The sequence below is a fragment of the Sylvia atricapilla genome, chromosome 2 (assembly GCF_009819655.1).
Source record: "Sylvia atricapilla isolate bSylAtr1 chromosome 2, bSylAtr1.pri, whole genome shotgun sequence".
Classification (NCBI taxonomy): domain Eukaryota; kingdom Metazoa; phylum Chordata; class Aves; order Passeriformes; family Sylviidae; genus Sylvia; species Sylvia atricapilla.
Genome location: NC_089141.1, coordinates 49414201 through 49558379, shown reverse-complemented (window position 1 = coordinate 49558379; position 144179 = coordinate 49414201). Strand labels below are relative to the sequence as shown.

The following is a 144179-nucleotide window of genomic DNA, read 5'->3' as shown; positions in this document are numbered from 1 at the left end:
AAGAATAACTTCAAAACCCATCAGTGCAAAAATAAGCAGTAAAAGAGTTTTGTGAATATAATGTGATATTGTTTGTCTTTTAAATGCTTGCTGTTGTAGCACTGACATCTGTAATTAAAAAATTATCTGATACCTAACTTTATGCTTCTGTGCTTTTTCCCTCCAAGAAGTGTTCTTACAAACAAATGTTAAAAACTCTTTTTGTCACAGCAGTGTTGAATGAAAGAATTCATTTTTGTTAATTTTTTGTTCATATCCTCTACTTGTCTTACAAATTAGAGGCAGAGATGACTGGGCTGGTAGATTTGGCTTAATGTTCTTTTATATGGCAGAGTTCTCAGTACAAAAGCTGATATTAAGTGTTATTACAGTATTGGTGATCAATGTTGTCTTTGGAAACAGGAAAAATACTAAATGCATTTTGAAATTTTGTGACAAATATGACTATTTAAAGTCATTACACCATCAGAAACTGGAACTATCTGGAGATTAAATAAGTTGGTGACAAATAGAGTCAACTTGAAGACAGGCTGAAAAAGGTTCTGTACAGCTTTTAAAAAGTGCTTTAGTCCACCCAGAAATTTAGACCAAAACTAGAAAAGAGACTTGTTTTCTGGTTTATGACCTGCATTCCTACAGTTTAGTTTTGATTTTTGGCTTCAAATGAATCTGAAAACCTTCAGACACAGTGGAGACCAAGTTCCTACATCTCTTTGCTGATGCTGAGACTTGTACTGCTGGGAACATACAGCGACTGGTATGGATTTCTTCGTTGTTTTTGGTTTTTTTGGTTTTTGTTTTTTTGGTTTTTTGGGTTTTTTGTTTGTTTGTTTGTTTGTTTGTTTGTTTCCGTAAAACTGTGTGAGCAAATAGCTGCTGCTCTATTTTTTCAGTTTTAAAAATGTTATGTGTAAGAGTCCTGCACATATTTTAGCCACTCTGAATAAACAGCTCCTTTCATTCAAACATTTGTTCTTACAGTAATAAAGATTTGGCTTTACTTTAATTACACATTGGTCTATGACCAATTAGCAAAAATATTTTGACAAAAAAAAAAAGGGGGGGGGTGAGGGAAACAGGATTAAACAGCTTTATTTATACATTAGCGAAGTTTAACTGGATGAGGCACAAATATTTACAGGAATGTCATGTCATTCTAGCAACTGCAACTAGACCTCACTAAGGAATTACGTTAATTCCATAAGACTCAAAGGTAAAATACTTGGAAAAAATATAGATATCTGTCTGGCTACAATGAAGATTTAATGGAGTAATCTAACTTTTATATACACAGAAGTTATATTTGTCTCCACTGAGTTTTTTTACTTTTTTTTCTTAAACAAGGTGGGGGGTGCCTAATGATATTTTCAGTTGCTGAGATTGTGGTACCTTACTCAACATTATGCATCTTGCTCCCAGAGATGGGCATGTAAGACTTAAACCTGTGGGGATCACAGCTGTCATTAATTTTGAAACAAGTTTTTGTTGGAAAATGTTGGTTCCATATAAAACAGAGGTTTCTGCTGGTCTGGCAGTCCTATCCATAGTTAAAAAAATTTAATTCATCATGATAAGAACAGCACTCTTTGCTGGTTTTGCTATAACAAAATGCACAAAACTTTCATTTAAATATTTTTCATCTTGTTTGTATTTTTTACACGATGGCATAAATTAAATTAGTAGATAAATTTAAAATTTTTTTTCTAATAAATGAGAAAATAATTATTACAACTTTATTTTGCAGGCAAAATTAAAATGAGAATTTTCTTAGAAGTCAAACCTACACTTTGAAATATTGGCTTTTCCTTTGGAGTTCCCATATTAACTTGCCCACTCATATGATAGATATCACTGAGTTAGCGTGTAACACTACATTCTCAGAACAAAAAAAAAAAAAAAGACATTTTCTCATAAATTGGCTTCTTTTGCTCTGATGCTGGAGTATGAAACACTTTTCTGGTATTCTCCTACATGGAAAGGCATGGATAGTGCAGCATGGGATGTCAATGCCATGCCCATGGTGGATACAAAGGAGGATGCTGAGCTGAATAAGGATGAGGAAGGGAAGACACAGACTGCTGAGCTGCCATCAAGTGTCTCAGATTCTTGTGTCTCCTCAGCTCAGGAGGACAGTGAGAAACAAAATCCTCCTGGCTCTCCTTCTTCGCCAGTAAGTTCACATCACACCATGTCCATTCCCAGTGGCTTGTTTGGATTGGTAGCTATATATTATTTTCTCACTCAGGAATGAAAGTCACAGTGCATTAAGGTAGCAGCTGGGTCAGAGGACGTAGCAGCACAGAAGCTTAAATATCTTTATTGGACTCAACTACTGTAAAGAATGATATATTATTAGGTAATAATGTAAAGAATTCCCCAAAGCAGCAGGTACAGTTGAGATCACGGGGCCCTTGGAATGGTGAATCTGTTACGCACCATTCTTGTTTTCTCTTTCCAGATGCTGTAACACAGTCTGACAGGACTGCAAGAGACATTTCAAGTGAAATCCAATGTCTCTGGATTTGCCATTTTTGGTTTTTTAATTGTATTCTACAATTTCTTCTGGCTTGTCTGCAGGAAAGTTTGTTTCAGGAAAGTCTGATTCAGGAAGGCAAATAGGTGAATCTGTCCTTCCAGACACACTGTATGGCAGAAGTGTCTAGAGGAATATTTTTAGAGCTACTCCTGAGGTAAAAATATATGAAAAAAGGTGAAGCCAGCTGAAAAACATTTTGTAGGAAATTAGAAGCATTAAGCTAATCAAAATTAATCAAAAGGATAATATAAATTTTACTATTACAAATCCCTCATCCATTGTGTAGTCATGCTTAACATATATATACATAAGCAAATATATGTTGAGCATACATTTGATTGGCCCAAGAAGAAAAAAAGCCTATACCCTCACTGAAAGCCTCAAATAAAACGTTTACCTGTTCCTAAACAATTTAACTTCTTTGGTTTCATTGAAAAATGTGACCATTTTTGTTAAAGTATATAAGCCCTAATGGAATTAGAGTTGATGAGTCTTTACAAGTGAAGATGTCAGCGAATGAGTCCCTGTCTGTGTACTGTTCCAATCACTTTCTCTGATCAAATGTGTGTTCATGTGATCCAACCTTTTGAAAGAAGATTTTAAACATCGCCCTGTTATTGGAATAAGTGCTGAGAACAAACTCAGCTCCTCCATGTGAAACCCCAGCTCCAGGGTTCAGCAGCAGTGGAACCAGAACAAAGACTTGGATGATTTCTTGATTTGTCTAGAGAAAAAGAGACATACAGAGGGAACAGCAAGAGCCAAATGAAATCACAGTTCTTCTTAGCTCTTCTTTACACTTGGCTCCCAGCTGTCCAGCAGTGATTATTCCGATTGTCTTTCTGGTTTTCCTTGGTGTGCTTCATCAAGTGATATAATTGTATGGTATGATAAGCTTATATACATTAAAAACTGTTTATACAGAACTAATTAAAGGTCTAATTCTAATTCCCCTAACAAGACTCATTTTATTTATCTCAATTTAATAATCCTGGATATAAATACTGCTGTACAAAGCAAACAAAGGCACTCCAAATACTCATTCTGCTTGTCATTACCAGAAAATTATCTCAAATGATACCCGTTAACATTTTTAATTGAATTGTAATCTGCACGGAAATTTTCGACAAGAAATAATTAGTCTGTTTATATTGTAAGTTCCTCAGAAGTCCTGGCTGTTTGGATTTGATATGCTTAAAATAAAACATTTTGTAAAATGACCAGATACAGCTAGTGAAGCCACATCACGCTGGGACACGGCACATTTTTCCTTTTAAAACACAAGTGGGGATTGCAGAGATAGAAATCTGCTGCATGTGGGCAGTGTTGCTTCAGGCAGGGCAGATTCCAGATAACCCCGAGGCTGTGTATCACTGTTAGACTGCCACCAAACCAAGCACACACACAGCCCAAGGCTCAAGGCATCCATAAGTGCAGTTGGATTGTCCTCTGCAGCTGCCTCTCCTCCATGGCATGGCAGGGAGATTACATCTGGACAGAAGATGGTCAGATGGGACCTGTAGGTCTGTAATTCACAGCAGTCAATCTCCTGCAACATCTTCCCAGTTCATCCAATTTGAAAATATTTTTCTTTAGCATGGATGGCTGCCATACTCAACACCAAAATGAGGGTCATGCCTCTGCCTTGCCATCTATTGTTCTTTTCCCCTATAGGGACGCAAACAACACATTTCCAGGAATCACCAGCTTCTGTCTCACAATGACAAGGTTCATCTCATCTTCCTTTTCCATAATTTCACAATTTTTACCCATGCATTCTGACATCCAGGACAAGTTTTTCTTTGATTATTTAGGATTTGCACTTTTATTATACTTTAGTTCTGCTATTGATATTCATCTCTATGGTTGATCATCACCCCAGGAAGTTATATCATCTTTTTCACAATTTCTTTTCATTCACATGAATATAAATTCCTTACAGTTCTTGCACCTATTTCTTAAAGAGATGTCAAACTTTTTGTTTCCGGAATTCAAAATGTGACATCATTTCCCTTCGCCTTTAGTTCATCAATATTTTCCACTGAAGTCACAAATATGAGTTATAGACATACTTATGTGTATTGTCCTGTTCACTACCATTAAATTCTATTGTCTCCAAGTGATTTTGCTAAGAAAATTTTATTTTCTTTTCACCTTTCTTATTACTTATGTTTTTATAATCCGTAGCCTATGTAACTGGTTTACCCTCACCTGTACCTCAATCTCTGTGTTGCCCTTGCTAATCTGTGTGAAGGAGCACATTTAGCTCAGGGTGTCTCGCATGAAGCTCACTGGGGGAGTGAGCTGCAGGCTGAGCTCGGGGAGCGAGAAATGAGTCCCTGAAGTGCCCATCCTCTGCATAACAAAGGATCTGTGGCCAAGTGAGGGGCACTCAGATAACACCAACATCCCCGCCCCTCTAACACCTCAGAAAAACTGTCCCAACACTGTCTGGCGTTATAGGCATGTAACTACAGCACGGTGGGCATGAGAGACTTCTGGATCAACACACAGAAGGTCAGGATGCTGGAGGATGACAACACTGCAGAAATGCAGCTGCTTGGCAGAGTTTCACTATGATTAGCAAGCAGTAGTGTGTGTGACTAGTCAAATCAAGTTGTATTGAACTCTTGAAGGTTTTAAGAAGCTTTTGAAAACCACATTTAAGGTGCCTCAGTTTGACAGGGGCACTTGCCAAGAATTTACTATTCACCCAGATATTCCCACAGTGTTCCTCACGTATCCATGACCCATGAGAGCATTTCTACAAGGTTCTGCATTTTTCTGTGTGTGGATCAATCACTTGACTTATGTTTTATGAAACAAATACTGATTATGAAAACTAAATATTAGCATAAATATTTTTTTAAAATGTAAAAGGAGGGAGAGTTTATTTGTTTCACTGTAGATGTTCTCCTTAGTTTCATACTCTAAGCAGTAGAGTAATTTAAAATGTTTATGTACTTCAAGGCAATTTGTAAAAAAACTTGCTGGAAGATGCAGGGAAATTTAAAATCTCTAGATAGTTCCATTAAATATGCTGTTTCTCAATGAAGAATAGCAAGCTAAGAAGGATTAGATATTAAAAATTAGTTTCTGGTTAGTATAACTGTTAGATTTTATTTCAAATATAAGCATAATTCTTTTTTTTCAACCTAGCAGCAGATAATTTAAGAAACTTGGATCAGATTTTGACTGCATACATTGATTTTAATGCTGAGAATTTTTCCTTGATGAAAATGTTGCGTGCTTTGATTATTAGAGCACTTCCAGGGTGCTTCCTACTACATCATCTGAAGTGAAACTTTGCCTAAGGAAGTTTTTAAAATGTCAGCTGTTTCAAGAATTTTGGCAGATCTTTAATTCTTTCCATGTCATTACTTCATCTCCCAGTCTCTTCAAAATGTTGAAACTAAGCTGAAGCTGCTGTGCCCAGCACCAGACCATGTGTAATGTGAGCTGTGATTCTGGACATCAAGAGCAGGTGACTGCATGTGGCTGCTCTTTTTGTATTTTGGAGAGGGGAAAAAAAAGAAAACAGCTGCTCAAGAACAATTGAAAGTACAAAATTTTAGAAATCTGCAGCACCTTCAGAACTGACCTCAAGTTATAAGAATTTCTGAGAAAGTTGTTGGAAAGTCTTAAAAAACTTGCTACATGGTGGGGAATTTTTTTATGCTAACGTCCTACAGTTAGCACGTCCTGCTGTTGGCATTATTTGCCACCACAGAACAACCATGGCCTTGACACAAGGACCATTTTTCGTGTTTAGGGATAAACACATTTCTGTGCCAATGGGGATAAGACTGTTTTCTTATAGATGTATAACCCTGAAAAGTGTAACAGCTTTTTTGTTTGTTTGTTGGTCTGGTTTTGGTGGGGGTTGTTTGTTTCTTTCTTTTGGGTTTTGTTTGTTGTTTGTTTTTTGTTTCTGTAATCTCTATAACCGAACAATTAGTTTGAAATAAGTTGCATTTCTATACAGCTGAAATTACTGACCGACACCTTCCCATGGAACTTATTGCCCTGGGAGCAGAACAACAGTTTTCAGGCAGTTTTCTATCCACACCAGGAATGAACCTGATTCCTCAGAAGCCTTGCTATAGTATACATTTGTAAAAATGACAAAACACAGTGGGATACAGCTCACATGTTAAAAAGAACCAGTAAAACTTACAACTCCGTGCCCTCTGTTTACCCCAGTGTCTGGCTGATGGTGAAAAAAAAATGAATGATACAGTTACTAGGGATTTACAAACAGCTATGTGGGACCGTAGAGAGTTTTTTACCTGAGACCTATTTCTTCAGTGGATTAAACTGGGGTTTATGTCAGCTAATAAAAATAGAAACAGGTTACAACTCCCACCAGTTTATGATCCCATATTGTTGCTCCACAAGTGTTTCAGCTGAGGTGTCAGAAATAAGGCTAACTTTTTTTCAAGCAGGTATTTTTCAGAAAAAAAAAATATAAAGATTCAGCAGCTGGAAAACTTTTTGTGCATTTGGTTTGCTATTAAAAAAATTAATTCTCTTAAGTACATATTGCTTAACAATTTCAAAATAAGAAATTTCACATTTTCCATTCAAGATTTTCTCTGGTTTTAATTAAATCTTAGAAATTATTTTCAAAAATAAAATGAGTGTGGGAAAATGTCTTCCTTTGGCTGCCAAAGAGTTTAGGAAACACATTGAGAAATTAACAGAAAATACAGTTTAATTTATGATTATGTTAAAGAAGAAAAATATTACTTAAGTGAACTCTCTGTTCAGAAGACCACATTTTTTTAACCATTTTTCTCGTTGTTAAAATTCCATTTATGCCTTCCTGATCTTCCTGTACTTAGAGGAGGGTTACAAAAAAAGAGAGAGAGTAACTTCTTACATAGATGGACAGTGATAGGACAAGGGACAATGGTGTCAAACTAAAGGAAGAAAGATTTAGATTGCATGCTAAGAAGTATTTTCTGAGAGGGTGGTGAAGCATTGGAACAGAAAAGTGGACGTCCCATCCCTGGAAGTGCTCAAGAGAGCTCTCCACAGCCTTCTGCTGTGTCTGGTGAGCTGCTGCACAGAAGTGCCTTTGACACCATCAGGGCATTTGGGGCTGCACAGGGACTTTCAAAAGGAGACCACCTGGATGTTACACAGTAGGAGTACCTTAGGATGTTTTACCCACTACAGTAGGGAGGTATCCATCATTATTCACATCTATTATTATGTGAAAATTGAGAGATTTGGAGTCATGTTTTTCAAGTAAGGCCAAGAATCACACCTCTAGTCTGAGATACTGAAAAAGCAGCCTGACTTTAAAAATAGTCATGTACTTCTTACAACCATAAAAGTCAGGTATTTATAGATACTTCTTTCAGCTTTACAACTGGAAATTTACACAACTAGTCCAGGAGTTACTTTAAATTCCATTTCTAAGCCTATATGTTAATGAAGAATTTTTTCAAAGAGGCAAACTTACTTTAAATTTATTTACAAAATAAATTCAAAAGCATGTGAACAAGAGGCCTTGTAAAAACCAGAAGAGAGAAAAACTCCCTTCCCAAATTTCTAAAATCTTTGCAGACAATTTGTGACACAATGTTTCGTCTGTCTTTGTTGTTTTCTCCTGCCATGACTCCAAGTCAACACAACAGCATCTTGTTCCTGGCAGCAATGAGCCAATAAAGAGACTCTCCAGCAGTTAAATCAGTGTGTTTAGAAGTGCCCTTTTTCTCAGATCTCTTGCTAATTTTTGAAAAAAAAAAAAAAAAAAAAAAAAAAAAACAACCAAAAAAAAAAACCCACCACTAATTTTCAGTTAAAAGATCTTTTATTAGTTTCCAAATGGTAGATGAAATAATACCTGAGGAATGTTATAAGCTAAACTTTCAGCCAAATTTTGTCTGTATTCCTTTTGAAAAGCAGACTTTTAACCTCATTGAATAAAAATTATGTAGTTTTTCAAATTAATTTCAGGTTCCACAATATTTTTTTAAAAAATGTACCTGAGGTGAAAAATAACCTCTTCCAAGAGCTGCTTAATTTCTTAGAGGATCTGAGGCCCAGAATACCAGAATGCCTTCTTGATACAGTAACAAAAATTACTTTACTACAGTAAACATTGAAACCAGATTTCTTTACTCTGATTTTGCCAAACCTCAGTAAAGACCCTAGTGAAGTAGGGCTGGTGATTAATCAAGTATGTAATTAACACTTGCTATTTAAGGAGTTTTTTCTACCAGTGTGAAGACAGTTTTATTTCGCTGAGGGCTGTTGATGGAAAGACTCCTGACTTGCATTTCAGTGTGATCAAAATTTTTCTAATTCTCCTTTGTCTTTTGGGCCTCCCAAAAGCCTTCATTTGACCCCGTGTCATTACTGTAGAGCAAATGTAGGAGATAGACAGAAGGTATGCAAATACACAGAGGGGGAAAATAACAAGGACGTTTTCTAGAAGCAGGCAAAAGCACAAACACCACATTATGCTATTTGGTTAGCCAGGTTTCAAGGTCTACCAAGTACTTTTCACTAAGAAAAACTGAAATTTGAGTCAAGAGTCTTTGTAACAGAGTTATTTCTTTGCAATAGAATTAAAGCAAAGTGAATTATTCTCCCCAGTTATTCTCATCCTGCAGGGATCTAAATTAGATATTGCTTCACATCTTCAAACATCTTTTACCTGACATTTGAACCCTAAAATCCTCTTACCAAACTTCCACAAGTGTCACTTGTGTGGTTATTATTTGCCCCCTGTTTCTCACTTTGTCCCTTATGCTCTGCCTCAGAAATTTAGTCAGCAAACATTTCTCTGTTCCTAAGTAGGTTACACATGTACTTTGCTGGTACATAAAGCAGTTCCACAATGTTTTCACAGCTGGCCAGAACAACAACCATCTTATAGCAGCAGCTGCTCCTGATGCCCATTTACCACTTTCAGGTAACCTATACATGTGACTCCATTTAGAAAAAAGCTTCACTCCAATAGACAAAAAAGAAAATAAACTGTGTGAGAAACTGATGAAATGAGATAAAAGAATGCATGTTATAAAAACATCCATTTAGAAAAATTTGGAATTATTATTAGCCACTAGAGACATGTAGAATTTTAATTAACAGCACAGAGAGAGAAAAGCTATAGGATTGATGAGATAAGGGAGAGCTTACCTCACAGCAGGAAAGGCAGTTTTATCCAACCAGGACAAAGACAGGAAGAATTATCTGTCACTATCTGTGAAGTTTTATTGTGATGGTTAGCATGGCTCAGGAGGGGCATATTTAGACAGGAAGATAATATTGACCTAGGAACAAATGGATATGAGAAGGCCAGTGACAAATTCAGCTTGCAAAATAAAAGGCTTTGACTCATTACAGCAGGTTTTGAAACAGCCATTCATAATGAGTACCCTTGGGAAAAAAAATGAAATTATTTTAAATTTAAGTTTATAATTTAATTACATTATATAAAGTGGTGGAGCATTTTGCAGTAACTAGAACATGGATTTCATGACTCAAAGTCTTTGCCAGCACTAGTCTGGTGTGAATCTCAGATCATGCATTCTTAGCTATTCTCATCATGTTGTTCCTTTTGAGTAACTTTGGGTAAATGATAACTTTCTGTCACATGGCAGTGCCATTTAAACAATCTCAGGAGCTTTTTTTCCATGCCAAGTTTATATTCACTGGAGACCTGAGTAATACCTTGTGTGCCTGAGCAAATCTGCTCACTGAGGCAGAATCTGTTTCTTTTGTTCTGTTGGAAAATTTCACTCTTCCAGAATTTTTCCACAGATAATGCTCTCAGCTATGTGGGTGAAAAAAAATACCAAAGCTCTGGCCTTCAGTTTTTCCTCAGAGGCTTTTATGACTAATTAGGTTTTCATCCAAGTATCCAAAAGTACTCATCTACTATTTCAAGCATTTAGATCACACCAGAATATGACAAACCTAAGTTTATCCTCAGCAAAACTCTTTCCTTCTTATAAGGTGTGAAATCAGATTTAATGTTCTCCTGTTGTAATGTCTCGTTATGGCCATACATCAAAAACCTCAAGGGTCCAAAGTCTAGGGCTTTGAGGTCAAATAGTCCAACTCTGAAAACCTGTACCAGAAATCTTTATGGATCATGGCCTGAGAGCCAGACAAACATACTGCCCTGGTGCACTTTACGTTTCCACTGTTTGCTGCTTGCAGCTTTTGGTGCTAAAACCAGCCAAAGGTATTTGTAGTAGGCTGGCCTTTGATACATAACTGGTAAAAACCAGACAGCTCAAGCCCTGGAATGTCCTGAAATAAAGGCTTTCACAAGAGACACAGAAGAGTCAAATATCAATATGCCCAAGCTTTCACAGGTCTACATTTCTCTGTATTTATTATTTTATCCTAAATCTTTGGATTACCCATTTTGATGAAATATAGCATAGAATCAATTCATTGGAACTTCTGCTTTAACCTCCAGCTACTTGATTTCTCATAGTCATATATATGATTCAAATAAGATCCCAAGATCCAAATCAGCCAAAATCTCTTTGGACTTCTGAATTTCATAGGGTACCTTCTGGTTTTTGTCTGTATCAGTGCTGCTCTCCCCATCAGTTTGGATTTTCTGTCAGTGAGATTTTCCCTGAGACAGGCTTCCCAACTTGTCTGTGCCTTTCATTGACACTGTTTCATGAAAGGCTTCACTTTCACACCAATTCTAAGATTAACTCTCTTTTTACAGAAACATTTAAATGTGAAGCAATTATTTTTCATTCAATCCAGATTTCCATGCTTTTGTGCGCAAATGCAAAATTCTGATTTTAAGTAAATATTTGAGCTGTACTTTATTATCTACATTTTTCTAATAATACATTTAAACTAATTTCTTTGTCCATCCTTTTCATTTTCCTTTTGCTTTCCTTTCCTCTAGTTTTTATACGACACAACCAGATACTAGAGAGGCACTAGAAATGAAATCTGGTGATAATATATCTATCTAAGACAATGTAGTTTCTACAGAAAACTGCAGTGAAAGAAATAGCATCCGTCATACAGCAAACTAAACCTAGATACCTCAAATCTTACTTCTTTCGCAAGTAACTTCTCTGGATATCTAAACATTGAAGGGATTTTATCTATCTTTCTAAGGATGGTTGCAGGAACTCTTAATTTCTAAAGCTGAATAAGTTTAGATGTTCTTTTTTTTAATAGCTCCCTTTGAGCTTTCAGGCTTTTTTTTATTTATTATATTGCATTATATATAAAACCAGCTGGATCTAAGCCATATAATTTTAAGCTTTATTTGGGATGCACACAAGTTTTATGTATTCTAAACAGACTCGGAATTTCTATTGACATGATGAGTCAGTCAACCAGAAATTGTGTTAAAATATTTTAAGCTCCACAAGTATCAAAAAGTTTGCTAAATCAATTTTACTTTCTCTTGGATTATGCTGACTCAAAAGAAAATTCAGATCAAGCTAAAAAAATTCCTGTTTGATTTGCAAGCTTTCAGAAAAACCTTGGTTACTAGAATTCATGGCTTACCCATAAAATACAAGAGAATTGCTTTATCCATGTGCAAACACACAAGATGTTCCAACTGTGAAAATCTGAGCTGAGATGGAAAGAGGTCGGGGGAGAAGAAAATGATTAAAATTAAATTAATAACTGAAAGACATCAGTGATAACCAAAAGGTCCAAGCTGAACATAAATTAATATGTATCAATATGTTAGTAAGTAGGAAAATAATTTTAAGGGGCATTAAAGCAGAAGAGTTTCAATCTCTTGGAATTTAGAACTGTTGAAGAGAAGATGTTTATAAGCTGGAGACCTTTACCCTGTGTTGAGAGTCTTTCAGAGTGTGCTCATACCCAACACAGTATGAAACACATCTGGAAACACAGCTCATATCAAACCTCCCTGACAGCTTCCTGGCTTGAAAATCTAATTGTATAGGCACGATGGAGCAGCCTTCCAAGTATGAGCCTAAATACTTAACTTGGTGGAGATGCAGGTGGTGTTGAAGAGCTCCAGAAAAATCTGGTGTTAGCTTAAGGATATCAAGTGCAGGAGGTCCTGCCTCTGGGGGTTTCAAAGATCATAACTTTGCTTCACTGCAAACACACAAACTAAACCATTTGCTTTAAGTGCAACACTTGAAATACCACCAGCATGTTTCCTGGTTTCCTGAGTTACTGTCTCAGATCTTGTCACCAAAACCCTAATGACCCTGAGACATTCATGATAACAAAATAGGCAGTCTGTAGTGCTGGCCAAAGAGATAGTCAGAGGACCACCTTGCAGACAAGACAAAATACAAAAAGTACCCCAGTCTGTATAGCAACAAGCTACAGCTTCTTGTCAAACAGTTCCACAAAGGAAATCCTTCTGCAGCTGTTGCAAATTCATGATTTCTTGGTGATTTTTTAATTTATCTCTCTCTGGGGAAAAAAATGTGACTTTTCGCTCCAAAAAGGAGTATTGGTTACATATTGCAGCTTAGAATGAAAGCCAACAGCAACATCTAGAAGTAGAATACATGTGTCTCTGGACAGCATGGTACAGGAAGGAATCACAACACAGACAAGGGAGGACACCCAAAGAAAAATCTGCATGGGCCAGGGGGAAGATGGTCACAACTAGAATCAGCTAATACAGGAGTGCAACAGGAGGACATAAAAAAAGACACAAAAGGGCAAAAAAGAATGGGTGAAGACAATAACATTAAAATTAACAACAGTTTTATCTTACAGTGGAACAGTAAACAATATAATGTTGATTTACAGCTCCATCTAAAACTGGTGTCAGCTGTACTTGTCATCAGAGGCATTATCTTTGGAAAGAGTGAGTTTCTCCAAGAGACAACGTACCTGTCAAAATGCAGTGTGCCTAATGAAAATGGATGAAACTCCCAGCCTAGAGATGAGACAGTGCCTCATAAATTCTTTCTGCAAATTCAATGCAAATTGGCATAGGAAGCAGGATAATCTGGAGAGCTGTTAACACAAGGTAATCAAAAACATATAGAAAGTTTCCATTCAACAGTCTTAGATGATTTTTTTTCATTTCTTGTCTGTGTAACTACAGACCCAAAATAACTTTATATTTTGTTTCTCTTTAATTCAGTCTATTTCTTGATGTATCTGACCAATGGTTTTATGTTGCATGTGAAGAGGTAAAAAAATCATCTGAACACACAGAGCCAAGGAACAATCTGTGTTTTCTAGTGCCAGAAGCAAATGAATTCTTCTCCTCTTTCACCTTCTTTCTACTTCTCATCCATAGTCTTAGGGAAAAAAAAAATGTTTATTTCATTTTTAAAACCTGAAAGCTGAGCCACCTGACATGGCTCACTTATCTGCAGAGATAAGAGCCTGTTGGAGAAGGCTGGTGCAGCAGAGCTCATGCCAGGCTGTAAACATTTGAAGAGGCCATTTGATTTGAAAGGCTTTTCATTTGAGCCAGCCTCACATCCCTACATGGGCATTCACCAGACAAGCTTTGTTCATTTTCTGAAAACAACCCTTCTAAATGATTGTGGAATGAGATGACTTATTACTATATAGGATTGTAGGATAAATATTTCCAAAATAAAGCCAAAGTTTCATAAATAAGTAGAGACGGGGGGGGGGATAAGTGTTGAAATAGTGGTTGTTTATTGCTAGAAGGAAAAACACCAAATAATCTTTTCTGTAAATTTTATGCTGACTACTGGAAAGAACAAAAAATGCCTATCCACAGGGGACTACGTAAAGCAATAGATGAGGGAGTTTATCAATAACTTGTGGTAATGGGGGAAAGCTGTGTATATTTTTCTTGGAATATGCCAAAAGGAGAGTATTCCAAAAAGACTTATGTCAAGATTTTTTAAAACCACAAACTATTTTTGCTCGTATGTCTACAGATGTCCTATGAGAGTTGGATTTACAGGTAAACAATGTGTGAATCTGGAAGATACTTAATGCTTTACAAAACCTATTCAACATTAATTTCTAGAGAAGCAGACAATGGACATGGCCTGTGATGTCCATACAAGCCCATGAAGGTAAAAAACTAATGCCATAGAGGAAAATCAGAGGGGGGCCACCTCTTTGGATGAGCCTCTTGTTACAGCCCAGGAAAGAAAGAGGGGACTTGAATTGTGATGTGAGAAGGACATGCAAGATTTCACTAACTCTGCAGTATGCATTGTGTGACAGAACCAATCCTTTGAACATACAAAGAAATATTAAAGTCAATATATCTCCACAGGCCTCTGATGCTAACCTTGTTTTTCTTATTTTAATAATGTGATGCTTTATACAAAGTACATGTACTATAGGCAGTCTTCCAGGACTTGTTCAAAAATATATTGAAAATTTCAGCTGATATATTTTGACAAAGAATCTTGGTAACAGGGCTTCAAATGTTTCTGTTTTGAAGACACCTGAACTCAGTTTAGATGTCTATCACATACTAAGGCATCCATCATGCCATCAGAAAGGAGTGGAATGCTGTAAGCCTTGCACTGCAGACAACTGCCTAATCTCCCATATAGTGTTGTAGTGGGATGTAGCCGAACTGAAGAGAGGGAAGAAAATGAGTTGTCCACCCAAGGAGAAGGATCAGAAATTAATTTCTCTCTGGAACAGAACTAAACTGTGCACACTAGAAGTTGACCTTAGCCTGACAGGATGTTTGGAAAGGGAGCAAGCACAGCACATGCTCTGAGGTGTCAGATTCTCCATTTTCAGGATCCCTCTACCCAAGGAAAAGTGGCATTTCTTTTGACCTGACAATTTGTGTGCTAAAGACAACTGGCTGGAAATGGCTGCTGACATATTCTATAAACTGAAAACTGTCCTAGACAGCAGAAAAGAAAAGTATTTCTCAAGTATAATAGTTCTGAAAAGATCCTTTGAATCCCCTAAAATGCCAAGCAAGCAGGACATCTGGTCAAAGAGGTACAGGGCACACAGGTACAGCATGTACCCAAAACTGTCTCCAACAACAAGTAAGAAGTTTGATGTTGATGTTAAATGTCTTAAGAAGGCAGGGGAGGAGAAAAGATGAGCAGATCTCTGCATGGCACCCAATATAAAACTTAAAAACTTAGCATGGCCATGAAACTTAAAAACTTAGCAAGGCCAAGCAAGTGTCTGTGTGACGCTTAGTTGCCAGCTGCAGTTAAATCACAACAGGAAGCCAAGTAGGTTACATGTTTGAACTTGAATGTATTTATTCTTTTATTATTAGTGATTCTCTAACACATTTGAGAGCATTTTTAAGCCTTGTGCCAAGGCTGTCTTTCATGTGTGTTTATCACAAGTCAGAAGGTTACACTGATTCCCCAGAGGACCCACATGGATAAGCGGACACAGATGAACCATTAAGATTTCTGTGTTGGTCTGCAGGGGGGCTGCAGAGACTCATGAGCATAAGAAACACATAAAGTGTGTCCAAAAAATACTTTGATGGAAGCAGGAAAGGAAAGCAGACTGTTGATACAGAGAGGGACGCAAATAGAGAAAGCTTAACTGAATGTGGAACAGGTGGTAAATTTTGCAATTTCATTCCCAAGGAAATTTTATTAATATGAATTCTGCATGACATTTAACAATTTTCATTGCATTAAAAAACTTATTTCATAGAAATATCATTAGCTGTTTTTAAATGGTGTATGTATTACCTTAGTAATTACCTCTGTTATTCACCACACTTAAATATTGCCTCAGGAAAGCAATGACCACATAAACAGTCCATAAACCCCCCAACTTGTCCTGAAAGGAACTCGACCTGAGAGCTAATTATGACATTCCTTCTCACTAAAATGTACTCTTCCTTCCTTAGGTAGGATAACAATCACTCCCTGGAGACCTCTATTAAATCTGGGCCTTTTGTTCCACAGATAAAATCATAGGAATTACAGCATTTTGTCCTTGATAGTGGGAATAGATGTCCTTGTTGACTGATAGTGGGAATAGATCCATAGAAATAAGAGTAGCAAACTTAACAAACTAAGTTTCTTTCACCTAAACTGGTAAAGAAATACAGAAAATAGCCTGGGTCTAACAGGTTATGATAACATATCTATTGCAATAGCATCAAAAGTGTCCTAGATGTTACTAAGAGAAAGAATTAAAAACTGTTCTCTGGTGTCAGCAGACATATTATCTGGTTTGCAGTCAAGACATATGACAGAGGCAGAGACTTTGGTGATGTCTCTGCACATAATATTTTGGGATGACTACTCTTACTAGGACCAGCCCTATTAGGCCCCATGCTGTGCAAATAGCTGCAGTCCTCCCGAGGCCACCACATCTCTGCTTTTTGCCACCATTTGTTGACTACAAAGAGCCCAGTGGCTTCATCTGCTCCTCTGTGGGAGGCTGCAGTCTCTTAGAATTGCCATGATCTAGTCAAAAGAGTGAAAATGTAAGTGAAGCATAGGACAAAATGTTTATGCAGGAAAGAATGTATTTACCTTGACTTATTAGGAGAATTTTCCCTGATTACATTTAAGGAACAAATGTTTTGTTCTTCCATGGGTGAGGGCAGTAGAAGAGAGAGCCAGGGGAAGAATCTGGAGGGCTGAGGACAGCAGTTACAAACTGAGAGTGCTGCCAAGCTGAGGGGACTGAGGAGCAGGGAAACACCGGGGTGATTCCTGACTGAGTCAAGCCTTAGAAAGTGTCATAATGTTCTAAAAGGCTGCACTAGGAACACAGGGAGGGAAGGTGAACATTGGCAGCTGGGATGCAGGCCTTGCACCACATGCTTTGTGAAGCCCTGAAGATGAAAGCTCCTTCATGAGGCAAGGGCACGTCTCCAATATGCTGAGTGACATTTTCCTCCAGGCTGCCACTACTGGCAGCTCTGTGCAGATGTGCTCTGAGAGACACCCTCAACTCCCATCCCCACCCCACAGGTGCCTGGGCAGGGTTTGCAGCCAGAAGGTGCTCCTGGGCTGGGGAGGAGGTTCAAACTTGATGGTGTTGGCAAGCTACCCCATCCATGCACTGGCAAGAGCTCTTCAGAGCACCTGTGGTGACCCTCTCCATCCCAGACTTCCTTATAGTTCTGGAGGCTCTTCCATTTACTGACTGTGAGAAAAACAGAGAGAAATATATTAGATTTATATATAGATTTTTAGATTAGAATCATATTTCCAGACATGCAGCTCTTGTGTAGCAACACAGAAACATCCACTCTGCAATATGCAAAAGTCCTATTCCAAACATGTGGTGGCACTGACCTGGGATGAGGTGTGTGGGGTGGGTGAGACACACTCCAACACAGGGCACAGCAAGGAGGGAACAGTGTGGCTGTCCAAGTACACTCACACACCTTCTGTCCACCATGGCTCTTTTTTTGTGGATTTCCCTCTAGACCAATCTTTTCTCACGTCTAGTGCAAAGATTGTAAACACTTCTGGGAAGTATATCTTCACCCTCTGCTTAATGCTTGCAGATTTATCCACTGATTTCCTCCAGTGCACTTCTGCTTGCTCCAGGACCTACACAAGGCTACCAGTTTCTTCTCAGCATTGCTAAATCCATACTAAATCCCAAAATTAGGGGTGTAAATTCACAAGTGTAGGGCAGGAGGCCCACAGCACCATAGAGATAAAGACAAACAGCAATCTTGCTCTGGTCTTTTCATCTTCCTCTACAGAACTACAGTGCTCACACTGAAGCAAGACAGCTCTCCTGAATCACAGATGTGACTTTATCACTTTTTTTTAAATTTTTAATTTTTTTTTTTTTTTAAATATTCCATATGACTTCTTTATTGCAAGGAGCAAAGCCTATGAATCACAGAGGATCTGGTAAAGCCATTTTTGTCACTCTGGCTGGAGCCCAGTGTCTTGGTCAGGCAACCCACCCTAAACAGACTCTTCTAAGAGCAAAGGTAAGTGACCAAACCCAGAGACTCTGTTTCATGACAGATGAACATGGGAATGACAGCACTCAGAGCACTCTAGTCTTGCATCACTTCCACAGAGCTGGTCCATCACTGCACCTTGTCTCCTCGGGCTACCTCTAAAACACACAGATCCAATTACCTAGCAACCAAACTCAGGGCTCAAACACTTGGGACACATTCAGGCAGGAACTGCAAAAGGAAGGAGGCTATTGACTTGGGTCCAAATAATTATTTTGCTTAATGAAGCTAATATAATCCTAATTACTGGGATAATGGAGACATTTAAAATAGCAATGGATAATTATAATTAAACAATAATAACAAAAATAACTATCATATAGTCACCCTGATTCACAAGAATGTACTTTGCATATACTTCTGATTCTGTATTTTGGGCATATCAAAACAACTGATTTTCTTTGTTATTTCAGGTTATTTAAGTTGAGAAATTCTCTTGGAGAGGAAAAATACAATGAAGACCCTTGGATTTGTTGTCTTAAAGTTCCAAACAATCCATTTTTTTAAAGTTTTATGTTCCTATTTCTGTTTGCATATTACTTGGGGGATGAACCTATAGATTGAGAAGGAAAAATAAGGCACAGTTATTAAAAACAGGGGAGTGATGTTCTTTAGCACTTCATCTTAGAGAAAAACTTCCTCTTAAAGGAAGAGGATAGAGGTAGCACTTCCTCTATCATTCCAGTCAAGAGATGTTCTTAAGAAAAAAAAGATAAATTGGTTCAGATGACCAATATCTATACTGTGCTGAGAAGCAATCAAGTTACTCAGCGTTTTCATGTGGTCTGAAAGTAGACCTACAAAATGCAGAGGAAGAAGTGAGGGAAAAATTCAAGGTTAGATAAATGTTGCTTTTGATTTTAAGGAAAAAAAAATCTTCTGCAATTTTGTTTCTTCCTTAAAGAGATATTTTAAATTTTCCTTGGTTCAAAAAAAAAAAAATCTGTTACAACTATAGTAATTCCAAAACTACAGAACCAGACAATTCCTTCTTCCATGTCCTTTGGAAGTTCAGCATTTGGACACAATTACTTATTTTGCCTAAATTGCTTGAATCTGTCAGTTTCTGGAATGGGAGCAAAAGCCTGTATCTATATGAAGTCCAGGGCAGCTTCTGTTTCACCTAGCATGTCTAGAAACAGTGAAAAGATTCCAGAGCTTAAAAGTGGTGTTACATTGAGAGCTTTTGAGCTATCCTCAACTAAATCATGTTAGGCAAAGCATAACATACATCACAGATAATTAAGAACCCTCATTTCTCCATTCTTCCATATTTCTGATACTATTATTACAGTTGTATGCTTTCAATTATTCATATATTCAATTATTACCATTGTATTGCAATAAAGTTTTCTACATTTTTTTAAAATGCTATTGTAGAAAGAATTTTTTTTCCTGTTTACAAAACACCTGACAGATTTTTCTGAGGCATCTCTTCCTGGAAGCTATCTGACTCAACTAATACATGACCTTGCAAGAAGCTCGGGGATTGTCCCTCTACTAAGAACACCAGTATAGAGTACAGATGGCAACGACTTGTTATAACTTGTTGTGGGATTGCAGCTTGGCTAGGGATCAGGTTGGACTGGGATGTGCTTACAGGTCTTCTTGAATTGTCTGCCATTCAATACTGCCTCTTCTGTCAGAGGTCACCAGGCCCAAAAGCCACTGATCCCCAAGTGCATGGTAGTGAAACTCTCCCTAAGATGGAGCTAACACGCAAGAGAAGCCTCTTTTGGGTCAATGTTGTGCTGAGCAGATCAAAGCAGCTGGTTCAAGTCCGTGAATTTATTTTCCCGAGGTACACATTTATATATCTCATATGATGGTATCAAAATTTTAGATACATCTGTGTGAACTGGGGGCATTAGCATGGAAGATGTTTGATTCCCTTTCCTCAGAACTGTGATTTACTCCACACAAAGAAAATATCCATATGCAATATGTGAAGACAACATGGTGGACTGGAGTGACCTGGTGCTCACTAATGCAAACCAGACTCCACAAGTGGATGAACTGCTCCTCACAACTGCTTCTCCTTAGTCCTCTCCTGTGGAAGTGGTGAATATTTAACATTAGAATTTCTTTTTCATTTTGTTTTTCTCTCTCAACCATGGCAGTCATAATGCTACCCTTAACATTTGCAAACAACCACTATTTTCATCATCTTTTCTCTCACATTTAATCTATCAAAAAAAAACCCTGCACTTTTAAGTTCATACTTTCCATGTACTCAGAAACGAGTGTTTTGGATCATAGTAATTTTATACTCTTTTTTTATTATTATTATTAAGCTAAAGAGAAGAAGGAAGCAAGAGGTATAGAGTTATGTGCCTCCAAAATCACATTCTCTTGCATATAGAATGGAAACAAGGCCAGACACAGAAGGGCTGGAGAGGTTGCCTAGGATATATGATGTTGCCATTATTAAATATGCCCTGTTTCCATGAAGGTAGGTTTGAAATTCAAACTCACTTTCACGATTGATCATGGACTATTATTTCCATCATTGTGACAAATCAGGCTCTCAGTAAATAAGACGCGAAGGCCACATCCTGAGACTTTGAGGCCACCAATTTCAAGATGCAGAAATTAAGTTAACCAGCAGGTTTACCTCATCTTTAATCCCCAAGCTGAGCTGTGTCCACTGTGGCACCTCAGGGCCTGCACAATTTTGAATCTTGAGTCCAGGATTTTTTCTGTGAGAAACCACAGTAAAATCAATGAATACAACAGCTCTCTCCAGCTACCACGAGTGAACAGCAGGACATTGTGTTACCACATGCCTGCATGTAGTTTCATGTCCTAATGACAGCTTTGCTATGAAACTAGTTATGCTTTTTAACAAAATTTTAAGGGGTTCCAGAAGTAGAATGCACAGAGTGCCAGAAGGCCCCATGCATTTCTGATGCTTCTACAGAGACCATTAACACCAACTTCCTGAACCTTGACAGGTCAGGAAAACACAGTGCATGCCTGGAAGGAACTCAAATAGCAACATGAACATTAAATGAAATCCAGACAGACAAACTACAGATCCAGGATCTTTCACCCCCCAGGAGTGGCAGGCAGAGAAACTCAGAGTGCTCAGTGCACCGCAGGAGGATAGAGGTGCAATAAAAGAGGGAAACTTTGAGGAATTTATGAAAAAAATTAAAGATAATATCTAGACAGATTACCGTCTTTTTTTAATGGCTGCTTGGGGTGAAAGTAAAGAAGAAAGGACAGATAAGATAGAAGTTTTTCAGAGGTCTGCATCTACAAAATAAGTTCTGTGAATATGAGATACAAAATTGCTCTTTAGATGACAGATTGTGTGAATCAACATATACAGGTAACAAGGGTGACCACCAATTCACAGCTGAAATGAAAGAGTAGATTTATTTCATTACCTTGATAACAACACTGCATAGCAGAGACACACAAGGGATCAGGCTCACTTAGCAAAAAGGGGGGAGCCTGTTGCCTGCCCCAATATATCAAAAGGATCCATGCATGCACAGTTTATCACAAGGCTGTGCTTTTATTATCTCTCTCTCCTGCAGAAAAAGGCTCAAGCATGTCTTTGGGAGTGCATTATCCCTGCACAGGAATACTATTCAAAACACGCAGAGGATGAACAACAGTGCGCATAATAAAAGGAGTTGTCCCAAAATTATATTCTTAGCATTCCCACCTGAAAGGTCAGTTTGACTGAAACTATTGCCCTCTCAACAAATCTCCTGGTTTTAATCCTCTCCTCCCAACTCAGATTAACTTGGATTTTAGTATACTTATCCTTGTACAATTACCAAGAAATGTCATTCAATACTAAAAAATGGCCAGTTACATGATGCATGATAGACTGGAAGCCACAAGATCTAGTCTGTTTACATTGTCTTTTGGTTGAAGGTGTTGTGCACATAATGAAAATTTTTTTCAGACTAAGAAATGTAGTGAGAAAACTCTAAAAACCCAACATAGAACTGCTGACTTTTTACACTAGATCATTTAGTGAAGACACTTGTAATGCAAAGGTGAACAAATGTTTGACTAGAAGAAGCAGGACACACAAGAAAGGATGCCTGAAAAGATGGTATTGCAAGAAAATGACCAGAAATCCAAACTTTTACAGGAAAGTAATAAGGTGGTTTTCATCACTATATACCAAAACCTAATGGGGAGTTTGGGTGATTGGCATAGGCCAGTCAGAATTATTTTGAGTTAAAAATTATCCAGTTGCTTATGCCTGGGGATCCCAGAAGAAAGTGTAATCCTAGGAAGAAATATTGAACACCAGCTCATGACAACTGGAAATCTAGCAGGCACAAGCTGAAAGTGATTCAGAAGCTGTTCCTACTCAGTGTTGAGCAATAACAATTTTCCTAATGATGTTTCTTACTATATGACAATTGCTTAAGCAACAAAGATACAGGTGAAGACCGAAACAGACACAAACTGTGTTTGAGCAGCATAAAGGGTTGTACTAGTACATTTGTTCTAATTTCTCGGTTTAATCTAGTCACACATCAGTTCTTTCAAAAGCAAGGTCATGCAGCTTTCTCCGTGTTTCCAGTGACACACTGGTGTTAAACACAATCATGTTTAGCAGAGTAACTATGTGCAAGCTACAGCCTCTGGTGTTCTTCTTACCTTATTTCAGCATAAAATTTAATTTCTTCTGGATTGAGACCAGTGTTAGCTAACAGCACTGTTCTCCTTCATTTCCTAAGAGCTTTGTAAAAACTGTGCAGGTGTCCTAAAGCTGTGGACCCCACCTCCACCACTGCAAGCAGAGACAGAGAATGCACCTCTATCAGACATAGTAGGTGTGTGTCTCTGCATCCCAGTGTGAAGCAACCCCTAGTGATATTAGATGTCACATTTGGCACTGTTATGCTTTCCTGGTGATGCCAGCATAAGCAATGGGAAAAAGAGGTGATGGACATAATGCTTCGTTTCTGGTGGGAGCTGAAGAATAGACAGATGTGGAAAATGACGGAAAATCCTCAAGACATCATGGAGGACTGGGATGCACTTATGCTTGGGATAGGGTGGAGATGAAGAAGGAAACAAAAGATAATGCAGAGATGCTCCCTAAGTGCTAAGGGAGGGGAAACACTATTTCATCTCCTACATAATACATAATTAAGAAGAAATACTGTTAATCTCTTGCAAGAGAATCATAATATACAGCCATCTTCATATCATGTGTGAAGCCAAATGACCTCACATTTAGTAATTTGGCTATGGCTAATACTTTTTCCTTAAAAATATGAAGAAAATGAGCTCTGGCCATGGCCTAGCAAAGAAAAAAGAAATAGGGTCACATAGAATAATAATAATAATAATATCACACAGAAAACTGAAAACCTATTAGTAATAAATAACACAGTACCCCCATAGTCTTTGCAGCATATCTTGTTTTATAGGCCAGTGGTTCTCTGGAAAAAAATGAGAATGCAATAAATGCTTCTTCCCTTATATCACAATAGTATGACCATGCAAACTTTAGCCAACAGAGTTCTTTAGAATCTGAATTTTGCACGTGTGAAGTTCACCAGGGTGCAATGAAAAGACGAACAAAGCATTTTTCAGGGACAGATCCAGGCACACACTCCCAGTGCTTTGGGACAGCAGCTGTCTGTCAGTCACAGCAGTAAGGGCTCACCGCAGGCAGGATTAAGGTGGCCCCTGCTCCCTTGGCACCACCTGCACTGCCTGCTCGCGTGCAGAGCTGGGCGCTCCTCTCCCTCCCTCCCTCCCTCCCTCCAGGACCTGCTCGCCCACCACATGCCGGGTCAGCTCCCAGCACCATGACTCATGGCTGCAAGACAGCTCCAAATCATTCATCACAGATGAATCAGGACCCGTGCTGGCACCCTCTTACAGCTTAACTGCCAGCAGTGCTTGTGTTCTCAGATTATGATACTAATTAGATACTAAGAGACTTTAACTGTTCAGAGCATTATATGTTCTCCCTTTGCTTTGCAAGACTCAGTATAACTTCTAAAGCTTTCCTTTCCATTTTCAGTAATGACTGTGATTATTAGAAAATTCTGTGGTATACTTCTATATCCTTTATTCTTGCTTTTTCAATGTTGTAGTTGCTACAAGATTTGAGGTCTTTGGACCCATTTACTATTAGACTCTGATGATGGGAATTTTCTGACTTTTTGCAGATTACAGATATCTTCTCTAAGGTTCTAACTCTCCACAACCCCTGGATTATTCAGAAATAAAGACAGGATAGAGGCTGTGGGAGATGTGTTATTTAACTAGTTTAGATGACTTAAAATTTTTTACTCAAGTGCAAGTGGAGGATAAAAATTAAGAGTTGACATTCTCAGGAGAATCCAGAAGATAAAATTCTGGCAATATTAAGGGATTGTGGAGCTCGTTGAAAGAGCTTTAAACTACATTTGACTGGAGAAAAGGATAAAATGAGCCTTTCTAGAAATAAGTCTGTGGGCAGCACACCAATATTTGAGGGATGGTGTGTAGCCAGATCCTTTGCCCTGTGGAGGTAGGGGATGGTGATCCTTCTGGCAGCACAGACACAAGGGCTTTCAGTGTGATAGAAACCACAGAAGCACCTGAGAATGGTCACCCAGGAATTTGAGCTTCCCTTTCCAAAAATGCGGTAGAATCAACAACCAAACTGAAGTACAACTACACCAATGCACGCAGCATGACCAACAAACAGGAGAAGCCAGGAGCCACTGTGCAGCAGGAAAACTGTGGTATATAGTTGCCATTGTGGGATGATTTGAACAACTGGAGCACTGCAATGGATGGCAATAAACTCTTCAGAAGGGATAGGCAAGGCAGGATGGGGTTGTGTGGTAGTTCTGTAGCTTAGGGAATGTTTTGACTGTCTGGAGTTTAACAATTGTGAACAGTATGATGGAATGTTTATGTGTAAGGTTCCAGGGAAGGCCAAGGAGGCAAATATCTTGGTGAGTGTCTCTTATAGACAACCCAAGCAGGATGAAGAGGCAGAAGGAATATTCTGTAAGAAGGAATATTCTGTAAGCAGCTGAGAAAAGTCTCACAAGCCCTTCTTCTAGGGGCACTTTTGCTTACCAGTCTGCTGGAAATACAACAGTGCAGAGAGGAAACAGACCAGGAGATTCCTGGAGAAAGTGTTGACAACTTTTTGACACAGCTGGTCAGTGAGCCAACTAGGGGAGGTGCCCCACAGGACATGCTTTAGTGAACAGAGAAGAACTAGCGGGAGATATGATGGTTAGAGTAACCATTAAATGATAGAATTTTCACTTCTTGGAGAAGTCAGGATAGAAACTGGCAGAACTGATAACTAGCATTTCCAGAGGTCAGATTTTGACCTGTTTAGGAGCCTGGTTGACAGCATCCTGAAGGGCAAAAAACGTCCAGGAAGTCTGGATATTTTTCAAGAAGTAAATCTTAAAGATTCAAGAGGAGGTTGGACAGACCTCTCAGGAAGACTACAAAAATTTTGTGATGTTATGCGGGGAGAAAATTAGGAGGGCCAAAGCCCAACTGGAACTTAATCTGGCTACTGCAATAAAAGATAACAAAAAATGTTTCTATAAATACAACAAAATTAGCAACAAAAGTAGAACTAAAGAGGATCTCCATCCTTTATTGGATACAAGGGGAAACATAGTGACAAATTATGAAAAGAGTGAGGCTATCTGCATGTCTTTGAGAGTAAGACCAGTTGTTCATGGGGTACCCATTCCCCTAAACTAAAAGACAGGGATACAGAAAAAATTAAATTCCAGAATCCAAGGGGAAATGGTTATTGATCTGCTACACCACCTAGACACACAAAAGTCTATGGGGATGGATGGGATCCACAAAAGAGTATTGAGGGAGCTGATAAAAGTGCTCACTGAGCTACTTTTAATTGTTTACCAGCAGTCCTGGCTAACTGGGCAGTTGACTGGAATTCAGCACATTTCCTTCTCAGCAAGTTCACTGAGGATACAAAATTCAGAGGAGTGGCTGATACCTCAGAGAGCTGTGGAACTCCTCAGAGGGATCTTGACAGATTGGAAAGACAAGCAGAGAAAATCCTTCTAAAATTCAGCAAGAGTAAATGCAGGGTCCTGCACCTGGGGAGGAATAACCTCAAACACTGGTACAGGTTGGTGCTGACCTGCTGGAAAGTAGCTCTGTGGAGAAGGACCTGGGGTCTGGAGCACAAGTTCTATGAGGAGCATCTGAGGGAATTTAGGTTGTTTAGCCCAGGGGAAAAGGAGGCTTGGGGAAACTTATCACTCTCTGCAATTGCCTGAAAGGAGGGTGTTGTGAGGTGGGTTCAGTCTCTTCTCCCACGTAACAAGTGATAGAATGAGATGAGGTGGCTTTAAGTTGTGCTGGAGAGGTTTAGATCAGATACAAATAAGAATTTCTTTACTGAAAGAGTGGTCAGACATTGGACTGGGCTGCCCAGAGAAGTGGTTCACTTTAAAAAATGTGTGAATGTGGTAACCTAGGGACACGGTTTAGTGGCAAGTGTGTGTAACAGTGCTGGATTAATGACTGGTGATGCTCTTAGAGGTCCTTTCCAACCTAAATGATTCTAAGATTTGATGATCTATCTGAGACACCAAAAACAACTGAAAGATCTCCCTCTTCCATGCATTTCTTTAACCATCTTTCAGTCCTAGCTATTTGATGGTGCCTGCATTTCCTTTTGTTTATGTATATATATATTATTTCTTTTCATACATATTCATTGACATCTGCCACATACAGTTACCTTTTTTTATAAGTTGTTTTGCTATACCTGTCATCAGTAGGGCAACAAAGAAGTATTTCTGTCATGAAGAAGTGCTGGCATTAGCCTAGCTTGTTCAATATCCAAAAGACAGCTTAGCATAACCGCACTTTATCAAAGAGATTGATCATGACTAATGCTTATGGAATCTTGACCCCACAACCTGTACCAGTGAGCTCCCACAAAAGCCCTAAATGATTTAATTAGCACTGAGCAGCTATATTCTTCAGGTAAATGAGAGGATTACATGAACACATGCATCCATCAACATGTTTTGGCAAAAAGGAACCTCTTATGAGAACTGGGACCTTATACAATCACACACTCTTGCTTTGCAAAGCACTTTCCATAGATTGCATCTCATAAATATTCTTCAACAACTTCATGTTCTCTATGCTTCAGCAAACTGAACTTATTGCTGATGATTGAGTGGAATCTGGATGATTTTGATGTGGTGTAACTAATGGGTATTTTTCTCTTGGGAGGTTTCCAAGATATATTTTTTTGAGTTGCTTGTTTATCACAATCTGATGGAGAGAGTACCATTTAAACAAGACCTGTCAGGTATGTCTTGCTGGCTTTTTCCTGGCAGATTGCTGCACTCCTGTACTGGCCGTCCCTTGGCAGGCAGCAGCCAGATGTACCACTGTACATCAATAACTTTCCCTGAAGAATTTTGAACATGGGAAACCTCATTATGGGATTTCTAGAATTCAGGTAAAAAAACATTTGAAAATGTGAAGGTACACTTCACCTCTCTCCTGCGCCTTTTCCACATGCCATCTCTGGGAGTTAGAGGCTGCTCAGATGGGGAAGCCAGCAGGAGGCAGAGAGATACCTGCTCTGTTACATGAGAAGAGGCTGGGAAGCCAGCTCAGCCACTCCACACAGTCTGTCCACTCTACCATCATTTTAGCTTGCTCCATGGTTCAGTGTTGGTGTGTTCCACCTAGTTGTCTCCCAGACAATGTCCTAGTATGGCTGTGGGGGTGCTTTACTAGAGTGACCTCTCCAAAAGCCAGTGCAGACTGCATTACATCAGATTTTGTACCTATCCTTCAATGTTCTCAGATTCTGCATTCTGAAACACCCTGCACAATTCCCAGCTCCCCCTCCCCAGAACCTTCAACGCACAATCTAATTTTCAGGTTATAAAAACACTATTTTGCAGGCTGCAGCACAGCCCCTGTACTGTTTTAGATACCATGAATGGGAACCCAGCACATGCTCTTTAACTCTCAGGCTCACTAGACAGGGCCTTGGAAAACTAAGAACCACATATATAGTATGGCTGTCACGTTGCCACTATCTTTCCAGGAGTTATGCTCATGATGCAGGGAGATTGCAGATGTCAGAGACAAATTTCCACCCATATTTTTTCTAATCTTTACCCCATGTACTTTGATGTTGCTGTCCTCAGAGACAGGACACTTGTTCACAGCCCATCCTTTTGCTTTGCTTATGTCTGCATTTACCCCCACCAATGAACCAAGCTCTTGAACTGTTACAAACTGCAGTTCCAGCAGCCTGGTCACCCCTCCTAACAGTTCATGTGCAGATCTCCTCTCCAGCAGCGTTAGAGCATGCCAGACATGAGGTGTCTCATTATTTCTTGTTCTCAGCTTCCAGCAGCAGTTGGCACACTCTGCTGCAGTTTAAGCCTCAGATGTCAAATGTCATTTTGCAAAGCTTCCAGACAAAACCCTTTGGTCTCCTCCAGTGCCTCTGCTCCTTGTCAGACCTATACTCCACAATTTCCATTCTTCACTTGGCAAGGACTCTGAGGCACTGATTCCATTTCATTTTCCAGTGAAATCTCAGTTCAGTAATACTTAATTGGCCTGGCTTCTTAAGTAGATATTTCCAAAGTATTTTTTAAAATAAATATTAAATAACCCCTACCTCTGGATATCTCTCCAAGATACCTCTTCTCAGCTTGATTGATGGAAGGGTTTTTCTTCCACTCCCCCAATCCTTTCAGATGTCTGCTCATTGATACATTCTCTGACTGAACTCTCTGATTGAGCTCAGTGAGTTTTTCCACATGTAGCTAAGTTTCACCTGGAAGATGGTCTATAATTCTCTTGCCTTTTTTAGTGAAGATTATAAGCATTCACTATGATGGTGACTAAAGGTCTTGAACCTTTAGCAGTGGTTCTTTGGCCAACTTTTATCCTTGTAGCAATTGACTCTGAGCCACTTTGTGCCTCAGCTGGTAGACGGGTATCAATCAACATCTACTGTGCAATTCTTACCCATCAGAGACAGTTTGAAAAAATAACTTTGCATCTAGTGATCCAAAATACTAGGACCTGCTCATGCTTTAAAAGTAAAGAAATTAGATTTGTATCTTTATAAGACCTTTGCACCTTTGCAACAGGTCTGTATCTTTATATATCTTCAGAAATATCCATATACCTATGTTTTTCAATATCATGAGAAAAAAAATTAATGTATGGTAACAGCATACCTTGCAAGTTTTTAGGCTCAAGCATTATTTATTAGTCAATGCACATCAGGCTCAAGCTAACCCGAAGAAATTTCTTTTTGGTTACAACCATCAGCTTCCCTTATTCCTCATTCATTCTGGGCTGAAGTGCAGTAGCAATGCCACCCATGTTTAGTGTTGGACCTCAAAAAGTAGCATTGGCCCTTAAAAGTAACTAAAAACTCAGTTGTGCCAGGCACAGGAAGTGCTCAAGGTCAGACTGGACGGAAGTGTGAGCAACCTGATCTAGCTGAAGATGTCCTTGCTCATTGCAGGAAGGTTACACTGAGTGACTTTTAAAGGTCCCTTCAAACTCCTCTATGATTCTATAATCCAAAAGAAAAGCAAAGTTCCCATTCAGTTATTAAACTTTCAGCATATACAGGATGGACGTTGCATAGAAAGATAAGGAAGAAAATAATTACTGGTGTGCTGCCTCTTTGAGACAAGGAAGACATTGTTATTCTTTCCATTTCCTCTCAGACCAAAGCTGGACAGAAACCAGAAGAACTTGAAAAAGATTTAGTAAATCCTTGAGATCTATTTAAATGGTCAGTTGAGACTGAGTTGTAGGCAACTAGGATTAATCAATCTAATGAATTTTAAAATTATTTCTCCATTTTTAACATCACTTTTTCTTTTAACCCCTGATCCTCATTTCTTAGCTTGGCTTCTATGCACTGCTAGACACAGTGAAAAAAATTAATGTGGTGATGACAAGATGGAAATATCAGTCCCTGCAACTGAACTCTGCCAATAGAACCCCTGACTTCAGCATGATGTAGCTGCAGAGCAGAGTACGGCTGGACTGCTCAGAAAATCTGCAATTTTTAATTTTTATTTTTTTTTTAATTCATGTTGGTCAATTGTGAGAGAGTTTACTCCAGCTATTATGAATATGATCCCAGAAAACAATTTCATGCAGTGTATAAATGACACAAAAATTTGTCTTTCACATGCAGCTTTTAAAAACACATTAGTGGGTTTGGACTGTGAAAAACAAGTGTGTTTTTCATAAAAGCAAAAGATTTTGGCTTGTTTTGAGCCTCTCCTCCCTTTGCTCCTGAAAAGACCATTTTGCAATTTTTTTTTACTTCTTTCATCAGATTTTTTTTTTTTGAGATTATTCCTAAAAATATTTTTCCAAAACAATAATATTTCAAGAAATAAATCATAAAAGCCTAGGAGAAGTCACTGCTGCAGTAAAGCAGATGAAAACTCAGCTAGGACATCCCTCCCCATGAAGCTGACAAGTTGATACTCACTTCAACAGCAATTGAATAGCAAATGTACTGCAAAATTTTCTTTCCTGCCTTGATTTTATCTTTATTTCACTTTGGCAGGTAGCAACAGCCTTTCCACAATTACAAACTTTTCTAGTGCTTCACAGAGACCACTGTTGAATGCATGACTGTAAAATCTACCTTTATATTGAGCCACTGAACATTATAACAAAGGGAAAATACCTCCCCTGGGGAAAAAAACAGTCTGATTTCTATCTTCTAAGTCCCATTGAAAAATTACTGAATAAAATGGATTCTTATATCAAGGAGAACAAGAACCATCAGTGAAATCAATAGTTTCTAAGGTATACAATAAACTGCATTGCTTAAAATCTTTGTGTTTGTGACTTGAGTGGTTGAGAAGAAGGTCACTAAATATCTCAAAGGTTAGTGAGACCTGGGGTTTTCTTCACACACACACATACAAAAAGCTACATTTTCAAAATTTTAAGCATTGTTACCATGAATGGGGAGACAATTAATAACTAGAATGCTGGGAGAAAAGTAATGACCAGTGATCACTAAGCTATGCCTCCTTACTGGATTGAATGAGGTATATGCACATGAGGTATACGCACATATGTAACAGAGGGTTGGATGAAAAGTTTCTTCTCCCAGGCAACAACTGACAAAATGAGAGGACAAAGTCTTAAGCTGAGCCGTGGGAAATTTGGGTTAGGTGTTAGAAAGAAATTCTTCAAAGAGTGACTGGGCACTGGAATCGTCGGCCCAGGGAGGTGGTGGAGTCACTTTTCCTGGATGTGTTTAATAAAAGACTGGATGTGGCACTCAGTGCCATGGTTTAGTTGAAGAGGATGTGTTAGGTCCTAAGTTGGACTAGATGATGTTCAAGGTCTTTTTCAACCTAGTTCATTCTGCGAACCCCTTCAATATAACTCTTTGAGCCCAACCCATCAAAGAATTCTTCACCCAATAAAGTCATTTTTTCATGTAGTTTTGTCTTGTATGAGTGTAGTGAACTCCACTAAATTAACTAGATATGATGCCTGATTCAACCAGAGTAAGCTGTCATAATGAAGGCTGATAGCTCTAGGATTGCCATAGAATTTCTCTGTGCCTCATTGGAGTAGAGGTCCTGGAGACTAAAAAAAAACCCTGATGGATGGTTTAAATGGTCAATTATTGCACTGCTAATGATTTGAGGATAAACTTTCATGTCCTCAGACTTAGGACACCATTTCTCATACTGACATTTGCTTCTCAAATGCGCAGTGAAGTCCTCAGAGATACTAAGTCAGAGACAGAATTTATAAATGTCTTGAAATTACTTGCAATTATGAAAAATATCTCAAAAATATTTAGTAATCTGATGCTCCCAGAGTTGGGTCTTCTCTGTTAATCCTATTGCCCTTCCTTTGGCGGCAGGTGTTAACTGATGCAGATTCACTCCTTCGTGACCACTGTTAGCCAGGAAAGCTCTCCTGTCACATCGAAATGGTGGGGAATACTTGATGGATAGCAAGGATCACTGAACTACTTGTTCCTGTTGGTCTTAGTAACGACAAGAAGTATAAAGTATCTGTTTGAAAATCAAGCTCTGATTGGCTTGTCTAATGTCAGAGACAGGAAAAAAACCCTCCAAGTGCACAGTTCTCTTTCCTCGGGCTAATATGTCTTACACATAGAGAAGGATGTAAAACACAGTTCCTTTGGTAAGATAAAGAGGTAAAGATAACAGAAATACCTTCAGCAGTGGAAAGTACAGACTGGGACTTTTTTCATGTTATGCAAAAATGTATATGTACACTAAGAAACCACTGCTTGTTCATAAGAACAAAGGATGCCAGGGGCAAAGAAATAAAAATTCCACACTCTTTCAGTGCAGTCTGGGACAGCAGCATAAGGCCTGTTCTGGAATATCTGACATTGCTTGAAGAAGTACAGATGTCAGAGCATGTTCCTTTCCTCTTTTCTCAAGTGGATCTCATCCCATCTGGCGCTTTGTGTTTTCTTGGCTAATCAGCCAGCCACATTACAGAGAGTGAATTAAAAGCTGCTCAGTGGCTGTAACCACAATGGAAATCTACTCCACAGCTGTGACTTTCAAATCAAATTTAAAAAACCCAAACACACCACTTCATGGTCTTAAGACACACTAATGTAAAAGCAGCACATTCAGTAAATTCATAACTTCATTTACATCAAACTCTGTAGCTCCTCATGTCCAAGAAAGGCACACCCATTTGTCTCAGCCAGAAATCCAGCCCAAGAAACTTTCTGTCACTGAAAGTGCAAGTCTGGATCTATCACTGAAACCCAGAGAGTTATATTCCAAGTTCACATCAGCAGAACAAAGATCAGAATCTGACCCAAATAGTAACTGATTTTTGGAGTCTCTGTGTCTGGCCATCAAGAAACGCCTGCTGGATGCACACTCCGCAGTCTTCAGGCAGAACACAAGGAGACTAATGAGGAAACACACATGGATGGTATTTTCATCCATTTTCAGAACTGTTGAGCAAAGAGTGCCAAGTGTTGTGCATGTTAGGCATATACATTGAAAAATGGAACATTGCAAAATTAAATCACTCACTATACCAGATCCTACATCTCAACAAAGGAATGGTTTGCAAGAATTAGCTTGCTGTTGTATTTTAATCTAGATGTTCTTTTTTCCTTAATGGATCAGCCTATGGTATTACCCAGGCAGGCAGCAGTGAGGAGTCACCTCTGTTGCCTTGCTGGCCAACTCCACCAGACAGCCCTGTGATGTCTGTACTCTCTTTGGAGCACTTCTTATCTCAGTAGGTGTCTTCATATCACACAAGACAACATGCTGATGGTGAAACTAGCACAGAAAGAGTAGAAATATCCCTGAAACACCACTGGGACATAATGGAGATAATCAGCACAGCAGCACTGACATGAGCTAATGAGGGCTTTCACAAACAATTCTCACCTCAGCAACATTGTGCTGGCCCAGCAAACCTGCTCCTAGGTAGGGAGAAAGGCCCAGAAGTGTGAATTTAAGCATCTCTGTGCCTTTCTCTACTGCATGATGTACAGTACCTGAAATATCACAGGGGCTGAGTTCATGTCTCACCATGAGGAATTCTATTACAGATGAATGTTGGTAAGTGAAATACTGTTAGTAAACCCAGGAAAAGCTTTTTCCAATAAGAAGCCAGCAAGGCAATGTAGTCCAACTATTTGGGTCATTTCCTCTGCCACAAAGTGACTTGGAGCTAAATTTTGTCTAGTTATCCATAACTATTCTCAGCACTGCTAAATAACTATATTGATTATTTTTATGTACAAATGAGGTAAAGAAATACCTGAAATACTATATAAAAATTCTTCCAAAACTCATTTGGACTCACACTAACAGGTAATCTGGGAAATTTTACAGAGAAAATACTTAAATTTTTTTGTAAGGTTATAGGAATAAAAAATTATTATGAAGCCCATCAGTGGAGCGAGACTTTGTTGTCTTCTACTTTATTGGACAGAGGGGAAAAGAGAGTCCTGAGCTGTGCTCCCTTCCTCCCTGCTTCTAATGTGTATTTCACAGGAAGCAATTAGGAGATAAAGAGTGTAGGCTTAGATGTCCAAAAGTTAACCTCCTTCTTAGCTCAGTGCTCCAACCAAGATGCCACAAATCTGTGCATTTCTCTTTACCTCTACACATCAAGGAGACCCCAGAGATTTCTGGTCTCTGTACAGCTATGGAAGGTGGAAAATATAGGTTTGAAGGCCATGAAGATGAGACCAGGTGAGGCTGCACTTTGTGAGACACTGATCTGATGATACTCAAGCACTAGGAAGAGCAAAGAGATATTGATACCTTAAGTTTTAGCTTTCACATTTTCCAGATTCTGTACTGCATGGGTATATGACCCTGAACTTCATATAAAGTGTTAGCAAGTTCTCTTCACTGTGTAATTAGACAAAACAGTCTTTTTCCTGGCCAAGAACCAATGACACTGTTGCAGGTTCAGGTTCAAAAAAGTATAAACAACAGCAAACTGAGGAGAGCAAACTGGGAGTATGGGACTTCATAACTTGAAGCTGTAATTGGACAATTAACCCCAAAATGTAAATGGACCAAAACTTTTAAAAGTGTGAAAACGTGTGGCCCATCATCCGTCTTGGGCGCAGTTTTGGCCAGGCTCTTGTACTGTCCAAGGTGTATCCTTTGAAGGCCTTTTTAATAAATACCTGCTTTATTTCTTTAATACTGTCTAACCTCTGTTCTAGGTAGCCTCTCAAGGTGTCAATGTGACAATGTGACAAGGTGTCAATGTGACAATGTGACATGGCTGTGCCAGGCAATCCTTGCTCAGACCAAGGCGTGTGCAGGTCATGTTTAATGGGCCAGGTTTGTAGCTGGGCCTCAGCAGACAAAGAACAAAGGCAAGGCTGGGCTTGAATTAGAAGCCAAGCTGAAGGGAAAGGCATGGACGCTGATCTCAAAGTCACAGGGCCCAGATAAACAGATCTCTGATGAACATCAAGGTTATCCGGAAGTTTAAACATTCTCAGTGTTGGCTGGTACTCAGCAGAGGCAAAGGACCTGCGTTGTTTTGTCAAAGCCTTTTGTTAAGCCCTTGTATGCACCCTGTGGACTGTGAAGGAGACCCTTGAGTTTATTCTCTGACAGTATTTAGTCTTGGTACAGTGGAGAGCAAAGAGTATTGGAGGCTCGGGCAATACTCTAAAACCAAACTGATGGTTTCTTTCCAGGTTTCACCTTTGCTCAAAGTGACGATTTGCATGTCCTCAGTTACCTCTGTGTTATCACATCTGCCAGCAAAGCTGGAGACAGCTCCTGCTGGTCACATACACAGCTACATAAGCTTTTTGACCACGCAGACTTCATGTGTCTCCTATATACTTTATTTCCAAACTGCTCTATCCAATGCCAGCCTGTGTACTCAACCAGTAGACTCAGTCAATTTATTTTGGAGGGAAAATACTCAATAATTAAGAAATTCCAGACTTCCAGGACCAAAAGATCAGTAGTCAAAGACTTGATAGAAGACTAAAAAGTGAGTTCATTTTCTCTAGCAATGAAGATCTAAATTTTTCTAAAGCTTTTGTAAAGAAAAAAAAACCCTTACAAATAATGGCAATAAGGATGTACAGTAAAATGGTAACATAGATACTGATTTCATCCACTCCTTCATGTGGCTAGTGGTAGTGTTTGGCCAGAGGAGCACATGTCTTTCTTACAGCAGGAAAATGAATGTGACAAGAAAGTTGATGTGATTCAGCCTTTGGCCCCAGGGTCTAGTAGTTCTTGGAAAAAGCACCATGAACTTTTTTTGATCTCTTTGGAATAGCCATGATCCATCCTCCAGAGATTTGTAAAAAACGATCGTGTCCAAAACATCCCATTCCCTTCTCTATACCTTATAGAATGTGGTTAGAGATGCTTCTTCCAGGACTCATGATTATTACTTATGCCTCACATTATCTACTCCAAACTGGACAGCTTAAAAACATCTGTGTCCAAGGTCCTCCTTGGTCTATACTCCTTCATCACAAAGCTATGCCTTCAGCATCAGCTCAGTACAGTGAGAGGGACCCAGAGGTATCTGGGATCCAAACTGAGGAAGGTCAGCAAATGTAGCAGAAGGAAAGTACTCACACCAATAAGACACGCATGCAACCTCCCCACCTCCAGCAACTAAAAAACCTGATACATTTAGGAAAAGGAAGCCCTCACAGGAATAAGAGTTATCTCACCATCAGGACAAGAAATTCTTATTCTTATTCTTATTCTTATTCTTATTCTTATTCTTATTCTTATTCTTATTCTTATTCTTATTCTTATTCTTATTCTATTACTGTATCAATGCTATACATGTCAGATTTTAAGATCCCACTCCCATGAGAAAAAACTTTTTAAAGGTTGGTATTTGTTGTACACCAGTCATTAGACAGCTGCAGTACAGGACCACACCTGAGGTACTCAAGACCTTTTTTAAATTTAAGATTTACAGTAATGGGCAGTTTATGTTTTGTTGGGAAAGACTTGACCTACTCCATGCCACAAGCATGAATCAGCCTGTCTATGCGCCAAAAGATACTACTTATACTTTCTCATGATTTATCACCTTGAACCCCTGTAAGCACAAAACCCCCTGGAAACAAGAACATTAATACAGTTCAAGCCAACAGGAGAAACAAAACCATGAAAACACCAAGCAACACTCTTGAGATTTTTTTCCCATATTTTCTTCATTTTTTTCTCCATGGAGATGTGGGGGAATAAATTTGTGTTCTACTCACAACCTCTACAACATAACCATTAGGAAGTGGAACAAGATTAATCCTGTAAAGAAATAGAAAGCCTTCCCAAAGGAAAAAGGTCACTTGTTTGTCTTACATTGGCCCTGAAACCAGCTGACAATAGAGAGCTATCAAGACCCACAATAAGAAAGAGTCTGTTTCGTCCTCAGAAATATCACCAAGAGGCATGTCATTACAAGAGTCAAATACTTGCAAACCAACAACTGTCATAAGAAATTACCTCCCTCAGTGAAGCAATTATTTTATATTACTATTATTATATGATAGATAATATAATTGTATGTTATAAATATAAAAAATTCATGTATTATTAATAATATTATAATTGTTATAATGATCATAATAATAATATCGCTTTTCCCAGGGATCTCCACACAGGACAGGAAGAGTGGTGCCAGTACCCTGACCACACTTATGCTATGTCTCCAGGGCATCCAGCAGTAGGTGATTTACAGGACAAGTGTGTTATACCTGACATGTGCAGGTGAGCTGCAGCATGCACACAGTGTAGCAGCAGACTTAGGGGAGTGCTAGTGGCAATGTCTTCCCTTCCACAGGAGGCAGCTCTGTAGCCTGAAATTTGGGCACGTTCTTAAAGGATGGAAACTGTAGTCAGGTTGTGTTTCATTTCCTCCATGCACACAGCCTCAGCAAACCTTTGTATGGATTTTTCTGTAGCTATGATCCAATAGAGCCATACACTGAAGTGTAGTTCCCCACCAGCACTCCTGAACACTGTTTCACACTAGAAACCAGAAGCCTGCCTTGTCACTGCCATGACCTGGCTGGAAGCTGGTGAGGTCATGGCATCTTATCTGTCCTCCTCATCCCAGAACAGAATCCAGGAACAGAAAGCATTCCACTCAGACAGCTGTTTTCTGCCTGACCCCTGGCACTGTGAACCTCCCATTCAGCATCCTGTGGTTGCACAACTTGACCTCCAAATATCTGCTGGGCTTACTCAGGAGGAAAACCCTGCCCCACACACCTCCAGCCTGCTTTCCCACAGCATGCTGAGACACCACCAGCTCTCTGCATTTCATAGCTGAAAACAAGAAGGCATAAACACCACTCTCAGAAATCCCTGCCTATAATAGCCAGCCCTCCTGTAAGATGTTATGGGGCAAAATGCAGAGGAGACTATGAAAAATTGGGTTCACATGCCTCGGGATAGGTAAAAGATATCTCACAATCTCACAATCTCCACTACTGCTGACATTCCTAAATATTAAAATACATTCTGTCACAACTGCTGCCTTTACTCCTCGTGCATGGCAAATGCATTGTCTTGACTTGTGGGTTTATGCACACAACCACTGAACAAAGAGCAGCAAGCAGATATCTGCTGCTTAGTGCTCTCTGTCATAAAATTTTCCAAGTTAACAGACACAAAATGTTGTTTTCCACAGAACTAATTATAATAGGTCAAAAAACCCCATCCTCTGAGCAACTGCATTTTCTAAGGAAATTTTTCTTAGTCTGTGAAAGTGGAGATTACTCAGCATGACAAATCTGGAAGAACTATCAAAGGTTTCATTGCCACTTGTCACCAATACCTAAAACTGACTTCAAGCTTCCAAAAAAATGAATAATTTACCTAACATCTCCTTGGAAGTATGTTTCCAAAAAAGAGAAATTAATTTCCAGCCCTTAGGGTATGGTAAATATTAGGAATTCAACACAATTTTTAATTAGTACTAATTCGCCCTAAATGAAGCAAGTTGTACTATTGCTACAAGGACCAAATAAAGCATTTACACACACAAATGGCTTTGATAGAAATAGTCATGTGCTTAAGACAAAAGTATCCCTAAGTGCTATTTACAGATAAGAGCACAGCTTTTTGGGCCCATTTCCCTAAGCTTGTTGAAAAACAACACAGCCATATAAAGCAGCAATATACCAGTTGCAAATACTTTAAAAGAGAAAAAGCACCCCATATATTACATAGGACCAGATTTGTAAAGAAAAGTATCCAGTAGCTGCCCACAGAGTAATAGTCCTGACAAAGAGGAAATATGAGAAATAAAATAAGCAGAGTAAAAATGAGACTTTCAAAAGAGTTATACAATTTGTGTAACAGAAGTTGAAACCCCATACAGTTGGGAAAATTCACCAAGTGTTTCCCTCCATAGATGGAAATGGGAGAGGGATACAGCTGACCTCTGACTAAAAAGACAATAAAACTAATGAGGTGCTAGAAATCAGACAGGATACAAAATGGGTGCTGGTCTGAGGTAGCCTCATTCACTGGATATGAATGTCCTTGAGGTTTTGAATCACAGCTGTGGAAACGAGCTGCTGAATTTCCTCCCCTAACTCTCCCAGTAATTTTGTTATTTAAGTATAAATACTCTGGAACTCAGTATGAACAGCAAACTGCTGAGTGCCCTTCGTGGGCAGAGGATGCCAGTGGGAGAGGAACTGTGACTTACAGCTGTGTTTTCATGCAACTAAGGAGGCGCAGAAATGAGCAAGACAAACAATGCTGACTGGTTTTTTCCATATCAGGAGCTGATTTACCTTATCTGAACTTCATAGCACAAGTGAGTCCATTGATCACACATTTTAAACCTTGCTGATTACAATAGATTAAGGACTCTGTGTTGCAGTGCTCTGTCTGAAGCAGAACAAAATGTTTTTTATGAAAGGGAAGACAAAATTTGGACTAATCTTTATTCCTCAGATACAGTCGATTGTTTAAAGCACCTGCTATTTTTTTGTTCCTAAGGGGTACAGTTCTTACACCAGGAAGTGATGGTCCACTATTATCCTGGTAAGAAAGTCACTCAGATTCTGTAAAGCATCATTTTAAATAGGTTTTTTATTAAAGTTAATAATAACGAAAGTATACTATAGAGGTTTTCAAAATTATTTACCTCTCTACATCAATAAATACTCAGTAGGCACTTACGACTGCTTTGCTATGTGCTAAAAAGTGATCATAAAAATGAGTACTAACCTGTAACTTAAGTTAGGCAGAATGTATCATACAATCTTTTCTTACCACCGCAAATTCACATTCTCTTAGACTGCCTCTCAGACTTTTTCCATGGCCACATCTTGAGAGACTCTTATCTTCAATACTTAAGGAAGAAGGTTTTTTCCTAGTCTATTCCTCCTCATCTATGCATGAAAAACTTTCACATCATTTCAGCATCACTTCTGGCTCTGTCCCACTGTCCTGTGGGAAAGGAGGAACAGGGAAAAGTAGGGCTGAAATTCAGATGTAACTACCTCATGAACTGTGAATGCAGAGAAGAAAGGGGAGCCTAAGGGCTCAAGAAGCTCAGCTGAACAGGCTTAGGTTGTGGCAGCTCAAGAAAATGCTGCCTCTTTCTACCCACCTCAGCATCACGCCAAAACCTTTAGCAGGTGCAGATGAAAATATTCCCAGAGTTCTCAGTTTTACATTCAAAAAATCTGGGGTTTAGCTGAAATCATAAAGCTTTATTGGCTTTGACATCTTTCTAGTGCTACTGGAGGTTGTACAGAGCACTGCACAGCATCAGAAAGTCCTCCTGGGAATACGATAGAACAATTTTTGAATTTTTTTTTCCCATTAATTTCTTCCTGGTTTAATAACCATCTATTCCAGCAGATGTTAAGTGCCCCTAGTTGAAGGGTCAGGAAGATGATCACAAAAACAGCAAGGCTTTCTTTGGAGTCTGTCTCTTCCCCTCATGATGAGGATCACATGACCCAAAGAAACACTTTTTTCTCTCTCTGTTTTTGGTTACCCTTTATTTCCATCAGCTGTGGGAAAGCTCTGAGGACTTTTTAGTCCCACTTTGTAGCCAAAAGGAAATAATCACAATTTTATTTCTAGGTAGAGCTATTTTAGAGCATTAATCTTCTGAACCCTTTAAGAGGTGTGTAACAGACAGTTTACACACATCAGGACACAACAGCACAGGGCAGATCTAGTCTAGCTTTCTAAGAAAGAGGCTTATTTCTCTATAATTTATCATAATCTCTTGCCTGAATGCTGGCCAGCAACAAGGCAAGCTCTGACATATGGCAGTCTTTTGTGTTGTAATATTTGAACATTATTAAAGAAACGAAAAGGAGGGCAAGAAGGAAACTCCTAAAGGATAGTGTGTTTAGTTCTCCTTTTGAAAACAACCTCTGGCAGCAGCACAAGAAAAGGCTGTGCCTGGATCACCACCTTTGGACCCTGACTCATTCACCATAGCTGAAAAAGTCAGGAGGTCAGGAGGAAGGAAATGTCAAGTTTCATCAGAGTCAGTACCAGAAAGACTTCACATACTCTATTGCTAGCAAATACTTGAAACGGTCAAAAAAGCCTGAATTGGACTAGGCGAAAAATCTGTAAACAGTCATACAACCAGAAACATACTGTGTTTGCTTTTTTCCTGGTGTATCTAAGGAAACTGTACCTGTAAGGTGGTTCAGTTAAAGCCAGTTGACCTGCACTGCTGTGGCACTTAGATGTTGCTGTGTCATGGGGTCAGAGAGACAGTCAGAAGGCAGATCGGACTTTATCAGCCTCTGCCAGGCTCCCTGGGAATTGGTCTATGGCTCTAGAGGTAAAACTAAAACAATAAATTCTCTCACTAAAAGTGAATACTGAATGTGTCTCTCTGGACACTTGCCATCTGTACAAATAAAAACTGGGAAAGAAAAGTCTCTACCTGACAACCAGGCAGCAAATCAGAGATGCTAACCTGAGGGAGACACAGAACCACAGAATGGGTCAGGTTGGAAGACACCACAGTGAGGAACTGGTCAAACCTCCCTGCTCAATCAGGGCTGTCCTAGAGCACATGGCACAGGGTTGTGTCCAGACAGTTCTTGAATATCTCCGGTTAGGGAGACTCCACACACTCTCTGGACAAACTATTTCAGTGCGTGGTCGCCCACACAGTAAAGAAGTTCTTCCTCATGTTCAGATGAAATTTCCTATGCATCAGTTTCTGCCTGTTGCTTCTTGTCCTATTGCTTGGCACCACCAAGAAGAGTCTGGCTCCATCCTCTTGACATCCTCCCTCCAGATATGTATGGACATTGATGAGGTCCCCTCTCAATCTCCTCCATTGCTAATGAAAGGTGTTTTATGGGGGACTACTTTATGGGTATGTGACAAATAACCCAACATGCTAAAAGGAATGAGACTTGAGACAGAAAAATACACAGAGCTCAGAATTAGAGTTCAGAAAAAAAAAAACAACTAAGTAAAAAAAACCCCTCCTGCATGCTGTGACAAATAGCAGAAACCAGACTCTGTGAAAACAGAAGGAATAATACCAACTGATTACACTGCTTGCAGGAGCTTGACAATGTCATCATGATGAGAGTAACATGGACAAAGATGACAGCAGAAACACAAGAAAAAAATGAAAAATCTTTCTTTCTTAGTGCTAAAAAAACAAAAAAAAAAAAAAAAAAAAAAAAAAAAAAAAAAAAAAAAAAACAACCCCTGAGCTGATAGATATATGGATAGATATAGATATGGATAGATATAGGTATAGATATAGATTATATAGATAGATATAGATACAGATATACATACAGCATGGAATAGTACCAGGTAATGACAAGAGGAAAAGCAAGCACAAAAAGAAGACTTAAATAAGATAATTTTTCCAGAAATCACAGCCAAGCAAAAGACTCCATAGAGTTTGTATTCACCCATGATCACTGTAGGAAATAAATTTATTAAATCTATCAGGTAGTATATACCATAAACCTTAAAATATGTATGTATATAGACTTATATTTTTAAAGTGTTTTCAACTGAAGCAATAAATGTTTTAATATTTAATTTTTAATATATCTTTCTTTTTTTCTTTATAGGAAATTTTTTCATGCCTAATGAATCAAAGAGGAGATAGGAGGTACCCATAAAAATACAGTGATCTTTTTATGTAGAATACCCTTTAAGGTATACACTTTCTTTAGACTGTATCTGAGCAGTTAAAAAGTTTCCCTGGAAAATACAATCAATATTCCAGAGTAGATAGAAAAGTATATGTAAACCATGAAAGGTCCATAAAATTATTACTAAGAGTGTCTGTGCTACTTTCAGAGGACAAGTGCCACTCTGATCTCACGTCATGTTTAAGAAATAAAAATCTATAGGAATAAATGAACCATGAGTAATGTTGGGCCCATTGCCCACATTCTGTGGATTGGAAACCATTGCTTGAGAGCAGCATTGCTCAGAGGAGGATCTGAAGTGGTGTGTAAGATATGACAGTGATGTGACTGCTCTGTAAAATAAATGTATCAAAAGCATACATATTCTCACTGTGCAGAAGAGTAAAGTGGAAACTCATACATCTAAAAAAATATCATTAAAATACATTCTATTTTTCATCTGATTGTGAATTAAAGCCACTATATTGTACAAGACAGTTGGCAGAATTATTTTAAGAAAAGTTAGGTTGTTTCTCATTAGAAAAAATGTCAACACATCGCTATAGTATTTGAATACAGTGAAGCAGCGAAAAATAGGGCTATGTGAGGAACACTTAAGATTTAACATAAAATTTGTCTTGTCTTGAGATTCTTATAAAGAAATAAGAAGAGTTTCATTCTGCTTGAGTGTTTGACTGAAGAAGAAACAACTTGAGAGGACCCTAAAACTTGTAAAGAACACTAATTTTAATACAAAAGCTATTGAAAGCTCACATTAAGGAGTCAAGATAGGACATGCCCGGTCCCAGAGAGCTGCACACTTATTGATTTAGGAGGGGTTAAAATAGCTCTCCTCAGTGTTCTGTAATTCAAATATTGTTCTACAACTGGAGGCTAAATTAACCACTACACATGGTGATATTTGCACTTTCCACCTTCTGGAATTCAAGGAGATGGCAAAGACAGAGCTTTTACAGGTGAGGAGGCCTAACTGGGTCTTGGATGTGATCGGTAAATGCTGTTATGATCAGTAAATGATAGGAAGTAATAAATTTTCATCCCAGACATTACTGGGACAATGTCAAAGCTAGTAGTCAGTCAAATGACCCATTAATTGGGATAACAAGTTTTCTCTAGGTACTTCTTTCCCATCTTCCCATTTCCCAGCTTATTATTCAAGCCTGTCTTTTCCCATAAGCAGCAAAGGACGGGACATGCATGGGCCATTAGCTGTAAGACTTGGAAATTAAACATTTGGAAGTGCTAATAAGCTCTCAAGGTCTCTAGCTGTGCCCCTAACCCCTGAGCCAGTGCTCTAACAGGAGAGAAACAGATGCTTCTCTTCCTGTTCTCCCTCCAGCTCTCCATGTGGTGATAAGAAACTTGGATACATTCCCCCACCAAGAGCTGCAAGTTCATCCAAGAGATGAGTGTGGGTGTGAACCACGCTCCCTTTGCCTCTGCTCAGTGTCCAGCAATGACGTGTGCTGTTTGTGCTCTAACTGGAAGGATGCTACAGAGAAGTTGTATCTAGCTCTAGATCTGATTTCAGCCAAAGGAAGCTGCAGAAAGCACACTTTAATTACAGGTCTGAAGTGGTTCAATGGATGGCAGGAACATTCTTTAACATAATGGATGGGAGTATACATGACAGAGAAAGAAACTAAACCAAGCAAACCAAACCAACCCCTCCCCCCACCCCCCCCCAAAAAAAAAAAAAAAACAAAAAAAAACACCTTGAAGTGAAGACTGGATAGACTTTTCACTACCAAATGTTTTATAATCTTGCATTTATCATGCCTTCATTTCATAAAATCTGCAATGTAAAAAGGAAAAGTCAATTAAAAGCAAAGTCAAGTCTCCTCAAAAAAGACCAAAAATTCACCTCTGGCTATATCTTCATCTATTCTCACTAAATTTCAGAGTAATTTATGAAAAATGACTACCCATGATAGAAAATCTGAGCAGTGAATGTATCTCAGAGTCTGGCAGGTCCTCAGCTATCTGGAGACATGATGTACCTAGTTAATGCAGTGTACCGTTCATTGGAAACAGTAAACGCACTTCAGAAATTGGAACCAGCTGTCATAATCCAGAAGCAAGATAGACCCTGTACTGCTCTGAAGTATGTAAACACCTACGAGTCCATATTGTGTTCACATCAGAGCTTTCAGTGACAGCAGTGTTTGCAGTATGAGTGTCCATAATGCATCCATGATCAAAGACAGAGTCAATAACAAGAGAGGATTATCTTTTAGCTAGTCTTCAGTGGAGCATGAAAATAAACTTTGATCCCTTTGAAACTACTTTTAAAAATAGGAGTCGGATTAAATACTAACACCTTCCTTTTTTGCTTTCCTATACAGTAATTCATGCAGAGTGAAACAGAATTGAGCACCAAACCTCAAAGGACATTGAAATTATTTCCTTTAGAATGCCGTGTATCCCAGAGATAGTTTCAAAACATTGTTCTTTGAACTTTTAAAAAAGTGTTCTTAAGCCAGTTCTTGGAAACCGATAAACCAGAGAACCCCAGAGCCTACATCTGCTGTCTGTACAAATTAGGAATTACTCAATGACTGAAACTGAGATCATCAGAGCAGCAGGTCCTGTGTTGTCCATTCTCCCTCTCTTCTTCCCCTAAATCAAACATACATTGAGCACAAGGGCATGAATATAAAGCCAAACGTACTTCTACATAATGACTTTTCAAGGAAATATTATGAGTTTCCAATTAAATATGTTCTCACTTGTTTCTTTTTTTACTCTATGTGCATGATTATTTTGCTCATTTTTTGGTATGGCTTACTCATAATTCTCTATTTGCCTAATAGTATGCAAGTTGGAAAAACAGCATGCTAAAACACAGCCAGATGTTTCCAGAGGCAGGCTGTTTTTAAATAATTCTGGGGGATAAGGGTGGTAGAACCATACCTCTTCCTGTGGTGGGAGAAAAGAGATGGTAGGAGCTTTGACAAGAGCCAAAATCTAAAAGAGGGAAGGACATTCTAGAAAATATCAGGGAAAGATGATAATTATAAGAGGAAAATAGAGGAGGTCTTTCCCTGGCATTTTCATGGCTGATCAGGTGATCAGTCCTCCTGGGAGGACTCACACAATCAGTTTCAACTTATCAACTCTTCCTGAAATCCCTTCATGTACACATAATCATGTAGCACAAATCACAGTTGTGTGTGTGGCCAGACTTACAGAGTTCCTCTTCCTGCTGTTGGTCAGGCTAATCTACACATTACTTTGCATTAGGCTTATCAAAGTATTATAGTGGTCATTTCAGCTTTTCTCTTCAGCTATTTTCCTTTTTTCTACAAGATTTTCAGGACTTAGAATAACTCCCACATTTCTGTTTTTCTACATTAACTAATGTTCCATGGCTTCATGCCACTATCCACTGCCTTCAACTCTACAGAATTTAGGCAAAGCTGTCTATAGAAGGCAGCCAGAAGAATAAATCATAAACCACATTAAATTTCACATAGTAGAGTTAAATTATTTCACTGCTACCAGGACCATTATTAATATTATTTTAAACAAGAAAAGCAGCAAAGATGTACAAGTAAAGGCATTTAATTTCTCTTAAAAATTTTGATACTTACATAAAACTCATTATTGGGCAACACACTCATTCACACCTTAAATTCGATTGTCTACAGATTCTTTTCTTTTTACATGCCTTTGGCTGTTGTGTCCTTGAGACTCATTTGAGCCATTTTTACGACTTCTTGGTTTTTACCTTGAGTTTGTCACGGCACACTAAAAAATGGGGGGTTGTGTGATGCACAGAAAGGATGTTCCTTGCTCTGTCTAAATCAACAGACTTCTGCAGGTCTATTTTCAGCTTGTAGCACAAACCCACTCCTTTCCTAACTATTCCTTCTTCTATCCACCTGGTACAGCAGCTTGCTGAATAGCTGAGGTCCAGCAGTGGCATTCAGCAGTGAAAAACATACTATGAAGGGAAAGAATTTGGGAGGATAACGTGATGGGAATGGATTTGGGAGGATTATAGTGGAAGGAATCAATGCTCACTGGAAGAGATGAAAACTGCAGAGTTAGGGCTCCTGAGACATGGGAAGGAGGACTGAAAAGAAATAAACTACACTACACTACACACAGGGTCCTGTTTGTATTTTCCTAATATTGGAGCACGTATTAATATTGCTATATAGTGTAATACTGAGAGAAGAAATAATAGATTATATACTTCATGAGGACAAAATTGAAGTATTAGAGTGATTTGAAGTTGTGTGGTTCCAATTACGGTTCCATACAAATTCATAACGGTTTCCATTAAGCGTGCAGTAGAAATGCACCATATTGCCAATCTGCCCTTCAAATCCTGTCAGCATAAAACCCACCCAGCCTTTAACTTAAACCCAGTGAACTGAATTCACACTCATTCAACTGCTATGGAAACCTAAGCTTTGACAGTATTGGTGTGCCTTTTCTTTTCCTTATTTCACAGTGTTCCAGCATAATCATATCCTTCAGTCAATTGCACTTCAACTGACAGAAAACATTTAAAAAGTTATTCAAAGGCACTGTAAGCAGAAAAGCCTGCAGCCTGCTTTTGAGTTCAACAGAAATCCTTCACATTGTCTTTGGGTTTGTATGTGGTGAATGTCATGCATTAAATACACAGTTATTAAATACACATTAAATAAATAAGTGCCATGGATGAAGGTAACTTGCTTACTTTCTTCAGGCACAGATATTTGCTCACATTTGCAACAAGAATAACTTGAAAACTTTTACCAAATGTCCTCAAACGCATTCCTGCTTTTTCCCAACAGCATATAATAGACCCCATCCCCAGCTGGTCTACATCAGATGAGTTTCACTGAAGTGTATTAATTCTTAAATAAATTAACGAGAGAAGTTCAAAATAGCACACAAAATTTTGAAAGAAGTTTCCCAGTTTTCTATTGTATTTGATCTGCTAGGAACCGTATCTGTCAATATAACCTGTTACTTCAACCTGCTACTTCAACTACTGTGTTAGACTTGCATGTCCTCTTGTCATCTTACCTCAGAGACATTTTCACTTTCTGATAAGCCCTGCTGCAAACTAAATTAATCTTAATATAACATTTTAAATAACTCTTGAAAACCTTATTAATGGATTTTCTTCCATTCTGAAAAGTCCATCAGACAAGACTCATCATATCCAGAACCTGCTACAGCAAATGAAGAAACTTTCTGCTGAGTTCAGGAAACTTGGGTAGGCTCCTTCGTGTGTACCAGCCTCTCTGCCAACCAGCAAAGCTGAAGCTCCTGTGAAGATGACTGCTACCAGGTAGAAGAAGAGTAATTTTAAGGGATTTTTGAGGAATTTGAAGAATGCAATCTTCCTGAAAGAATGATAGAAATATTTTTATGAAAAAAAAAAAAAAAAAAAAAAAAAAAAAAAAAAAAAAAAAAAAAACAACCAGAGAAAAGCTACTCCTCTGATGAAAACTAGATATCACTGTCTTGCTTAACTGTTCTTGTGAGTTTTCCTGGTTAACACACTTTTCTTGTGACATTTCTTGTGAGTTTTCTTGGTTTACACACACCACCATGGAGCCCAGGAATACCTGAGCACATGAGCAATGCCCAGTAGTTACTGAAAAGGAGTGTCAGCTTCCCAACTACTTCCAAAAACTCAGGCAGGTTCAAAGCCTGCTACAGCTTTGTCTGCATTAAAAATTAAAAAAATAAAAACCCCTTTTTTTTAGCCTTAAACCTCAGTGAAAACGGAAAAAAATCAAAGATCTTAACAAATCAACAGAACATGTATAATTTAAAAGGACTTGTTGCAACTCTCTGTATTTTTTTCCTTTTCCTGCAGCTGTAACAGAAATCCATAATACACGCTTTTGTAGACTGTGTGCCATTTCTCATATAATGTTAGTGCTTCTTATTTGAATGGTTGTAGAATAAGAACTGGACCTTTGTGTGAAACTGGTCTCTTTCTGAGAAATCAGTTTTGAAAGAATCTCATGCAAACAAGTCTTCCACAAATTTAAGAAGAAAAGCCACAAGAAGGGAAACAGAAACAAAATATGTTTTACAGAGGTACCTTTTACAAGACATGACATTACACCATGTGAGTCATTGCTGTGTGATGCATTCAAGCATTGACCAGCAATAAAAGTAGAATTAGACATTCATACAGATAATAAGAACATCCAAAGCTCTTTTTGAAAAGGTTAAAGATATATATTATTCTTACCTTAGCTCACAAACTAATGAAACAGCCAGGAGGAGGAAGAACTTTCTGAAAGGCAGGTTAGCTATCTATGTGACCTTGCATATATCTTTCTCAGATGTTGGCTCTGCTAGGACTGGATAGTGAAGTGAATGAGCAATTCTTTCCAGCTCAGAGATAAATACAGAGTTCCTGCTGTTATCTCTAGTGTTCTCAGGTATTTTCCAGAGGCCCCTTGCACATGCATTACATACCGTTACTCATTGCACCACACCCATCCCTGTGGCTCCTGAAGACCTCGTGCTTCCAAGGGTTTCTCTTGCTGTCAGCTGACCCTGGAGATTCCAGTGAGGGGTCCACAACACATTGCTGCACCAGTTGTTTATGAGTTCAGTCTGCAAGAGCTCAGCCCATTTCTCCTCTGAGATCTCGGAGGGGAGCACTCAGCGGAGCAGTGTCTGCAGCCCTGCTCAGACAGAACTGAGCTGTGCAGCCGCCCAGAAGAGCTTCCCAAAGTCCAATGGACACCAAAGCACACTGCAGAGCAGCAGTGTGCCAGAACAATCATAAGCAAAGGGCCATGTCCATCCTGAGGAAATGGACCCAAACCAAAGCCCATTTGCAAACCACACGCACAAATGACCCATCCCTTTGCCTTAGACTGATTCCAAGACGCAGCTGTAAGAATATCTAATAGTGGAAGTTGTTCAAATTTGGATCTGAATCAAAGATTATGGGCACAATTTATGTTTAATATTTGGTCATATTTTGCTCACTGTAACACAGAGTGAAGGCCAATGCTACTCTTCTTTCTAATTGCTCAGCGTCACACTGTTGGATGGAAAACAATGTTCCTATATAGTCAAGACCTCTGGTTTCCAAAATATTTCTTTTCTTTTTTAAATATCAGAACAACTGAGCTATAGATAAAGAGAATGCTTTCATTAAACAAACAATCAAAATGTCAAATTCTTATATCCTAGTGGAATAAGAGGCTGGAAGCCTGAAAGATGCAGTCACTTGTAACTTAAACTACTAACACTCCAGAGAGTATTGACAGTTTTCCAGCAAGGAAAGCACTAGGCCTCTCTGTACATGAATAGGCTGTATCCTCCAGAGGAGCTCAAGCTGCAAATGCCAACATGATTTTCCCAGAAACAAATTGTGCTTCGTAGCAGCATTCATTCCAGACTGCAGGAGGGACAAACCAAAAGGCCAAAGGAAAATCAGCATAAGGACCAAGTGATTTACAGCACTCATTGAAGGCAGTGTTATTACAAAATGAGGAAAATGTCTACTCTTTCAGCACTTTAATCACTTGGGGCAATGTAGATGCCAAAGGCTCACACCTTTGTATGCAGACCTATAATTACAAGACATAAAGTAGAGGAAAGAGACTAAAACCTCATCTGTGCTAAATGAGAATAGTTACAACATCAAGTAAAATCTCTCACTAGTCAGTTTGAAGGACCAGGTTAGGGAACAAAATGAACTCATTCTCAATTTATACAGAGCATGTCTGAAGCTTTTCACCCTGCTGTGGTGTTCAGCAATACAAACTTCTCTCTCCCACTGGCACAAGCAAGTAGCAGTGCAATAGTATTGACAGGAGCAATGAGATCAGCAAATACTTTGATTTCTACTTCACCATCTGCTTTTCCTCTGTTGATCCTCTCCTGATAGTTGGAGAAACATTATCTACAAAGCTGTTAGTTTTCTGGGGTTTGATTTATTTTGTTTTTTGACTTGCTTTCAGTGCCAATTTTGTAACTGCAAAGCTGCCTTATGAAATAGATCCTAGAAACATGCCCTCTAACCAAGAAACTGGACTGGTTTTTCATCTGCTCCCTCTTCCCCTCCTGAATGGAAACGTAGCTACTTTCTACACCAAGTTAATATGTGAGGCTGAATGGACTCAAACTCAAAGTAGATCTCTGGCTACCCAAGACTTAGGTGAACAAGTTATTTACCTGCTAATGGTCAAAATGGGAGATAAATACACTGAGGTAGGGGATCGAGGACAAATAAAAAGTCACCAGGGTTTGCAAAGCTACAGAATCCACAGACTCACATCTTAAAAACTGAACAGATCATAACAAAATGGAAGATTATGAGTATATGAATTCATGTTCTTCCAAGGAAAAAAAAAAAAAAAAAAAAACCCACACCAAAACCCAAAACAAACAGGAACAACAAAACAAACAAAAAAACCCCACCACCACCACTTAATTTTCTAATTACTTCATTTGGTAATTAAAAGATCACTCTCAGCTTTTTATGTGTTGCTGCCACTCGGACTCCTGGCTAGGAGTCTAGGAAACTAGAAACACAGATGAGGAGTATCAGATCTCACCCTTGGAAATGCCACTTTGTGTTTCCAGGTCTCTTCTGCACTTGATGCTTAAAACATACAAAGCAAGGATTGCCATATCAGAGCAGACTTCTGATCCATCTATCCAGTAAAAACTTGTGGGATAACCTATCTGAAGAAGGAATGTCTTTCTTACTCCAGACAGTCACTGTACTATATTCTGAAGTCCAGGTACTTATCCAAAACTAATTCAATGTTCCCACTACATAAACACGTCTAATCTCTTGATGTCTGCCAAATTTTGTTCCAACAGCTCATACCACAAATCACCTAAAGAACTTCACCATAAAGTTGGATGTTTCAGATCCTGATGAGTTGTCCAGACCCATCTTCTGATGAAAATGCCTATGAATAGTTGTAAAACATGATTTAAAATACTGACATACAACAGCAGGCCAGGTAAAGAGTCAATAGATAAAGCATTAATTCTTGATCAAATGAATGTCTCCTAATGAAATGGAGTGTCAGTGGCATGCAGGAAGAACAAGTCTTGATTTGCACTTTGCTTCCACCAGAAAATGTGTTATTACAGTTACAAATATGTTTTAGAGATCTGCTGTCACTAGTAGAAATTTAGGTTATAAGAACTAGGGAGCTACTCAGCCTGGATTTGAAACCTCAGTTCTGGTAATATTATTATATTAGTATGAATTAACTAATATATGTCTGTATAAGAGAGAATAGAGCCAACATCCTCTGACTCATAAGTTCAACTCTTGTCCAAACAAATTAAGAGAGAAAGCTAGCTATTCATTGTATGGAATGGAATGGAATGGAATGGAATGGAATGGAATGGAATGGAATGGAATGGAATGGAATGGAATGGAATATTTCTGTTGGAAGGGACTCACAGCAATCATCCTCTCCAACTGCCTGACCACAAGTCAAAGGATGCTGTTAAGGGCATTGTCCAAATTCCTCTTAAACACTAATGGGCTTGGGGTATTGACCACCTCTCTAGGAAGCCTAATAACTGCTCCCCTTGTTCCTCAGGAAGCTCTCTCTGACAATAGAATTTAAATGATGGGAAAGAAATAGGACCCCTCTCAAACTTGCATTGTTTTGCAAAAGAAACAATGTTTCAGGCTTTCCTACCTATAACACATGCTTTAAAGGGCAAAAGACATGAAAGAAAGTCTCTGAGATGCAGATACAATGTCAAAGTGCTGCCAAATATCTGTAGAGTCCAGATTCTTCGAGAAACACAGCATCAGCAAGTACAGTACCCTGGCTAGTTGACTCCAGCTGATCTGATTTGTGTTTACTAGCAAAAACAAAATTTGGTTTTTGGGTTTTCTTAGAGAGGTTTTTTCATTTTGCCTGCCCCTAAAATATGGAGTTTTTTTAAGATGTCCATCACTTTCAGTTTGCATCTCATGAGCATTTTCTCAAAAGAGGTCATTTGGTGCCAAGAAAAGAAAATATATAGTTAGTGCTTCTGCTTGCAGACAAAGCAAAGAGATCAGCAGCCTGTCGAACACTGCATCCCTTCCCTCTTCTGGCAGAGCAGCAGCACACAGAACAGAGCAGCTCTTGGGTGAAGGGGCACCCACCCTCCCCGGAGCTGCCAGTCCTGAATCTGCTCAGGCATTCAAGTTTTCTCCACCCATTCTGCATTTTCAACCTCTCCTTAGCGATTTGTCCAAATGAAATACAGAACCCTGTAACTTAAGCCCACAGCACACATGCTGTGCAGATTTTCTCAGAAACTACTCACAAAACCCAAAGAGCTGTGCAACAGAGGTGAAAAATACCACCATCCACTTAAAAATAAGTAGATAATGGCTACACTTTCCTGTAAGGAAAGCTTAAAATGGCATTACTGCATTTATCCAAAGACTGGGGGCCCACATCTCTCAGGGGAGACATCCATGACAGCCAAAGTGGGCAGGATTTACTGGGAAAAGTCCCCAAGTCATGACAGACAAGTAAGTAAATTCACAAATAAAAAAAGAAAAATCTTTTATCAGGCAGTTAAAAAAAGATCCTTTAACTGCCTTTTCCCAAGGCTCCCTTCAGGGCTGTATATTAGAAAAAGATTAATGGTATGCTATTTAGCACCACCTTGTGCTGACTTGTCGTTTTCAAAGGAATGCAGTCAAGGAAAAGAAACACATTCAGTCTTGACAACTGGGCAAAACACTTTAGTGATTGGGTTGGGTTTGTTAGATTGGGATTTTCTACCACAACAGCTATTTCAGAATATAATTAGCAAGAGCAAGAATTGCCATTTTATATCATTTAAAAATTAAACCAACCAAACAGAACTCCCAAACCTGTATAGGCAAGAGAGCACTTGATCATAAATAAGAGCAATTCCTCACAGTTTTTACTTAATTGTTACATATTAAAAAAGCAGGTAGATTATTATATTTACTATACTACAGACAGTCTTGCAAAGGTGCCTCGAGAATAAACCTATACTGCATGTAACAAGTGAAATTAGATATCAGTGTTAAAAATGTAAGTTTACTTAAACCAACTACTTTTGCAAAAATGAGAGAGGGAAAAATCTGATTTTGAAGTCTGTGTGCCACAAATTTAATATATCAGGGCTGATGTCCTTGTGTCCGTGGATGGGATTATGGAGTTGTGGTCCCTCTAACTCAGTCTTTCAGTGTTGACAGTGATGCTCACAGCCCTGCTCGCAGACAGACCTGTGCATCTGTTCATCCTCAGGGCACATCATTGGAGTAGGAAAGTGCTACTATCTCTACCTATTGTGAAGGGAGTCCTTTGCCTTATCTCACACCCAAAGTTGTGTAGCACAGGGTTTTCAGACCCAGAACCGGGGTTAGAGTTCATTTCTGTCGCTTCTTCTGCATGTGCTGCCCTGTATCAAACTGAGTTGCTGAGGTTGTGTATAGACACTTCCAGCTCAGGGTAAAGGGCCCAGTCAGAAGCCTGACAGAACTCCAGTAGCCTTTTCCAAATGCTTTTTGTGGTTCTTGGATTAGCTGCTATGAGAACAGGTGAAGTTCCGTAAAGAAAAATTTCAGTCTGCCAAAACCCCTTGCCTTCCTGACAAAAAACACCAAACCCCAAAAAACCAGAAACAAAGTATTTCAGTGATTTCTACAAATCGATTGATACCTCGGAGCTTGGATTTTCTAATGTTTTTTTAATGTGCAACCTTTCCAAAGTCTGTGAGTAGTTGTGAAACATAGCAAAAATGCAGCCTTTTCTCTCATTTTGCTGCAGGAAGTCTGCACAAGGCAAGCCACACCTCTACAGGGAGCTCCACCCTGCATCAGCCCTAACACTGAACTCTCTGCTTCCAGTCCCAGCTGGGAAGGTCAAAGGACTGCTTTCCTGGATAAGCTGTCCATAACAAGCGTGTAAATAACATGTAGGTTAAACAAATGCTAATCATGGGCTGACAGATGAGGCCCTTGGCAGCTTCTCTGCTAGCTGCCTGGACAAGGTGGTCAGGGATTTTGCATCACAGTCTGTCTCAGAGGGAAAATTCACTCTTGGAACTGGCAAAGGTTTATGGAAGAAGGGAAAGTGTAATTAGAAATTCCCATGAGAGAAGCTACATGAGGCCAGATTGGAGGGAGCTCTGATCTGGTTCCACACCCTCTGCCATGAGCAGGAACACCTTCCACTGGCCAAATTGCTCAAAGCCCCATCCAACCTGGCCTTGAATTCTTCCAAGGATGGGGCAAACACTATTTCTTTGGGCCACCTGTGTCTCACCACTCCCTCAGCAGATGATTTCTTTCTAATGTCTAATCAAAGAACATCCTCTTCCAGTTTAAAGCCATTACCTCTTGTTCTATCATTACGTATGAAAACATACACATATGAAGCTGCAAAAATATTTCTGGAGTATTGTTCAGGTTTCTTTTCAAAGGGAAAAATGAATACTCAGCTTCATTATATTGAACAGTCCAGAGTGGATTGGAAGGATGAAGAGGTTCACAGTCAATTCATTCACAAATTGAACTGTAATCAAAAGTCATTGATAAAGATAGTACCACAGTCATCGATAAAGATAGTACCACAGATCTATCACTCATTATCACACCTTTGATGTCTTCAGTCAAATAGCTGACATTACCTAGAAGGTTTGAACACGGTAAAATTCAAAGGGAAACAGTGCTATAAGTGATCTTGCTGACAATAAACCTAATGAAGTCTATATACCACAGCAAAGGAAGTGGTTTTGTGATCAAAAATTATAAATGAAATATTTCCTTTGGTGCCACTACCAACTAAATCCGGTCTTGCAAAATCTACCATGATCTGAAAAGAGCTTGTACAAAATGATAGCCAAATAAAATAAAAGGAAACAGAAAAAAAGAAAGCTAGATTAGCCTAATGTTTCTGCATTAGGTACCAGGCTATAAAATGGGTTCAATGTGTCATTGCAAACCCAAAGAGACAAGTGAAGCTGAGATATGAGGAGTTTCTCAGTTCAAATGAAACAGGGAAAATTGGGCAAATGTATTCATTCTGGCCTGCATCCCATTAAAGACAACTATTTGGAAAGAGTTTCTTTCAAAGGCCCATATTAATCTTATGTGTAATTCACAATGCACATCTTCATTGCCCATCTTGTGCATCCAGCTTTCTTATGTTCAGTGGTTGCCTCAGGGATATAAGTTAAATCTCCTAAAATTAGCCCCCAATTATGCTGGAACACCAGGGAAAGAAGCAGCAGCCTCTGAAAACCTCTGAAGGGAGGTCCTGCTTCTTTGTTCTATAGTCAGAGAAACTGATTCCTAGATCAATTTTGGATCAGCTACCTCTCTTTCCCCTGAAGGACTCGGGACTTCCTGGCCACATCACCTACCTTCGGCAAAGTTGCAAGTGCACTTTCAATGCCCTGGCTTCCTTCAATCAAAAGAGGTTCAAATCCAGATCTTCCACAAGACAGCCCTGGGATTCAGGATAGCAGGTCCCTCTGGAGAGGTGATTCATGTGCTATGTGATCAGGCATGCAAGAATCATTAGATCAAAAGGAGAGCAGCGACAGGGAATTGTGATTAGAGGTTAGCAATAAGGACACTCAGCTGGGACACAGTAAGTATGGGAAACCTTCCTGAAAGTCAGCAACAGAACTCTGGATCAGGTTCCCCAGCTTTTCTTTATGTTTCCAATCACAGGTTTCTCTCTGTAGATTGGTGGACAAATCTTATGGTGACATCTTTTTCTTGGAAGCTATCAACTATCTTGTTGATAAAGAGTTGTAAAACTCTTCTATCAACAAGAGATGTTCTGCTTGAATGTTTGATTGAAGATGCATGTACTTTCAGAGAAGAGATTCACAGCAGAATTAACTTGCAGTGTTTTTTCCACAACATATCCAGACCAATTTACCAATGCTCCTCACTGAAGAGTCACCAAGGACATAATTGAGTACAATACATAATTACAAAGATAAGATTTCTCAATATTTAAGGACATACATGACAATCTTCTGGTATTCCAGTAAACTCTGGAATTTTTCCCCTGGTTTCCTGAAGAACAGTTATGTCTATCAATGCATTCAACAGTCCTGTGATTTATATCTGTAAAACTGAATGAAGAGCCTGATACTCTGTCTGCAGGAGTCCTAGGATCTAAAAAAGATTTGCTGAATTGAAAAAAAAGTTCTCTCTTTTTCAGGCTAATTTCTGTTCACAAAGTTGAATTACATCATCTGAAACTTGAACATAAACAGGAATTGGTGGGTTGGGAAGTGTGAGGAGGAATACTTTATTTTTATTTTGAAAAATGTCTTTCTGAACAGAAATGTTCTTATATATGTATGAACATGTTCTTTTGCTAAGTGTACAAGTAATTTTTTTCCTACAATATTTTTAGAGCCACAGTTTTCTTACCAAATTCAGCAATTAAATATTATATGACAAATAATAAGAGTTCATTTCATGTCCACAAATCCGGTTCAAAGCTACCTACCTCTAGTAGTGGTAAGACTGCCAGATCACCAGCAGAGCTGTGAAAACTACCATATTTGAGAATTTTCCATTATTAATTTGTCCTGAAGCAGCTCGATGAGGGATTCAGCATCCCTCCTGCTCAATCTGGGAACTTTTCAAGCTCCCTGTAGCCAAAAATCTAGTACTTTTTTGTTAGATCATGTCTAGACATAGTCTAGACCATATCCAGTCTCCCCAGACAGGTACACATCCCAGTTCTCAGGTCCAGATGTCCATATCCCAGCTTCTCATCCTAGTGGGTGTGTTCCCTGCCTACACATCTCATCCTCCCATATGCCCTGTTTTTTTCTTGTAAGGGAAATCCACACGTCTACCCTAGACAGGCTGCATGCAGCCTCCACCAGCTGCTGAAGATGCAGGACTGAGAGGCCAGGACTTTGAGGACAGCTAATGTGCCAGGGTCCAGGTTAAAAATCCCACTTCTGAGATGCACGAAAAAAGGAAGACAAGATGATTGAGCTGTCTGGACCCTGATACCTAGAGTCATTTTTCAATGACTTACAGTATTGAGGACACAGAGCTGGCAGGTGTGACAAGAAGCTAGGCATGACCCTTGTGCCTAAAGAAAGGGAGCTGGAGCCCAGATAGCCTACATTAGGACCTCCAACACATTTCCAGAAACCCCAGCTAAGTCCCTCAGAGTTATATAAATGAAGGAAGTGAAATGCCATCTTTGATTTTTTTACAGGCTAGCTAAAATATTTGCAAAACAGACAGTGAGTGCAGTAGTTTATCACCTCTAGCTTGATTTTCTTCCATAGCTTTTTCTTGGTTCCACCAACAACCATACCTCAAACTCAACACTAATAATTTTTTCCTGCACTTTACCACAACTAATGTGAATTTAACATGTAATACACACACTTTTTTTTTTTTTGCTTTAATTTAGTAAGTCCATAAATACCTATTAATATCTCTTTAAAACAGCAAAGTTAAGGCACACCAGTTCTTCATATTCAGCTCCACATGCAAAAAGAGCAGAGCATCCAGCGTCACATTTACTCATGCCCAAAGTGACTGAGCCTCACTGCCCAGCTTAAACATGATGAGAGATGAGTAAAGCACATCATCCACGAGTAAAATTCCAATTTTGCAGCAACACAGACTTATCATTTTTCAGAGTTGTTTGCATTGACGGAGCTGACTTCAAAAATCAACCCCACGGTCATTCTGCTACTCCTCTGACATAAAGGGATTGAAAATTGTCTTAGTTGTCAATTACCTGCACTAGATCACCTCAATCAAATGTTACTAAATCAGGCCATGCTGGGGTCTGACACAACATGTGCAGTGAGGTTACAGACAGTTTTCCCTGCCTGATCCAGGCACCTAATTTTCTTTTATACTAACCAAGCATGAGGTCTTCAGTCAGTCCTGGCTGTTGATTACTTATGCCTAGGGAGTAAGCAAAATACCTACACCTTTTAACCAAAATGTTAAAAGCCTGAACCCCCACCTGAGGTTACACTGCAGATATTTAGAGCAAGGTGTTGTTATTTTAAGTTTAATTGGTTATGTCTCAGATTTTTTCAACATAAAAAAGGATTTCAAAAGCTCATAAAAGACACTGTTTCCTTTTCCTTATTAATGACAATTTTTAATTAAAAGTTCTTTCTATCTGAAATACATACAGAGAAGTAGACAGCAAAATTCCCCAGGTAAAACCAATGTTTCAAAAGTGTATCTCATTGACACTCAACAATATATTTTTTTTTGTTGACTACTTAGAGATGAGAAATTTAAAGCCAAGGATCAATTAAACTGTTTCAAAGGAATTCGATCTAAGTATCAATATAGAGCGTAGGGTTAACCCCAAATCCATATACCTCATAGCAAGAATGCTTAGTATTGAACTCAAAATGGGTTCACCAGCATCAGTAGATTCCTAATTAAGCATTTGAAGACCCAAATCTTTGACATTATTTCATTAACCCACACAGCGGTGAGGAGATGCAATATGAATGTCCATACCTGATCCCCAGATCTGGTCACCTACAGGAAATGGGTTCCTATTTGCTTCCCCAAACCAAGTCTGGCACTATGACTGTGAGCTCAGGTTGAACCTAGAGAGAAGTAAACATTTTCCATCTGCTCCTCAGACTTATTCCACCTTTCTAGCATAGAAGGAGCAGGAGAGACACCATGATGGCACAAAGGTATTAGGAGACTGTGATGTGCCAACGTAGCAATATGACAGCTGGGGAAATTCAAACCGGGACAAAAGACATATTACACCTGTGGTAGACTCACATCTGAATTTAGAGCTTGGGTCACTGTTTTTTAGGTGAGATCTCTTTCATAAGAAAGTATGTTACAAAAGACATCATAATGATCACAGGACTTCCTTTGAAAGATGGCAATGGAGAAATGTGAGAAACACTGCCATAGCATTCCTCAGCATGAAACCTTTCCCTTGCAAACTATCCATGAGGTGGTAAAAGACAAGGTGTTAAATGAGCTCCAGCTGGCAATTCACTGTGACCTCACTGGAATAGTTATTGTAAAACAGAATCACATGGTTCATGTATATTGGGCCAAGCACACCGAGTGCATACTGAATGTAAAAAGGTAATTTTTTTACTAGCACAAATGCAAAAAACTGTGCCTGGCTGCATTATTTTAGGTTCGTGTCACATGGCTAGAAATTATGAGGTTAGGTAGAGCTTGAGAATTCTGTAGTTATTTCAGGAGTTCCTGCAGACCCCAGTTCTCCTTCCAAGAGATGTCAGGTGTTTAGTGGTAGAAGGAGTCAAATCTAAGGAAAATTTATCTTCAGAAGAAACTGAAATTATGTGGTTTGCTGCCTTTCTTTTCATATACCAGCAGTGCACTATTTACTTGCATCTTCAGAGAAGGGTTTTTTGACAAGTGATTTTCCTTGACTTTCTGGCCAGATAATATTAAAACTGCTAATTTTACAAAGAGGACTGGAAGAGTAATATGGAGGGTTGCTGTCTCCAATCAAAACAAAATCTTGAGGTCTACACTCATGAAAAACATAGTAAGAATCTGAAGACAGCTTAGTAGTTACCATAAATAAAAGTTAAATGGCATAAAGAAATACCCTATTTGCATTTTCTGTCTAAAGTGGACTTCTTCTCTGTGTATTCTTGCATGGAAGGAAAGAAAAAAAAAAAGCAATTAGTTTGTTTCACTGACTGAACATGGTGGAATGTGACTAGTTTGGGCATAAACTGGGACATTTGTCCTGTTTTATATTTATTCTCCTCTGTGATTATTACAATACAATCTGAGCTATTTTAATTTGGACAGAAAAGGGAACAAAAGACAATGCAATGTTGTATATTTTCCCCACCAGTTCCCCAGGAGCAGAAGAGAGCAAAAGAGATAGAAATAGGACAGCCTTGTTCTGTTGCAATCAGGTTATTTTTGGTTTGAGGTTTGGGTTTTCTGAAAGAGTTGATAATTTCCACACTATTAAAATACAGAGTAACGTTTTTTTTTTTTCTTAGAAAAAGCCAGATTGAAAGAAAAAAAAAATACACTGATATTTGTAATGATCCTTAGTTCCCCAGTGACTTCTTTCCAAATCCTCTGACTTTCCCAGGAAAACTTAATGAGTATTGCATTGTGTAGAGATGAAAATCATCAACCAAGACATTCAGGACAGCTCTTAGAAAGCCTTGTCCTGAGACACTGAGTATTTCAATGAGCTCTTGAAACTAATTAAAAGTATCATAGGAACCCATAATTTGTTTGAAGGACAAGTTTGATGTTAGCACCTGTAAAACTGAGAAGATATGCAATAGTAAACTGCATTACTTCTAACATCCTGAGAATTAAAGGACTCATGTCCATCTAAGTTATATTGTCACAGTGAATGCAAATATTATGAAAGCGTGATTAACTATCTCAGCATAATTAGTTAATGTAATAAGTATGCCTGATGTGGAGATATTTTTTTTTCCCTGGCACATCTTCCAAACTGCTGACAGCCAATGGTTTAGGGTGCCCCTGAACCAAAAGTCACATCCCGAGTATGAAGTTTACTTGTCATCTGGGGATCTATATTCCACAAAGAAGATGAAGTATTTTTGCCTACTTCTGAATTAGACTTCTGCTGCCACGAATTTTCCATGATCTAGCAAATCACTATGTAGAAGATACTTCCTTTTGTTTATTTTATCCTCAGTTTATCAGCAACTATATCTTTAAAAGAAGAAAAAAGAGCTCATGATTGAAATTAATTGTTCCAAATTTTTAAGAATCATCCTTTTTTCACCTTCCCTTCCCTTTAACAGTCTTTTGTAGATTTTTATCAAATTACCCCAGTTAGACTTCTTTCTCCTCAGCTTCAACCTGCTGAGTGCATCAACATGTTCTTCAGCCTCTTCCCACTGCCAGCACTTTGGCTTTGGGTGCTCATGACAAATTCTGGCACATGTGGAAGAACCTTGGGTGCAGCTGCTGGGAAAGAGCTCTGTAAGAAAGATCCAAGAGATGCCTTGCTGAAGACCTCTTCCCTCCTTGGGATCTGCTTTTGGCCTGAATCCTGGCCCACTGTCCTCGTCTGAGCAACACTTAGGGATGCCTGTGCCTGGCCTTGTGCTGTGTCCACCTGCTGCCCTGCCTTCCCAGCGTGGCTTCAGACCAAGTCTGTCACCACAACCTGGTGTAGAAATGAGGGCCATTTACTGCCCTGATAACACCCCAGACCTGCTCTGCTCCTCTTGTTTGGGTACCATGGGACAGGGCTCCTATTCAAGGGTCTCTACCTTTCATACAGGCTCTATGTTCCTTGCAGAGCAGCCCAGCAACCACTGCACCCTGACAGGCCTGAAAATGTCAAAAGACACTATGTTGAAGATAAAAGCCTCTTTCACTACTCAGAATACACAGTCCTCAAGGAATTGTTTCATTAAGCTAACCTGGATATTACTTCTCCTTAAGGCAAGATATCATCAGTACTGTTGAAAGCTTCTAAGTGACTTGACAAATAAACATGGGCAACTATACATTGCTCATTGTTAGGAAAATTTATCCTAATTTTAATGACAATAGATGGAATAAATTCTGTGAGCCAAATGGATGATGGGGTAAAATATAAGCAAACATTAAGGGGCGTGTAAATGATATTTAGGCAGAACTCTATAAATCTACTGAAGAACAAAGGATGTTATAAAGGTTGTGAGATGGCCAGAATTTATATAAATTAGATATGTTTCCATAGTGTTTTAAGACAATTCCCAGTTTTGTCAGTCTTTAATCTTTCAGTGGGGGAACCTCTACTAAGTGAAGAGCTTTTAAAGAAGTTTTTATACAAAGTTAATGGAAAATCACTTGCCAGAGGGGCTAAATCAGAGTAGCTAAGTCACCATGAATTCAAGAACGTTCCTCCTGATTTTAAACTTTGTCTAAGTGAACAGTTCTATAAAAGTGTAAAAATCTAGTGTATAGCCAGGAGAATTGTGTTTCTCATCTGGTAACCCATCCATAATCCAGGTGTTCTACATCAGATGCAAAACAAGACCTAAATATTCTAAGCCCCTCAAGGATAAGTCTAGATGTAAACAGTGCATTACCTATTCTAAGTTAGGAAGAAATGACCACATTCAAATTGAAACATGCCATTGCAAGGCCGAAAGCTCCATCCTCCACATTACATCATGAAAAGGTAAGGGGGTGTATGGGGGAGTGTGTGTCTGTCTGCCTGTCTTTTTCAACAGAAAATTTCCATTATTATTCTTAGCAGCACTGAAGCAGAAAAAGAGCACAGTTGTGGGGAGAGAAACACCAGAGGGAAAAAAATGACATGAAAGTGTTCCTATTCACATTAGCTTGGATGTCTAGACATAAAATGTGATAAGTTATCAGTAGCACATTAACTTAACACATGGACTTTAAAGATTCATATGCAAGCAATGAACGTGTTTTACATTTGTCCCTGGCACAACTCATGATCATTCTAAGCCAATAGCTGTAGACACATGTCAAGTTTGCAAATATCTTTAGCATTTTTATTTGACTTTTATTGCTTGTCTGCTTTTTACCCTGCTTCTCCCTTTACACGTTCGTTATGCTTGGGGAAACAGAAATCTTTCTCCATGAATTCTTGCCTTAATTCTGAACCATGTATAATTTAAGAAGTTACAGACTGTACTTTTCAGGTTAGACTTAGTGGAGTACCTACAGCTCCTGAGTATTTGAAATAACAGAAAGATTTCCTAAATTTAGGGGTGGAGATTTTCTGTTGGAAAACTGGTCATTAACAGAATTTATGTTGTAACTTTCGTAAGTGCAGAGTAGATAAACTATGAATTTTGTGTGCAAATGAGATAGAATATGCTGAGCTGGAGGTAGCTGTCCTAGTGATATGAGGTGAATACAGCAACACAGGCTCTGTTCATCACATGAACACCCATACACAGAATGCACATAGATATGCAAAAAAAAAAAAATTAGGGAAGTTCTTTATAATAAGGCTAAAACTTTACATAGAAGTACACAGAATATAGTAGAGATAAAAGAGACTAATTACTTGCAACATATCCCCTTAAATTTATACTAAACTATTATTTTCTTCTCTGTTGAGAAAATAAACACAAATCTTTCAAACAGAAGCGCATACTGGTAGACTGTCAGAAAAAGCAGATCACAGCATATTTCCAGCCTTTGCTCCACACAATGAAAGCAAGCTGGAAAAGGAAGTGCATAAATCAAAGTTCATAGTGATGCCTATGGCTTAAGTGTGAGACAGGACATCAAATCTTCTGCTTCTGACTATCTTTGACCTCAAGACAAGATACTTAAACCCATTCACTGAGACTAGCATACATGCCTTCACTTCCAAGGAAAGTGAAAGTGGGGGCCACCCACTTAAAGGCTTACTCAAATTCTAGCACAAAACAGATTCCATGTTTCTCCTTATTTTATTTGCTCTACACAATAAAATGTTATTTAAAACTTATCTAAATGGGTTAATAAAGGATTTTAAAGGAATATAAAATTTTACTATTGCAGATTTTCTCTGGATATTTTCTAATGCTTTCTAATAGACTATCTTAATGGTGTTCTAAATGTTTAAAGCAGTGGTAGTCCAGATGCCTTAGTAAAAGGTTAACTGCTTTTGGATTCCCTGACATTGTCTGGGTAGGTCCTAAAGAATACCAAAGGAGAGAGACAATAACTTCATGATTAGGAATCAAACTTCTTAGTCAGAGCTTCATGTTTTACTGGAAAATGTGGGCTTCTGTTCATAGGAATTGAAATCTGGATTGATTCTGACATCGAACAAACAATGACCAATTCTCATGTAAGTAGTTCACTCCCACCTTCCCCAGAGGACCTTCTTTATTGCCTGAATTAGTCATTTAGTCAGACTGATATCTTACCACCACAAATAAGCAAACATTTTAGCTGCAAAAAAGAAAATTGAAATGAGAGGCATTGATTATGTTTCCTCATGCAAGGAAACAAATACATAGTAAGGATGACTCACATTAATTTGTAAATGTCTAGGAAGACATCACCTCACTGTTCCCACAGATAAATATTTTGTAGCATACTTCACTTGTCTGTCATAATAAAGTCAAAGTACTATTTCTGTGAGCCACAAGTGTTTCTTAGTTACAGCACATTTAACCTGGAAATACTCAGAATTTGAGACTAATCACTTGCTACATATGTCTGTTAAATTTATACAAAACGAATATTTTCTTTGCTGAGAAAATAAACATAAACAGTTCAAACAGAAGCACATACCAGTAAAATGTCAGAAAAAAAGCAGATCACAGCATGTATACAACCTTTGCTCACATGATGAAAGCAAGTTGGAAAAGGAAGTGGATAAATCAAAGCACATGTTCTTATCGATGCCTACACCTGGAAAGTACGTCCCAATGCTCCATACACATATAAGCAGCTGTATTTGCTGCCCCTTTAGCACCACTTTTCCCACAAAGGTGGATCAGCACCTCCCAATGGTCGTTCTGGGAATGGCCAAAACCAGGTGAGATTGTCTACATCGGGCCATATCCAAAACCACATTGTTCCACCTCATCCACAAGGGCGAGTTGAGCATTTGGAAGACATCCCACCATTGGGACATAAACCCAGCCCACACTCTGACAGTGAAAGTACTCATAGATGATTCAGCTTCACAGAGCAGGGACACTCCCAAGCCCTGCACTTCTGCTTGTTTCGAAAATAGGTTAATGAAATCTCTTAAAAAAACTACCTGGCTACATATTGCCTTTTCATAATCTCTTTCAGATGTTCACCAGTTTGTTATGATTTGTGTTGTCACAGTGACTGGAAGCCTCAGGTGACATGGAGGGACTCTTATGGTAAATGACACATTAAAATGTACTGAGTCAAAACCCTTGCTCTGAAGAACTAATTTAGGAATAAAGTGCTCTAATTCCTGAATGGAGACAGAAAAACAGGGCTGTTGATGAAATTTCCACTCCAGAAGCCCTCTGTCTTCAGTGGGAGGAAATAAAATGCACTAAACTAAATCACCCTCCAAACTGCTCCACGGTAAAGACTGTGGATTCCGCAGTAAAGACTATGAGTTCCACAGTAAAGACTGTGGAATGTAAGGAGAGGAAAGCTAATGACACTTTACTTTAAATCATGACACTGCAATTTGCACTTCATTAGTTGATAAAAAGCAAGTTCAGCTGCCCTCACATGAGAGGGGTGAAAGGAGAGGGAAGGCATTAACCTCACTTTCTCCTCTTTTTTACATGAGTTGAGGCTTAAAGCAGAATATACTGATGAGAATGTTAGGGAAAGTGGTTTTCTTGCAGACCCACAATGGTTGGAAACAATATTCTGAACCCAGATTGTAAGAGTGACATCTCGGGGTTGACCATAAAAAACTTTAACTACATTCTTCAACTCAATGCTTTATTGCCTTTTCTCCAAAAAACTGTACAAAAATACCACAGATAAACTAAACAAGACCAGTAGGAGGAAATCTGACTGGGTAAAGAAAGGCCTGTACCTCAATAAGGTACACCCCTGTGGTTAAAAGAGTTTAAGAGATTATTTTCTTTCTAAATAATTTTAGTAATTTCTTTGTTCAATGAGATGAAGTGCAAAGTCCTACATGTGGGGATGAACAGCATCAGGCAGAGGTACATTTGAAAAGCACCCACATATTCCAGGAGAAAAGCAGCTTGACAGAAAATGACCTGCGGTTTCTGGTGAACACCAAGCTGAACACACGCCAGCAATGTGCCCTTGTTGCAAAGAAGCCAAGGTTAACCTGGACTGCATTAGGCACGGCATTGCCAGCAGGTCAGGAGGGGAGATCCTGCCCCTCTGACACTGGTGAGGCTACCCCTGGACAGCTGTGCCCATGCTGGGTTTGTGAATGCAACAAAGACAGGGACATACTGTAGAGAGTGCAATAAATGGCCACAAAGATGATACAGGAGCAGGAGCATGTGAAGAGAGGTTGAGAGAGCTGGGACTGTTCAGACTTCAGAAAAGAAGGTTCAAGTAGATCTTATGATGATACATGGTACATGGACACCTGAAGGGAATGATTAAAGACGACAGAGCTGGGCTCTTCAGTGGTGCCCAGTGAAAGGACACCAGAAAATGGGCACAAACTCAAACACAGAGATGTAATCTGAATATCAGGAAACATGTTTTCTTGCTGTGAGGATGACCAAGCACTGGCACGCCTGGCCCAGGGAGCTTGTGAAGTCCCCATCCTTGGAGATACTCAAAACCCAACTGGGCACAGTCCTAGGCAAATGGCTTTGGGTGGCCCAAAGCAATCCGTGCTTAAGCATGGATAGTGGCCAGACAGCTTCCAGAGGTCACTTCCAACCAGTTATCCTGTGTTTCTGTGACAATAAGCAGTTATATCTATATTTACAAGTGCATGCTCATATTTAACTTATTTCATCTTTTCTTTCTTTTCTTATTTCACATTTTATAAAGTAGCTGTGAAGAATGAAATGGAGAAAAGACTTATCACACCACACCCTCACACAGCCTGTCATGTAAACATTTCATTTTTTGTTGACTATAAATGTTTAGCAGACTAAGACCAGGATTTATCTTCCTTAACTCTGTTTACCTAAGTAACTAAGTAATTTATTTGTCTGGGCTCCTGCTGCAAACAGTACAGTTCATTACAGGCATTGTTAACTGTAGTTAAATGGGCATTTTTATGCAAGAGAAACCTGTCCTGTCACCAAAAGGGAAGTTTCCACATTCTCTGTGCTCCTGCATCCCTCCAGGGAAACAGACAGTGCACTGGAACCTGATTCTACTTATTCCAGCAGCTGCTAAAAGAGACAGAGAAGGAGCAATGGGATCAATGGAGCCAGAGGCATGCTGACTTAAGTGGGCTTCTGGCCATGACCTCAGTCTACTTTTCTCCATTGGCTTAGAGAAGGTTTAAAAAATAGCTCATACTAGGCTGTCTGCTAGAAAGAAATTAATCTCTTCTGTTGCAATTAAATGCATTTCATCTTAAATCTGATCAGTTCATCTGTGTCCCAGCAAAACCCTACAATCTCCAGCAGTCCAAAATCAAGTCTTGTGTGTCTGCACACAGTTCCATGATGAAAATATATGTGCAAGAAAAAAAAGGCAGAATTTGATTTTTGTTTACTTTGATCTAAACCTTTACATCAATTGTTAGAATTTTAAACTTACTGAGAGTATGAATCAAGACTCCTGTTACTACGTAGTGCTATGTACATACTACATATGTCCAGATAAAAGTGAATGTGAATGACAAATAGTCAGAAAGTACCTACTGAGCAGTTCCACTTAGGTACAAAAAACCACATTCAAACACAGCATGATAACGGCAAAGAATGTGCCAATCATCCAGAATAACACTAAAATATAAAATGCTGTCTTTATAATAATAATGTGATACACAAAAACTCTCCCAGAAGGAATGAGATCAGAATCCAGTCATTTTTAATATGGTCATTTTTCATCTGTTCATTAATCTAATACATCATTTACATTCAAGATTTGCATATTTAAGTCACTGGACATCTGTCTGTTGCTTTCAGTCTAGCTTGTCTGACACAATCCCATAAATGCTCCCATATGTCAATTACTTCATTCTAGTAAACACAGAAAAGGGATGAGAGTGCCAACAAATCTTGTTAAGCTTCTCCCATAACTGAATCACTGTGGCACAAAAAATAAAATACTATAAAAGAAGTACTAGGAAACAATCACGAGAAACAGCTGCCTAGATTCACAGACTGGATTAAAGCAACAGAGCTGATGTTGGAACCTCTGGGGCTATGACTCAAAGGAGAAACAGACTGTGACTATTTAAGCTACTTCTCAGGCTTTGCCTGAAGTGTTACACAGCAACACCCTGCCATCCTACTGCTCCAAGGAATCACCTACTGACTGTTGCATGTCCAGAAGCCTTTGAGAAGTGCCAGAGGCACATGTGCAAATCTGTTACATATACACAGTCTAATCCAGGGGACATGGAAAACTAAGCATCTCCAAATTTTGAAAACTTTCTATCCAAAGTCCATTCTTGTTCCAAGAGCAGGCAAAAAGTGAGCTTAAAACAATCCTACCAGAAACATTAACACTAATCTGCCAGAAATACAAACATTTGCACTCACATAAGTGAAGAAAGCTGCAGAAGCTATGCAATAACTTTCTGAATACTGAAATCACCGATTCATAACAATACTTGGTTGTGTTCTCAACCTTTGTAATCAGCTATGGAGTTTGGTGTCTCCAGCTTAGTTAATGACAAAGCAAACATTGCTACATGCAGACAGCTTCCCTACCTCTCTGTTTCCTTCTGCCTCAAAGCCAAAGTAGTAATGATAATTTAAGGCCTTTAAGGTGCTGCGATCTGAGAGACTCAGACACTTCAGACCTACCCAGACAATCTGAAGCACTTACAGAAAAAGGCCTGCAGGAAGACTGCAGGACAGAGGATTTTCAGTAGCAGGCTACCACATATCAAGTCACAATTTTTAAATGCTTTACTAAGAATAAAAAACCTTTTCATTTTCTAAAACTTTTCCTTGAGTGAACAAAAATTTTAAAAAAAAGAATAGAAGAATCCAGGTAATGAAGTGGAAAGCCTGAGAGGGAAAGGAAGAGGGAGTGATGCATTGTTCTGTAAGTACGTAACATTTCTCTTGCCACAGGAAAGCAATAGAAAATTAGGCCCCAGTTTTAAACCTATTTAATTTTTATAATTCTTAGCCTCTAACTATTATTCTAAAGATGCAAATATATACTGAGTCATCCACATGAACATTAGATGTTCTTATAAATTTATAACTGTTACAAGTTACTCAAAAGTTTAAAACAGATCTTACAGTTTTATCCAGACTGATTTCATTTCCCCGTTTTATGTAGCTGAGTTATGCCAACAGATTATTTTAGATGTGCAACTGTGGATAAGGTGGAAGAAGAAGAAAACCACTAAGAGAAACATATATTTTTTTCTAAGTATAATCCACAGTTTTTATATAAAGTTCTTCATCTCAACAACACGTGCTTCACTCTTCAGGTTTTCAGATTTCTTGGAGATAATCTTGGTCATATGGGAGCAGTAACATTACAAGTACAGAACTAACAGCTCAGTTTCTTCTCTGTAAATCAGTGTGGCATGCCTGGAGGTGCCCTCTGCCCAAATGAAAATTTGCAGATTGACTTCCCTGGTCACTTGCTTCCAGCTGCTACAACAAAATGTGGCTAGTCAATGGAAAGAAGACTAGTTTAGTTTTCTCTTCATTTTTAAATTAATGACCTGTTTCATTCAAAAAATCCTTTATTATTATCACCCCATGGCTGTTTCCGCCAGCTTTTCACATCAAGTTTCTTTGTTGTAAATAATACACAGAAATATAGAAAAGTATAGCCTTCAGCCAAAATATTTTCCCACGCAAAAATGAAAACACTAAAAGTCAGTGAGAAAGTCATACAGTGACTCAGCAGGAAACATGTAGGACATAGGCAGAATCTGAGTCAGAGAGACACAGTTTACTGACTGCTGTGTATTTCTCTAGGAGAGAGATGCCAAACGATGCTTTGAAACATCTGACTCTCAAAACAGAAAATCTAAAATGAAGACCAGCCCTTCATTCATATGGCAATCTGTGTGGATTTGAAAAGTGTGTTGGCATGTAAAATTCACAAAAATATGGACAATATTGGAACTTAAGAACATAAGAATTGCCTTTCCAGCTACAAAAAAAGGTTCATTTGATTGAACAATGTCCTCCAACACTTGATTTAAGGAAAAGAGAAGAAAAATACAGGTATGGAGAGATATTATTTTGATAATATTTTATTACCCACAATTTCCAGTTCAGAGACATGCTGAGCCAGAGTTTGTATCCAGACCACCATTACTGAGTTATGTAGAACATCTTTCACCCCTTTGACAAACCAGAAATAGCCTTCTTTCTCTATTTGTATGATGAGAGATTGTATAAAGTCATTCTTTCACTCAACCTCTCTACCAAAAGGTATTCAGAAAGTACAAAAATTAATGACTGGAAATGCCTTTTCCTCTTCATATCACTGAATACAAATGAGTAACTAAAGTTCAGAAGCTTCCCCCATATCTGGACATATTCTTCCTTTTCTTTTTAGCCATTTTATCTTTTTTTTTGTTTTTCCCAATGGAGAGGCTCTAAATTTATGAGAAGAGGGGAAAAAATAAAGAATATGGAGAACAAATCTTAAATGTTATTCTAATTAATTCCAAGAGGAAAAGGAACAAGGAAGGAGTAGTTGTGGGAAAAAAAATCCTAAACCATTTAGTCCAACTCTTGCTGGGTTTGTAAGCAGACTACAGCTAGAAACCTTAGCTAGACTATATTCCAAGGTATATGGTTTCAGCATTTATCTGTCCAAAGAACATCTACTGTATCTGCTATGCAAGCCACGCGTTACTTGCACCATGCTGGGAGCATGAGGTGGCTGCAGAAAAGGAAAATCTATCAGTGACAAACCAGACACATAATGAGGGAACAGCATAATCTGATTTTTACTGAAACTTCTCACACCCTTTCACGCAATTTTGAGGTTTCAATTTCAAAGTTACTTGGGTAACTTTTCCACATTTACAGAGGTTGCTCTTTTTCTCAAAGTGGGACTGATTGAAGAGTGGGCTTTTTTTCTAAAATCATAACAGGAAATGTGAAACAATTATGTCTTACTGGATACATTTTCAGCTGTTTTTCCTTTGGATAATTAGAACAACTCTGAAGCAGTATAACTAAGACGTGAAGCTTACTGGCCAATTTAATGATGTATTTTTTTGTGCCATCAATTTTTTGTAGCAATCGTATTTCTTTTATCTTGTATTTCAGTGAATTCTTTTCAGTACTGCTGACCTGTAAAAATAGAATACTTTTGGCTAATAAAAATAGCCCCCCTCTACGCAAAATGTTTGTCACACAGGATTAGTCATGTCAAAACTAGTTGGAAAATGTATGTGAGGAAGAATGTGCAACAATGGTCAAGACAGACAGAAGGAAAATGTTAAAATAAAATCTGAATCTAAAGATGTCTCTCCTTTATAGAGAAACACAAACGTAAGCCATACATATTCTGACCACTCTTTGCAAATCTCTGAAGTTCAGGAAGGCAACCCTAATACCTGGAAAGACTCCATTTGAGGCATTTCTATTTATTACTTACTATAAATTCTTCTCATTTATTGTCATGAAATGTTATCTACTTTTTGATATATGGAAGGGTAAACGGTGCATTTGAAAGAGGTAGCTGTCTGAAATGATATACTAGGTAGTTATCGTAGAAGGCATTTGTTTCAGACAGAAATAGCAAAAGGCAATTCCAGAGACTTCTCCAGCTTACAGCTGGATCAACTTCAAAATCTGATTTTTTGTCTAGTTATTCAGAATAGAAGAGTAAGGTTTTTTAATTAAGCCTGTTCATAGCATCTGCAGAACTGGGGAGTTGCCATCTACATCAGAATAACACTTGAGCTGCTTAAAAGACAAGGTTATAAAGTGAAGAGAAAGAACATCCAGTATTTAAAACCCACATCATTGAATTTGTGGTAAAACTCTTAATGAAAGGAAATAATAATGACATCAACTACATTATTTCTGAAGGATCCCAAAATTGCAATTTCAAATTACTTCCCAAATAACTGAAATACAGCAATACTTGAAAAATTACATTATACTATTCAGAAGGCCTTTCATAAAGAGAACATAGAGTTATACAATTGTGAGTCAAGTTTCTAATTAAAAAGATCATCAGTATGTTTTAGCTGTCTGAGTAATACTGTGAAACTTAAAACCAAGATTGGATTACTTATATGATATAAAGTTTAAAACATAAATACAGGACCAGTGTCCAACATTTGAGAATGAGACAAAAATCTAAGGTAGATTAACAGAGACATGATGAGCAGAACAGTAAAAGACAAAGGCTTGAATCAGTGTCAGACTTTGAAGATAAAATTTTTGTGCCACCAGAGCTAGAGTGGAATTCAGTGACCTTGGAGATTTCCAGTGTTGTGGACAATCCAGAACACCTGCACAGAGCTAACAGCTATGTCACAGGACTCATGGGAGAAATTGTGGAGCAGCTGAATTCCAGGAACATACCCCTACCACCAAAAAGGGCATTAAACTCACATGCATAGGAAACAAAATCTTCCCACCTCTATAATCAACTGATCCAGTTTATCCTAAGAGACACCTACAGGTGATCATCTGAATAACGCTTTAAGAGTGTTGAGCTGAACTAATGCAACCGAATCCCACTTTGTTCCCCGACTGATCCCTTTATTATATCAGCATCTGAGGCACCTCACGTGAATGTGGAAACTTCTTTAAAGATGCAGAAGCTTAGGTGACTTCTTAAGTGTAGTCTGGGCATGACTCCCATCTTGGCTTCTTGAAGATACACATACTTAAATGATACCTCCATGGGAATTTAAACCAGAAACAGCATAGTCTGGCGTTCTTAGGAGATTACAAATTTAGAGAAACAAATAGAAACAAATAGAAACAAATAGAAACAAATAGAAACAAATAGGTTGCCCTCAAGTCTACTTTTTTCCCAGCTGTAGAATGACAAGTCCAGAGAAGGATGTGTCCTTTCCTTGCCCTCACACACACCAGAAGCCGTGACACACTTTATTTTCCATACCAAATGAGATACTATTAATGCAAAAAAGTAGCACCAAAAAATAGGCCTTGACACACCAAGAGTTTAGACAATAACTAAAAGTACCATTGACTCGAGAATTTGCAAACGTGTGACCTGAAAAATCAAAAAGTATGTTGTTTTCAAGGCAGCAGTTTTTCCTGGGCACACTTTTAAGCCTTTCAGCAAAACAAAACAAAGATAAAATAGAGACCTCAGATGGTGGAGGGACCCAGGTTAGTGAAAAGTGCACTATGCTTCTTTGAAAGCCACAGGTTTTGGGCTGGTCAGTCCCTTCAGTAGGCCTACCTTCCTGCACCTCCTTCCAAGACTGAAATGAAACCCATAGACAAAAAGGCCTTAAAATCATGAGGGCTAGCTGTTAGTTCGGATAAGACATTTATTTTTAACACTTAAGCAGAATTTAGAAGCCAACTTTCCAGTAACATATGGAATATATTGGCTGTGTTCATGTAAGAAAACCCTAAAGACTTTAGATTTCAGTATCAGTTCAAAGTTTTGGATTTAGTTGTCATTTACAGCATATGTAAACACACAATAACACATGTAAGAAAGAAAATAAAAAGCCAAAAGAAAAAGCAAGCAAATTCTCATACAACAACTTTCTGGATTCTTTAAACAAAAAGCAGATACAGTGATTCTATCAGGAAAGCAACTAAAAGAAAACAGCTTGAGTCAATGTTCTCCTTAACAGACACACTTGAAGGTCATAAAGATGAAAAGCAGAGGCTGCCAACAGCTGGAAACAAACATATATTCTCAAACAAAATTATGACCAGATATACAAGACGAAGTTACATCATAAGGATACTTGGCCTTCTCACCATGTGATTTTTTCCATGCACTGTCAGTTTAGCAATATTTAATCTGACTTATTTTCAGAACGACTTATTCATAAAAAAGGTTAGTATTTATACTGAACACCACTTTAAATGGACTTAAAACAGAGGCAAATGGAAAAATTTTTAAATTTGAGACACACAAAGATAATTACAATATGACATTCTTTCTGGACTTGAGGGGGAAAAAATGAAGGGCTCTGCTTTCAGCTATTGCATTTATCAGTTATTAATTTTACTACAGTTTAAACTAGTATTAAATAGCTTAATCCAGACTTCCTTTAAAAGCCTCACAGCAGAGGAGTCCCAATTCCATTTCAGTTGCATTACCTGGAAATACAGCTCAGCAAAAGCACCATTTGTTATCTGTTCAATCTGTGGAGAACCTCTGCTGCTTGCTAAGTGACACCAGAGCTCACCTGACACTTAGAATGCTGTGCCTGGGACTTGTCATTAGAAATGTGCTCTAGATAGCTCTGAAAATTCAGCACCTATTTCATGCATAATAAGCCAGGTAAATGTTCCTCCAGGCCCAGGCCTATTACCTTAGAAGCTCACTTCTTGAGGCATGTTCAGAGCACATGCAGTACTCCATAAGGGAGACTGAAGTGTCCCTCTTTTCGTCATTGCATGATGATTAGAGTCATTAGCAAAGATTTTTATGATGGCCATTTAAGTCCACTCCTTTCTTGGGTGATTAAAGATACTGTTGCTGCTGTCCCAGGAAATCCCCTCCCCACACTCTAGGATATTCATAAAAATGTATGTTTCTAGTGTAAGACAATGTGAGGGAAGAATGGAGAAAATGGGAGTTGATTTTGTTAGCTCCATTCAAATTGGGCCATTTTTCATTTATTAAGGCTCTTCAAACTAGATAGGGAGAAAGAACATGGAAGACAGTGAGGAAAAACCACAGAGAAAGGACGGATAAATGTGGATCTAATATTTGATCATCTTTTGAGAGCAAGGACTGATGTTATTTTAATTTTGCTACTATGACTTTACTGTCAAAGGATTTCCTGTGCAATGATCCTGCTGCAGAGAAAGCTAGGAAATGTTACAATTAACAACATTGCTGTTTACAATAATTTCAACAGTGCAGTGTATATGACTTCCCAATCAGCATGTTGGCACTCATGAAACATCCATAGGGTACTTAGCTCTGCCTAACATAGCTACAGTATGTTTCCACTGGAGTAATGAGCATGCCAAAGCACTTACTTGCTCTGCCCTTTCAGCAAGCTGACACAGCATGGTGTGCATGCAGACTGGTAAACTCACCACCACTTTCCAAAACAGAGTGACCTTGGGCCAGGTGCCAGTTAGATGGCAGAGACCTGTGCATGGGATCCATCTTCCAGAGCTTTGAAGTGGCCCACATGCCTCTCTGCATGTCCGATAGGACACACGCACTGAATAACTTCAGACCCACAGATGCTGTCACATGGGCACCTGCTGAACTCTCTGTGTCTTACCATGCTTCCTCTGGATGCTCATACTCTCAAAGCTCCAACTGCTTCGATTTTTTTATTACTTTTATCCATATTGGACAGACTTCCATGCTTTCTCAGGCTTGCCTTCTTGGTTGGAGACAAAATTATTTGTCAGCAAAGGATCCATGACACTCATAACCCACTCCTTGTCTTGGGACTCAGCAAAGCAACAAAGAAAAGTGCTATTGAGACCCACAATTCCCTTCCAAGGCCAATTGCAATTAGGAAGGTCCAAGTCTGTTATGCATTACCTGTTAAGAGAGGAAAGGTCTAAGGCCTGAAAGACTAACACCCATTGGCAAGACTACACTGTGCTACAAGTGGGATGACCAACAATGGATGAAGAATTTCCCCATACAGAGGGCTGCCTTTGGAGTACCCTGTGAAGAACTGGCCCTGGATACCCACCCTGAGACCATCACAAGCCACAAGCCCATCTCAGTGGCGAAAAAAGATTGTCATTCTTCACTCTTCATTACTCCAACTTTTGCCAAATATTGGGTAACAAAATTAGTTTCAGAAAGCTTCTGACATGCTGGAAGGTGTATGAGATGGCTGAGGCTACCAACTACACCACCTACATGACTACTACACAGCAGCAACACTTGAGTATTTTTTTGGCATAAGTAGTAGGACAGAGATGGACTGAACAAGGATTTCTTCTTAAATTGAGTGTCCTGAAAGACAGTATCACAGGAAAAGTAAAATGTGAGAGTCAAGAGTTAAACAATTGAGGCTTCAACATCCCTTCACACTGTGACAGGGATGGCTCAGCCAGGCCTGGCAAAAAACCCACATTTAATTATCCTGGACTGTCAATGTGCCACAGCAAAAGTTCAATAAAGTTTACAGTAACAATTACAATATATATCATCATTCCTGCTGACAGAGATTGTTAAGTTTGGTCTGCACCATCTTAAAATATTGTGAAAAATTAAGAAGAGTCCACATTGCTTTTCCTAATTTTGGTTCACTAAGACAAGTAGAAAACAAATCCCAGCACACAGCCAAAAGGATTTCCTTTGCTACGGAAATGTACAAACTCATCACATTGCATCCTCCTGCAAATACTGCTATCAGACCTGCTTAGAAACATGACAACAACTTCCACTGTTCAAATTCAATCAAATTCCGTAAGTGCTACATTTGAAAAGAATAATTAAGCCAATTATCATAGAAATAATCCTACTTATTCTGGGTAAAAACACAACTGCATATGTGAAATTTAAAATTTTTGAGTTTTTCAAAATTTAGGGAAGGAGGGAGGTCTCACCCCCTGAAAAATGATAAGAATAAACATTATCAGACCATTCAAATATCTTGCTCTCAGTTTAATGTTCAGTCTTCTGGCTCTCCCACAGTCCCTTCCATCTGTGGTCTTGCAGTTTCACTGTTCCAGAGCCACACATGGCAGATGTCACATGTCAACCTGATCTGGGATTTGCTGACTACTGGTCAGGCAACACGGCTACTGGGCTGGTAGAATGCCAGCAAAGCCAGGAGCACAGTCCCACTGTACGTGCCTCTATTGCAGCCCTTCACTGCAGCACCCCCAGCACCCAGTTGGAGCACAGCTATTCCACAGGCAGGCACACATCCCTTCTGCAGTGCCACAGGCACAGCAGGGAGCTAGTTGGTGCTGCTGTTCTCACCCCCACTAGCAGGCACACATCCATAATACATGTAGACATCAAAATGAGGAATGAGTGCTGTGTGTTTAAAGTTGTGTCACTTGAGAAAGATGTCTCAGATATTTTAGATGCTGCTCTCAGGACAAATGGTGACAAAGAAATGAGCATCACTGCCAGTCTGGATGAATTCTAATTTCTCATCTTTTCACGTTGCCTGTTCTTGTCACAATGTGGACCTGGCCTTCTCAGGCATAGAGTCAATACAGGAGAAAAAAGAATGTTTTCTTTCTTACACCAGAAGCAAGAGGAAGCTCCTTATCTGCCTTTCCTGGGCTTTGACATACACTGATGTACTCAGAGTGTTAAGCCTTTGTATAGGTTTGCCATGAGCCTTGTGGCTCTCTTTAACATGCATGGATTTTACAAAAGGAACACTACCAAAGAGCAGAATAAAATATAAACAAAGTACTGATAATGTGCTGCATTTTAGTCACTCATAAGAAGATGAAATCAGTTCCTATTACCAGCAAGTACAGTACAGAAGTCCCAGGACTGTGTGTGAAATGCAATGTCAAAGACCTTGCCCCTGCTTTGAATTACAAACCATTAGTATTGTAACCCCTTCCTTTAAAATGTTGCTGAGAAGGTTATGGGACTTGAATTAACCCTTGTTCTACAGAACTACAAAAAATTCCTTACACTTGCCTCTGATCTTAAGTAGACACTTGGACAACTAGTGTATAAAATGCAATCACAAAGCTGGAACTAAAACTGCAAGAGCAATTTAATAGAAATTTAGAGATATAATAATTTAAAAACAGATTCAGTATTTTTTGTCACTGCTCTATAATTTTAAAATAACCATGGGCCTGCCAAATTGACCTACTTCAGCAGTAGGACTGGATTAATGATTAATTAATATTAGCTGAATTACGTAACATATTCTAAATTTCCATAATTTAGAAGTCTCTCATAAAACTCTAACTTCTGACAACCTCTTAAGAGATTTCTCCCCTAGCTGATTTTTAACCACTTACCTTAACAGTACAGCCCTGACCTCTAGTGGGTTCAGTAAAACAATATTGCAGGCAGGATAACATGCTAACTTGGTTTCATAAACAATATCATTTAAACCTGGAAAATGTAGAAGTTCCAGCAAAGCCATGCAATCAGCCAAGGAATGGCTGTTTTACTAAACAGATGAAAATTAATCGCAGGCTAACAGCAGTACTGTGTTTGACTTATGCCAACATCCATCTGATTGATGAGGTGTTTTAATTCTCACCAGATGACTGCTCATTCCCACTGGGAGCTTTGTATCAGCTAAACCCCATTATTAGTCTCTTAGTTATCTGCAAAGTTTGCTTGACTTATCTTTTTTTTTTTTTTTTTTTGCTAACTTACCTTCAGACCAAGAGATACCTATGATTGGATTTAGAAAAACAAGTAAGACAGGTTAGGGATAAGTACATACCAATTTTTCCATCATCTAAGAACGAGATTAAGACCTGATTGCTGCAAAGGCTTATGAACCTCTGTTACATTCAGTAAAAATTTAACACTTGCACGATACACTCCAGTTACTCAAAGTCTGAGGATCCTAGGTTTCCTGTTATTTTTATCCCACCATGAAAATTAAATCCAGAGCTCTGAAAAGATTACTAAAATGATTTTCCAATTAAGTATGGGAGGCTTCCACATAAAGACCGCTGAAAATAGAGACAACAATAAATTCAGCTGCCTTCATCTAAAAAAAGACACAAAGTGATGGGAATGTGGTCTGCTGCTTTCAAATTCCTGACACAGGGTAAATGATGCATGGACAGCCTTAATAGGACAGCCACAGATACTCTGCCATGCTCCTTCCTACATGTCCTCCAGCACAGAAGTCTCATGGAAGTACTCATACAGTTGATTCTCTTCACCACATTATGTACCTACATTAATGAATACAATGCTGTTCTGATGTGCTATGAACTAAGCAAACGGGAATCAGACCAAACTAGACAGACAGAACATAACAAGGGTTTCACAACTGAAATTAGTAATAATAATAATAATAATAATAATAATAATAATAATAAAGTTTTTAAAAGTAAACAAAGATACCTCTTCCAAAGAGTGACAAATGCACTGCACTTTCACATCATCTGTAAAAGTTAAAATTGCAAATATGTAGATATGTTTTCCAAATTCTCTGTTCTGCAACAGAAGGCCAACAAATCTGTTACTTATGAAGTCTGGACTACTCAGTCAGAGCAGCCTATCCAAAAATTAATTATGTACCAGTAGTACATTTCTTTGTTTATTCATTACAGAAGCCACTCAATAAAAGGCGTGCTTTTTAATCTTTTAAGGGAAGAAAACATCCTATTTCTGTCCTTGATACGGATTTACTAATTCAATATCTAGGTTAATTTTGTTCATTATCAAAGCATGCATATTATACTTTGCCAAACAAGAATAATTTGATAAAAATTTCTAGGGATCCTGAGGCTGCCCTTAACTTTGTTACACTGAGATTCTTGCATTCAGACATCATTGTCTTAATTAGAGGGCCTTTTTTTATTCTTCCACTATGGTTTGCCATGGCAATCCCAGTGTTTAGTTGACTAACAGTGTTTAGTTGCTTTGATTGGTCACGTTGGATCAACTGGTGCTGGACAAAATTCCCTTCCCAGAAAATATAATGGTTTCATTGTAAACCTCCCTTTATATGCTAGCAAGCTAGGTAAGTTCGGCTTCATAGACTCATACTTAATTTTTTTGGCTGTATCTGTATTGCCCTAGGTTCTCCTTAAAATGCCTGCAGTGCCAAACTCCTCCAACCACAGATTCCTTGGCTCTTGGAAAGAATATGACACCTATCCCAAATCCAAATGCAAACAACAGATTGACCCAGCATCATGAGACATTAATTATTATAAGCAGGCTTTGGCATTCTCATAATGGTTTCTATGTAAGCCCATGGCAAGAAAAGGACCAGCCAGAGCAGCCTTCCTAAAGTACAGCCTGAATTGCATAACCTCCTCAGCCCCAATCTCATGTTGCCTTGCCTGACTCCAGGTCATCAGAGAGCCAATCTACTCTGACCATGTCCTCAATTCTTACTTCCTCTCCCTGCCTTTCTCAAGAAAGCAGAAAAAAATGCATCCAAAAAATCATTCCCAGTAACCTCAGCCTCTGGCTTACTCACTGTGGCTCACAATGTTTCAGACTTACCATCTCTATTAAATCTCCTTGCTTTATTTGCTATCCTGGAAAGGATGGTTAGCTTCTGAATTCATTCTCTGATAGCCACATTTCTGTGTACAGAAATACAAGCCAGCTTTTACTCACTTTATCTCCTACTCAACAGTTTTTGCTGTGTCTAACAGGAACTGTCAGGTTCAAAGGAGGGGAGCAATAAAGAAGGAACGGAATTCCTACGTCACAAAGTGTAAGTCAGAAAATCCAGAATATCAATGTGTCTCTACAATCAAGGTGTCTCTACTAAGCATCTCAAAACTGAGGTATAAACTTGCAGTAAGGCTCAGTTTGAGATGGAGACAGATAATTCTAGCTGTCTCCATGTGTCTGTTCTCTCCATAGTCAGAGGAACTCTTCAATAAAGCCAAGTCTCAAAGGGGTGACTTGCTTAACCAGCAGGAGGCTGACTGAGACAGGCATAACGTCTCCAGCTGAAGAACATGGATCTCTCTCAAGTTCTGTGCTACATTTGCCAGTCCTCTAAAATTCTATTTAAACAGTCAAGTTAGAAATACCTGCCTACAAAAGAATGGATGGTTGTACCTGACAGGGTGTCTCTGACTTTAACAGTAAAGGGAAGCTGCAGGGTTTCCTCATGTCTGCAAATCATTGAAGTCCTGCATACAGATGTACATAACCAGGAAATGTTACCACAGGGATTTATAACTGCCCACACAGAAAGCCAGTGACATAACTGATTTAGAATTCAGGAGTTCATGGCTGTTAGACCTAGGTTTCATCCACATGCTCACAGTCTGTCTCACGTGAATGAAGCACTTTCTACTCACAGCATGCTGTCATTTCTTTTTAATGTTTGTTCTCAAAAGAGAGGGCCCATACTTGAATCACTGTCTCAGTTTCAGCATATAAATCTGACTCAGATTCATAGGCCTGCAAACCATTTAATTTTGAAAGAGCACAGGAAAATGAAAAACAGCTTTGCAGTTTTGTACTGGGACAGGTGGGTCAGCATGGCTACAGAACTCAGATACTCCCAGGCATACAGCACACAAATTTAGAAAAATTTAGGTTAAAGGATGGCCCTATTGCATCCTCAAAGAGCTTCAAAGTTGGATCAAATGCAGCCGCTGAACTGTTGGATCATGCACCTATTTAGTGCCTAGATGAGTCAAGGAAAGACTGCCACCTGCTCCTGCTCCAGACAGAATTTTGGTCATCTTTTCTCTGGTTTCAGCAACATGGGCTCCTAAAAAAATCAATAAACTAGCCTTCCTGTCACTGAAAATAGGTGCCCAACTTATTTGTGCCCACATCTCATCAGGTGTTTTTATTCTATGCAACTGAGAACCTCTGAGAGACTCTAAACACCACCTGTAATTGATTCCCAACGTTTTGGCTGTGAGACACAGAAGGGCTACTAGGAACCTAGTGCTGAAACCAAAAGAGTCACCATGAAGTCAGAGTATCTGGGTAGTCCTACAAGAAGCACTTCATTCTATCCAGAGCTACCTGGAGCTCCCAGTGTCTACATTTTCTGGAGTCTTCAAGTCATCCCTTTTATAGGGCATGTCAGCACCACAAGGCTAACAAAGGCAATGAAGGGTGGTGTTAGGTGTGATTTTTCCTATAGGGCTGGCTGCTGGATCACATTTGCTCCAGCACATTTGCGCATTGCTGAAAACAAATTAATTATGGCTCAGCCGGAAGTGCTAGAAAAGTCTGGGAAAAACATGCTACAAGTCGTAAAAGTGCTGTGCCCAGGGATATACGTACAAAGTGTGGTGTAGATGTGCCCGGCAGAGCTTGGGTATAGATGCTCATAGGCTCCATAATCCCATGAGCTTCCCAGGGAAGTGATCACAGCACCAAGCTTGACGGAGCTTAAGAAGTGTTTGGACACTGCTCTCACGGACATGGTGTGACTCTTGGGGGCGGTCCCGTGCAGGGCCAGGAGACGGACATAGCAAGCTCCTTCAAATATCCTTACAGCATCCCTGAGACACCCAGAAGCCTACGCTGATCATCACAAGGGCACTAAAGCTGTGACTTGCAGCGCAATCCAGGCTCTCAGTACCACGAAAGGCCGCGAATCCCTCGGCCCTCATGCACGCCCCGCCGGCTCCCACCCCCGTGCCGCCGGGCGCTCCCCGGGGCGCGCTGCCCGCCCCTTCCGGGCGCGGCTCGGAAGCGGCGGGGCGGAAGCGGCCGCGGCGCCGCGGCGGGGGCGGATGCGCGGGCGGGCGGCGGGGCCGCTGTGCCGGGGGCTCCGCGGGAGAGGCCGCCAGGTACCGGGGCTGGGCCGCCGTGGGGGGCTCCGCGCCGGGCGGGGAGGGGGCGGCGGGCCGGGGCCCGGGCCGGGCGGGAGGCGGGGGCCCGGCCTGCGCCCTTGGCTCGGCCCGGCCCTGCCCGGCTGCTGCCGGCGGTGGCTGCGCCGGGCGCTCTCCGCCCCGGCGGGGCCGCGGAGGCGGTGGCAGCAAGGGTTTTTTTCATTTTTTGATTGACAGCTTGCTGTGAGTCAGTTTTAAACCAAACAATGCTAGAAAACACCGCTAGTGGAGGTGTTGGCTATGGAATGACACCTTCTCAAAAGCAAAACAAAAGGGCTGATGCGGTGTGCTAAACACTCTGCTCTCCATTAAGTGTTTCAGCCTCCTGTGCATCTGAGGATGTGACACTTGGGGTAATCTGGGTAGACTGCTGCAGTAGAGAAAAGTTGATGTGCACTTACACTCTTATTGCTTTATTACTGAATAAAACTAGTCTGAAATGTTTGTGAAAAGTAGTAAGTGATCTCACAAAGGAGTGAGAACCTCTGCACTAGCAGCGAATGGGACACTTGTTCCTGCTCTTGGAGGAAAGGAAACTATGCAAATGAGATTTAAATAAAATTAACCACCGGAAATGTTGTATTTAAATAAAATACCCGTTTAATTTCTCAGTGGTATTTTTTTTTCTCCTTGAATTTTTTGTTTTCAGTACCCCAAGTCTGACCATCAAATATGATTCTTTGCCTGCTACACGAAACTCCTTAAGTACTTCTTTTGCCATTTGGCCACATGGCTTCAACTACAATGGTAAGTTAGGATTTAGGTCATATCTTTTCATATCTTTTTGCTCTTGTCTGCTAGCTGTCTAGCTGATGAGGAGAGTGCCATTAATATATGACATTATTTAAAAAAAAAAAATTCACTTGTCACTGCTGAATGCTGATATTTCCTTTTTTAGGAGCGTCTTCCTTCATAGCTTGTGAATGCTTCTAAACACTCACTCACTGGCCAGTGCAGCCCAGGAATTGCCATATCAAGCTAGTGGTGTGTTTTCAGTCAGGAGTGGTGGCAGGAAGTTGGGTGCATATAAATGCTGCTTCTACATAGTGGTCTTATATTAACAGATGCTAATATTGCCATGGATCTTTACCTAATGTTAAACAGTCAGTGAATTGAATATTTGAAATCGTACCTAGACATAGGAATTGTAGATTTATCTACTAGATATATCCACTTGCATAGGAAGCATCAGTATTTGACATTTTCATAAAAACACCTAGAGACTTGAAAATTAAAATGTTCTGTCATGGCAGGTTCTACCTTACAATAGCACGGTAAGTAGGTGGGGGGATTTTCATGAACAGGTAAGAAATTTGGTTTTAGCTACATTATATGAGTGTTTTCATTGTATATTTCTTTGCTGTTCTTTTGTTATTGTGTAGTATGATTTTCTTCACTGAGTTCTGTTCTGTAACTGGTGCTACCTTGGATTGGACATGGCTCATGTGTCTTCTGTTCCTTGGGGCTCACGTAGAGGTGTTTGCTTTTAGGAGCAGCTGATAGGGATGGTAAACTGAGGGAATAGGACATGCTTATTTGGGAAGAAGTACCTATTACAAATGTTCGTAAACTTCACTGAATATTAGAGCTTGTCATGAGTACATTCCTAAGGACTTTATCCAGCTGCCACTGAAGTGAAAGCGTTGCTTCTCTGGACTTATTTGGAGATGAATCAAGCTCATGGCATTCTCCTACTACACTTTGGTTCTTAATAGTGTCCTCTTTTTCCTCCCTGCCACAAATCAGTTTCATTGTCTGGTTAATTTAGCAGTTGCACGTTACTCCTGTACAAAGGAGGTCAGCGCTTAAGGGAGTGCCGGAGAAGGAACATTAGGAACCAAGAAAGACTTTCTTGGGTTTTTTTGACACTGGTGCTTGTTTATTCTGATTTCAAATATTTGTCACGTTTTAGTCCCAACAACTCATAATTCTGGGATGTTATGGGCTCCTTTTGAAATAAAGGTATATCAACTGCAGATGTGCTGATGTAAAAGACATTCCAAAGGATCTAAATTAATTAAAATAAATGGTATTGAGTATACCATGCTATGGGGTATTGAGAAGCTTTTGCAGCTTTTGCTGTGTTTCATAGGGTTGGGTAGACTTTTAGCCTGCCCTGGAGGAAGTCTGTAGTGGAAGCTGGTTTTGTTTCCTAGCCACCTAACCATATGTCATAAGGAACACTTTAGTTTTATTATGTGCAGAAGTCATGTTCTGAGCATAAGATGTTTGTTTCCATTTTGTGAAAAACAACTGTGCCAGTACTTGGGCGCTGGTATCTAAAAGATAAATGTTTCCTTCTGGACATCTGTTCAGGGATATTTTGGCCTATTCTTTCTATTGTGTTAGTGAGCAGCTTAACAAAGGAGATCAGCGTTGTCATCTCTGATTGTTTTGCTTAGTCTGTGTTACTGGTTTTATTAGGTGTGATTTCCATTCCTACTTTTAATTTAAATTGCCTTGCGTTGTACTAAGACCTCATAGTTTAGCCAAGCCTTGTGATGCAATTACATGAGGTTTTAGCTAAGTTTAGTGTGTGCCAAAGAAGTTTTGAGCCCATCTTCTAATTACAGATTTGTATCAATAGTAGTAGGGTTGTAGGGGTATTTTCAATGTTTGAGGATGTTAAAAAAAGTCATGGGATTTCTAAAAACACCCTTTGTCATTCTTGCAGCAACAAGCTTTAGAACTGGCATTGGATCGTGCTGAGGTAAGAAGCAGATAAATTGCTTGTTTGCACAGAATTAATTTGTCTCAGAGTTATCAAAATGCAACAGCTATTTTTTATTTCTTCTGAAAAGCAGTAGAAGATCACATTATGTAAATATAAAAAAAAAAGTAACATGTTGTCAAGCCAGTATGCATAAACTTCGTTGTACCTTAGTGTGTTAACCACATTAACTTCAATATGGTAATTAACTACAGTAGTGTTGTAGAGTTAGTTACTACTGTAATTACAAGACGTGAATGTAGAATCAAGACCTTGCATGGAACTGATGCCATAGCCATGAAATGCTGTGTGTGACAGCTAAATTGAGCTGTTTTCTTGTTGATGACCGTAGCATAAACCAGATTGTGTTTAGTGGACATTTGGAGCAGTCAGGTACCATAACTGTTAATTACTTTCTGTGTACATGGAACACGGTCTAGTAATGATCTTTAGCTATGTGGTAACTCGAATTAAATTTCTTTGTAATAAATATATGCTGGACTTTTGTTTACTTTTCTCTTTTAGTATATCATTGAAAGTGCCCGTCAGAGACCTCCCAAAAGAAAATATTTATCCAGTGGAAGGTACTGAGAGCATCAATATTTATTTTTTTAAGTAGCATTTGTTGATGTAATTTTGGTTACATGTTGAATCTTTTTAATTTCAGAAAATCTGTATTTCAAAAACTTTATGATTTATATATTGAAGAATGTGAAAAAGAGCCTGAGATAAAGGTAAGTGGAAACTGCTGAGAAGCTTTTCATTTCTGTCTAAACAGGCAGGTTGAGAAAATGCTTTGTTTTTAATTCCACCTAATTTCTTTGTTAAATGAAGTATAAATCCTTCTTACTGTAGTAGTTACCTAAAGATAAGACTACCTAATGTGAATAGAAAGGCCTAGACTGCCTTGAGTGAGCTGTTCATTCTGTCTTAATCCTGTGTCACTAAAGGCCACTTGTGTTCAAGTTCAGGGCAGTGCCAGTGCCATGTGCCTTGTTGTCATTAACACTGTTTCACCATCAATTGCTTAGCACGGCTGCTGTGGGAAAAATCGTTTTTCAGACCCTATAGTTTTGTTGTAAATTCAGATTTATTTCTCCAATTGCTTCTGGTAAACTAAGAAGTTTTGTGAAAAATTTTCATAATGTTAGCAAAGAGGCTTAAATAGGCTTATCAGTGCTAAATATAAGGTGTGAAAGGCACTAATTGCTTTGCTAAACTCTGAACGTCTAATTGAACAAGAAGAAAAAGCTGTGGAATCTGCTGTATTGCTGCTTTCAAGGAAGTAAAATGAGAAGTAAATGTAAAATGAATGAGAAGACAAACGAGCACTCGGGTTAACTCTCAGTTAATGGTTGTACCCAGAGCCAGTATTCAGAGATGAGCTAGGGCCTCCAACCAGAGGCTATAAAATTATCTGAGGTTTAGAATGCATTGTCGTTAAGTTCTGTGGGGATTTCAAATGTTTCAGCCTGAAGAATGTTTATGTGGTCTCTGAAACACACCAAGTAATTATAAAAATCTGTTATACATTGAAAAGATAGTTTCACGGTTAAATAAGGGAATAGTGTGTGTGGCTGCTGGAGCAGATTTCAGCAAATAAAGACAAGAAAATGCAATTAAGAAAGCTTCCAAATGCTGCAATTCATTATTTTAATCCTGGAATGAAATGCTGCCTTCTGTTAGGAATATCTGAAAATACTTAAGTACTTTGTTGTTCTTATACTGGATTTCTGATGTTGGTAGAAATGATACAAATAAAGGTTCCCTGTAGATTTACAACATTTTAGCATCAGCTTATTCTTATTCTTGTTGTCTGTGGACTTTCGGTTCTAGGGTTTGTAATTTAAATGAGTGGGATTTTTGTACAAAAATCTGTGTCTATAAGTGATATAGAATGTATGATAATACATAATATGTTTACTCTGCTGAATTCAATATAATTAAATTTAACTGGGCTTGTTTAGATGTATAATTTGTCATTAATCTAAGTCACATCCTAGCAATTGTTTTTATTTCTACTAATTATTTCATAGTATTATGTTCATGAGCAATGTTTACTTTTAAAGCAGAAGCTGAGGCGAAATGTGAATTTACTTGAGAAGCTGGTTATGCAGGAGACATTGTCTTGTCTGGTGGTAAACCTCTATCCAGGAAATGAGGGTTATTCACTGATGCTCAGGGGAAAAAACGGCTCAGGTAATATTTTTATCTTGAATTTTTAAAAATACTCATAATGCTATATACATTTTTAGAACGCATTGTTTACATTTAACTGTTTCACTTCCAACAGAATTCTGGTGAGGGGTGGGAGAACAACCAACTGTACTTGAACTAAAAATTTATGTAAAGGTCTGAGCTGTTTATCTACAGACAAAATCTGTAGATAGGAGTCTTTTTGGTAGCCTTCCAGTCTCTGATTTCCCCTTAATTTCTGGAGCTGCATACCCAAGTTTCTCTCAATTCAGGTTTCTTCTGTCAGATCATTTCCTTCACTGCTTCCCATGTCTAGATCTGTCTAGAGGCATCTGTGTTCCAGTTTGGTGGCATTTTTATGCTATTTGTACTGTCATGTGCAATAAGAGCATGCATTATGTCACCTGGGAGCAAAAGCTAGCACAGTAAGAGCCAACTAAAATGCTAAGGACTGAAATAGATGTAAAAATCAATAGCATGGAAAAAAAACTGTGTATAGTTTTCTACCAACCCTTTTTCCAGTGGCAAGTTTGTTTTAGATTTCTTAATGTTTGAACTTGAAATGCAAAGGTAATGTATTTTTTTTTAAATTCAGATTCTGAGACCATTCGTCTGCCTTATGAGGAAGGAGAGCTGCTTGAATATTTGGATGCAGAGGAACTGCCACCTATTTTGGTTGATCTTTTGGAAAAATCTCAGGTTTGAAATTTTTGTTTTCAAAAAGAACTTAGGTATTGTACCCAGATAGACCTTAATTTTTTTGAGTGCTTCATATAGGTGATGGTATGCAGAAGACACTTGTGCATATGAAACTGTAATATTTAATGCCCCAAATAAATATTTTATTGATCTAAAGGAAAAAAAGTACTTACTACTGAGAAGAAAGATATAAAAGAGCGATTGCTATGATTAAGGCCATGAAACATCTTACACTCTGCTCTAGCAAAATTTCCTTTGTCATTGTGGAATGTTTGGCATGGAAATTTCTTACAACTGCATTGCTGGCATATGAAAACACTGCGTTTGAAGCTTGTATTTTAGGTATGTCTATGTACATAGGAAGGACCACTGGTGTGAAAAACTTAGTCGTGAGTTTTATTTCTAGTTTTGCTGAATTTTATGTGTTATATAACAAACTTCTTTGTAGAGGTTGAGGAAGATAGGTAAATATTTGTTTCTTCAAAAGCTGTTTTTCTTTCAACCAGGTTAATATTTTCCATTGTGGATGTGTCATAGCAGAAATACGTGACTATAGGCAGTCTGGTAACATGAAATCTCCAACGTACCAAAGCAAGCACATTCTTTTGCGACCTACAATGCAGGTAAAGAGGAGCCTTAACTAGTTTCTCAGTGTTACAGTAGTTCCTAGACTGGATATGCACTGTTCCTGGAAATATATTAGAAAATCCTATTATTCAGTTGAAAGCTTATTACTATTATGTCTTTTTTTTTCTCAGACTTTAATTTGTGATGTGCATTCTATAACAAGTGACAACCACAAATGGACGCAGGTAGGTTAGAGGTTATTTAAAAACTTTACAGTAATGTCATGAATATGTAACAAAATTAACATTAATTAACTTTTTTTTATTTGTTTAATAATTTGTTTTTCAGTTTTTTCTGAGATAATGTCTATGTGCATAAGTATATAGGAACTTGAATACTGTAAAAGTTTTCGTATTTTTGTATTAATAGCTGTGTATATTACAGGAGGACAAACTACTACTTGAGAGCCAACTTATTTTGGCTACAGCAGAGCCTTTGTGTCTTGATCCTTCAATAGCAGTGACCTGTACTACAAACAGACTCCTGTACAACAAGCAGAAGATGAACACTCGCCCCATGAAACGGTAGTTTTCAGTGTGAAATACATTTTCAAAGAAAGATACAAGTAATGCTTTATGTGAAAATTTAGCTCCTTGTGTACCTACTTTAATACCTACTTAGATGGGAATGTGTGAGAAACAGTCAAGGAATTATATCGTATTTTTAAGTGCTCAATATTATATTACACTTCAGTTACTAGTAGATGATGTAGTATGCTTATTTTTGTATGTCAAAGGAAAGTGTATTTATATTTTCTTAACATAATCAGTTATATAACAGTTTGGATTTGGTTGGGGTTTTTTTGCATAGATTTTGTGTAAGCAGAGTCGGATGGCAGCTCAGTAATGTAAAATATATAAACAGATATGTTGGTCTCTAAATTGTTCAAAGCTATGTATAAGTTAAATCATGAATAGGCAAATGAAAAAAAATGATTTGTATATTTGACATTCAGGCTAAACAGAAGTGTAAGGGTATAAGAATCTTGGAAAATTTTAAAATAATGCACTATGTGCAAAATATTGAAATTAGTTCACTTCTGTTCATGGTTTGGGCCCTTTTTTATTTCCACAGGAGCTTGAACCATTTGTTCAACATGTTTGTTCTTCCATAAGAGTTGCATTCATTATGTAAATCTGCCATAATTACTGAAGTATTTTAAGCTAAATTAGCATTGAAATACTATGCTAGTGCCAGGCCAGCAGTAATTTCAAAAAAATATAAATAATGAATTTGATCAAGCTGTCCTTGAAATTAAAGCTTGGTGCTCAACAAATATTCCACTAGAAAAATAGGAAAAGGGATTAGAGGAATGTCCAGAACAGCATTACTGAACCCATGAATTTGTCATGAAACAAAGACTAAAGGGTAGCTATTTTCTTTATAATTCTATAGTTACATAAGTAGGATGAAGATCATTTGATGGAACTGAAATTAGGATAATACACAAATATTTTAAGCTTGGCAACTTCTTAATTACTCATTTTGATGATGTACTTAAATTAGGCATTTAAAAAATTACCCCATTCTTAGTGCTGATGAATGGAATACTGGTATATTTTATATATGTGGAATCCTGATTTAGAGTTACACTCTATAGTCCAGAAAAGCAATTTTAAATTAATATTTAAAAACCTATTTGTCTTCATGTAAGTAGCAGTTCCTTGCATATTTTTGTTTTTGTACAAGGGCAGTGGAGAATTTGATGTTGGTGGTTTTATAAGCTTAGGTGTCCTTTTGCTATAGGTGCTTCAAAAGGTACTCAAGGTCCTCTCTGAACAGACAGCAAGAAGTAGCTCACTACTCAACTCCACCTCAGCTCAGACTACTTGACTACTTACAGAAAAGGAAGGAGAGGAAAGCAGCCCAGCAGTATGACCTCAAAATTTCAAAAGCTGGAAATGTAAGTGTTCTGAAAAGTAATGTAATATACTTCTAACTACTTAATTAGGGAGTTTAATATATTAATCCTGCTTTTTCATCTTCCAGTGCGTAGATATGTGGAAACAGAACCCGTGCTACTTGACTGCTCCTTCTGAAGTAGATGTAAGACCACCAATTGCTATGTATAATTAGAAATTGTATTACATGAAGTGTCTAATAAGTAACCAAAGAATGAACCTAAGAAGTATCAAAGAATGACCTTTAAAAATGGGAGTGACATTAACATTTGCAATTACTTTTCTGTACCTTAAGGTATATAAACACAAGTTAAGCCACTGTAATATACTGCAGTTGTAACAGAACAGTTTGAATTAAGTAATCAGTACAAACAAATTATTAGTATTGTTCTTCTGTGGGCTCAAGGAGCATGTGTCTATTTGAAGTTGTCTGATAGCATGAAAACCAGAAAAGCAAATGAGGTTTGTAGGTTGTTTAAAAATTAGTCACTTTTCACCTTGGTAGAAGTTCTTGTTCCAGTGCCCAGCCACACTCTGGGTGAAGAACTTTCTCCTGATACCCGACCTAAACCTCCCCTGACACAACGTCAGGCCACTCCCTCAGGTCCTGTCACTAGTCACCACAGAGAAGAGATCAGTGCCTGCCCCTCCTCTTCCCCTCACGAGGAAGATGTAACTGCAGTGAGCTCTGCCTTCAGTCTCCTCCAGGCTGAACAGACCAAGTGACCTCAGCCACTTCTCCATACGACTTCTTGTCAAGGCCCTTCACCATCCTTCTGGCTGTCCTTTGAACACTCTCCAGTAGCTTTATATCCTTCTTGTTGAGACACCCAGAACTGCCCCAGCACTCGAGGTGAGGCTGCCCCAGTGCAGAGCAGACAGGACAGTCCCCTCCCTTGCCCAGCTGATGATGCTGTGCCTGATGCACTCAAGGACAGGGTTGTCTCTTCTGGCTGCCAAGGCACTGCTGGCTCATATTTGACTTGCCACCAGCCAGGACCCCCAGGTACCTTTCCACAAGTTTTCTCTAGTATGCTGAGATATTTTTTGAAGACTGTAGGCTAGACAAGACTGTAGCTTGGGACATCATAGGGCTGACAAGAATGTGAATTACACATGAAATGACACTGTAAGTTTCTACAAAACAAACCTTCTTTCTCTTCACTTCAGCTGTGTTGTACCTGACTTAATCAGAGGCTTTAGGAATTACTGTTATTGTGAAATTACTTCACCATTCCACATTGCAGGCATTGATTTCACTCTGTAGTCTGAAACCATGTTTAACTCTTCAGTTAAGTTTAACATAGCAAATACAGTATAACACTAGAAATGTAAAGTTCTGAAGGTTCTTCAGTTAAGTTTTTCTGAAGAAGGATAGGAGATAGCATAGAGGATTCTTTCTTTTCTGATCTCTCTATTTTTTTAAGGTGGAAAAATATGCCAAAGTGGAAAAGTCTATCAAGTCTGATGACTCACAACCAACTGTCTGGCCAGCACACGTGAGTAATTTAGACCTTTGGCCAAACTTCACTATCTCTAGTTAAAATGCCTCTTATTTCAACAAAATTAATGTAATGTGGAATAACCTTCTCTCCCCCAATTTAATTAATCTTCCATGTGTTACAGAGACATGGGAAGATTACCAGAGATACTTGTAATTTTATACAGTAAAGCAAGCATGTGATCAGTCTGATTTCCTCAGATTTTCCAGAAATACAAGGATAAGCAGCTTGTACTGAAGAAAAGGATCATAATTTACATGGAGGAGCACTGTGGACAAAAGATTGCTTTCTTTACTCAGACACTCAAAGGCTGATGAAAAAGAGCTTTATTGAAATAAATCAAAATGTTGAATTTTGAAAGAGATTAATATTAAATGCCTCTTACAGAAAAACTCTTTCTGCAATGTTTAAGTTGAACCTTAAGATTTTTGGCACAAACTATGTGATTTGATCAGAAGTGGTAATTTAATATAATCATTGGTTAATTCACATTAATAATAATTAAGTCGTTGAGCAGTTATGTGATTAAGTCAAATAATTGATTAATTATTTTATAGTTTCAGAGGCAAGGTAGTATCTTTATTAACAGCATGTATCATGATATCCTTGTAGTTTCCTGTTGGAAAAAAAAGTAATGCTTTCCCATCAAACTTAATGTTCAGCTCCAACATTTTACTCTTGATGTTTTTTGCATTGTCATAATTAATGTAAAACTGTTTCTATATATGTTTACCCAGTCTACCTTTCCACGTCTAACATGATTGTTTGGGGTTTGCAATGTCTTTGTATTTTTAAGAGATGATAAATCCTTTTCCTCTCATCCTGTTAATGTAACTTCTGGAATCACTTTCATTTTAGATAATGCACTCCATCCTGTAGAGTGTTAAGAGTTGCTAGAGTTACTTCTCACTCTGTATTGTATATAGAGCTGGTCTGCTTTACTTGCTGTTTTGGCTAAGGCTTGCTCAAGACTTATCAGATCATTCTGTCTTTTTAGGAAATGAAGGATGATTATGTGTTTGAATGTGAAGTTGGTAATCAGCTTCAAAAAACAAAACTGACCATTTTTCAGTCTCTTGGCAATCCCTTGTACTATGGTAAAATTCAGACACTCAAAGGTGATGAAGAAAATGACAACCTACTAACTCCATCACAGTAAGTTACTTGTTCCTTTTTTAAACTATGCTGTGATCAATAGGGGGAGGAAAACAAACATTACTTACCACTTTCAGTCACAAAAATACTTTAGAGCTAGAAGTCTGATTTCAGATTTTTAACCAAAACGAAACCAAAATGTGTACAAGCTACCATCATATTTCAAGTATAGTTTAATATTCATTTAGTACATTCTTTTATATTAAAGATATATTGGGGGGAAAGAAGACCATCAGCAAATCCAGTAATGAAAATTGTGGAGACACTATGAGGTGTTGTTGCACTCTTTTTGGTGATACTCAGAATTTTGATTGTTCTCAAAATTTGCCTGATGCTATGAAAGCGTAAGATGTGACTATATTCTGTTCACTCTTAGATTCAGTTGAACTAAATAAATGAAGAAAAGCTAAGAAGCTTCATAATTTTGAATTGTTTGTTGGAATATGCTGGTTTTGGCTGCAGTTCTACAAAGATTCTCTTTCTTACCTCTTTTTGTTATATACACCAGATTATTTGTGTGGAGGAACCCATGCAGCAGAGCAGAGCCTATAAATTTCAGTAAGGCAAGGAGCAGTCAGACTGAACAAACCTTTTACTTCTGCTAATGAAAGTTATTTTTATCTTCTAGTATGTAAACATTCTCTTATTTGTTATGAAAAACTTAAAACATCATGAGTATTAAGAATATTTTATCCCAGACTTGAGCTATTTACTTTTTGTTATATCAGATACTGTTGTGGTTTAACCTCAGCTGGCAACAAAGCACCATGCATGCACTCGCTTCCTCCTCCCCTGACCTCCCTGGTGGGATGGGGGGAGAAAATAGCAAGGGTAAAAATGAAGAACCACGTGGGCTGACCTAAGGACAGTTTAATAGGTCAAAGGAAAACCACATGTGCAAGCAAAGCAAAACAAGGAACTCATTCCCCACTTGCCATGGGCAGGCAAGTGTTTGGCTGTCTCCAGGAGGGCAGGGCCCCATCACACCTGATGGTTACTGGGAAAGACAAATGTCTTCTCTCTAAATGCATCCCCCACCCCTCTCTTCCTTTTGGCCCTGGCTTTATATGCTGAGCATCGTGCCATATGGTATAGAATATCCCTTCCTTTTGGTCACTTGGGGTCAGCTGTCCTTGCTGTGTCACTTCCCCACTTCTTGTACACCTCCAGCCCTTTTGCTTGTGAGAGCCAAAAGAAGCACACATACTTAGTACTGGTCTTCCTGGAACAGCAATTCTAGCTTAAAGTTGTGCAATAATGCTAGAATTAAATTAATTTAGAGGTATTAGATGCCTGGAGGGTTTTTGTCTTGGTTTGGAAAGACAGATGTCTGCCAGGGAAAAGAGCTGGAGCCTCCCTTGGAACAGAGAATTTGAACCCCCTCCCTCCGAATTATTATAAATTTGAAATTAATTTTGAAACAATGCCTGACTCTCAGGCAAAGGTATGGGGGCAGGAATAACAGTTCTCTACTAGTATAACAAGGCAAACAGAACAACAACTACAGCATTAACAACAAAACAGAACCAGAAACCTCGAGGGGCTTTGCTTCACAAAGTCCAGGACGGTCTGATCTCAGTGCCGCTGTGGGACTCTGAGGAACACTAAGCTGAAACAGCAGGAATGAGCAGGAATGCCAGGCTGGTGTATGAGATATATTGGAAGCTCTGTGGTGGTAGCTGGAACGGCAGGATTGTCCCAGCAGGGCAGGGCAGTGTGGGGGTACAGCGTAGCAAAAAGAGCAGTGCCAAAGAAGTGGCAGCAGCCCAGCTCCAGCAGGCAAGGAGATGGCAAGCTCAGAATTCTTGGGCATGCAAGCAAATGATGGTAGATTTCCTAGGACTGGACTTGATGGTGACAGTAAGCTACAGTAAAGTCATCCCCCTTCCAATGCTGAGAGTGAGAGAGAGGAACTGCCCCCCAGCCCTGTCCTTTTCCTGCCCCCAAAAATCAAGGTATCATCCACGTCCCTTGAGGTATCTTCCCCCTCCAAGAGAAGCTCCCAGAGACTCTCCTTTGGCCTCTTTGTTCTGCTAAGTACCTCTAAGTAACCAGTAGTTAGTTTCCTAGCAACTTACGGAAAAAATAAGAACCAAATCTAACTCCCAACAGTTTTGGAAATGATTGCTAGGACACTTAAGAATTAAAGTTCATCAAAGCTTGGATAACTTGTCCTTGGCAAACTGTCATTTGAAATGAAAGGTGGTGTAAACATTTATGTTGTTCAGTAAAATAAAATGGGTTTTAAATTTTTTTTTTCTTTTTGGAACTGGAGAAAGTTCTATATTAAAAAAACTTAAGTTTGCAAGCCATAAGTGTTATGCAGAAGAGAATTAGGAGGTTTATTTAGGATGTCTGGAAGATCACAGGGAATTGGAATTGGCATAAGTGAAATCAAACAATGGAAATTCAGTGTTTGTTAAAATATTATGCATAGGACTGGTTTTTACCTCCCGTCAGCACACTTGTATTTCAGTCTGAGTGTACCGGTATGGTGTTGATTTATGTATAACTTTTCCTTTGTACTTTTTACACTAATAATTCTGTAGCAGTTACTCACTTTCATTTTTTTTTTTTAATACAAAATCCAAACTTTCTATATTCTGCCTTTTGCTTTGTGGGTAATTTAATGTTGAAGGAGATCATATTAGATCATGCATGTATATTGTACATATAGTTAGGAATTGAAGTGTGGATTTCAAATCCTGAATGATTCTCAGTCCATTGAATGGATACATTATCATTTGTATTTTGAGCAGGTATGAAAAAAAACACACTGCTGCCATTTGTTTGAAGCCTTATGATTATAAAAACATGCTCTTTTAGTCCAATTTATGACTGAAAATGTACTTTACGTTTTAGGTTCCTTATTGGTTCGAAGACTGATGCTGAAAGGTAAATATATGTAGTTCATACAGCTATTGGGCTTGATAATAAATAATATTTTTTGTTCCTTTTTGGCAGCTATGACTGCCAGTGTTATGGTTATGGAAATAGATGCAGAACAAATGAAAAATAAGAGGAATTAGTCATCACATCAAGAACTAGAATAGTGTGTAGTTTCTGTATTTAACAAGCAAGGAAGAATAGAGGACATCAAATACGTGAGTACACCTGAATTCTGACAGCACTTAGCAGTAATTTCATCCTGATATTTGGTATGGCAAATTAGCAATCATGGAAATCTGAACTTGTCATTTGAAGTGTAATCTAGGATTTAAGATTTATACACCTTAGTTTTGTGTGTTGTGCATGTCTTGATTCAGCTTTCCTGGAGAGGAAAGTAATAAACACTTTTTCAGTATATTTTAGTTGTAGAATGAGTAGGAATGGCAATTTAAAGATAACTGAGGCAAAAAAATAAGTGTGTTTTAAGTGTTTGTCAGTGTACATCACGTTAGATTACCTGTACATGTAAGCGCAGAACCTTTAAAAAGCAACCTCTGTCTGAGCCACTTGTGGTTTTGTGCCTCCGTAGGATACCTCTGACTGATGTATATGCCATAGCTCTTATCCCCATGCACATTTATGTACTTGGCAGGGAAATTAGTCTTTGTTTTGATCAAACATTAGAAATAATATTCTTTTTTTAAATAGGTAGTTTTGATCAAGAAACTCTTTGCTATATTATATTCTCTCCTGCTTCCTTTGTGCTGGTACTTTTGCTGCTTGTTCTGTAAGCTGAACTAAGGAGATTGTCTGGCTGAAAAGTAAAACAACAGTATTACAAGAGCATTTAGTTTTAAATGGGATTGATATCCTGATCATGTTTATCACTGGGTTGCACAAGTCATTTCATCAGAATAAATGACAGTTTCAGGGACAAGGACAAGAAGAAACAGTGGAGTGCAGGACCACCTTTTTGAGTACATAGCCTTTTACTACCCTGATTTCACTGATTTTTGAGTCAGTCTAAAATCTAATTGCTAAAAAAAGTGCATTGCCCCCTTTCCTGTGTCATGTATATCAGGGCCCTTGCTTATGTCTGCATTAGTCAGGTAACAGCATATCATATCTGAACTATAGGCTATATCAAAGGGCTATATCAAAATAAGGAGTATTTCATTGCATTTAGATCTGAGGTAATGGAAATATTCTACCAGGTTTTCACTGAGGTCCAGTCTGCCAGAGCATAAGTGACCACAGCACTTTTATATTTCAAGGTCATTTTGTATATTCCATTCATGTTTGTGACACAGTATTCCCTCATCTTGATTGTCTTAGATTAGTAGATTCATCTTGATAGAACAGTGTTTTAAACTTGTTTGCCTGATACTTTATCAAATGTCTGTCATAATGCTCAGAGAGGAGTGACTGTTCAGCCCTTGCATTTAGACTCCTCACCTGACACAGACCTCAAGCTGAGGAGGGCTGACTGTTTCACAGTCAGCATAACCAGAAGACACACTTATAAAAAGATTCTGGACCTCTGTCAAAAAGGGGGAATGGGATCCCTCTTGATTGATATCCCAAAGATCTGCAGTTGCTTTTGGGAATGGAACTCTTTTATTGTTTTCCATATTCCTCTGACAGTGTTTCTCACACTGTATTTTGTATTAGAAAAAAAAGATTAGAAGTTAAGATGGAATAAATCTAAGAGCCCAGGAATATAATGTTGAAAGATACAAAGAGAGATGTTTTATATATGTGAATCTCTATGTTATATAGATGTATGTTTACATAATATATAAAATGTATGACTATAACATATATAATTGTGTTTTTGTGGGTATTTACTTTGGAGTTTCAAAGTTGTTGATCTTTTTATGTCCTCATTGTTTTTTTCAGGGTGGTGAACCAGTACCAGGAGTTAGTGCAAAATGAAGCTAAATGTACTGTGAAAATGTTTCATAATTCAAGTGGATCAATCAGTCATCTTTCTCCAGGGAAGGAAATGGAAGTGAGTTTATCAGGCTACACATTTTTTTGCACTTAATTATTGAACTATTGGAATAATTTTTGCTATCCACATTTAACAGTATAATAGCCTAAAAATGTCATCCTGAATGAATTTGTAAGTGCGTTATGGTCATTCAGTGATCATTATGATCATTCAATGTGAGTATATTGGAAAAGTTATATTGGAAAACATTTATGTTATCAATGTTCAAATGTCGTCTTTTAGCTGTTCTGAGGGATGGGTGTTGGCTGTGTGTCGTGTAGTTAGCTCCAAAGTTTTGTTCAAGCATTTTCCCCTGTTCAGGTGAACCTTTCATAGAGCAGTATAGTAAAATGCAGCTGTGTGTCTTGTTTTGCAGGTCAGTAAACACAGAAGCAGATGGAGTAGCTGAACTTCTCTTACCTTTAAAAATTCAAATTATTTCTCTTCAATTTGAAGAGGCAAATGTAAAAAAAAAAAAAAATACAAACAAAAGAAACAAAAAGGCAAAAAAGCCCTCAAACATACAAAAACCTCTCCAAAACACAAATCAGCAACTTTAAAGTGTGTATGTTTACATGCACACACATTTCTACATTTCCAGTGTAAATTCTTGCATTCCCAAATTTTCTTGCCTGTTGGCATTGCCTTGCGTTTTACTGGCTGCTTCTGGCTTTGTTTGGTCAGAGTCAGTAGTTCAGCGATGAGCTGTATGTTATGCTCCTGCTATTGAATGAGATTTGTATCCCCTGGGGTATTTCCTCTGTGGCATCTTTCCCCTAAATACCTACTTAAAACTCCAACAATGTTTTATGAAGGAGGTGGTTCTTAGTGTCAGGCAGACCAGCAGCATTCTAAGGCCAGCAGTTGCAGAAAGGGATATGAATGTTTCTGTGTATGTGTGCACACATACAGACATGTACGTGCATGTGTGTATATATACATTAAAATCATACAATAAGTGGGTTGGAAGGGTACTTGACAAAGTCAACTTGTCTGCGTGTCCAAGCCCCCACCAAATGCTGGAGCAGAGTTACTCAGGCTACTGTGTTTAATGGTCTAGTCACCACTGGAATGGGGCATTGTTCTTTATTTTCAATATCAAGAAAGCAGATTTTAATAGAAGAACAGAAAGGTAGTCCTCAGAATTTTCCTCAAGAGATTCTTTTTTATAAGCAAGCAATTAGAAGCATGTCGAGGGACTGTCTCCTATTACTGAGAATCAGTGGAAGTTAAGCTCACCAAAAAAGGGTGATTCTGCACAGTGCTCTGATTTCTTAGCTCATGCACATTTAATTGAGGTTCTAGTATTAAAATATTCCATTCACTATTATTGCCAGCCTCATTTCCTAGTTTCAGCAGTTTGCCAACTGTATGTTTGTTCAAACATCACTCTCACTTATGAATATCTCCTATAAGGTGAAAACACATAGACTGTAACCATAAATGCATTTTGCTGTTGATCGTGTCAGCTGTTGGAATTATGGATTTAGGGTCTGTTGTGAGTGACTGAGAACTACAGACTCAAGTAGGTGAAGTAGATATATGTTCAGACAACCTGATAATTGGGCTACAAGAAAAACAAAAATAATATTTCTTATTCTAAGAATATGAAGGTCTGGTCCCACTGAAGCCAGTGGGAAAATCTGTCTTGATTTCTCTGTATTCAGGATTTTCCTGAGTTTATTTGAAATCCCGCTCCCAGAGTGAAGAATTCTGAGCCTGTTCTTTAAGTCTGTCTTGGTTGAAAATGGCAGGTATATAGAGAATGAATGAATGAAGTTATGTAATTTTTCAAGTAAAACCTAAATGGTTTATTATTTCAAGTACATTTTTCACTTTTACGAAAATTACTACAAAAAATCCAGAATTACGGAGAAAAGTGAAGCTCGTTATTATTTTACTTATTTCTTTGCTCAGTTTAAATTTTTACTAGCACTTTCGTGCTGCTTCTTGGTGGTAGACTTCTTCAAAAGAGAGTTCATCATAGGCTATTTCTTTTAAATACATACATAAGTGTCTGAAATCGCTGAAAGGAATTTTGTCATGGTTCTGGGAAGCCTTAATACAAATCAGTTGAATTGTCTTTTGTGTCTGCTGTGTGAAAGCTCTCATCATTGCTGTGGTAGTGTTAATTTCTCTTTCCTCCCAGCAGCCAGAAAGTGTATCAGGCTCTGTTCAGTCTTCAGTACTGGGGAAAGGTGTAAAACACCGACCTCCTCCTATCAAATTACCTTCAAGTTCGGGAAGTAGCTCTTCAGGTAATTATTTTTTGACTAAAACATCTAATTTTAGCATGTTCTACCTGTTGTAAAATGACAGGATATCCCTTTAGTAAAGATTTAATTAAAAAATACCGGCACCTTACCTGTGAGAAGAGTGGGGTTTTGTGATTTTTTTTTTTTTTTAATTTCTGATTATATTGTTCACAAAAATGTATCCTAATATTCAAGTTAACATTCACAGACTAGTAATGTATTTCAATTATGCTTTTTCAGGTAATATTTTTAGTTCACAACAGTCAAGTGGCCATCTAAAATCCCCAACTCCACCTCCTCCTTCTAAGCCTCCTGGTCTTTCCCGGAAACAATCTATGGATCTTAATCAAGTTAGCATGCTCTCTCCAGCTGCCATGTCTCCTGCGAGCTCTTCACAAAGTGAGTCACGACCTAAATTCTCCATTAAATCTTAGGCTTTTGCATAAATGCTTCCTGAGATAAACTTCTTAACCTGTGGAATGATGAAACTTAAGTGTACAGTGTACCCCAAATTGTATAAGTTGTGCAGCTTTAGGCAGGTCTCTTGTTCACTGTATGTATTTTATGTTTATTGTAACTGTGTTCGTTTTCTGTATATATATGTATGCACCCTCTGTGTATACGTTTTAATACATTTTGTGCAATTAGCATGATCTCATATACGAAAGGCTGGTAGATGATGTGATGAGATAAAATTCCAAAGTGTAGATTTTTTTCCTCCAGTGTAAAAAACAGTATGTTAGATCAATTTGCATAATTTAAGCATCTGGTTTTTTAAATGTTATAGGAGCTGGTGCAGTTGTGTATCTATGTATGTATATAATCTGATCAGTCCCAAGGTGATGATACAATAAACGCTAAGATGATTTTTTAAAAACACTCCTACACTGTTTTACAAATCATTGCTGATTGCAAGTGTGGTGGTGATGCTGCTGATGATAGCACCATATTCTCAGGTGTTAAAATACAAATTTCAGTCAGAAATGACGTCCTAGTTAAAGTATTTTTGTTAACATTGACAGGATCATTGTAATCATAGCTGTAGATCATAAATGTTTTCTAAAACCTGTATGCGTCTTGAGCCATTTCGTGAACAGATCTGTACAAAGAGGAAACCGTAGCTGCAGCTTCTCATTTTTTTAATCAATAATTGTATACTGCACATTCCAGTATCCTGCATGGTATTATAATTATGCTTTTTGCATTAAATAATTTCAAATCTGGGTAGCTCAAAAGGTGTAACTTTTCTGCCTTCTTGTTTTGCACAAGATAAAAAAGAAAACTTATAAAAGTTTTCTTCCAAAATACTGAGTCTGTTTTTATGTTAGTATTATGAATTGTGTAAATCTGCTGCACACAGTTGTTACTTTAAGACTCTGGTCACCATTCATATTTAATTCCTTTCTTTCTGTAGGACATGAAAGCTAAAAAAAAAAAAAAAAAAGCTCAAGCTTTTTGAGGGTTTTGTTTTGTTTTCTTTTTCTATTGATAGACTTTGCCTACTTCATCCACAACAAATACAGCTGTATGTGCTACATTTAATCAGAGGGAATTACACAGTAGATTTTAAAGATGCAGTATTATCCTCTGATTCTTAAATATTAGATAGTTGCTTTTTATTTGGTCGATGCTTGGAAAATGGCAATTTGACTATCTGATGAAATTTAGATCAGCCCCATGATTATTGAAATTCTACATGATCTTGCTGACTCTCTTGTTTTCCATATGTTTTTAACACAACCTATTGTGCAGGCAGCAGTACATGGATACTATTTGTTTAAGAGTTTAGGACAAACATTAATTAGGTTAAAATGATCACTAAGAAATCAAGTATTCCTGAATGGAATTACGACTTAATGTTTGATAGATTATGGAAGCCTTAAAGGAAAATAGAAATTGGTGTATGCCACAAGGAGTGAAGCATGGAGAATGGATTTTCTTTGTGATTATACTGCATCCTTAACAATGAGTGTGTGCTGCAACACTTGCTATGTAGAAATTAACACTTGCCGTCTAAAAAACGGAAGAAATTGTCAGTGCTAAGTAAGATTCCATTAACCTTATTATACAAAAAGGACTGGCCTTTTATAACAAACTAGCACTTTTTATTTTTCTCAATGAGCAGGGTCTGGAACTCCTAAACCATCTACTCCTACTCCAACCAACACCCCTTCATCGACCCCACACCCTCCTGATGCTCAGAGCTCAACTCCTATTACCCCTTCTGCCACCCCTACTCCCCAAGATTCAGGCTTCACCCCTCAGCCCACTTTGTTAACCCCATTTGCTCAGCAGCAAATGTCTCTGAGCCAGGCACTGCCTGTAATGACCATTCCTCTTTCCACCATGGTAACGTCCATTACTACAGGAACAACCTCCACCCAGGTCATGGCAAACCCTGCAGGACTTAACTTCATCAATGTAGTGGGCTCTGTGTGGTAAGTCTTCTGTTACAATGGTTTCTTTATTTGCCATGGGAATTGCTTGGTTGGTGGGTGGGTGGAAGGGGGTGTGGTCCAGGACTGCCCGCCATCCATTAGAGTAAATATTTTTCAAGATTTGCAATACAAAGAAGATCACCCACTTTGTAATTACAAAGTGAAGAGCCACTAGAAACTATTTGTATTTCTCAAATAGAGGTCACCTACTATTAGGTTATTGAAAATATCTATTAAGAAAGGCCTTTATTTCTTTCATCTTTTTGCAGTCATATAGGTTCATTTCTTAAGGCATTATCTCAATTTAAGTGATTATTGAGGTTTTGCTCTGTAAGTTTGAAGACTTTTTTTTATTAATCACAGAGAAGGTAAAATATATGCAGACCAATCTAAACGAAAAATGGGAACAGATTTGTTTCTATCAATTTAAAAAAACATTGAGGTGAAACATTCTTTGATCCTTAAAATTCATTTTGTGGATAAATAAAATTCATTTTATTATTTTGAAGAAAATAATAAATGCTGTCAAGAATAGATTGTATGGTATAGCATGAACTGCTTTTTAGACTAAGGAAAATTCTGCAGTTACAGTGGTCAACGTAAGACACATAGTGTGCCTCAATGCAGGTATCAGACATCAGATTATCCAGCTAAGGTGTTCAGCAGCTGGTCACTGTTGATAAATTGGACTATTTAAAATAGGGCAAAAAGAAAATGCAAACCTGTTCCTTTTACAATAGTACAACCATTTTGAAGACTGTTGGCCTTTTAGTATTTCTAGAATGAAAGGACCACTTGTGGTTTATTTTTATCAGTTGATATCAAAGAAGAAAAAAAAATTCATATTGTGTGCTCATAATATGAAATATATGTTATGCTCTAGGCAGAATGAATTTTTTAAGCTGCATTGATGCTTTATCCATAGTCTCATAATTTACAGCAAACAGCTGATGTATTTGTCATGAGACAGAGGGCAACAATTTAGTTATTCAAATTTACTTGTGCCACTTGAGTTTGATGTGTTGTCTTTCCTCTTCTACAGTGGAGCACAGTCACTGATGAGTGGTTCAAACCCTATGTTGGGGTGCAACACTGGTGCCATAGCCCCTGCAGGTATAAATCTGAGTGGCATTTTACCCCCAGGAGGTCTGGTACCAAGTGCGCTGCCCGCTGCAATGCAATCTGCCTCTCAAGCAGGTCAGTGTGACTGAGTGGAAAAGCCACCCTTCAGACAGGGACCGTGTGAAAACATTTTGTGAGAAAAATGGACTGAAGTGGCCATTGCGTGTAGAGGTTGTGTATTTGATGGCTGGAGTTCAGGAGCAACATACGGGGTTTTTGCATTCAAGGTGTGGGCTGTATTGGAGATTGTTTGAAGCTGTTTTTTGGTGAGCTAGGCTGGGGATACACAGTCAAAACCTGGATTGTTTGGTGTGCTCAGTAAGAGGTTTGAGAGAAACTCCAAATTCAAATGCAGTTTTGATAATGACTGCCAGAAAAAAGGCATGATTGAACTTAGAAAGAGGCCTCACTTTTCAGTGTGTGGGGCATTTTATTCTGGACCTGGTACTACTTTTTTCTTGTACAACAATTGAGTAGTTCTTTATTGCTTTCAAATGCAACTATATAAATCTTAAAAGCACAATTTAAATTATCAGTTTATATTTTCTGAACATAAAACAAAAAAGTCTAATGTATATAGAAAATAAATACAACCTTGGTATTCTAGGGTATAGAATGAGAACAGTAGAAAACTTCAAGATATCCATCCCTTATGCTAAGAGTTAAATCTGTCTAAACCATACTGAACCAATGTTTATCTAAAATGTCTTTAAATACCTTCACTAAAGAAGATTCTAGTCTTCCTCAGTAGTTGTTTGGAGTGGTTCATTATCCATGCAAAATGTTGCCTTCTAATTACAGTGCATCTCCTGAATTGCATTTTTTTTCTCCTATACCTTTCAGATGTGAAAAATAGTTGTTCACTCTCTCTCTTTACCTTCTAAGTATCAAACATGCTGTCATGTCCCACATTTGTCTTCTCTTTCTGATAGGTCGTATTTTTCAAACCTTTCATAATCCTGTCACTCTTTTCTAGACTGTCCAATTTGCTTACATCCTTCTTAAAATGTGATAACCAAAACGGGACACAAGCCTGAGCTTGGCTGATTTACCACTGTGGAGCACAGCAGAATAAATGCATCTCATCTCTTTCACAACATTCCTGTTAACATTTCCCCAAATGAGGTCTGCCTATTTTTTATCTGTATTTTTTGCAACAGCATTACCTTAACGTAAGAATGGCTTTACTGGTTTAGGCCAAAAATCCATCCAGTCTATATTCTGTCTCTTGACAGTTGCCATTAGAGGATACTGAGGAGAGTGTTTGAGATGAGGCGAAAATGTGAAATGAAACATCCCATGTCTACAAGTGTACCTCTTCTGGCAATCTACAGCTTTGAGACTTTCTCAGCTGAAGAATATCCACATGGATCTTTGTGCTTAATATCCTGTGCTAGATTTCTAGTCTGTGGATTTATCTAATTGGTTTTTGAACCCATGTAGATTTTTGGAATCTCTACAGCATCTTGTGACAGTGAATTTTATAAATGTAAAATGTGTGAAGAGGTTCTTTTCTTTTGTGTGCTCTGTAGTTTGTGATGCGGATGATTTGGGTATGTTTGTGACCTACTGTAACTTCTCGTGTCCTTTCTTGCTGTATAGACACAAAGATAGTTACAGTTTTGTACTTGGTCATTTGTCTTTTTTTAATTCAGTGTTACTGAGTTTTGGACCATTTCTTCAATTCACAAGAATTGCTTTTAGTCTGCTTCTGTCCTTTCAAGCACTATCAACCTCTACCAGTTTGGTGTCACAGATTTGTACATGCTGTGCTGTCACTCACACAACAGATATGAGTTAGCTGAGCTAGGTCTCTGCAAGACCTCCAGGGCTTCTCTTTGATAGCTGCTGTCTTACTGGAGCCTTGCTCAGATTTGGGGTGGGATTGTTTTCTGTTAAAGATTGATAAGAGTGTATTACTTCATTGAGCCCTTGGACTTCTTGGATTTACTGTACAAACAGTAAAACTTTTTAAAGTCAGAAGAAGGAGAAAAATAACGGCTGTGGTGTTCTCCACAATCACCTTTGTGTAAAGGCATGCACAGGTTATAGGGCACAGGGTATAATCTTATGTAGTGATACAGATTTCTTTTCATTTAGTCAGCTCTTGTGCACTTTGAGTCTGAATAACTATGAACTGCATTATGGAAAATGCAGCATTGTATTAAGTTTACACTTAATTTGCACTTGCCAATATTACACTTGTATTATACTTGTATTATTATACACTTAGTATTCTAAGTGTACACTCAATTTAGACTTGCTAGTTTAGAAATAGTCCCAGTGGAAAGGTGTACTGCAAAACACAAATACAACTGAGTAAAGACTCACTACTAATAAAAAGATGTTTTCTTTAACAGGCAGCCCATTTGGTTTGAAAAATACATCAAATCTTCGGCCCTTAAATCTTCTACAGGTAATTTATATACTTGGACACCATAATAATGATAATTTCTTACCTTTCTATAGAGACCTGCTTAGTGCTGCTTACTGCACTGCCCCACACAGATCTTTGGAGCCAGTTGGCTAGACCATTTACTGCAAATCTTACTTGCTTATTTAAAAGGCTTAGAATAAGAGAAAAGACTACTTCCATAGAGATACTGGATGGAAGTTACATTCCTAGCTTAGAAAAAAGCACATAGTTCTCAGTAACAATATAAAGATGCTGATATTTGGAAATCCTAAAATACAATCTTTCAGGGTTTGCCTGAGGTTTCATTGCAGATCATTGTTTATACTAAAGCTACAATTATACTGTACAAAACAGTGTAGTAGAGTCACTCCGAGGTTTCACATAGAATGCCTAAAAGCCAAGCTCAGCATGCACAGATAGGTGCAGTAATGGGTTTAAAGAGTTTTTGGTAATGGAAATGGAAGTTCACGTAAGATAGGAAGTTTAGAAGGGCTGCAAATGCTTTCTTTGCACTAAGCATACGTGCAAATACAAACATGAGCAGATGTTTATTATGTCAGAGTTGCGTTTAAAAGTGGAACAGGGATTGTTTGTGGAACTGGGTGGAATTCCTGGACCTTGAAGTCAGCTGCCAGATGCAGGTGCAGAATTGCGGTTTCAGTGTTCCACATAGGTTGCACCATGTTTGAAAAAATTCCTGCCAGCTTTGCTACTTCCTCTTCCCACTCCTGTACACTCCAGAAACATGGAAAAGGGCAGGCACAGGAGGCAGTTATGCCAGAGTAGAGCTTTTCTATAGAATCAAATGCTTATATTTTGAGTGATTCCATGTTGAAGGACATCCTTTTAAGCAAGCTCTGCCACTCATATAAACCAAGAACAATTCAGTGAAATTCAATGACATAAGTGCAGTTAAAGCTGGGGTAAGGGAGAGGAATCAAGGCTGTTTCACTATCTATTAAAATTCAGTGGATTATTCTGAAAGTGGAAATTATATACAGTGCTGTTGAAGACTGGCATTTATCTTTACATTATCATTACAGTATCTGCCATTTTAATTAAAATAATTAAAATGTATTTTCCTATGGAAATATTTTTCTATAGGTTTATGCAAGTTTGTTTTCAAAACATGAACCTTTTTCACAAACAGCAACAACTGTAAACTGATTGATTTTAAAGGCATTACAAAACAAAAATCAAGCCTCTAGGAAGTACACTGCTACCAATACTATGTTCATCCTAGAACAGTAGGAAACTCAGCAGTTTGATTGAATTATGCCTTTTGTTTTTAATCTTCAACAGCTTCCAGGTGGTTCATTTATTTTTAACCCACTCCAGCAGCAGCTGTTACAGTTTTCTCCACAGCAACAATTTCAGAAACCTACAACCTGTAGTCCTCAGCAACAGGGAGAACAGGTGTGTGCTAACAGCCCTCAGTCTGGGGTGCATGGATGAAACAGTTTCTCCTATCCTCCCCATCTCCACAAGTAAATGAGCCACTCCCCAATAGATCTGGAGCAGAGGGGGAGGAAAGTCTTCCTCCTAAACTTTCTCAAACAGCAAAGACTGCAGTGGCTCTTGTTGCTATGGCTGGAGCTGAGTTGTATTTCTTTAGTTATATCCTGTCTAGAAAAGCTGTAACAAAACAACTGGCTGAGTATGCGCAGTACAGCATGCGTGCTGTAAAATCAGCTTAGTGCTGTGTTCATCATAACTAACATATATCCCATGAACAGAGTAAAATGCAGTCAGGATTATTACAGAGTAACCAAAACTTGTTACTGACACTGCTGTGAGTTGGCTTACAACCCTCACTGCTGTAGTTTCAAAAGAAACTATTTTCTTTGCACCTAAAGAAATATCGGTTGTCTTTAAAGCTATAATCTTAAGACATTTGCTTTACTGCTGCCAGTAATTTGTGTTAAAGCCATTAATCACTGAGGAAGTCTAAAGTCTTGATAGAGATTGATTCATCCTCAAAATGAGAAATTTTGAGTGGTCAGTTGCACCTTAAAAATCCTAAGGTGCAGGTACCAGATTAGTACTTAAAACCCCTAACCAACACTAATGGAACAGAGAAAACTGCTCTGCTTTTGCGTTCATCTTCCCAGACATGCAAGTTTTCTGCATACCAGATACTCTCTACTGGATTCTCAAGTTTGTCATAATTTCACTTGTGATACTGTAGACTGTTCCTGGAAGTTCAAATGTAGCACTGCTATAGTCCGTACATGGAAGCAAGAGCTCTGCAAAGCAGATGCCTCTTCCAAATTTTTTATGGTATATAGCTGCCTGTGCCACAGACCTTGATCTGGATTGTGGGACAGTTTAATGGGAAACTTTCCCATTTGTTCACAGCATCCAGATCTCTGAATGTCAGGTAGTAGCTGAATTACTAAAAAAAAAAAAAAAAAAAATCATGTGACCGTGTACTTTTGGGTTTTATTTTCTGACATCAAGGGCATTTACAAAAAGGCTGATGTTAGCATAGTCGTTCTTGTGGCAGAAAGTTCTTCTGGAAAATACCAATCTCTGCATTGGTTAAATTGCCCTAAGGAACTTCTCATACCTTGCATTACAGAGGAGGGGGTCGTTGGCTAAAATGAGCTATTATGAACACTAGATTCCTTACCTTTCCTAGGGACAGGAGTGTATGTGCTCACAGTACTTAGTGAAAAAACTCAGGCCTAAAAACAACAACGATTTTCTGTGCTACCAGTATAAATAGGCATTCCCTCTCATACTTAGGGATTTTCCCCACGTGGTGGTTCTATGACTCTTCATCATCATGGAGGTGATGATGTCTCAATGTGCAATCTTTTAGTCTGATTTTCCTAGCGCTTAGTGGCATTATAATGTAATGCTGAAGTAACATTGCAATCCGTGGACTGGACCAGCTTTTTGCTGACTGATAAGCCATGCAGTTTTCTCGAATTGTGCATATAATGCTTTATTTCCCTGTGTTATAAATCAATGCATAATTGAAGTTCTAGAAGATGTCATAATTCAGCACCCTTTGACTTCAGGAGACACTAGGTCATGCTCCACTAATTCCTTTTAAGTATTACTGTGGAAACGACTCTGTTTCGAAAATACAGTTTTAAAAGTGGGGTCTGTATTTTTATGAAATTAGGAGTGTGTGACGTAGTATGAACAGGAAATCTAAGTGTCAGGCTTTGCACACTTTGATTGATTTAGGACCTTTGCACATGGATATCTCAGGGTCCCCTGAAAGTTTTGGTGCTGGGAGTGGGACAAGAAATCATCATAAGATTACAACATAAAGTGTAGTCTCTGCTAGACTGCAGAGGAATTGACAGCTTCATGGGACTTCTGCTGGGTAACAGGAGCAATACCATTTCTGCCAATACCAGACGAAGCAATTCTGGGGTGTTCAGTATCTGTTTGTTCTACTGTTAATGACTAAAGTATTGCCTTTATCTACACACACTGGATGACGTAGCATTAAATGTTTTTAAATGGCACTTCAGAAGCCTGCCTTCACACTGGCTTTGTTTGCTGATTCGTTGATACGAAAGTTTGGTAATAAGGATCAAGCTTTTCATTTTTGCTAGGGGTCTGACCAAGGTCCATCCAATCAAGATCAGGCATTATCTGCCCAACAAGCTGCTGTAATTAACCTGACTGGAGTAGGGAATTTTATGCAACCTCAAGCCACAGGTATGTGCTTGCTGAGCCTCCTTTTATAGCTGAGTGTTTGTGTTGATAAATTCACATTGCAATGAAGTTTGGTCTTAAGGAAGTTTTACATTAGACCAGAATGATTTACTGTTTATAATCAAGATGTGAATTCTGTGAGAAATACTCGACTTCTATAGCATGCACTTCTCTGCTTTGTTTGGCAGTTAAGTGCCATCAATTGATAGTATCACATGAAAACAAGTTACACTTAAGACAAAAAGAAAATGCAGGGAACTTCATGCCAGACTTCATTAAGGAATGTTTCTTTAACTGTGTGCTTGACATCCAGTGTGAGAAACCTTTGTGTCTCCACAAGCACTTCATAATCTAATTATGTTCTAACTAACAGAGTATGTATATCATGTATACTTTATTCTGCACTGTTCCAAATTTGACTCTGACACTAATTCTATTGATCCCCTTTCCCGTTACACTGTATTCCTATGTCATCCTCCCCTGACCAACTCAACCTGACCTCTTTGACCTGCCTGCTTTCCCCTTCTCCTTTCTCAGTGTTGTCTCAGCTTGGCTCTGCCGTGAACAGACCTGGGCAAAGCCTTCCTCAGCAGAGACTCCAGCTCTCTTCTGCCTTGCAACAGCAACAACAGCAAGCCTTGCAGCAGCAGCAGCAACAGATACAAGTAATCCAGCAACTTCACTCTGACTGTGTTTAAAAAAATTTAAATTAAAAATACAATTCTTGGCTCCAAAATCAAAAATACTGCCCTTTTGGGCTCTCCTTTTAACTAATGCAATTATAGTCTTGCAAGTTGAAGGGAAAAAAAAAAAAAAAGAAAGAAAAAAACCAACAAAACCAACATGTATTTGGCAAACTATGATACAAGACCTGAAATCTCTGGTTCTCTCAGCTTGGAGCACTGAATTTATTTTTATTCGTTTACGCCCTCCACCTTCCTGATTTGCAAACATTCAAGGGGTGCTTGTGGCACATACCTAAATACTATACCAGGTGCCAATAGATTTCAAAATGGCATGGATGTAAGCACCTGGAAGTTGAAATGTAGCACTGCTACAGTCAATACATAGAAGCAAGAGCTCTGCAAAGCATTTCTTTACCTTTCAGATGCTTCATGAAAATATTTTAGCCTTTTTTTAGCACACAGTCTTCTTTTTGTCATACAGAAAATTCATATGATGCATACACTGAGAAGGTATCACATTAAAAAGGTACTGTGTAACCCAAACACTCAGTGAAGTTGCTGAGTTACTGCAGTTACTGCAATGAAGAGAAAGGGCAAAGAAACAAAGCTGTGAAAATTCACATGTAAAATGTTAGCTCATGCCCTCAGCAGGCTTCTGTGCCACTGGTGCTGCTTGACTGTACCTACTGCCCCAGTACATGGTGTGTTCCTTTTGTCAGCCTGGTGCTTCCTCATTTTTTCTTTCTCTCCCCCCTTCATTCTTCCTGATGTGAAAGCTTTATAGTCAACACTGACAAGCTTTTTCTCCCTTCTCCTCCATGGCAGCAGTTACGATTCTTGCAGCATCAAATGGCTATGGCAGCGGCAGCAGCACAAGCAGCTCACCTGCATCATCAACAGCATTCAGGCAACCACTCAAAAAGTAAAAGGAAAAGAGGCACACCAGCCCCTCCAAAATCATGAGACTTGCCTCCCCCCCAAAAAAATTGGTTTGAAGGGGAATTTTTTTTCAGATTATTAAGGAAAAGGCTTAAAATTAAATTAGTGTTTTATATTACTGGTGGGAAAATGAATTTTTGAGATTACACTAAAAGAAATGAACTGATTTTGGAAGCCAACCTTACAGAACTTAGGAACTTCATCTACAAAGCGACTAGGATCTGGTTCCTCAAGTCACTTAATTTTTTAACAGAATGTTTTATCTTGTATTTTTTACCACTCAACAACATTGTATATAGAATAAGGGTGAAAAACATTTTAGAAAAAACGAACTTTGTAAATGTAGTATTGGTATTTGTTTATTTAGTATAAAAGGTTTGTGAACACTGTAACAAATACAATTTTTACAAATACATTTTTGTAAAGAGCTCTCTTTTTGTTCACTTCGGTGTTAAACTTTTTATTACTTTGTCTATCAGCTTCTTTACTTCTTTGTGCCTTGTAATTGCTCTGGTGATACAGTCTTGAAACTTGGCTCCTGTAAGAGGACTTCCACCTAAACATTGAAGGGAACAATTTGATTCTTTACTTATACTTCAATTATATGTATCTAACTGTGATTTCCAAATGTGAGTATTAATCCAGTAATTGTCATTACCAGCACCTTTCACCTAAGGAGCATACAGCTTTCCCAGCCCTAGCTTCAGGCAAAGATAATGGAAACAAACAAGAGCTGTAACAGCAGTCACATGCACAGAATTTGTCCTCTGCTGTGACTTTAGTCATGGCACCATCTTAAAACTCCTTTCAAGAGCAGGTAATTTAATGACTAATCAAGAAGAGACTCTGTTACCATAAAGCACCCACATCTCACAAAGCAAAGCAGGTCCATAATCTTTTCTTGACCTAACATCATCATCTCCATAGGTTTCTTTGTAGTAAATTTACAAGTACCTGGTTTATGGACAGAACAGAGTCTGCCTTCTTCATCAGTTACAATGGTTACTGTTCCAGTTGCTAAATCTTCTTCTTCAGCAGTTGGATCAACGATGAGTAATGTGCTTGTGAAAGAAATGCAGGCAGATATGTTGGTATATATTGCTTCATTAATGTTATTGCAAAATACAAATTTTACTGTAGTCTTTCAAAATACTTGTAGATTGATTTAGTGCTCAAGCTTATCTGCTTCCCTACCAAAAGGCACCAATCAAAAAAAAAAAAAAAAAAAAAAAAAAAACAACCACCACCCCAGACAATGTGGGAGATTCCACATAATCATGCGTTTATGACTGGAAAATAGGCATATAAGGCAAAAATAGGCTGTTTCATAAATTTGTGACAGCGATGTATTGCAGGAAAATGCCACTAAATTGCCATTTGCAGTATGTAATATGAAACATCACAGTAATTATTTTGTAGTTGCACCAAAGACTGGCCTTGGTTATAGGTGTAGGCTGCACTAATTTCTGCCAGATACCTTAAAGCAAAACTCATTTCTAATGGCAGGTTCACAAAAGTAGTTCTTAATTTGCTGTCAGTGAACTCCAACCTCATTCAGACTGGTCTACTTCAAAAACAAATTCAGTGGGTTGCTTAAGATAGCTTATTCTGGCTGTCAGACATCAATCACATGAGCAGTTCAATGCATGGCTGTTGCTGATGTACAGGTCACTGCCACAGGAGCAGCTCTGTACCACTGCTCCTCAGCCATGGCCACACTAACTAGCAACCCACCACTTCCATTTATTCAATAAGGCCTTTTATACAGAAGAAAAATGCCTCTGGAAGCCAGAGTGTGTAAAGCGTTTTATTGAAAGGGCTGTGTCAACAGGTCTAGAAAAATTAATAAACCAGAACTGAAAAGAAACCCCAATACAAACCACACAACACAGGCACATACCCCCTCAATAATACTTAGTTTTAGGAGCTAAAGGGAGACTTGTTTGATGCACTAGTTGGTTTCAGGGAAGAAAACAAAGCCCAACAGATACTCATGGAAGGCCATCTTCCCCAGGCAGTTTTTTGATCTATGCGTAAGTATGTGTGATTTGTGTGTGAATAATACTCTATTGACAGCTGTCTGCCTAGTATGTTACCCAAACACTCAGTGTACATCAAACTTCAGACCCAGAAGAAGTGGTATTAAAGCAATTAATAGAGGCACTCTAAAGTACTAATAATGTCCTGCTCTGATGCATTGTGGGAATCACTTGGTCAATGTTGAGATTATTGCTCTCCCCCCCCATTTCTTACTTGGATGAAAGGCCCTACTAATAATTTTTGTGAATTAATGTGCCATAACCCCCCAACATCTCCAAACAGACGTAAATCTTGAATAGCAGAGTGAGCACTATCCTGTTACTTTCTACTCTGCAAATGGATGTCACCAGAAATTACTGCTTATGTATAATTATTACTTATACATTTCAGCAGAACACATCCTTAACATTCTTAAGCTAATGAAGAGCCAGTAAACAATTTCAGATGAGGAGTCAAGTTATCAGATGTGATTACTCTGAATTCTCATAATCAGATTCTTTCCCTACATGAACAATGACTTTAAGCATGCTGGTTACACTTCACCTTGGGTAATTATGTTTTCAGTAATCCAGGGGTTCCATTGTTCTGACCAGACTTACTTACTTCCTTTGTTGACTTGGAATAAGCTGTTCAAAAACTCTCATTTTTTATATCAGTTACTTACACGGGCTTCTAAAACATGAATTGCACTGGTAATGTTTCCATCTTAAAGTTACCAAACACCTAAAACAGTACCTATCCCTGTACTTCTAAGCTTCATCTTTTAGGCTGGGAACCACTTGTGCTTTAAGGAACCACTTGCCTGCTTCCACAGGAAGAAGCTGAGGAGTGCAGACTGCACTTTGTTCTGTGCACTCATTACATCATAGAACTAGGGGCCCCTTCAATGAGAGGCTGTGGATTTAAGATGGGTGGAACAGCATTGCCTGAGGATCCACACTGGTCACTGGCAGAAGTGCAGAAACATCACTGGTGGCATCCTCTGTCTTTCATTTGTTTTACAGACACTGTTGTTTCCATAAAGTACAAAACAGTTTGGAACTTACTCATCGAATATAGCAAATGATGTGGCAACTGGATGCTTTCTGATAATCAAAGAATTCTTCTGTTTTAAATTAACTTCTGATAAACCAGTTTCTTCATTTATCGTAACCAATGGCAACTGCACTGAAGAGATGAAAATATGACAATGGTCTAATATTAAACATTGCTGGGTTTAGCAGGCCTAGAGATGTTGACTACTAAAATATTTAAGTTCTTCTTTTAACCCACTGAAAATCAATCAGAACAGAGTTTTGCCTATATTAATGATACTTTCTACAAAAAAAATTCTTGAATTCAAGGAAAGTATTTGATTTTTGTACTCAAGCTTTTCTCCTTACCAAGAAATATTTTCAACTTCCAAAATGCCACATGATTAAAATACTTGAGTCATATTTAACCAAAAGTATCTTTTCCCCAAGTCTACTAGACATATAAAAACTAGGAATGTAGTCTCATGTCATGAATTTTACACATCTGTAGAAACACTGCAACCTGACCTCAGCTAATTCTTGCTGTGACAACCCATAGATTGCTGGTGACAAGGAGGACAGGGGAATAGCTAGGGGAATTCCAAGGCTGGCAATTCACAGTTAGAAAGGGAGGCCTTGCCATAAGGTTCCCTTTAAACTGCTGCGTTCATGCATTTATAAGCCAGACACCTGCAAACAGTCAGTCCACACATTTTTTTACAAACTCTAATGCATTAAGTAGGAAAGGAATATTCTGTTGCGACAAAGTACTTGTGAAAGTAAAGCCTCTGACAGTTCATCCTGCCTACAAAAATGCATTATCAAAGTAATACCCTGATGCAGATGTTAAATTCAATCATGGCCACTGCTGAAAGACTCAGGTATCTGACAACAAAGAACACGTGGCAGAATAGCCGTCAGTCTTTTAGGAAAACAATAATAAGTATACAAAAAGATCCTATTTTTGTACTGTGTTACACACCTGTGGTATCCCACCATCATTTCCACCTTGTATTTGCATTCAAATGACAGGAAACAAACAGTTCCATGAACCAGTTACCTATTACCAGGCTTCAAAATTAATGCATTTCTCCAAGCAACACTAACAAGAACATCTCTTGTTCTAAGGAAGACTTACCATTTTTTAATGCTGCCAACAAAGCAAAGACACTGGCATCCAGAAGGTTTCCATCGTAGTCCAGACATATGATATCACAGTATAACACCCATGCAAGCTATCAAAAAAGGTTTGCACGTGTGAGTTATTACATCAGCTAAGCAAATGGTGCAATATATAAGAAAATTCTTGCCACACTAAATACAGATACTTATTTCTACCATTTGATTTTTGCACTTAGGAAGTAAACTAAGCTATGAAGACTGAAAAGTAAAAACAACAGTAAAACCCCCCTTTAACCTCAAATACTATCTGTATTTGTACTTGCGTACAGGTACTGTGATCTTGTTACTATTTCACTCTTCATTCTGAGATACAACTTACCTTGCCATTGGCAATACACAGATCTTCTTTCACTATCATCTGTGAACTGAAATAAAATGAGAGTAAGCAAGGAAAGAGAAAACTATCTGGCAGAGTTGCTTGCATTTTAACAGCACTAAGATGGTTCTTACTTTTCAATCACATCTGCGATGAACTGGCTCGCCGCTTGAGCCTCTTCACCAGGTGGTCCCGAGCGAAACCTCTCTGCACAGAGGGATGGCAGCTCTACATTTGGAACTAGGTAGCAAGAATCATTAGTCATAAACCAAAGAAAGCAGGCAATGGGTAACCGAAAATAAAAAAAATGACAGATGCTCTTAATACCATTTTATGTACTTCAAATGAAAGGCAAGACCAAGAATTTTTCCATTGAGTCCTCTTAATTCTCCCCTCAAAAATAAAGTTATGCACGAGTTTGTAATAAAGTACTAGTAGTACTTTCTGTACTCAGAAACTATATATTCCGTGGAAGAGCACATACTCCTAGCTACCACTCTGTTTATAATCCTTCTCTATCATGACCCACACAAATTCTTCAAGTGTTAAGCACTTTTCAGCAGATCAAGAAACAGCAGCATTTCCATCCCATTGCCTGACTTTACTGGTATGCTGTCTGCTTTTCATCAACCATTAAAACATGAGGCTTTAGACTTGAAGCAAAAACATGCATAAACATTCATGAAAAAAACCTAAGCAATACTCAAGCTCACTGAGAACAATATACTTGGGAGATGCCTTAGAAAAATGGGATTTTGTCTAAGCTCTCAGTTCCACAGAATTATTTTATTTCCAAATAAATTCCAAACAGGAGTGAGAAGGTACCACCAGGACTTAGAGTTCTCTGAGAAATAAACAGGTTTTATTTCACTGTTTTTAAGAGTTACATTTTTTGCCTATTGGGACTTTGAAACAGAAGTTAACATGCCTTTGCACAGCCTTGCATGCCACTATCTTTTATAGATGACCTTCTCTCTCTTAATATACACACTGCTGCAGGTTTCCTTCCACGCCAGCCTGGAATCAGCAATAAAAAGGTAGCTGTATATAGAAAACTCACAAGCAGAGCAAAGGGAATTCTAGATGCCTAGATGTCATTTTTGAAACTAATCTGAAGAGATGTAATAAAATTTGATCCAAATAAATTCTTTTAAGCAATCTTCGCAACACATTTTTCACAAACTTTTTAGCTGAAGCAATACAAAACCTGAGTAAGATCCATACTGAAATACTTACCAATATATCCCTTATTAGCAGAGTCCACTGCAGGTGCAGCAAGTTCCTGGAGAAACAGAAAAGAGAAAAATGAAGACTAGAATTTTGTACTAAATATTATCCAGCTGTTCTATATAGAAATGGCTGTTTTCTTCCCAGTTATCATTACAATAAAATTTACAAGAGTCATTTTTAATCAATCCTTGTCTGTAAATTTCCTATGGAAGAACGTGGTACAGGGATGAGCAGTCTTGCAGGTCATGGCAGGCCAGCAGGGAGTTGAGGCTACAAGGCATTCAATATTCCAGCCAGCTCATTCCCAGCGCACTTACTGATTGATGTTCAGGAACTTTTCAATTATAGAGCTTTTATCTAGAAATAACAGGGACTTTAGTTTTGTACACATCTTTTCCCATACACAATGGGCATCACAAAAATACATATTCTCAGACTATACAGGTAGGATTATACAATTACATGATATATTAACTTTCAGGTCTGGAAGTAACTCAGGTGAAAGACTGTATTTGCATCTGACTGGCACATTATTTTAACTCGAGGATGATTAATTCTAAACACAAATGCACAAACTCAGATAACAGATAAATAAAGATAAAAAACCAACCATACCGCTTTTACTCCACAAATCACTGTGGTATTTCCTAACTTCACCAGGGCAGAACCATCTGCAGTTGTAATTGAACCTGAAAAGAAAATGTACTGTTCAATAAAATCTATTTTCCCTTCAAAGGGCATTAAATAACATCCAACCTTCACTAAGTCTTTACTTTCCATCATTTTATACTAAACACAAGCTAAGCAAAGTCTCCAATTCAGAGTGAGACAGAATCTCTGTATTAAACAGTCAACCACACAGAATGGCTGAGGTTCTCCAGCCTGCTAAGGCTCCTCTGGATGGGATCACAACCCTCTGGCATATCAGCCACTCCCAGTTCAGTGTCATCTGCAAGCTCGTTAGGGCACCTAAATTGTGCTGAACTTACAGGAGCAGAACTGACTAATTACTCTTTGCACATCAGCCCAGGAACACAACAGAAAACAATGCTCAAGGATATTATTGTACCACACATTCTCTTCCATGCCTGTTGAAACTGTGAAGAAAAATCCCTCCTCTTCCTGGTTTCCAAATGCAAGAACAAAGAAAACCAATTAGCGAGCCATTAAGATCATCACTATAATCTGATACTAATAATACCTCCCCCATTATTATTATTCCACATAAGCACTTGCCAATGTTGACAGTGGTTGTCCGAAATTCACCTAACTCTCTTCCATCAGGCCGACAGTTCTCTTTCTAAAGAAAAATTACAAACTTCAAATTAGAAAACATACTTTATCAAGTAGAACAATAATATTTTTGCTCTGAAATTCATAAAAAAATATTCTCTCAAAAATGTTAGGGAAAACTCAGTCACACTCTAGCTGGCTTTTCATCAACTGATGCGTAGTTTGTGGTTGTAAGCCTGCAAAAGAAAACCCCTGCCTTTTAAAATTAATTTAAATTTATTTAGACAATATAACAATAGACTGTCTCAAGGGTAGGTACTACAGGAGGCTAGATTCAGAATGTCATCCTAAAATGAACACGCACTGGTAACTTAAAATGAGAAGTTTCTACCTATCTGCACTATTTAGTGAACCTCTTAAAATTAGAGTGAACTAAAGAAAACAAAAGAAAAACCCTCCAGCCAAAAAAACCCCAGCATTCAAATACCATCAGTCAGAAGCTGTACAACACATAACCCTTATGTTAGAAACTGAAACAATATTCCATCATTTGAATCTGAATTGTTACCACAGTTTCAAGCTTTTCAAAAGCAAACACTTTTGGTTCAATTATGAGACCCAAAACTGCAAGAATACTGGACGCATTGCTAAGTCAATACAACTGAACTAATAGATGAACTTTAGGTAACAAAAGTCAAGTGTTTTTCCTCCACAGTTACAGTGTGCATGGTTAGCAGCAAAAGTGTCTATTACTAATTTTTGCAGCATCTCAAAGCCTGGTTTGACATAATTTTGTTCTAAACAAAAACCTGCATCACCATCTTGGTCAAATTTAACCTGAACTCCTTTCAAAACCAACAGAAGCATTTACCCATCAAGATAAACAGCATCAACTACACAGATGGAAAGAAAAACATGTTCTGAAAAGCACAAATGTTTTTTGCCTGCTCAGACTGATTTTTTGGGGTTTTTTTTCAGTTTCCATTTCCACAGTTTCAGATTTCCATGCAGACAAGCTAGAAGAGCAGAAGCCAGAAAGAAAAAATTCACTACAAGGAATTTATACAGGCATCTCATGTTTCACTCACCAAAAACCTCCTGTAATATTCCAATGGTTCCACAGTTCTAGAACAAAAAAGAGAGGAAGTTCAAATGCAAGCTCCTGAACAGGCAAGACACAGGGAAAAAAAAAAATCCACAACAAATAATCTGGGAATCAAGATGCCTGGAAAAAGCTGCTTAGCAATACAATTACAGAACAATAACAAAACTTCAAACTAATCTGAAAAAAAAGATGTTTTCCTAAATTCAGTTCCAAAATGCTTCTTCCATACAAAGAACCTGCCGGCACATACACTCAACAAAAACTGCTAGCTTTCACTTCAGTAATCCTATTAGCTTTAAATCAAAAGAAGTGTAGGACTGCATTCAGGTGCAGAAAATTGTATAAAAGTTTTGAATTATTGAGTTTTTCTTGGAATCTTTGAGAAAATATAACTAAAAATATGCTTCATGCAGTGCTTCAGAGGAGAAATAATTAACATTTATTATTAATCATACATTAGGAACAGTATTTGTGTATTAGTATTTTAAGCAAGTATCATTAAGACTTAAAAAAAAAAGCTTTTATAAAAAGTGTTGCCAACATTTAAATAAAGCATTCAGTTTTGTTAGAACAGTGCTTCTGAGGCAGGGGTAGAAAAAAGATAAATGGGGTAGGCAAGTTTTCCAAATGCAAACTAACATACAGAGGCAACACCAACATAATAACCAGCATGAATTCGCTCCTGTTGGCTCCACATGCGTTGGTTCTCTGTCGCTGAATTATCAGGCCAACAAAAGGTCTGGTGTCTTCCAGTTCATGAAACAGCACTTGCTAAACCTTGTTTGACACATTTAAGCCATAAATACAGCAGAATCCAGGATGCTGGGACAGAGCACCCAGGAAAGCCGTGGATGCCCCATGCCTGGAAGTGTTCAAGACCAAGCAGAATATGGCTCTGAGCAACGTGGTCTACCGAAAGGTGTCCTTGACCACGGCAGAGGGATTGGAACTGGATGACCTGGGAAGATCCCCTCTGACCCTAACTATTTTACTAGTCTGAAACGAGTAGTTATAAATGGGAAACCACTGAATTCCCGACCGTTTTACCTTCCTTATACTGCTATCAGCTGTGTAATGGGAGGTTTGGATTGGAGAGCAGGGAAAGGTTTGTCACCTAGCGGGTGACTGGGCACTGGAACTGGAACTTCCCCAGGGCAGAGGTCACAGCACGAAAACTTCTGGAGTGCAAGAAGCGCTTGGATAACGCCCGCGGCCACATGGTGTGACTCCTTGGGTGTCCTACACAGGGCCAGGAGCTGGACTCGGTGATCCCTAAGCATCCAACTCGGAATACTCTGAAAATCTGATACCAGGTAGCTCCGGGCCTCACTGCGCTCCGCCTTTTGCCGAGCCTTTTCCCGGCTGGCCAAACCCCGCTCGTTCACGCACACGGCGGGGCTCCGACCCCATCCCGACGAGACGCGCCCAGCCCGCTCCCCGCGCGCAGCCGCGGCAGTAACCGGATAGAGCCCTCAAGGGTCCCGGCGCGGCCACGGGCAGGGCCCAAGGCGCCGCTCCCAGAGACCGCGGCCGCCGGGCCCAGCACTTACTTGAACGCCGCCGCCATGGCGGTGCCGTCTCCGCCCCGGATGTGGCGCCCCCTGGCGGCCCGCCCGCCCGGCAGCCTCCGCGGGCGGACCGGCGGCAGCGGCGGCAGTCGGGGCGGCGGCGCTGCCGGGCCCGGACCGCCAGGGGGCGCCGGCGGCTCCCGGCGGCACCCGGCGGGCGGCGCGCCCGCTTCCGCGTCGCTGTCGCGGCGCGCTGGGGCCCCGCGGCTGCCGCGGGCGATGGCGCTGCCGCCGCTCCCGTCCCTGCCCCTGTCCCTGTCCGCGGCCGCGCTGGCGCTGGCGGCCCTCGCCGCCTTCCTCCTCGTCCTGGTGAGAGCCGCGCGCGGCGGGCCCGGGTGGCTCCGTGGCGGGGGCGGTGCGGGCGGCCGCCCTGTGCTCGCCCCCCGGTGCGGGGCAGGGGCGCTGCCGGGGTCCCGCGGGCCCCCCGCAGGCGGCAGCGCCGGCCCGGGCCGGGCGGTGGAGGCCGGCAGGGCTGCGCTTGTGCGGGAGGTTGTGCGGGGAACGTGTTTCGGCAAGGCGTGGGGTGCCGTGCCTGGCATGGGGGACCCAGACGGAGCATTTCAGCCTTACAGTACGTGTTGGGAAATGTCCTGGTAACGCCTTCGCGTTAGCCATTCGGGAAGTTGCTGTGTTTCTGCGTATCCGAAATGCCCCGCGAGATTAAGAAGTTCGACCCCCTGCAAAGCAAAACTCTGCTGCCTGTGCACAGTGCCACGTATGCATCCTGCCCAGAGAGGTGGCGGAGGCACCGTCCCTGGGGGTGCTTAAGGGAAGACTGGAGGTGGCACTCAGTGCAGTGGTCCAGATGATACGGTGGTGTTGGGGCACAGGTGATCTCAGAGGTCTTTTTCAACCTGAGTGATTCTGTGTGTGGCGTCACCAAGTAAAAGTGCTCCAGAACCCAAGTTCTACTGCTTTTTTTAGCCGTGCATAAAGCAATCGGAGCCTTAGTTTTGCAAGCACTTATGGCTGGCTGATCATGCCTCGCCGTTGCCTGGCTCATGCCTTGGTGTTGATTTCAGTGGCTTGGTGGAGCATCCGAGGTGGCACCTGCTTGTGTGCTCAGGGTCACTTGGGGAAGAGGCTTGGACCACAGCTTTGGAGGCACCTGCATGCTTTGCAGTTAAATACAGCAACCAGCCAGTGGTGCTGACAGTGGTCAGAGTGGGAGTAACCAAAATAGCATGAGAGGGTTTTGGTCCTCTGTGAAATTCCACAACAGTGACCCACCTCATTACTGGAATATACTTGGTTGCCCCTGGCAGCACATTTAACAGCAGGGTAAACTTCTGATAAAATGCTTGACAACTTTTTTTGTTTCTTCTCCATGACAGATTTGTGCAATTGCTCATGTAACTGCCAAAACAATGCCACACGAAGATGGCGAATGCAGGAAAGGATCTGCACCAAATATCCATGATCCTCCTACCAGAGAACTCTCTGTCGTCGTGCCTTCATACAATGAGGAAAACCGGTGTAAGATTTTTCTTGGTTTTGAGGGAAAGAAGAAAATCTATCTGTTATTACTGTAATAATGCAGAGGTCAGTTGGGTTAGCAGTAGATTCTGGCAGGCCAGATTACGTATCAGATTTTGGACACAGTTTCCAGAAAACACTCCAAGTACATTGAATTTCAAAATTAAGGCATTGTGTAACTTGATTTCTACTGCTAAAAATAGCTTGGGGCACTTGGAAGATTCCTCTTAATTTTAATGAACCCTAGAAGAATGGCTGTTCATTGCCCCTGCAAGTGCTGCAAGGCAAGAAGTAGTAAAATACTTTTAAAATTGATCTGAGAGCTTTCCACTCTTTAAACAGTAACAGCAGCTTCAGACAAGCATGAGAAGGAATGATCTCATGGGTTTGTGTTTGACTTGGCCGTATATAGGAGTACCTGATACTGAGTGAAGGCTTTTAAATGTGATAGAAATAACCAAGCTCTAAAGCTGATGTGGCAGTACACAAGCTGACAGCTTGCTTAAATGGGTAAAGTCAGTGCTGGTGTACAAGATCAGTCATAAAGAACAATTTTCTTTTCCTTTAATGTTGTGTAGAGAATTACGTTTTTCAAAATGAAAAGTTGGTTTGTCAGAAAAAATGTTTTTATCCTGTCTTTTTATCATGTGTGTGGCTTTGTTCAGTGTTCTTTCTGCATTCAGAGAGGACAGCATTTAGAGTTGCAGCTGCTAAGCTTGTTTACTGAAGGTAGTGTGGTATGAGAGTTGATTTGCTCAGCCCTGCTTTGTGGCTGTTTTCAGCTTGCTTGTGCAGGTTTTTTTGTGTGTTATAATCTACTAACCTGACCTCCTCCACGTTTTCTCTAGTACCACTTATGATGGATGAAGCTTTGGATTATCTAGAAAAAAGACAGGTATTTTCTTTTTGGATTCAAAATTCATTATTTTTCTGTGTAATATGCATAACAAGTCAGTGATCTAGTCACTTTTTTATGTTAGTGTACATTAAAACAATAGTACTTGGCTACTTGGCTTCTGTCTCTTATCAGTTATTCTTAGATCGAGTGCCAGAAAGGATTTTTAAATCAAGTAAAAATTTATTGTCCTACTATAGAATGAAAAAATCTTCATATGCATGAAATCTGTCCAAGACACAGGATTAACCATGCATTTAACTTTCTGAACTAATTTCTGATTTGTTGTAACAAGTTTTATAATCATCTGTTCTTCATTAGGATTTGTTCTCTGGCTAGGAATCTCATTATGGAAGTTGATGGATTTTGTTTTGTTTGGGTTTTGTTAAAAGTGACATTTTTTCTAAGCTTCCATCTTCTACAACTAAGTTGATTTTTTAGTTCTAGGTGGTAGCATGGCAAGCAATGTAACAATATGGCAAAAATCTTTAATTATGCCATCTTAACAAGTTTACTGCATCATATTAGTGTCTGTTGGCAACTCTGAATGACTGCTAGGAAGAATAATAATGTTTGAAAGACCTACTGCCTACTTAAGAAATTGGATGAAATGCATTACTTCTGCTTTTATTTTCTAGAAAAAAGATCCTTCGTTCACTTATGAAGTGATAGTGGTTAATGATGGTAGTAAAGATCAAACTGCAAAGGTAAGAAAATTAAATGTTTTCCCAAGCAGTCAGAGGCATAGAATTTTGTTTGGATTTTTGTATATTTGTGGAATGTAACAGTGGTTTATATTTATATTTTGGTACCGAAGCAGTTGACAGTTGAAGTTCACATTTCTGAATGATTTCTGTTGTTGTCCTATATGGACATCGTGGATGGCATGTATGCGCATGAATGCACATATAATTCTTTTGCAAATTCTGGTTTTCTTGATTGGCAACTGACAGCCATTTTCCTGCAGCTGAGATTCTAAGAATTCTAATCTTAACTTCAAGAAATTGTGCATGAAATACACATTGCTAGTGATGATGTGAATATGAATTTGAGGAAGCTAAGAAGTCTTTTATAATATCTCATTTGTACTGTGATTGACAGAACAGCTGACACAGTTCTTTCCCACACCCTTTGTGGAATTATTAATTTAAAAATCCATGTGCCAGTAGTAGTATTTTCAAAATTGTTCTGTATTCTTCTGCTTCCACTTTGATGTATGTCACTGGCAAGGAAGGCTAGCCACCTTGTGGGAGTTTTTTCCTACTGCTTGGAAGATGTTTGAGGTAGACACTAAAATGCATATTTCTTTAAGGATTGCTGGTATACATTCTTGACTGCTGTGCATTCTTTCCACCATCTCGTTCAACTGAGCATACAATGGCTGCAGGCCTCTAGACTTTAAAGGACTCAAGACAACCTTTAGAAAAAATTAGGAGAAAATTCAAGCATTCACTTCCCCACAAAATATTCAGATCTTTGTAGTCTGAATGGGGTTTTCAATCAATATGCATTTTTCTTCCAAACCACAAATAGCAGCAAGACAAGTGAGAAATAGGTGGCTGTCATAGAAAATTCTATTTATTTTATTAACTATTGGTGTTAATAGAAAAGGTCTGTAATAGTATGATATAAATTAAATTAGGATTGAGTTTTTTGGAGGTGGGAGGATGGGGGTTCAAATTGCTTAGGGAAATATCCTGTTCTTATTGAACATTACTTACGTTCTTCAGTCTTCTTGTTTTGACTGTGAACTGTTTTTTATTTTCCCAAACAGACTCCAGCGAACACTGGCAGTGTATTTGTGCCGCCTGAAGTGGTTAAAGCTCTGTGCTATTAATTTATTTTCTTTTGAAGGGTGAGCAAATGTACACTTCTCCCTTGGTTCCTGGTTTTGTTTTATGCTGGTTTTTTGTGTATCTGTCAGGTTGCAAAGGAGTACTGCAAGAAATATGGAAGTGACAAAGTGCGAGTGATATCTTTGGAAAAAAATCGAGGGAAAGGGGGAGCAGTCAGGACGGTAATTAATACTTTCATCTCCTTCTCTGTTTGAATTACCTGTGCCAAAATACGCAGAAAATAGAGCATTTTAAATTCAATGCATTAATAAAATGATTATGGGAAAACTGAATAGAGATTCTATAAATTAAAGCAAAAAGTTTTTAAGTTGTTTTTTAAATAAGTTTATTTTAGATCTTGGTAGCAGTGTTGTGTTTCCAGAAATGACAGTGACATTTTTTTTAATATGAGAATTCAAAGTGGAAAAAAGGCTTAAATTTCATATTCATGTTAGTTCTACTTAGAAATGGGCTTACATTTATAAAAGCCAAGCTTAAAAAAAAAACAACCAAAACAACAACAGCAAAACCAAAAAAAAAAAAAAAAAAAACCGAAAACTGCTACAGATTAAAGTTAAGCTTTTGTAGACAAAATAGAGTGAAATTGGCAAACTTCGCACTCCAGGTCATGGCTGCGGTTTTTAACATGGCTGATAAACAAGAACTCATCCAGCAAAGTTTGTTTACTGAAGCCCACTGCTATCACCCACACTGGATAATCAAAGCAGCACAATTCATGCTTTCACATAAATATTATCATAAAATGAACATGTTCTAAAAATGAAATAGCTGTTACACATTGAGAAGGAGCGTTGTAGTCCTTTGATGAATGACACCTCGCTTTTCTGAAAAAGGGTGGTGTCTTCTGTGGATTGTCAGTGATGTGTCTTTACCTGTATTTTCAGCTCTATCTTTAGTAAGCCAATTTTTTTTTTTGACAAATGAGTAACTATAAGAGATGCAGAGACCATCATATTAGAACATATGGAACTGTTGTAAGAATGCAATTTTTAAGTTATTCCAAGAGAAGGAGAACAGTTTTCTCTGTGATCTACTTTAGCAGTGCATCGTGTAGAGTGAATGTGTGTACAGCCTTTCTTGACAGGCTTTTGCAGACACACACGTGCTTGGTTGCAACAGTACTTTTGTCACACGCACTGCTAATTCTTTTCCTGTCTGGACCCTTTAAAAATTATGACATTTTTCTGACCAAGCATATGGCAAAATAAGCTGTGAAACCTGTGCATCACAAATGTTTTGCAAGGATACTGTGACTTGAGACTTAATCTTAGATTAGTTTTGAGACATAGCTCTTGAATTTTGTTGAAATGGTGTTAGGAAAAACTCACACTTAATTCTCCTTTCCATAGCTCACATGACAAAGAAAAGTCATCCAGTGTGGTAGCAACTGCTAATCACTGCTTCTTCCTGCTCCCCTCTAGAGCTGCCTGTAGCAACTTGTTGACACTTAGATTTAGGTTTTCCTGAGAAGGATTGTTAGTCTTTCATGTTCATGCATTGCCTGTCACTGTGGACACTCAGTGTGTGAAGTCTCTAGATGCTATTACTGTATAAATAGGTAAATTATTGCTAGTAGCAGAATATTAAGACTTATCTGTTGTGTGGAATTTGTGAGATATCACTGTCTTGTTACTACATTAGGCTTTTGGAGTGTCATGCACCCACCTTATGACAACACATGTGGAGCCAATAATTGACTTCAAAGGTGTTGAATTTTTTTATTGACTATTTTAATTCCAGGGTGTCTTTAGTTCTCGGGGAAAAAAGATTCTTATGGCTGATGCAGATGGAGCTACAAAATTTGCAGATATTGAAAAAGTAGAAGAAGGTCTAAAGAATCTCCATCCATGGCCTGTGAGTATGAATTCTCATACTTTTAGTTCAATACACATGCATACTTCAATATACAAGATAGGCCTCTGTAGTTCTCTTCAATTTTTTTGAGATCCATTTGAAGATGTAGGTGTAAGCCTGAAGACCTAAGTGTGAGGTTAAAAGCCTCAAGAATTTGCTGTCAGAAGGAGCTTTCACTGAGTTCTTGCCTCCTTTGCATCCATTGTGCCAACTTCAAGGCAGTACAGAATGTTCTATTTGTTGTTTATCCCTCCTTCAAATTGTTTGAAGTTGTTCTGTGTAAATACCATGTGATGCCTACTTAGTTTTCTTTGTTAACTCTTTTGTCTTTTCATTTTATCTGATGTCATCCTATATACCTTTAAGGGTGCATCTTAATTCCACCCTCTTTTATACAGGTTTTCTTTTCTCAGGGTCCTTAGTTTAATGACAGTATTTGGAAGAACTTCTATTGTAAACAAAAATTCAAGAACCTGTGGAACAAGAATACCTCCTTGCACAGTCATTCACTTTTGGGAGCTTGACTTGAAAGAACTGAGGTTTATTTTCTGCTTAAATGCAGATGAGTGAGGTACTTGTAGCTGGTTTCCCAGAGTGCCAGAAGAGAGGTGATTCCAGCCAGAGCTGTGGGGTTGTACCTGTGGAAGGGTTTGCAGTCTATGAGTGCAGGAGCCACAAGCACAGGACCTAGCAGGCAGCGAGTGACCCTGACAGTCTTTCCTACCAGGATGGCAGCAGCTGCTGGTTCTTCAGCATTGGCCTGGAATAAAGTAGATTTGAGAGATTTTATGTGAGAAGAAGTAGTGTGAGAATAGTGTTAAACCTTTTGTTTTGATCAAGTTGATTTAATTTGAGATTATGTTTTTGGCTGATACCATGGCATTTTATTCATTTGAAGATAAAGCAACAAGTGCTTTATTCTGTTATCGCTTCCATTGTGCAATATTTAAGGAAAATGTACATTATAACTTTTAGTTCCCAGGATTACTGCATACTTATCTGTGCTGCTAAAGACATTTGCCAAATGCATAAGCTAAACAATGTAAAGCTAAATCAGACTTGAATGAATTGTGGCAATTTGCATGCACCTTATGCGAATTGTAATAAAGTTTAGATTGCCTCTTAATTGCAGAAGATTGATTTAGGCTCAAAACCTAGCAGTAGAAGAAGTTCAGCTACAGGAAGCAGAAAAGTGTGCTGCTTTGAAGTTGTTTTTTTTTTTTTTATTTTATGGTTCTCAGCACAAGATTCAAATAATCCACTGATTCAAATAATATGCGTTTAACACTTTAATTTGTATTCCTGTACAGAAGGGAATGGCTATCTCCTGTGGTTCCAGAGCTCATCTGGAGAAGGACTCAATAGCAAAGGTTTGTTTCTGTTTCCTGCTGTGTACTAATAACCAAATATTTCCATTATTTGTTTCTGCTTGACAGGTTTTGCAATTAGATAATCAATATTTGTAAAAGAATGGAATCTTAAAATAAGGAAAAGATTGTCATACATGCAGGATGTCCTCCATCATATACAAAGGATGTGTTCTAGATTTAAGGCACTTTAAACTTATTTCAGTTAGTGTTCCCATTTATGGATTTAATTTTTATAGTTGAGAATATCTCAGAAGCAGAGCTTCTAAACTGTGACAGAATTGGTAGCTGGGAGCTAGTACTGGGGCTGGAATGGAAGGTAGCTGATGAGTTCATTATTATTGATTTCCTTCCAGTGCAAGAACTTGGCCTGCAGATCTTGAAACTTGTTTAAAATGAGTTAGGGATAATTAGCAGCCAGTTGTTTGAAGAGTACCTCTATTCATGGGAAAGTGGCTTAAGTCTTGTGTATTACTGATAGCAAAATTTTTGAGTTTTGAATATACAAAATTTTTTCTATGTGTGACTCTTGTGTAATAAACAGCGATGCACAGGCACATGGCCTTATCTTGCACCTGATTTTCTGATGGCTTGGCAGACAGTAATTGACAAAGCACAGGCATGGAACTTGTATTGCAACAGACACATTACTGGGCTCATTTTTTAGTGTCATTAGATGTGCTCATCATGGTGAATGTTCTCAAGAGTAAGTTTTGTTTATACTGATGTCTAGTACTTTAAATGATTCTAAAATATATACACTACTAAAACAGTTACAAAAGTTCAAAAGAAGTTACACTGGTAGTGTTCAGCCTCTGGTAGATCTGTATGTTTTTTCTTCTGGTTTATGAGGTAGTATTGGAGTGGTTCACTCTTACTGAATTCTTGCAAATACTGCTTGTTGGCATGTTAGCATGTGTGTATGTTAGCATCCTCACAAAAAAGAAAAAAAAAAAACAGCAAGAAAAAAACATCATTATCAGAAACAAGAAACTACTACAGAGAGATTATGCAGTTGATAAAGTGGAGCCCAGAGAAAGTGTTTCATTGCATGGTCAAGTACTGAATGTGGATAGACTTTTTTCAATGCATTCATAATTCTTGAAGGTGTTGCTACATTAGGGGGAGGAATTGGAACAGGACTTTAGTCTTTTAATACAAAAGTACAATTTTTAGGACATGTCCATCCTTTGCTTCCTGGTTTTCCCCATATTTCTGAACCTTTAATAGAGGAATCACAAACTGGTTTGGTAGTACTAAGTTGCTTGAAATGCATAGCCCATTTAATTTCATCACCCACTTGTCCCTAGACTGGAATAGAAAGATTACCTTTACTATAGTGGGACAAGACTGTTGTATAGTGCAACAGGTTAAAAAAAAAGTTGCAGAGCAATCTTTTAGATCTTGTGATTTCTCTCTGGACTTATTGGCATCTAAAACAGTAGAATGAAGCTGAGATAAGGAGCTGTATTGAATTTATTAAGACCAGAATTTCACCCTTGTGTTCAGTCTCAATGCATCAAGGATTCTGCTCTGCCACCATAATTGTTAATGTCCTTTAATGAATCTACACTATGACTTGTATAAATAGTCTTAGGAGTGGTAAATATATCCCAGGAACTCCTCTTTATGAAGGAAGTGCACAGTTTCACTATCTGACAGTCATGCAGCCTCCTAGCACTTCCCTTCTTGGTCCTGGTGGAAGCCTAGTGTTCTTGGTCACAGAGCCAAAAGAGCCAAAGAAGCCACACCAGATCCACCATTAACCTGGAGCAGGAGCACTTTGCAAAAGGCACAATTTGTGAATTTGGTTTTCCTTAAGGCAAAGGCTATTACATAATAAGCCAAGCATCTTCTCTATTTTTCAAATGAGATTCTAAATTGTTGGCTTTAAAGGCATGTCCTACCACCCAGAGATACTTAACAGTTGACTCGTTGGCTCCTAAAGATTTTACATGATACATGACTTGCAGTCATAATTACAATCATTTAAGTTTAGCTTGAGAACAGCAGTGAGTTCAGAAGCAATTTTTGGATCACAGTTCTAGTTGTTTAGGAACTGTCTTGAATAAAAGACTAAGAGGCACCTCTGCAAATCCAGACTCCAGCCCCCAGAGTCCAAGGACAAACTTAACCTGTATGATTATTGTGTCAAGAACACAAGTGTATCCGAAGAGTAGGCTGGGTACATTTATCAGGAATATATCTGTGAAAGTAAAAGAAGGAAAGAGAAGACTGTAATATGGTTGGAAATACAAAATGAAATTTCTTGCACAGCAGCCTTTACTTTAGACTTAATTTTCACTTGGTCCATTGTATACTTCCAAAGAGTCACGCAGAAGATATTATGGCTGTCCCACTAACCATTTGAAATCCATGTACAGGTTCCTTCTTTACTTAATAAGTCATAATCCAGAGTGAAAAACTGCTCTGAACTGGGGAGAAAGGAACATAGATTTCTCCTGTCCTAGACTATACACATGACTGGCAAGTCTTTCCCTAGATCAAAATCTTTCCCTTTCAGCCAAAATTTTGTTTGACTGTAACAATTGCTAAGTTCTGTTTTCATTCCAGTGCAAAATACAGCCAGTTTACAAACTTTGAAAGCTATCACGAAACAAACTTGCTGTCCTGTAAGACACCTCTCTTCAAGTACTTCACTCATCACTCAAATGAGACCACCTAACTTCTTGTTTTTTGTACACAGCGCTCCTACTTCCGAACTCTGCTCATGTACGGGTTCCACTTCCTGGTGTGGTTTCTCTGCGTCAAAGAGATCCGGGACACACAGTGTGGATTTAAACTTCTAACCAGAGAAGCCGCCTTGCAGACTTTCTCAAACCTTCACATAGAACGCTGGTAAATTGTTCCTTTTTTTTGGTGGTGGTATTTTTTTATAATTGAGCGTGGGCTTGAAAAAGTAATTTTAGTATTGCAGCTACAATGAAGCATGTGATGTCTGTGTATAAATCCCAGCTGCTCAGTTTAGCCAATTACGGTTTTGCCTGCATGGCAGCTTCGATTTCTTTCTATGTTAAAGTATCCTGGTAATTGCTAGAAATTCTATGCTCTTATTAAGATACATTTTAGGAAAATAGTTGGGTATTTAATTTTATTCTTTATTTAATTTTATTGTCTTTTCTCAGAAGATATATGTAGGATATTTTGGTTATCCTGGGTAGGATATTTTGGTTTTGCCCTGTCAGAGGAAATGGTAATTGATTAGGAAAGAGAAGAGGAAAAAGGCCTCAAACAACTGAAAATAAGTCTTCTTTCTTCACCTCCAGAAGAAATTTCAAACAATTTTTCATGGTGCTGTAATTCACTCCCAATTTCTGAGAGTGAAATTTTCCTCCTTCTACAGATATTAACCATGCAAGCAGAATAAAAAATGGAGAGAAGCTGTTATTATTATAAGGGAAGTTAGGAGTTGCCATTTATATTCAAAACTCTTATCAGTTTTATTTTTTATACATTACAGTTCAGTACTGCTTAACCAAAGTATTTTATGTGAAATCAATATCTGATAAGATGTTTGAGGACGCTAAAGTGAAAGCAAATGCTTATTCTTCACTTATTTTCTTGCTAAAGTATTTTAGGTGAGGACCACTGACAGATATCCTTAATTTAAGACAATAGAAAATGATGTGTAGTCTTAATTACTTTAGAGCTCCTTTAGTTATAATTTAGCTGGAGCAGTTCTTGTATGAGTGATGCAGCCATAACTGCTATTATGGGACTGAAGCACTATTTTCACACAAATACAATAACTTCTGTAAATTTTATGTGCCACAATTTTTGCTAAAAAGGATGGTTTAATTAGGTGTAATCAAACCTCTTCAAATTATTGTCTTCATTCAAGAAAATCTCTCATGGGTTTCCACTTGCTTGACAGGGAACAGAACTACTGAACAGTGTTGCCATACACAAAGGTGCACAATCCTACAGGCCTGGTCAATTCCTATGTGTAATTTTGGGCTGAGCTTTGACAGCCATACTGCCCCTCCAGAGTGGAGTTGCAAAGGTCATGTTTGGGCAAACAGCTCTCATGTGGAATGTGGAGCTATTGTTGCATTGCATCTATGACTGAGCAGTCAACAGTCAGAAGGTCGCTTTCCCACCTGTGTGGTTTGCTTATTTGCCCTGAAGGAGACTATAGCTGAGCCAGAAGTATGGTTTGTACTGCTACCTCCAGACCCAGTCTTGGTCTATAAAGCTCTGTAAATTTCACATTACTGGGATTTTCTAAATACGTGGTTAAACCATATGCAAAGCCCAGAAGTGCACATCTCAAAATTGCCTTATTTAACTTCACTTTATAAGTTAAGCACTTCAAGAAGAAAACTGAAAGAAATAAATGAGGATAATAAGTTTCAGCTGTAAAAATGCAATTTTAACTTTTTTTAACTGAAGGATTTTTCTTGTAATTTGATTTATTGGTTATATAAAGTGTTTTCTAGATTAAAAAAGAGCTTTCTTTGCCACTTCAGTTATCTAGCACCAAAGGAATGAAAGAATAAAAACAATTGTGCTGCACCCCATTATCCAGGAATAGAGGCAATGAAAAATGAATATTGCTAACATTTCATAGTAATTATATCATTGGTGTGGAACATACCATATCTTCATGTCTTAGTTCATTGTGCCTTGTATGTGCCAGGAGAAGATGAGTCTTCAATTTTTTGCTCTTTTATTTACAGTAATCCATAAACTAATCCCCTGTGTGTTTTCTTATTTATCTGAAATGTACTGGGTAGTGATGAAGAATGCTGGTTTTGTGTGTCAAGAAAAGAACAACTCAAATTCTTCCAGGAATGAAGCTCTTCAGATAATCCCGAGTCACTTAAAGCACCTAAAATTTGCCTAAAGCAGCTGTAGGATTTTTTAAGTTTTTAAAATTTGGTTTATTTCTGTTCAAACTGGCAATGTATTATCTAGTTTTATGCTCATCTGTCAATCAACAGTCTCTGTGTTTACCCACCTTCTTTTTAATATTTATTGGCTAATTTAAACCAAATCTGACAGAACAGTAGAGATTTAAAAATTAAAAGCTTTGGTAAGTTTTGTGGAAAATTAAACGCTCTTAGAAGAGAGAAACTCAATTATTGCCACTGCTGAAGAAAAAAACCCTATATAGTAAGGTTTCAAAAGTTACTTTTCTGCTCCACAGCTAGCATGTGTCATTTAGCATGTGTAGATAGCATGTCAGTGCTCAAATCAAGTATTGTCCCTTTTCCAGTTAATATTCATAAGAAATAAACTGGGACATGGGGAAGTATAAGTATGTGTGCATATATTTAGGGAAATGACAGTCCTAAGTGAAATGTCAGTGTTGTACAAGCAGTTGGGATAATTGCAATTGAAAATTATGTAGGGACATCAAACCTTCATCCCATAGCATCAGATCTCTTTGTATATAATTGTGTAAGAATCTGAAACAGCTCAATGCTGGAAACTTCTTATTTTAAGCAAATCTGACCCCTGATATCTTTCCACTGCATGATGTGTAAAAAGGAGAATACACACTAGTTAGAGATTGTGCCATAGACGTTCTGTAAATATCGTGAGTATGGAGACAGAAGAGTAAGAAATAAGAATAAAGTAACTTTATAAGTTGGTATTGTACTTCTGCTGACCTGGAACAATGTAAAGTTCCCAGCTGGGTCAGAGAGCAACTTGTTCATACTGAAACCATCAGCAAGGGATAGCAGAGAAACAAATATCTTGGTACTGGGTAAGAGGCTCTGAAATCTGGATTTATTTCCACTTCTGCATCACTGCATTGGCTACTTGACATCCAAGGAAATTATTTGATTCTCTCTGAATCTTAAAATCCCACAAGTGGGGTGCAGGTCTGTTAGGTACTTGAAGAAGTGTTCAGTTCTGTGTGGCCAGAGCTCGGCTGTTCTGGGAATAATGGAGGAGGGTTCTGGATTTAATGGGATGAAAGCCATCTGAGTTAAGCACCATGGTCCTTGAGCCTGTCGAGGGCTCCCTGGCTGCTGCACTGGCACATGTGGTGAGCTGCTGAAGGGAATGAGCACCAGGCTTCTGCACAAGCCAAGTCTGCTCAAGCTTAGTCAGGCTTGGATTTGTGGGGGTACTGCAGTGCTAGGTGAATGCTTATAAAAATTACTTAGACTGAAATTGATGCAAAACATGTTTATTCATGAAGTTAATATAAAATAACTATGAAATCAGCTATCTAATATTTCCCTCCTGCTTAGACCCTCACTTCTTTATGCTTTCACCATGCTTTTTCTATGTCAGTGGACATAGTTGTGAATATCACATCCTAAATATTAAAAATACTAGAAAACAGACCAGATTTTTTTTTCTTGCTGTGCTGAATTTGATTTATAGATGCTTATATTTAGGAAATCTTGAAACTGAAGCATACGAGGAAAAATACAGTTTTATCATTATGGCAGTAAGGATCACATAACACTTTTTTAAGGGAGACCAAGATATTTCCTAGAATATTTTTTTAATCTAACCCTAAATTTTAGAAAGTATTTGAAAATTAATAGATTCTACAAACTGTTTATATATTCAATACTAAGAAATAATGATTACGTCCTAAACTGTCTTTTTTTGGTGAGTGTTCTCACTGTCTTTTTTGTTTAACAGTCCTTTGGCTGTGTATATATGAATATAAACGAAACATTCTTGAAATTTACTTTCTAAATAGCAAAGTTTTGGCATTACTTTGAAATGAAAACAACCTTTTGAACAGAGAGCATATGCTTTGTGTTTTAGATTCTGAATTTGATTACACAGCTAATCTGTTTTTCAGAAATGGATGGGGCAGATTTTTTAATTTAAAACTTAGAGAAAATTAAAAGAGATATTATATAAAACATAACGTAGACAGTTGAAATTACTCACTTCAGGCTACAAAAGAAGGTCTAGTTCTGCATCTACAGTCTTGACCTGAAAAATGTAACTGTTCGTGTTAAATTTTGATGCTCAGGAGAAATAGTGGAAAATTAAATGGTCTCTCTGGCTGAGTTTTCCTATCCTAAATTTGATCATTGATTTCTTCTGACAACAACAAAAAAAATGATAAATTTTCTTTCAGCCAGAAAATGTCTATCCCTAGGAGAACTAGACATAGCAATTAAAGTCCGTCCTTTATGATAGAAGGAGGAGAAATTCAAAATGTAGTTCTAGTCCTGGTTTGATGGACAATTTCTTGTTAAGTGGCAATTTATAATGACATTGTACAAGCCAGCAAATCAATGAAGAGATCAAATTGTTGGTATTACTTTTGTCCATAAAAATTGCCCAAATAAGACGTGCTCTTTCACATTTAAAACTGGGAAAGATCGATATAAAAAAATAATGTTTGTTTCTCCAGTTTGTCACTAATCTCTAAATATGAGTTGGTATATAAAAATTATAGAAAAATAAGTATTTTTATTGCTACAGGGATTTTTTTCCCCACTTTTGTGCCAATGTAGATCAACACAAGCAGTGGAATGAATTGGTTTTTTCTGGTTTTGTGCAAGGCAAGTAGAATTGTTTATGAGTGTCTAGTCAATGCAAAACTATTTTTGCTGTTTTAACTGTGTCTGTTTTGTCTTGTAAAAAGTCTTTTCTTCTGGCTGACATGTGGACTTTCAAAAGCCCAAACTGAGCTAGGGCAGTTCTGGCAGTCTAGCCCACTTGGCATCGTGTTTCATTGTTAGACCTCTTTGACCATTGGCCGTTTTCTTTGCCTTTAGGAGTTTGCTGGAAAAACAGATTTTGGATGTACAAAACTCATAAATTCCAGTTAAAACGTTATAACTGAAGGCTTGGTTTTGTTTTTTGAAACACATAAGATTGGACCAGAAAAAGAAAGAGTCCTAGTGCAATTTTAAAATACAGAATAATTTTTAAGGATAAACATTTTATAAGCTCAAGCGTCGTAAGGATTCACTTTTAAAAGACTGATTTCAGTTAAACACCTACCAACTTGGTTTTCAAATGAATTTTAGCCAGCATTGTCTTGGACTGTAACTTAACCAAAACACAACCACATGGAGAATTTTTTCTTTACTTTACATTACATGTTTGTGGTAATTAGCCCATCATGGAACCACTATTAGAAATAGATGGGGAAATTGTTCACAGCATAGATTTTTGGCTATCTAACTCTAGGTACTTAGATTGGAACCTGAATTCTTTCAGGCTGGAGCAAAATTTGGGTATTCTGAGCTGTGTATCCCCCTCCCAAGAGGCAGCAGAATGAAGTACATGGTGTGAATAATACCTTGCTGTTTCTAGGAGTGATTCTGTCGCAGGTTAACTGTTCACCAATGGCTTTGTGGCAAATCACATGAATTGCACTTACAGCTCATCCACTGGTGTGGCTTTGATTTCCTCTAGTGTAGGCTCCATCTAACACACCCAAGCTAATCCTGGTGTGGAAGATTCTGTATGGTTCTCCTGTAGCATCTGGATCTGGTGGTCTGCAGTATGGTTGTACTGCTGTCAGTGTATTGAGCACACTGCAGTCTGTATTCCCTGTCTGACCGTTCTGGTATACTGAAAGGTAATGGGGAAAAGAGATGAAAAACAATACTCATTGGTATTCTACTGAAGTCATTCTCCTTTCAGCTTTGAATAGTTGTTGTTTTTTTATTAATTTCAGGATATGTTCACTGTTAGCCAAATGGCAACCACATGTAACAATATTAGTGTTCAACCTGATTAATTCCTGTGCTTTTAATCTCTTACTTTGAGCCCAGTAGTTCACAGAACTATTTAATGTTGTTGTTCTGTGATGTATGTGCTGACATTCCAGTAATCAGTTGTCCACAGGAATTACTGCAAATAACTATTAGTTCACTAGGCTAATAGTTTATGTAATACTTTTAGAGCAGCTCATCCAGTCTAATTCATCAGACAATTATTCTGTGTCTCTTAAGATTTTTAGTCATTTAGGTAGTAAGTATTACAGAATTAGATTTAGTCTTAATACGCATGATTCATTAACATTCAAAGGTGAATACATTGAGTTTTTGGCTTACAAATGTAAAATGTCAGCAGAAAGTTAAATAATACCTTAATAAAATAATATTCAACCCTCATGTAAAGAAAGCAGTGAAATGACAGGGCTGCTTGGAGCAGATTTAGTTCACAGAAGTAAAAAATAATTTATTCTTGTAACTTTTTTTTTGTGATGGTGAGAAGGTCTGTGACCTAATCAAGATCAATTTGCAAAGTAGCTCTAAATTCCCTATACACAATAGCTGCAGTATCTGTAGATAACATCTGTCTGTGCTGCCTTTGCTTGTTTGAGTGCTGTCCTGTGTGGGATCAGTGTCTCTCCTGTCATGTATGTGGAGAGCGCGAGTTCAGGTCTGTGCATGTGTGCCTGTGATTGCCAGGCTGCTGTGGTCTGTACTTCAGTGGGAACCTACCTCTGTGTGTCAGACCTATGTGCACATTTCAAAGTGGACTGCTGTTGTTGTTGCACTTATTGTGCATTTACAGGAATGAAGCAGACAGTTCTCTGTGCAGACAACTAAGAGGATTAACGTGTATTCTGGATAAAGTGAGCAGGAAGGAGTGCCTGACAGAGCAGGATCACTGCCCCAGTTCATTTTGCAATACAACCTGCAAAAAATTGAGCCAGCAAAGAAGTCTCTGAGAAGGGTTTTTGTGTTGTGCATTAAGTGGTCACTAAACTGTTGTTTGGATTCTGTTGTGCACGGTAACATAAATAATTTCTCACTTCTATGCTGCTGCCTTGAGTTCCTTGACTGACAAAGTAAAAGGAGCACCCATCAGATCAGCATAAAGCCACAGCAGGTAGATGTCCTCTTCGATGAAACTACTAGAAATTGTGGAGTGACATTGTACATTTGACTGCTTGGTCATCATGGTCTTCAAAAATGTTTAAATTGTGATTGCGACAGAATGAAAAGCAAGCAGTGGGCTGAACACAGAGTCATCTATGCCTTCGAAAACAGGTCACAATTACATGTTGTTATTGTTGTCTGTATTTTGGCTGTGTTCTGAGGTGTTTAGTCAGGAAAATTAATTTCCCATCCATGTGTATCTGACCCACAGAATGTTGATATCAGCTGCATAACTGAACAGTGATTTAATTAACATTTCCACTGTCTTTCTTTTGGGAGTATGTGTGGTTATATTTGGTATTTCCTCTTCTTCTTCAGGGCATTTGACGTGGAACTTCTTTATATAGCCCAGCGCTTGAAAATACCTATAGCAGAAGTTGCTGTCAACTGGACTGAAATAGAAGGTAAGGAGATAGTTGATGTTTTTATAAGACTCCTGACCTGTCAATCCAGAATAACAGATCCAAGGTTATTGCCATATTTACCCAGTTTTGATAGCACACAGCCTTCTTTCCGTCCAAATTTTGAATTTCATGTCCTTGCCAGCCTACTGTCATGGCTTGGTACAGAAAGAGTAGGTGAAGGGGTAGCATGGCAGAGAAACTCTGCAGTCCCACTGGAGATAAAAGTGAGGAATTACACTGCTAGAACAAGACACTACTTTGGCATGTCCTCTTTTTGTAATGTGTTAATAAATTAGTGCAGCTGTAAAACACTGTGCAAGGAGTCTGACCGTCAGCACTTACTGATTCAATTCCATTTCACTGTATCTTGCCTTCCAAAATTCTCAGCTCTTAAGGCATCCTCTAGAGCACTATCTCCTCTTAAGGTGTGATATTGTTTCAGACCTGTAGGGAGGTCTCTGCCACTGAGTTCCTGGGAAAAATACCTCCATGCACATTTCTTCAGTGCAGAGCCAGCTTAAGAGGTACTGCTTGCTTTGGCTCATTTCCCTCCCATTAAATGCAGTTCCTCTATTTTTTTGCCCTTTTTGTGTTTTCTTATCTTTTTTTAATCTGTTCAGCACAGCCACTGAACAACAGAAATTATAATAACTGTAGTAATGATGTGAGGTGGAAGTAGAGAATGTCCTGAGCCAACTTTACTAGAAATATTTCCTTTCAGTGGAGTTCTGTGTGTACATTGCATCTAACACAAATATTGGCAGAGATGGTAGAAGGCTTGGTTTTGTAGTGTGGTTCCTTGCCTTGCCTGAAGACTGGCACCTTCATATTATTTTTGTAAGACAAGCTGGTGGCCCTCTTCTCCAAAGTTGCTAGATAAATCATTTGCTTAATGATTGGTGTTCAGGTTCCTATTTACTTGAACAAAGCCTTGTCACAGAGAGCACTGCGCATCTTGTCACATACATGGAATTACTGTGCTGCTTGCAAGCTAGTCTGTGCCACCTATGGCATAATGTAATTACTATAAAGCAATTGCTTTCAAAATATAAATATTTCATTGATGTTAAGATGTCGGTTTGTGGGGCTGAGTGTGCAGAGGTTTGTGACTGCTTAAGCGTGTGTCTTACCAGTCCTCGTTTTTTTTCCTAACAATGTCGTTCTGATTTTCTTCTTCATTAATCACAGGTTCTAAGTTGGTTCCCTTTTGGAGCTGGCTGCAGATGGGCAGGGATCTTCTTTTTATACGACTGCGATATATGACTGGTGCCTGGAAGCTTGAAGCAAAAAAATGTAATTAGGTTATTTACATTTTCCAAATATATTATTATGCTTAATAGAACACAAGAACAGTTTCAATCAAGTGAAGTGGTGGTGAAAGCTGAGGTAATTCTTCATTGCTCCTCTTGTATGTTTCATTTTTGCAGCTTGTATGTGTTTTATAAGACTGTCAGCAGAGAATTTCTACGTTTTGAAAAAAAAAAAAAAGCATTTCCAAAAAGATTTTTTTTACATGGTAATCAGGATTTTATTTTATTAAATATTAGCTTTAACATGTCTTATGAATTTATTCAAATAAATATATCTGCTTTTGTCTTATCATACATCTGGAATCTCCATATACATATTAAAAAGAGGCACTCTGTTCTACATTGTGCAATGTTGTGTTGTGAATGACCACAGCCATTTGTTTCTGTTACATCTGGAAATTTTAGGCTATATTGCAACTTGGAATTATCATTCATGATTCACACTGATGCATGTTTAGATTCGATGTTGTAGGAAACATAAATGGAATTTACTGACTTGTAACAGTAATGTTCATAAAGTTGTTCTCGGGACTTCCAGTGGTCCCTTGACATTCCAGATGTTTTTGTCTGAAGCTGAAATAGTTTTCCTGAGATCAAACTGCAGATCTTTCCCAGACTGTAAAAGGTCCAAGAGAAAGCACATTTAATTTTAAAATCTCTTTTATAAATGTGTTTTGCTAATACATACTTACTACTGTATGCTCAAGGCTAGGAGTCCTTGATATCTACAGATCTGTAGTGAAAAGGGTATGGAAAGCTCAGAGCATGCAAATGTGAAAGCCAGTGTACACTGGGGACCTGTGCATTAGTAATGCCAGCCTGATGTTGTCATGCTTCAAATGAGATCAGAGACAGAGGGAGGGGTCTTGACTCTTTCATACTAGTGTCACACTGCATTACAGTACAGTAACAGTTTCATTTGTGCTTTCAAAGTAGGTGTGAATTGCCAACTAAGCCAATCTGTCTTTCTGAAACTTGTACAAATCTGAAGAACCTTAAAGAATGAACAGTATATGGTTGTACTTTCATATGTGAATTCCCTGGTGATTTTTCTTATTCTTTCTGTAATACTGACTTCAATTTTGCTTCTGTTAGAGTTACCTCAGTTTTCTATGAAGTCCTGGAATAAATTCTCAAAAAAAAATTCAGTTTGACTACACAGGCTTTATTTTCTTACCTTGTCCAGATACATGTCTGTCACTTCTGCGGAATCAATCAGGATTCCTCATTGCCATTACTAGAATAAAACACCAGCTCCTCAGGATACCTGCTACAGTGTGGAATCACAGAATCAGAGAATATTCTGAGTTGGAGGGGACCTACAGTAGTTGCTTTTATGAGTGTAGCCTTATGCAGTTCCTTGCACTGGGGATAAAAACTGAACTGGAATAAAAGAAGGAGCCAGCTGGGATGGAAGGAGAATGATCGGGGTGAGGCTGAAAGACAAAGTGAAATGGAAGATTTACTTTAGCTGAGAAAGATGGTTGGCTTTGCCTTCTGTCACTCATGTGGCAGTCAGAAGTCTTCTGGGTAGCATACTAAGCTCCTAGGCAGTAGTTGTTTGCAGATTATGAAATGCAAGACACACAGGCAGTAACAGGAGACCAGAACTCACCACACAAATGCTCTAAAAAAGCATGTTTTAGAGTCATACTTGGGTCTAGATTTTTGCTCTACTCTCCTGTGCGTTCCTTCAGACCCAACACACGTCAATTGTTGCACAGTGATCTCAGAGTCTCTGAAAGATTCTCCTGGGTTCCATTTCAGAAGCTGATGTACTGGTTTAATTGCACAGAGGCATAAAGAAGAATGTTCCTGCTACTTCTCTACACCTGTTCTGAGGCTGCTTAGAGTTCTCCCTCAAGCTGGTTCAACTCACTAGAATGGCAGGGTACCGTCGTCTACATCTGCTTTTTTTGTTTATTTTTCCTTTCTTATGAGATAGTGTTCTACCCTTTCAGTGATCTCAAATGACTGCATGCATGGCTCAGCAGGCAGAGGGTGCAGCAGGAAAAGGAGGGCTTCTGCTTTTGGTAGCTGTGAACCTACCACAAGTTTGTAGGCTAACTTGTCACTTGGAGGCTAGTACACTTTCCAAGGGCAGGAAAAGTAAATTAAAATTCCTCCTTTTTTAAGCCTACACAAAACCTGAGGTCTTGTTGCCGTCTTAAAATGAGACCTTGAATTACTGAGCTCCATCAAGAAAGATCTGACTCTGGCTCTTGATATGTTCCAGGGACCCTGCCCCCCCCTCCTTGATTTTATGACGTGATACAACATGAAATGGGAGGTTTGACTAGAATGTCTCAGTCATTCCTTGGAAAAAAGCTGATCGATTCACATTTGATATAGTCCTGCTGAATTGCAGAGATTGTGTAGAGAACTGAGTGCCTCGGATATAAACAAAGAATCTCCCCAGTCACCAAGGCTGTCATTCAAACCAGTGCTCTGCCTAACATGTCCTCATGCTTCTCTTTGTAGAGTTGCAGAGATAAATTTATTTGTATTTCAGCGGAGTCTTAACTTTTTCTTCCTACCCTTGCATTTGCAGGGGGTGACCTGCAGGAGGTGAAAGTAGTTTACATATTACTCACTGTCCTGACCCAGTTCTCCAAAGACTCAAAGTATGCTCACAGACTGTGAAAAGAAAATAAAAACAGAGAAAATCTACATGGTAATTCTGCAGCAGTCTTGCCAACATCAATGTCTGCATAGGCAGTGCTTTTATAAATACAGATTTAAATTTTATATATATATATATATATATATATATATATCTGCATAAAACCCTCACTTTTCTGCACCATTTTACAAGAGATTTTTTTCAAAAGACAATATTAAAGAGTCCTCTTAGAAAAGCACATGCAAAAAAAATCAAGTTACTAGAAAATGTTCAGTAGTTTGCACAAGTTTTCTTTACTGTTATTATTTTTTATCCCAATCCAAAGCAATAGCCATGCAATATCCCTTGATACACACTTAGCTTTTATTCTTAC

The 144179-nt window shown here is 38.6% G+C and overlaps 3 protein-coding genes across 14 annotated transcripts; 2 read left to right on the top strand and 1 right to left on the bottom strand.

Annotated features, from left to right (window-relative positions):
* Nucleotides 1–83130: 83130 nt before the first annotated feature.
* SUPT20H (SPT20 homolog, SAGA complex component) lies at nucleotides 83131–112898 on the top strand. Of its 11 annotated transcripts, none has more exons than XM_066313192.1 (24): nucleotides 83131–83235; nucleotides 83927–84024; nucleotides 85952–85987; nucleotides 86513–86571; nucleotides 86655–86721; nucleotides 88060–88186; nucleotides 88779–88882; nucleotides 89389–89505; nucleotides 89641–89694; nucleotides 89894–90033; nucleotides 91256–91412; nucleotides 91499–91555; nucleotides 92838–92909; nucleotides 93910–94067; nucleotides 96930–96962; nucleotides 98856–98967; nucleotides 101102–101207; nucleotides 101445–101603; nucleotides 103330–103642; nucleotides 104685–104839; nucleotides 107125–107180; nucleotides 108483–108596; nucleotides 110756–110861; nucleotides 112373–112898. In XM_066313192.1, the coding sequence occupies exons 2-24, from the start codon at nucleotides 84007–84009 to the stop codon at nucleotides 112468–112470; spliced, it is 2418 nt and encodes an 805-aa protein (XP_066169289.1). In that variant the 5' UTR covers nucleotides 83131–83235; nucleotides 83927–84006; the 3' UTR covers nucleotides 112471–112898. The 11 variants fall into 11 exon arrangements, with proteins under 11 accessions (XP_066169289.1, XP_066169284.1, XP_066169290.1 ...); XM_066313187.1 differs by having other exon boundaries at nucleotides 112370–112898; XM_066313193.1 differs by having other exon boundaries at nucleotides 101099–101207; nucleotides 103573–103642; nucleotides 112370–112898.
* On the bottom strand, nucleotides 112825–122222 carry EXOSC8 (exosome component 8). Of its 2 annotated transcripts, XM_066313196.1 has the most exons (11): nucleotides 122153–122222; nucleotides 120586–120622; nucleotides 119501–119564; nucleotides 118880–118953; nucleotides 118271–118316; nucleotides 117169–117274; nucleotides 117038–117083; nucleotides 116675–116771; nucleotides 115570–115690; nucleotides 113438–113544; nucleotides 112825–113039 (listed from the first exon to the last, which is right to left on the bottom strand). In XM_066313196.1, the coding sequence occupies exons 1-11, from the start codon at nucleotides 122167–122169 to the stop codon at nucleotides 112924–112926; spliced, it is 831 nt and encodes a 276-aa protein (XP_066169293.1). In that variant the 5' UTR covers nucleotides 122170–122222; the 3' UTR covers nucleotides 112825–112923. The 2 variants fall into 2 exon arrangements, with proteins under 2 accessions (XP_066169293.1, XP_066169291.1); XM_066313194.1 differs by lacking the exons at nucleotides 119501–119564; nucleotides 120586–120622; nucleotides 122153–122222 and adding an exon at nucleotides 119334–119355.
* A 103-nt stretch (nucleotides 122223–122325) lies between these two features.
* ALG5 (ALG5 dolichyl-phosphate beta-glucosyltransferase) lies at nucleotides 122326–142444 on the top strand. Its single transcript, XM_066313182.1, has 10 exons — nucleotides 122326–122479; nucleotides 123505–123646; nucleotides 124495–124541; nucleotides 125180–125248; nucleotides 126466–126558; nucleotides 128138–128251; nucleotides 129562–129621; nucleotides 132326–132477; nucleotides 139788–139873; nucleotides 141062–142444. Exons 1-10 carry the CDS (start codon nucleotides 122390–122392, stop codon nucleotides 141172–141174), a joined length of 966 nt encoding a protein of 321 aa, XP_066169279.1. The 5' UTR covers nucleotides 122326–122389; the 3' UTR covers nucleotides 141175–142444.
* Nucleotides 142445–144179: the final 1735 nt, after the last annotated feature.

Bases quoted from the DNA above. Each gene is read 5' to 3' on its own strand.
- SUPT20H (XM_066313183.1), top strand. The intron at 88,883-89,388 runs GTTTGAAATTTT...TCTTTCAACCAG, and splicing joins ATCTTTTGGAAAAATCTCAG to GTTAATATTTTCCATTGTGG. The intron at 91,556-92,837 runs GTAAGACCACCA...TATTTTTTTAAG, and splicing joins CTGCTCCTTCTGAAGTAGAT to GTGGAAAAATATGCCAAAGT.
- EXOSC8 (XM_066313196.1), bottom strand. The intron at 118,317-118,879 runs GTATGGTTGGTT...CTGTTTCTCCAG, and splicing joins TGATTTGTGGAGTAAAAGCG to GAACTTGCTGCACCTGCAGT. The intron at 117,275-118,270 runs GTAAGTATTTCA...CTTGCTACCTAG, and splicing joins TGCTAATAAGGGATATATTG to TTCCAAATGTAGAGCTGCCA.
- ALG5 (XM_066313182.1), top strand. From the start codon at position 122,390: ATGGCGCTGCCGCCGCTCCCGTCCCTGCCCCTGTCCCTGTCCGCGGCC. The intron at 124,542-125,179 runs GTATTTTCTTTT...TTTATTTTCTAG, and splicing joins ATTATCTAGAAAAAAGACAG to AAAAAAGATCCTTCGTTCAC. The intron at 125,249-126,465 runs GTAAGAAAATTA...TGTATCTGTCAG, and splicing joins GTAAAGATCAAACTGCAAAG to GTTGCAAAGGAGTACTGCAA.